Here is a 127293-nt window from a genome sequence, read left to right on the forward strand (position 1 = left end):
TAGAATATAGCCTTTTATAAGTGGCTTTAGATCTGAAGGTGGGATTTTGCACTCCTTTAGTTTTCCTATAAGAGCCATTTTAGCCTTAAATGTCATTAAAAATAGTTTTTAGATGTTAGTATCCGTACTGTTTAGGATATCTATAAGCTAGTGTGCTCCAAAACAGTGACAAAATTTGTGTTAAGATGTAAAACTGTCAGTTAGTCTCCTCCATGTCTCCTGTACAGTACAGAATGCGCTCAGCTTGCCAAATTAACATACATTTTTGATCGCTAGCAGTGTGAGTTTCAACAAGGATGTAAAAAAGGTTGTAACTGTCTGCAGCAAGACCACTAAAAAGGGGGCCGCACACCGGATGTGCTGCGCTACGATGTGCCACGCATTTTAGAATTGTAAATATAGGTTTATATCAGGGTACACACACTGATCCCGCAATACGGAAGTGCACATTCGCATGTTACTTAAAATTCTTAATTAATACATAAATAAAGAATAAATCCTTAGTAAATTTTAGTAAACCTTTATTTTCAATGCATCTATTCCTAATAAAATATCTCAATATCCCAAACGTTTTTTGAGAATCCACATAAGAACTAGACCACAGCCTTGTTTCAATTTCAGCTAGTCTTAATGTATGTTGGCTATCCTACACATCTCAGTCACATGGCGGTGCTTTTCTAGATTCATGCATAGCAGTTAAACCAGAAAAACCAGCTTGAAGTCTTACAGAAACTGGAGCGATCTATCAAAGCTTTCTGTTGTCACATTAGTAGGGTTTACAGATCTACATACCGGCAATTGTAAGTTGGATTTTTGAAAGAGTCTGCCACGAGCGTCCACCCTTTGCTTGGGATTCACATTCATAAAGTCCTTCATCGATTAACTGAAGGCCACTGATCCTCAGAAAGCCATTCTCTGAAATAGAAAGATGCACTGACGGGTTTGGGGGGTTTTGGGTTGCGACAACAGCTCCATCTTTCTTCCACTGGTAAAGAACTGAAGACGCATTAACAGGCTGGTCAAGACAGTGTAGTGTTGTGTTGTTCCCCTTTTCTCCAATAACAAACTGCTGCACCTGCTCTTCTGAAACTACAGGAAGAAAGAAAAGCAGTGTGTTACGGAGTAGTACAGTGATATAAACATTTCAAATATAAATCAAAAAGTACTATGGTAGTATTATGGTACAATTTCCATTAAACATTGTTTAGTAAAGCCTATTAAAAAGAATGGCAAGCAGTTTTAAGCTAATTAGCAGTTTTGCTAATTTACAGGATTTTCTCAATGAGCTCCGCTAGGGTTTTTCAGCCAGTGATGAACTTCCGGTGAAAGCTTTATGTGACTATTTTCAATTTCTTAAGGTTGCTTTTACAGCATCGATGTTGTAATGTAAATCAAATATAATCAGTTAAATAGACTTAAGCGTCCATTTGGTTAACGTGTGAAAAGAGATGAAAGACCGTTTAAACGCAAGTGCCCTCATTAGCACCAGGCTAGTGCAGAAACTCCATTGACAATACTGGGGTAAAATTTATTTCCATATTTTAAAGACATGGCGCAGAACAATATACTTTAATGCAGTGCTTCTTGTTTGACCTGATACCCACTTTATATATCGTATCTCAGCCAGGCAGTGAAGATCACTGTTTATTTAAAGAAATCAGATCTTAAATGTGGCGATTTTGTATTGAATTACAATTAACTGGAAGCCCTGGGGCTGGGTGAAATTAAAAGCATAATATAATATATAATATGGTTTAATGGTATAATCCTCCATGTAAACCACGGTTCAGTATCAAGGTTTCAATTTTATAAAAAAGCCTATCAAAAAGACGTCTTAAGATTGAATTTGCAATAATATTTGATGAAATTCCTAGTAGACTTGTTCTGTGTAACTTATCTGTTAGTATGTCCACTGAATCCAATCTTTTACATATTAAGTATCAATGGTGTGAAAACTAAAGACAATATATTTAATAACTTTAAAACGTTATGCAGAACCAGAACCCCATTGTTGCCTAAATGCAAATCTTTTTGGAATGTTCTTATTTAAGTAGATTGAGTAGAAAAAAAGTTTGGAACTTACCTAGTAAATACTGTCTAACAAATAAAGTTAAAGAAGTGACATATAAACTAATTCATTAAATTTATTCAGTGAAACAAGTTGTTAATTTTTTTTAGAGACGTGGAATGTGCGTGCTCTTTTTCTGAATTAGAGGAGGAATCGATAAAACATTTTTTTGAATGCACATATAGCCAAATGTTTTGGTCTGATGTTAAATATCTTATATTTAAACTTACAAAATTTAAAAATGTTGTTTTCTTTTAAAGATATTTTTTGACATACAATAACAATACTTTGGAGCAGAATTTGTTGATTATAATTTTAATCATAATTTGATGATTATATATGGGTAGTGCCATGTACACAAACAAAAAAAATGGTCCATTAATAAACCTAACATGTATTTGTTGAAAATTAATCTTAAGCGTTATTTTGAAACCCTAAAAGATATAATAAAAAAAAAGCTAGAAGGATGTATGCAATTTTGAAAACATTTTCTTATGTGAATTTGTTGTAATTTATATATATCCCCTGTAATTTCATTTTTTTTCTCTATTGATTTGTTTCTTTGACGTGAAAAAAATGTAAGCATTGTATTCCTCTTTATTGTATGCTATTGTTCTTGTTATGCAACAAATAAATAATTAAATAAATAAATAAGTACTATGGTAATATCATGGTATACAGTTTTCGTGTAAACATTGTTTAGTACCATGATTTCACTTTTTAAGAAGGCCTATCAAAAATAAGCTTTACACTAACTTGCAGGTTGCTAATTTGCAGGCTACTAACAATTCTTTATATCAACAACTGGTTTGAATGGCAATCAATGGAGGAAAGAACAGCGTGTCTTGGAGGAGAACAGTGATATGAACATCTCAAATATTAAACAGAAGTACTATGGTAATATTATAGTACAATTAACATATAAACATTGTTTAGTACCATGACTTCACTTTTTAAGAAGGCCTATCAAAAACAAGCTTTAACCTAAACAGCAGTTTTGCTAATTTGCAGGATTCTCTTAATTCCTACCAACAAGTGAATTTAAATGGCAGTCTATGGAAGAAAGAACACATTGTGTTTGGATTAGTACAGTGATATAAAGACTTTAAATATTAAAACAGAAGTACTATGGCAATATTATTTTACATAATTCCCATGTAAACATTGTTTGCTACCGTGGTTTCACTTGGCCTATCAAAAAGAAGCCTTAAGTTAAATAGCAGTTTTGCTAATTTACAGGTTTCTTCCAATTCTTGATACAAACACACTGAATTTAAATGGCAGTCTATGGAAGAAAGAACAGTGTGTTTTGGAGCACTTGAAATTTCAAACAAAAGCACTATGGTAACATTATTTTCATGTAGGCTAAACATTGTTTAGTACCATGGTTTCAATTTTTAAAAAGGCCTATAAAAAATAAACTTTAAGTTAATTTGCAGGCTACTCAATTCTTGTTACCAACACCAACAACTGAATTCAAATAGCAGTCTATACAGGAAGAAAGAAAGCTGTGCTTTTTGGAGCAGTACAGTGATTTGACATTAAACAGAAGTTAAATAAAAAAAAACAGAAGTACTATGGTAATATTATGGTACAATTCCCATGTAAACTTTCTTTAGTATCATGGTTTCACTTGCCCTATCAAAAAGAAGCTTTAAGCTAATAGCAGTTTTGCTAATTTGCAGGATTTTCTCAATTCCTAATTTAAATGGCAATCAATAGTGTGACAATTTATAAAAATGTCACTCCTGATATGAAGAACATTGTTTTTTTTTCCTCCAAGTGACGACGTCATTTTTTTATATTTTTTCTAGTCGTCATTTCCTGATATTAAATATTGTCATTGTTATTATTAGTGAACTCACAGTATGATAAATTAGCATTTTTACTAGTGAGATGTTAATTGTTGATATCAATAATTCATATCCTGCGAATAATTAAGGTAAAATAATATTGATTTAAAAACTACTTAAAAACTACAGGAGTGAGGTGTTTGGTTTGGACATGATCATAGCATTTTTGTAAATCAGCTGGAAATACATAATAAAGTACAATAACACCCGATGATGTCTCCTTCAAAATGAACGCACGACAAATGTAGCTACCTGTCAACGAACTCACCTGTTTGATGAGAAAGAAGAAGCAGATATAAAACTACAGCAGATGTTATCATCATCGTTGGCTTGTCAGGAAGTCCTTTCAGATTACGGGATAAAATACACTTTCCTTTGACAACTCGATCGAGTTTCCTTTTGTTTCCCGGTAAAACGCATCAAACACTTTTTGTATAATATGATTAAATAAATGCAAATATTATTAAGATTAACTCGTGATCGATTTGGGGAATGCCGTAAATGTTTCTTCTGCTACGTCCGTCTCGTGTTCATCTTCAACCTGTTTACTCGGTTTTTTTTTCCCGGAAACTTTGAAATTGTAGTTTGACCACACCCTTTACCTGCGCTCTTAAAGAGACACGCACCACTTTTGGGTTTGACAGGTGACACGAGTTGAGTCTGGCAGCCAGGTCTATATACTTTGTCGGGGGATTTTGGTTTCGGGTGACGCAGTGCGCTCCGGTTTACCTCACATGAGTGTGCATGGATGTTTAGCAGTACAGAAGAGGATCCGCTGAGTAAAATATGCAAAGTTGATGGTTCATTCCGCTGTGGCGACCCCAATTAATTAGGGAGTACATGTAAGCTGAAAAGAAAATGAATGAATGAAATTGGCTGTAGTGTATGCAGGCCCTAGCCAGCCTGGTCAAACTGGTGGTTCTTTTTTCTCAAATTATGGACATTTTTAGAGTTACACTACTCGTTTTATATTTAATTATGAGATTTAAATAGATTTTAAGCACTATTTTTTATCTGTATTAGCTTGTCGGATGGTCATCATAACCACACTTTTGATGTACCAAAAAAAAAAATCCTAAAAATTTATAATAAAGAAATATTTATTTTTAAAATACAAATTTATTACATCATATATCATAAAAAATTAACCCATTTTAAATTTAAAACAAGCCTATATTGTCAATTATTAGGCAAATAATAAATAACAAACTGGCCAGCACATTAAACTTTATTCAGTCAGAATTTCGCCATTTGAAATAAAATTTATTAATTAACTACATCTGAAAATTCATGGAATACAACAATAGCCAATAGTACTCAAATTCATTTTAATATGATCCGCTTTTGGTGATTCACACCTTTTTATTGATCATTTTTTGTCTCATGAATAAGTTAGTAAACTGTTTTCTCTTTTTTAAAAACAACACAGTAGTAAAAGAGGACCCCACTTACATCAGATTGTGTTTTCTTGCACCGCTGGATGTTGGACTCATGAAAAATACTTGTTTGCATCGGTCAAAACTGACTAGCTAAAGTCATGACAGCCAACACAGAACTCGGCTTGGTCTTAAAGCCTTTTCAATGGGTTATTTTCACTTATTGCGAAGACATAGCAGTGAAAATAAGACAAATAAGCTCATGAATGGGACAAATTATGGACCACCCGAACCCCCTCTGGCTATAGGCCTGGTATATGTGTTGATGAGTATGTATGTTTTTTTCCCAGTGATGGGTTGCAGCTGGAAGGGCAACCGCTGTGTAAAACATATGCTGGATAAGTTGGCAGTTCATTCCGCTGTGGCGACCCCTGAGGGGCTAAAGGGACTAAGCCGAAAGAAAATGAATAAATAAATGATTTTGGTTTCATGTATTGAGAACTTCAACTCCCCTGCTACTTATTTTTCTTAATTTATTAATTATTTATAAGCTGTTAAGCTGTTGTGAAGTTATGGTTGACCTGAAGTGTTTCATGCAGGCCTAGTGTCACTGTTTGCTACTGTTATTGTTTGCTACTGTTTTCCAGATGTGAAAATAATGAATTAATAATGATGATGATTATGGCAATGATAGTAGTAGCAATGCTATTTTAATATTAAAATGTCAAGTAGTTTTTAAAATGCACTATGGTACATGAATGACATTTTGGTTCATGAATCATAGCTTAGTTCAGCATACATGTAAACATGCGAAGAGATGAATATGTTTACTTTGTTGTGTCTAGTTAGCTTATATTTGTGTCTATATATATATATATATATATATATATATATATATATATATATATATATATATATATATATATAGTTAGAATTAATTATTGTGCCAAATTCAAAATATATTTAAGAAAGAAAGTATGGGTTTGTAGTAATGCTGATGATAATGATGATGATGATGATAATAATAATAATAAAAAAATAATAATAATAATAATGATGATAATAATAATTGTTATTATTATCATTATTTTATATTAATAATAATTATTATTATTATTACTATTATTATGTTACATGTTTTACATAGAGCTGCACCGTGGCGCAGTGGGTAGCACATTCGCCTCACAACAAGAAGGTCATTGGTTTGAGCCTCAGCTAGGTCAGTTGGCATTTCTGTGTGGGGTTTGCATGTTCTTCCCATGGATATGTGGGTTTCCTCCGGGTGCTATGGTTTTTCCCCACAGTCCAAAGACATGCTGTACGGGTGAATTGGGTAACCTAAATTGTCTGTAGTGTATGTGTGTGAATGAGAGTGTATGGATGTTCCCCAGTGGTGGGTTGCAGCTGGAAGAACATCTGCTACATAAAACATATGCTGGATAAGTTGGCGGTTTAGTCCGCTCTGGCAACCCCAGATAAATAAAGGGACTAAGCCGAAATGAAAATGAATGAATAAAAGTCATATTTCAAATCTATTTTAAACAATTATTCATTTATATTTATTTTTAAATATACTTCTAATATTATTTTAATATTTTTTTGTGAAATTATATTGCACTATATTGCTACAGAATTTTTGCAACGGCCACGGCTTTTGTGTCTACTACTACTACTACTACCATTATTATTATTATTATTATTATTATTATTATTATTATTATTATTATTATTATTATTATTAATGTTATTATTATTATTATTATTATTATTAATGGTATTATTATTATTATTATTATTATTATTATTATTATTATTATTATTATTATTATTATTGTTATTATTATTATTATTATCAAAAAAAATTAAAAGAATAGTGTAAAAATCTATTTTAAACATTAGTTTATTTATATTTATTTAAAAAACTACTAATACTATTTCATTTGTGTGAAATTCTATTGCATTATATTGCTATAGATTTTTTTGCAGTGGTCACAGCTTTCATGTCTACTACTACTACTACTACTATTAATAATAATAATATTAATAATAATATATTCATAATAATATTGATGTTACAAGTTTACACATAAATGTTTACTTAAAATATATTTTCATTAAAATAAAATTTCTATTATTAAAATCTATTTGTATATTTATTATAAAATACTACTATAATTATTTAAATTTCTTTGTAGATATTTGTAAAATATTTTTACAGATTTTTTTGAAACAGTCATGGATTTTATGTCTACTACCACTACCACTACTAGAAGCCTCCTCTTCCTACTACTACTACTACAATTACTACTACTACCACTATTACAGCTACCACTATTACCACTAACGTTACTACTACTACTACTACTACTACTACTACTACTAATAATAATATTAATAATAATAATAATTAATAATAATAATAATAATAATAATAATAATAATAATAATAATAATAATAATAATAATGTAATGATATGGTTATTGTTTTTATTATTTGTCGATTAATTTAAATTAGTTTATGTGTCCGGTCTGTTCACGTCAAACTCTCCTTTAGAGGGCTCCAAAGCTTCACATTTCTGACGTATCCACTAACGTTAGTTTCTCGTGTGCGCCGCTGTTTTGGTTCCCCCGCTGTCGCTGCCGGTGAAAAACAGTCCCACACATTTTCAAAATGTCAGGCAGTAAGAAGCCGCGAGCTGTGGCAAATCCTCTGGAATCTACAATTACAACACCGAGCGAAAGAATACTGAAAGAATGTCACACTTTATATATCGACAGCGAGAACGGTAAACAAACAAATACCGCTAACACATTCGTATGTAAACACATGTTGCTGTTAAGTCTTTATTATGAAGCCACTGTACGGTGCAAATCAACCAGAAAGTTCAAACGTCAAACGAAGTATTGAGCAGTATTAGTTTTATATGTCTAGGTTTTATTAATAATAGTGACTCATTCAAAATCTATGTTGAAAGGCTAGACAAATTTAAACATGATGTGGCAACACGACTTATATTGTTATATTGACCGCTCACGGAGTTTTAGGACTCGGTAAATGTTGACCAGTTGTCTCTGCATGTCACTGTGCTGCTGCAGGCTCAGGACAGTGTTTGAACAGTAATAGTACAGTATTTGTAAATCTGTAATTATGCTGAAGTGCTCCTGTTCGTCAAGTTCATCGAAACTGAAGGTCTTTTATTGGCCAATACCTACAGTATTAATAGTGTATACAGAAACCTGGTGCATACTTTTACTGGGTTTATTAGGCATGGGTTTGAGTAGAATGCCGATATTTGTTTTATTTTATTAAGTTCTGAACTCATTTATTTTTCTAAATTGCAAATGAAAGTATTGTGATTTAGAGCATTTTCTTTATAACATGACAATTGGTCAAAAAAAGCACTTTTTGTGATTAGAAATCAGGATAATTCCACCACCAAATAGGGCTTTCTTAATTTTTATATAGTAAATAGTTAAAATATTCCTCTAAAATGAATATCTGAAACATCTGAGGCGTCACGGTGGCGCAGTGTGTGGCCCGATCGCCTCACAACAAGAAGGTCTCTGGTTTGAGTCTCTGCTGGGTCAGTTGGCATTTCTGTGTGGAGTTTGCATGTACTCCTCGTGTTGGCGTGGGTTTCCTCCGGGTGCTCCGGTTTCCCCCACAATTCCAAAAACATGCTCTATAGGTGAATTGAATAAACTAAAATGGCCGTAGTGTATGAGTGTGAATGGGTGTGTGACTGTGTGGATGTTTATCACTTATGGGTTGCAGCTGCATGCAAGGGCATCCGCTACGTAAAAGAAATGCTGGACAGATTGGCAGTTCATTGTGCTGTGGCCACCCTAGATTAATAAAGGGACTAAGGTGAAAAGAAAATGATGATGATGATGATGAAACATCTAAAAAATGGCATATATATATATATATATATATATATATATATATATATATATATATATATATATATATATATATATATGTTACATGATATTGGAAAAATCTAACATTTGGATATTTTGTTATTCTGTAATATACATTGCGAAATGATTACAATTTCACCAGATGACTTGAATAGCTCTATTTGGAAATAATTTATGAAAAAAACGTATGAAAAAATCTACTAAACAATCTACAAGCATGTATAAATACTATAAAGTAAAAGATACAATTGAAATAAACATTTTTTTATAATTTTCAGAGTGTAACAGTATTCAGGTACGGCAATTGAATAGTAAAAATAATTCAATAAAAATAATTGTTATTAAAGTTAGATATGATTCAGTTTCTTATGCCAGAATGCTTATAAAATTCTCATGCAGTCACAGGCCTCAAAAATGCTAGCATTTATATATATATATATATATATATATATATATATATATATATATATATATATATATATATATATATATATATATACAGTTGCAAATATACTTTTTAGCCCCCCTTAGATTTTTTTTCTTTTTTAAATAGTTCCCAACTGATGTTTAACAGAGTAAGACGTTTTCACTGTATGTCTGATAATATTATTACTTCTGAAGAAAGTCTTATTTGTTTTATTTCTGCTAGAATAAAAGCAGTTATTCATTTTTAAACACTATTTTAAGGTCAAAATTATTAGCCCCTTTAAGCTATATTTTTTTTTCAATAGTCTACAGAACAAACCATCGCTATACAATAACTGGCCTTATTACCCTAACCTGCCTAGTTAACTTAATTAACCTAGTTAAGCCTTTAAATGTCACTTTAAGCTGTATAGAAGTGTCTTGAAAAATATCTAGTCAAATATTATTTACTGTCAAGATTTATTATTTACCGTAAAGATAAAAGAAATGATCAGAGATATTATTAGAGATTAGTTAATATAATGTAAGTTATATAATAGTTAAGAAATGTGTTCAAAAAATCTGCTCTCCATTAAACAGGGGGGCTGATAATTTCGGGTGGGCTAATTGTGACTTCAAATATATATACCTGTAGTGTATATATATATATATAGTGTGTGCTTGTGTGTGTGTGCGTTTGTGCTTGGGTGTGTGTGTATTCAGATGTTCAAATTCATTTTAGACCAATATTTAACTTATATAAATTAAATAAACATAAAAAATAGATTTTAAAATAAATTTTTATTTATTTATATTTATATAAATATATATAATATTTGGAGGTACTGTCTTGTTACAAGTGCACATACTATACTTATCATAGTAAACTAAGTAACCTGGGTAATAACCATGTAAAAACCTATGTATTCCTTAGCCTGAACCTTAAGTCATGTAGGTACCATTTGTAAACCATTACATTCGTACTTGTAATTTTACTCAAACATGTACTGTAAAAAAATCCAGGGTTCCACACAATTCATTCTTGCTATCCCAACACAAATCGATTAAGTTAATTTAATTGTTTTGACAAATTAAAGTGGATCGAACATAAAACAATTAAGGTGTCTCATAAAAAGAACAGTGTTGTTTCAGCTCATTTTCAATAAGTAGTTTGAACAAACAGCAACAATAATTTTGAACATAAGTGGTTAACTTCACATAGAGCTCTCTCTTTGTCTGTGTGTGTGTGTGTGTGTGTGTGTGTGTGTGTGTGTGTGTGTGTGTGTGTGTGCGCCCGTGCGTGTTTGCGTGTTTGTGTGTGTGTGGAGTTTATTTGCAAGAACATTTCTCCATTTTTATTAATTTACGGACATCGTATTTTTCAGTGTTTATTAAAGAGTAAAATTGCAAAAAAATACTTTTATACTTTTTAGAAATCATGTTTTTATATCGTTTCTTGAAGAATTTAATTGAAAAAAAAACCCAAATGGCTTTCTAAAAAAAATACAGTAAATGGTGGTTATCTGTTTTTGCAAATGAACTCTTTAGTCATCAGTTATTCCTTACATAAAGCAAGTCATATTGGTACTTTTGTATTTAATGTGAAATGTTGGTGTAATAGAAATATTAGTAATAAAGTTTCATACTTCTTTAATCGTGAATTGTTGTTGAGAAACAGTAAGGCGTCATCGTGTATTAATAAAAAGGCATGTTTGTCTGCATTTGTTTGACAGGACTGGTAAAAATTGCAGAGAGCTTGGGAGTGAGACTTTTACCGCCACGCAAAAAGATTATCGTTATGATTATGGGAAACCATTCTGCTGGAAAAAGCTCCTTTATTAACTGGTAATTACAAAATAATAATAATAATTTTGATAAAGTCTGAATGTGTAAATGAAAATGGGCAAGAAATATTATTTAAAAAGGTAAAAAAGAAAATGTGTAACTATTTTTCAGGTATGTGGAGGAGCACATACAGAAGACAGGTGTTGCCATAGAGACACAAGGCTTCACGTTTATAACTAGTGGAAGAAAACGAGAGTCATTAACAGTAAGTACTTTTTCATGCACAACGAAAAGCCGATTATTGTGAGAAAGCTGCTTAGGAAAGTACATATTCATCTGTTTCAGTCACATGGCTTTTTACACTCATATTTAACCCTCTTGTTGACTTACGGGTCACTATAGAAAAATCTTACTGCCTAAGTTTTTTTAGTTGAATCAAATTAACTTTTCTAGACATCTATGCTTACATCAGTCAAACCGACTAAAAATATTCAATTAAACTTTATATAACTGTTCAGCAGCTAGCTCTCTGCAACTCTCACATGGTCGCCCACTGAAGCTAATGCCGAGTTCACACTGCATGATTTTCAAAGTAACATTTTCACAGTGCTTGACTATCTGGGTTAGCATTCTGTCGGGGTTGTGTTTACACTGTAGGATAGATCGGTGACAGGAGGTTTCACATTGCATGACTTTATAATAGGAAGAGTCGCTGACAACTTTGTCCAAACTACATCTCAAAACCAAACACACGAGAAGTGGCGTGGAAACAACGGGAGGTCGTTGTATATCTTTTATTATTTACAACATAATGATAAAGAAGCATTTAAAAAGGTAGAAAATGTGCTTATGTTGCTCACCTGGCTTTTGCAAAGAATTAGCAATTTCTCCTTAACTTTTTTTTACATTTTTTGACCCGGTTGGGGTATTGCTCAGATGACACGTTAAACAGACACAAGTGCTTCTGCCAAATTTCAACTAGTTTTTCCTTCATTTCTATTGTCCAAATAGATTAAAAATGAGCGCTTTGAACTTCTCCTTTATCCTCCTGCTGGCCTGCAGATACCCATACTAGTGAATGCTGCTCTCTCATTGGCTGTAAGGGATCTCCGATGTTATTTTCTATCAGAACACATTTCACACGGCATGATTTGAATCCAGATATTTAGCACGGCAAATATCTGATGGGTGTCAGTGACTCATCTGCGATACTCTTAGATTGCATCTTTGATAGTTCATACTGTGTGATTTGTTATTCACGTGAACGAGCACCGATTTGCCTGTGATTTGAGGAAATTGTCGGCAATTACTCAAAACTTGTCAGTGAGTCAAAATCGGGGCTAAAATCATGCAGTCTGAACTCAGCAAAAGCAGGACTGCACCTGGTCGGTAGCTGGATGGGAGACCACATGGGAAAGCTAGGTTGCTGCTGGAAGTGGTGTTAGTGAGACCAGGAGGTGGCGCTCAACTTGAGGTCTGTGTGGGTCCTAACACCCCAGTATATTAATGGGGACTCAGTGAACGCCGTCTTTCAGATGAGACGTTAAACACGGTCATTAAAAATACCAGGATGTCCTTCAAAAAGAGTTTAATCCCGGCATCCTGGCTAAATTTGCTCTGACCTCTGTTTATCATGCCCTTGTAACCATCTCCATATCTTAACTGGCTTCATCACTCTGCCACCACTCCACCAATCAGCTGGTGTGTGGTGTGAAGTCTGGCGCAATATGTCTGCTGTCGTGTCATCCAGGTTGATGCTGCACACATGTGCTGGATGAGGAGATTCCCTACCAATGTAAAGAGCTTTGAGTGTGAAATGCTATTGGCTGTTTTATTAAGGGGAGGGGCTTTGTTATGTCCCACCCTCTCTTCATGTTTTGGTTGAGATTACGTCTCACATCCAGCAAACATACAACAAAATGCACATTTCAAAGCACTTCATGGGAATTCTGTTACTAACATTAACAATCTTACTTACTAACATTCTGATGAACGCTTGTTTCTGATTGGTTGATGCTAACCAAGGTAATCAAATATACATCTGTTTTTACCAGATTCTCACTTATTTTCTTTCATGCAAAAGCACAGACTTACAGTACAAACACAGTTTTGCTGTGATAATTTTCAAAGCGAACAGGGCAAGGTAAAATCACAAAAAAACTAAATTACGCCAGTGGAAATCACAATTAATGTCAAATATCTATTTCCTTCATCATTAGAATATGTAATAGAAACCAAACAGTCACCTGTTAGCTGTATTTCATAAAATAAGCTACAGAAAGATCATTCAAATAAAAACTCAATAGCTAAACCTCTTTAAATGAATGTCTCTATTAGGCATGGGACGATAAACGTCTTCAAGGTATACTGTGGTTTGGAAAAGTCAAGGTTTTAAAACCGCCAAATATTTTCTGTAATACCGTTCCTAAGGTATGTGTAAGGTTTTTTATTTACATTTTTTTAATACATTTTTTTACTTTTTTAGATGCAACAGTATCTCCATCAGAAAAAAATATCCAAAGAAGCCATTTAAATTGTAAAGAAATCAGTGTTTTTGAAACTAATGAAGACAGCAGAAGTCAATTATTCGTTTTCATTTTTTAGCCTGACTTGTTTACTGCTCCAAAATATCATAAATCTTTCAAGAAATAAAACATATTGTTTTCAAAGGGGAAAAAAGTTTTAGTTTTTTTACCCAGACATTTTAAAAGAATATATTATAGAGCAGTAATCTCAATACCGTGAAACCATTATATTTTTATCTAAGGTTGTCATACCATCAGAATCTTATACCGGCCCTTGCCTAGTCCCTATTTGAATTCTTAAAAGAGCAGTAAACCCATAAACCAAAATATACTCACTATTTACTTACACCCAAGTGGTTCCAAACCTTTATAACTTTCTTTCTTCTGTTGAAGATGAAGCTAAAAAGCTAACCTTATCTAGCAAAGACAAATACTATGAAAGTAAATGGTTACAGGTTTCTGGCTTTCTTCAAAATGTCTTCATTTGTGTTCAACAGAAGTCAAAGAGGTTTGCAAAAATGCGCGAGTAAAGGATTTTGGGTGAACTATTTCTTTGAAGACACTTTTGTATGGCTCAGTAAACCTGCTATAATAAGCAACAATATACTCTTATTTTAAGTATATATAAAGTAGAGCTCCTGAGAAATGTTTGTTTGCGTTCAGCTAATTATTTGCAGTAAAAGCTATAGGTGCACATTCATTTGATGCAATTGATCATTGACAAAAAATGTGTTACTGTTTCCTGTTCTCCCTCTGCTTTCTAACAAGTACAACAAGTCACTCTTCTTTTCTCTTTTACAAGAGCACGAAAAACAAAAACATTTTCATGAGCATGTACAGATGTACTCTCACTTTTTGTGCTAATTGAGGAAGAATTTCTTGTGAATGAATTTGAATGTGGTAAATTGTATCAGAAATATCTGAAAGTACTTCCTTTAGCTGAAAGCATTGCTTAGCAAATAAGTTAAGTTTGAAAATGTCAGTAAAGGCTCTGCAGTTGCAAGTGCTAAACGAACTTACTAATTACTGACATCAGTGACAGGTGTGAATGTGAAACCTTCAGCTCGTGTGCAGCAATGGCAGCTTTTCAAGTTGGCGCATCAGTAATCATGTCCTGTTTAGATTCTGTTAAGATTGAGACTTACAGAAATGAATGAGGACAAATAAGATCTTTTAAGTTTCGCTTTTGCTTTTACTATGTGATTAAATCGAGAAATGTATAAGACTTAACTCCCAGCTCACTTCCTTTTCATTTTTTCTGTTTTTTTTATGTATGTCTGCAATGATAATGAATGCTTACATAATAACTGTATTTAACTTTAAAATTGCACTGTTGAGGGAAACATTAGCTCTTCTGTTTTTTAAATTTGAATTATTTAAAATAAATATTTGCCAAGTGATGTTTAACCGAGATGTTTAACAGAGACAGAAATGTTAAAGTTTTTTTTTTTTAATTAATTAGTGTTTAATAACTACTTTATTTTATCTATGTCAATATGATATGCAGTACGTAACATTTTACAAGTTATTTTGCAAGATACCAATTGATTTATTTACACTACCTGACAAAAGTCTTGCCGCCTATCCAAGTACTATAGGAACAACAAATAATAACTTGACTTCTAGTTGATCATTTGGTATCAGAAGTGGCTCAGGCCCCTACGCTTATTTAACCAAAATAAAATATGATCATGCCTTGATTTTTTAACTATTTCATTAGGACAGTAAAGTCTGACTTTGCTCAGACAAAAGTCTTGTCACTTAACAGAAATAATGTCTAGTATAGAATATAAAGTCATGCTGCAGTGGAAAAAGAATAAATATTGTGTCTGAGTCCTATGACCTTGGAGGACTGCATCCATACATCTCTGTAATGACTCAAGTAACTTAATAATAAAGTCATCTGGAATGGCAAAGAAAGTGTTCTTGCAGGACTCCCAGAGTTTATCAAGATTGTTTGTATTCATCTTCAATGCCTCCTCCATCTTACCCCAGACATGCTCAATAATGTTCTTATCTGGTGACTGGGCTGGTCAATTCTCGAACACTTTGGCTGACATATGTGAAGGGGCGCTATCCTGCTGAAGAATTTGCCCTCTCCTGTTTGTAATGGGCTGCACAAATGTCTTGATACTTCAGGTTGTTGATGTTGCCATCCACTCTGCAGGTCTCTCGCATGCTCCCATACTACATGTAACCCCAAACCATGTTTTTACACTCTCATTCACACCCATACACTACAGACAATTTAGTTTATCCAATTCACCTATAGACTAGTGCATGGCTTTGGACTGTGGGGGAAACCGAAGCAACCAGAGGAAACCCACGGGAACACGGGAAGAACATGCAAACTCCACACAGAGATGCCAACTGACCCAGCCGAGGCTCGAGCCAGTGACCTTCTTACTGAGAGACGACAGCGATACCCTCCGCACCACCGAGGGGTTAATGTTATTGATTCTAAAATTTAAAAATGCTTTAATTACAGTCAAACTAAAAAAAAAAAAAGACTTTCTTTAGATAAAAAAAATATCTAGAATAGGAAATTCTGTGAACATTTCCTTGTTCTCCTAAACATCACTTGGGAAATATTTTATAAAGACTTTAAATTACACAGGAGAGCTAATAATTGTGCCTACAACTGTATATTCATTTATTATATTTGACAATAATACTGTTTTAAATCTTCAAACTTATTTAAAAAAAGAGTGATGTCTTTATATAGTGGTCTGTCGTATAAGTGAATGACTATAAGTTTATAAATTCTTTGAAAATCTTTAAACGATGTTGAACGATTTAGTTCTCATGTAAGACGAATTTATCTGAGTAATTTTCACATGATTTCACAGGGTTATGCATGTCAGTATGGTCTCATTTTTGCTTACTTTTAGGAATTGTAGTAGAACCTACTGAAATATTTGAACTTAGACCTCTGTTAGAGCTGTAAAAGAGCAACATGCTGAACCAGGGATGCAGTATTTCTCTAATAGTATCAAATACGCAAGGAGAAAAGCGGGACAAATATTTTTACCTTAAGATGGCACGAAGGAAAGCCGTACATGCCTGCATGCTGTTAAATAGCAGACCATATCACAGATTAGTCAGTCACTACTTCTGGAAGCAGAGGGGTTTCCTTAAAGACACAGCATCTTTTTTTTCTCCAAGCATGAAGGACTCTCCCTCTCTCTCTCTCTCTCTCTCTCTCTCTCTCTCTCTCTCTCTCTCTCTCTCTCTCTCTCTCTCTCTCTCTCTCTTTGTTTAACTCGTTCTGTCTCTGTTTCTATGAAGACCTGAACAAGAGTAATGTAATTACTATGAAGGTGTGAAATGAAAGGTTTATCAGATTTTTACAGGAAGATCTGAGCAGCAGAACAGGAAGAGCTGCAGTGTGTTCGAGAGAGAGAGAGAGAGAGAGAGAGAGAGAGAGAGAGAGAAAGAAAGAAGGAGCCTCCCTACAGCGGGCCTGTCTTCTGACTTCACACCACACACTCCTCACCTCTGCTTTCTCAACATGTTTGCTTCTTTTCCACACAGGGAAATGCAACGTTACACCTATATCCACATTTCAGACCTCTGCTGGAGTTCAAAGGTAGGAAATGATCATTTAGGATTGATATTTGGTAATGAAATGTAACTTTGCTGTCAAAAGATTTATTTGTAATGTATTTATATCTTCGAGATGTTATAATTTATAAGCAAGGTAGAATATATCCATCTGCTGCATGTGTTTCAATGTAATATATAGTAAATGTACCTATATTTWWTATATATATATATATATATATATATATATATATATATATATATATATATATATATATATATATATATATATATATATATATATATTAATACATTGATAAACGCGCAGCAGATGGAGATATTCTACACTGCTTATGAATTATAACACAATATATTAATACATTGATAAACACGCAGCAAATGGAGATGTTTTACACTGCTTATAAATTATAATATCTCGAAGGACTATATATATATATATATATATATATATATATATATATATATATATATATATATATATATATATATATATATATATTATATATTACTGCAGGCAAAAACGCCAGTCAATATTTGCTTTCCATGAAGTGTTTCGTTAAGTGAATGGACTATATATATGTATTACTAATTGTTTGACAGCAGTAGGTAAATATTTTAACAACTTAAAACGTTTTTATGTATTCTCGTATAATTGTTACAATTGTTTACATTTTACCATTTCATTATTTTATTTTTAAAATATTGCACATATGCATTTTTCTGTGCAAATATTCCTTTGTATTAATCAAATATCAAAATATTTTGTACCACGTTTATCAGCAAAATGACACCATTTAGGCACAGTATTAGCACCACATAGTACCGTAATAAAATAAAAAGAGAATTTCAGGAATTGGTCATTGGTTATAACACTTGAGCATGAAGTTAAAGTGACAAACGCTCCTACTGTATATTAGTAGCTTGTACAGCCTCGCAAGCTATTTTCATGATTTATTGCCTATAAATTATACTTGGCTTGAAAAAAAAAATCAAAATGTCTGCATCTACAGTGATGACTAACAGCGCACACTGAGTCATGCCAGCGTATGTACGGCCAGCTCTGGATCCGCCTGAGACTGCGAAACATAGCAACACATCTCATTCACATGCACTTCAGCAAAACTCCCTCCGGCTCTGCTGACTTTACGCTTTTCACTGTGCATTTATATAACCGTAGTCCAGCATATCTTGGGCAGTGATGGTGCTTCGCTGGCGTAGGTGAGTGATCTTTTGGGCGTGTCAGAGGGCATCACTGATCGTGCAGTGCTCCGTCAGTGGGCAGTGTGGGTTCAGCCGGTGCAGAGAACCAGAATGAGTCATTCACATTGACAACAGTGCAGCAGCGGTGGGATACAGAGAGAGAAACGTCTTCCCACGTTACTGCTGGAGAGAGCATTTGATGGATAGTCGAATATAAAAATATAGAACGAAATCACATTGTAGAACAGTTGCATGAGTCAAAGTCAAATCTGGAGAAGCTTCCATAAAACAATACATTAAAGGGATAGTTCAAAATGTTGGAAATCTGTAACCATTGACTCCTATAGTGTTTTTCTTACTATGAAAGTCAATGGTTACAGCTTTTTTATCAGAATGTGTTTTTGTGCTCAGAGGAAGAAACATATTCATAAAGGTTTGTAGGCACTTGAGAGAGAATAAATAGTGAGTAAATAAAATGTTTCCTTTAAACATGCTTGCATGCTTCCATTTTTTTATGTATAGCATTTCCTGTATTTTAAGGTGTGACACCGCAGGCAAAAACACATTGAAAGTCATTATTTGCTTTCCATTATGGGTTTGGTAGGTCTAATATAAAGAAAACATTCGATATATTCGAGCAAATATGGCACATATTTTTATTTCAAAACAAGAATTTAGAGCCTGACTTTGTTCGATGTTCATGTAACAGTGGCCAGCTAGCGAAGTGCTACGCAGGTAAACCTCACTCCTTTGGTCTCTAAAGGTGCTTTATTGACAGTAGCTAGAGGCCATGGTCTTTAGCCAACTCCTACTCCAATGCGAGGAATTGCCGGTTCAATCCCAGCTCAGACCGGGCTGGGTGCGGTAGGAATGGTGGGTTAAATGTATGGGGGCTCGTCCGGGATGGGAGTGATGTTTAGGGGTGAGTGTAACGGAGGTCAGCTAGCGAAGTGCTACGCAGGTAAACCTCACTCCTCTGATCTCTAAAGGTGCTCTAGTGACAGATGCTAGAGGCCATGGTCTTTAGCCTTCTTGTTAGAGCAATTGACTCCCATGCAAGGAATCGCCGGTTCAATCCCAGCTCAGACCCGGTTGAGTGCAGCAGGACTGGTGGGTTACACATCTGGGGGCTCGTCCGGGATGGGAGTGAGGTTTAGGGAGGTGAGTGTAATGGAGGCCAGCTAGTGAAGTGCTACGCAGGTAAACCTCATCCCTCTGACCTCTAAAGGTGCTCTAGCGACTGACGCTAGAAGCCATGGTCTTAGCTTCCTTGTTAGAGCAACCGACTCCCATGCGAAGAATCGCCGGTTCAATCCCAGCTCAGCGCAGGTTGTGTGCAGAAGGACCGGTGGGTTACATCAGCTTTTTATGGTTGGAATGTATGCAGATTAGAACATTTATTTAAGTAGTGCCTCATTTGCATGTTTAGGAAAAAGCTTAAATACTTTTAGGACAAAAAACATCTTTGCAATTGCTTGTCCAGGCAATCAATTGTAGAAGTGATTGCTGTTAGTTCATTTTTTACTTTATTCACCTGCAGTGTCTTAAAGGGACAGTTTACCAAAACATGAACATTTACTGAGTATTCACTCACCCTCTAGTGATTCTAAACATTTGAGTTTCTTTCATTCTGTTGAACACAAAAGAAGATATTTTGAAGAAAGCAGAGTAGGAAATACAAATATTATGGATGTTAATGGTTACAGTTTCCAGCTTTCTTCAAAATATCATCTTTTGTGTTTAACAAAAGAACGAAACTCAAAGGTTTAAAACAAGTAAAGGGTGAGTACATGATTTTTGGGTGCACTATACCTTTAAGCATGTACAAGTCAGCTTGTGCTTTTGTTTTTGTTGTCTTCTTTGCTTATGAGCATGAGCGCATTGCAGATGCTTTTATGGGTTTGGAAATTGAAGGTTTGGCTTCTCTGTTGTTGATAAGGATGTGGGTTTGGCCTGGGAATTGTGATTGGTGCATGGTTTGGGTGTGGTTTGTCTTATCTCAGTAAGTTTGACACTATCATCTTGACTGGAGACTTTCCGCAGTGGTGCTGCTGTGCGGTTTGGCCATGACGCAGCACTTTCTTGACCTTTGACTTTTTCCCTGGTGGACCAGATCCCTCAGTATCTCCTTCCACCTTTCGGCAGTAATGTCAGCAAGGCGAGATGTGTCTCTCCAGTTACCTTTTCACCTTTAAAAAGACTCAAGGATCCCTCAGTGATTATTGAGCCTATCATATGCACATGACTGCATTTGATTTTCATGACATAGCGCCCCAGAATGAGAGCAGCTGGTTCATTACCATTTAAAAGTTAAGAGTTCAGGAAGATTGCATCATTTTTATTTGGTAAGGAAATATAATAAATTTTCTAAAGTCATAGTAAAGTAATATAAAGTTAAAAAATTACATGTTTATATTCCTTTCTAGATAACACAATACCATTATTTTAACTTTAAGAAATATTTGGTGAAAGAAGCCTGGTTTTCAATGACAACATATGAAAAAAATCTCTAAATTACAGTGTGTGTGTGTGTGTGTGTGTGTTTGTGTGTGTTTGTGTAATATTTTTACTTTTTTAAATGTTTTTTTTTTTAAAAAGTGAAGAAATTTATCAAAACAGTCAAAAAAAAAAAAACCTGCAGCATTTTTTATTTATATTAAAAACCTTTAAATGCCATCTATAATTTTCTTCTTAAAGGTTCAAGAAACCCTGGAGTACTTTTTTTTGAGATTTTAACAGATTTGTGTGTGTGGATAATTTTGAGCTTTTGTCTGCTAATTTCAGCTTCCGGGTTTAAAATGATTTTTGGGGCGGAATCAAAATCAGTGATGTAGCGCAAAACTGCAAGTGCAAAGATGTCAGACGCGTCGGTTTCTCATTATTATTCGTACTTGAGTTTTCTTGTCCTATGAGATAGAGCTGCACAATTAATCGTTAAAAGATCGCGATCTCGATTCGACCCCCTAGACGATCTTAATCCAGCATTTCCACGATTCTGCCAATCATATTTTTGAGTTCAGGAGAGAAGAAAAGGCGGCTGCACGAGTCTTTTCATTAATTCACATACGTTGCTCAGTGACATTGACACCTCCAAATGATGTTGAATGAGTCGCATACTGTATTTATAAGGTATAATTCACCTAAAATTTTTTGTCTTCATATAATGATGTTTTCGCGGCCGGGAAATCACACGTGACGTGAGCTGCTGACCGTGAACTGTTATAACATCTACTTAATGATAGACGCGTGTGCGTCTACTTTAGTAAACAGAACCTGCATATGTTGCCAGTAACAGGTAATACAGTTGTAAATATTCTGTTTGTGGCACAGAGTGATGGTTTGGGAGCCGCGCGCGAAGTATGAACAAGCACTTAGCTGTCAAAATGAAACCGAAAGTGTGCACTTCATTTAAATAATCATATCGCATTTTAGAGTTATGATTGTGACAAGCATTTGATATGTTTTTTTTTTTCTTTCATAGCGAACCCACAGTTGTGCATGAAAATAAATGTTTACAATGTCAGTATGACTACTGTAGTCTACATAATGTTGAATATAATCTGATAATGGCAAATGTCTGATTTTACCAGTGAATAAATTTGTCTAATATGACAGATTGCAAGCATATATCTCAAACATAATAATTCAACATCAGAATTATTATAAGTAGAATAGAATTATTTATAGAAACCAGTAGACCTACACATAATATTATTATCGATGTTGTGCCATATGCTTGTTTTTACCATACCTTTATTTTACATCTACAGAATCGTGAGAAAATCGTGATCTTTATTTTAAGCAAAAAAATTGCGATTCTCATTTTAGCCATAATCGTGCAGCTCTACTATGAGAAGAGCTGGCTTCTTAATTATTCATGACTGCGCGTGCTTTCTGAAGGCAAGGCAGACCTGCCAGTGCCAAGCTGTGAGACACTTTGATGACTGGGTTAGACCGCGTCCACAGACTTGCGGCACACAGTATTTAGCTGTTCATGAAGGGTCGTATGTGTTTGTTTCCATGATCCATGGGGTTTGCTGCTGTTTTTGCCTAAATTCTCCAGATTACCAACCGGGCTAATTGTTAAAATAGACAGGGCAAGAGACCTGCTGCACTGAGTCTGCATTCAGACCCAGGGATTGATGGAAAAGTCCTCATTCATAGTGTTTATATGAACACGATTATCTTTATAATGATATAAATTGTGGTTATCTGTATATGAAATTACGAATAACAAATGTAGCAGGACATTAAATTACTGTTTATTTCTTTGCATTTTAACTTTGTAAACTATAAAATCATGCGCCTCCTTACGGTTCGTGTCTCATTTTGTGAGCCGACTGACAACAGTTGTTCGCTCCCCTGCTCTGCTGGCCACGCCCATCCCTGGCCTTTGCTCGCAGAGCTCCACGCCCATTATGATGCATCTTTTGAAAAAATTCTGACGTAGACCTGAACCGAAAGTGGGGGGTTTTATGGTCTTTTAAATTAGCATTTCTTTCTAGCTTGTGTGTGTAAGTTCATTAATATTACGTTTATGGAAAATAATAATCCCTTTTCATGGTATTTAAAGTTAAATAACTCAACATAAACAAAGGAGACTGAACATTTTTTTAATTTTCTATGGAAATTTCAGACATCACTTAGAGTTTTTTGCATCTCAACACTTCATGTATTATATTGTAAAATACTGAATTTAATGTCAACATTTTCCTTGTGTGTTTTTTAAAGAGTTCATACAAAAAGAGTAACTGCTGAGCAATAATATTTTACACTCGTATTCCTGTAGTTTTTACTGTTTTGTAAAGAGAAAGAGCGAGCGTTTGAGAGACAGCAAGAGGTGGACAGACTGATTTGAGGGTGTGTTGGTGCACCTTTGCTGAATGTTGATGAGACAGAACAAGACGGGTTTGTGTAAGATCGAGCACACCTGCAGCCACTGTGTGAAAGAGCTTCAGTGTCAACCATCCGCAGATGACGATACATTTGATGAGACAAGAGAATCTGTGAAGATTCAAGGAAATCAGGAGTGACACAGGCCTCAATTTTGTTACTTTACTTCCTGCTAGTGAAACTACATTTTCTAAAAGGTTGCATTTCTGCCCCTACCAGTTTGACAAACGAAAACTTTCCGTTGTGAGTGAAATACACTACCAATCACACCAAAGTCAGAATGAGCATCATCGGGCCACCATTAAGCATCTGTCAAACTAGTTTGTTTGTTAGCTTGTTAGTCTGCAATATGTTCCACATGTTGCCTTTCATCAGGCTCATGTCGAAGTTTGCCCGATTCAGCATGTAGAATCAGTGACAGCCACCAGTGAATGAGAGCGCTCTGATTGGCTGTGCAGCTACAATTCAGAGCATGAGAATAGAAACTGAATAGACAAAGCTAACCAAACAGTAAGTCAAGAGGAGACTTAAGGAAGTTTGCTGGACTTGCTCACATTTCTTAACTATTTGTAAACTATATGGATTATCAGATTATTAGACACACTGCATTTGCATTAACGAACCCCTCTGTGGTGAACAAGAAACACTGTGAAAATAGTATGTAAAGGCTGCTTTGTTTATGGTTTTATGTGTGTAGTACTAGTTCTGGTTTACCTTTGTAAAATAACAATGCCACCTGCAGTTATGGAAAGATACATCCTCTCATGGTACGTTCACACCAGATGCGCATGAAGCATCAAGCACGAGTGATTCACATTTCAATGCAAAAACGCGGTCAGACATCCTCCGACACAAATGACACATGAATTGAATGTTTTGGGAGTTTGTTACTTAACAGATAATGAGTTCACTATTTGCTAATGCTTAATGAATGATTCATAGTGTGTAGTTAATATAAAGGATTACCGTAGCTTCTAAAAATGAATTTTTTGGGGGGAAATGTTAAATCGCAAGAAATATCATTATCGCAGTACTCAACAACAGCATAGCATATTGGATATGCCAGTACCCTAGTAGTATTAGCACATACACAGCTCTACAAAATCAGGTGTTGGTGCTGCCATCTGTATTATTTTAGCGGCACTGCTTTTAAATATCATTCTGGAGCCCTGTTTGATGAAGCATTCAGATTTATTTTAGACCATGTGGATTACAATGTTTTGAAACATGGTAAATGTTTTCAAATGTCTTGTCGGTATTGTCTGGCTGGCGTTACTTCACAGTCGTTCTTCACTGGCTAGCTTTATGTGGCAGCACCTTAAAGCTGCCAGTTGAAGAGCTGTTGTGGGTAACCTTAACAACAGACCACCCAAAGGGTCGTGGTCAGCAAGGTGGGATTATGCTAATTCTAATTCAGTTTGATTCATCTTTATTTCTATTGTGCTTTTACAGAGATCATGTCAAGCAGCTTAACAGAAATGTGGTTTTAGTAAACTGAAACAGATGAAGTTCAGTTTAGTTTAACATTATTGTCAGTGCTAATTCTAATGCCGTCTATCTGAATTCTAGCCGATGTTTAATTTATTTTGTGCTAAAGCACGTGATGAATCCATACTAATAATGACTCTCCGCGCAGTTTTATAAATGCCTGCAGTTGTATTATATTGTAGGTGTCACGGATTACCTGAGCGCTGAGATTTCCACATCTAAACAGAAGAAATTCAGCCTGGTGACGTTCGTGGACACTCCAGGGCTGGTGGATGGAGATATGGTGTACCCTTTTGACGTCAACAGCGCCATCACTTCTTTTGGTAAGGCTATATATCATCATTTTTGGACAACAAAACCTTCTGCAGGGTAGTTCTCTGAGGTTTCATATATTGCATTTGCATTTGTATTTAAGTAACTTCTCATGATATGGATTAAAATGAACTCTCTGGGTAGTCGAAGTAACTTTTTAATGAGCAATTTTCTTGGTTAAGGAGAGTTTTTAATGCTTTTTGTATTTTAGGCCAGTGGTTCCCAAAGTGGGGTCGTTTGGTTGTTTTATTAAATTGTTAGAATTACCATATTTTATCTATAACCTTCAGAAGATTAAAATTGTATTTAATAATTATATAAAAAACAATGTGCAGATAAAAAGCTTTATTAATATTAAATTAAACAAATTAATAAATGACTTTAAAAAGCATTTTGTTTTAGACTGTTGCACTTTGTGTTGTCATTATGCTCATGTTTATACAGGCTTTTTGGTGTGTGTGCATCGTTGTGTGCAATATTTATATATTTATAACCTCTTCCGAGGATAGTGGGGGTCGGCAATAACTAGAATTGTTATTTTGGGGGTCATGGTCTGAAAAGTTTGGGAAGCCCTGTTTTTCACAATGTACTGTATTATAGCTTTGCATACAAGTGTTGATGTTTTTTTCTAAAACTAAATGTTACTATGTTACGAATAAAAGTTAAATATTATATGTTGACTGGGCAACTGACTGAAATAAGTTTAAGTTGAACATACCAAAAAAGTCATTCTGTTTAACAATAGTTCATATATTTAGAATAAGATTCATATGATTATATTCATATTAAAAAATTGTATGATCTCCAAATCATTTAAAAAAAACTGTGTTTTTTACTATTTGCCTTGAAAAAAATATTAGCTATTTAAATAATAATGATAACCTATTGTTTATATGTATTTTAAGTAGAGGTTGGATTAATTATGTAGTTTCTTTTGTAAAAAAAAAAAAAGAAAAAAGTTATATACAGTTGAAGTGAATTATTAGCCCGCCTGAATTTTTTGCCCTCCTGTATATTTTATTCTCAATTTCTGTTTAACTTAAATATTTTTATTAACACATTTCTAAACATAATAGTTTTAATAACTAGTTTCTAATAACTGATTTATTTTATCTTTGCCACGATGACAGTAAATAATATTTTACTAGATATATTTCAAGACAGCTTAAAGTGACATTTAAAGGCTTTACTAGGTTAATTAGGCAAGTTAGGGTAATTAGGCAAGTCATTGTATAACGATGATTTGTTTTGTAGACAATCTGTAAAAATATTGCTTAAGGAAGCTAATAATATTGACCTTAAATGTTTTTTAAAAAATTAAAAACTACTTTTATTCTAGATGAAATAAAACAAATAAGACTTTATGCAAAAGAAAAAATATTATAGGAAATACTGTGAAGAATTCCTTGCTCTGTTAAACACCATTTGGGAAATATTTGAGAAAGAAAACAAAATCACAGGAGGGCTAAAAATTCTGACTTAATCTGTAAATGTAGTCTTCAGTTTGTCAGTTGCTACTTCTCATTTTAATTTAACACAGGAATCAAACTGGATTGGCCAAACCAATTAACTTTGCCTTCGCTGCTGAAATCAGCTTCCAGAAATGATCAGATGTGCTCCAACATTAGGCACATTCAAATCAAGACTTAAAACACATCTGTTTAGCTGTGCCTTTACTGAATGAGCATGGTATTACGTCCGACAGATCGCACTATTATTTTTTTATTTTCTTTTTCATTATTTTTTAACCTATTTAACACATTTATTTTTTTTATCTGTTTTTTTAATCATTTTTATTATTTGTTTTTATTTTCTTATACTTGTCTCTTTTATTCTTGTTTATGTAAAGCACTTTGGACTGCCACTGTGTATGAAATGTGCTATATAAATAAACTTGCCTAGCCTTTCATCACTTTTTAATGCTAATAAGGACAAATGTCAGTGGCATTTTGTTTCTGCATCATGCATTTAAATGACAGTAAATGTTTTGTAACAAAAATCATTTTTAAGTTAAAAGAATAATGCCTCTCATTTCACATATCGATGTGTGCTTTCAGGTGAGCAGGCGGACCTCATCTTCGTGTTTTTTGACCCGATGGGCCAGGCACTGTGCAAGCGGACATTAAACATTGTTGAGAAGCTGAGTGAGAAGTGTGGAGATAAACTACGCTTTTATCTGAGCAAAGCGGATGAAGCCGGGAAAGAAACAGACAGACAGGTAAATAAGTGTGTCTTTACTGCCCATAAAGGGATAGTTCACCCAAAGATTTGAATTATTTAATCATTTACTCAATCTTTACTTGTTTCTTTCTAGTTTCTCTTTCCCACTGTTGAACACTAAGTTTTGAAGAATGCTGAAAACCTGTAACCATTGACTTTCATCGTATTTGCTTTTTTCTACTATGGAAGTCGATGGTTACAGGTTTGCAGCTTACATCAAAATATCTTTGTGATATTGTTAAGGTTTATAACCACTTGAGAGAGAGTAAATAGTGAGTAATTTTAATTTTAGGGTGAACTATCCCTTTAAGATGAGACACTGCAGGCAAAACACAACAATTTGTCAACAATTCAAGTGTTTATTTCTTCAGTCATATCTAAAGAATACATTAGAGATATCCTTTTAAGCGTTTCTTTCAGTGATTTTTTTTATTAATTTGTGTGTGTGTGGATGTCAATCATAATATTGCAGAATATAAAGACATTTTAAAGACAATCTCCACTTTAACAGCACTTGCGTACACCAAACTTCAGTTTTATTCTGATCTGTATTTTGGAGGGAGGGGGTTCCAGAGACATATATTCATACATACCTGATTGATTATGTACTGTATACAGTGTTTGATTTTAAAAAAATGTGTATAAAACAAGCTTTTTGCAGTATTTTCTGAATTGTTTTGATTTATGAATGTTCAGATTTTTGAAAAGTCTCATTTGCATATTTTACTTAGGAAAACTTCTAATACAAAAACTGAGTCCAATTCTTAAATTATTCAATCAACTTTGTAAAACTATTCATTTGTTTACCCTATCGACCAGCAGTGTCTTGCCTCAAAACATGACAATTATTTATAATTCAAATCAATTTAAAGAGATAGTTCACCCAAAAATTTAAATGTACCACTATTTCTGACCCTCAAGTGGATCTTTCTGAGATTCTTTCCTCTGTTAAACACAAAAGAAGATATTTTTAAGAAAGCTGGAAACCTGTAATCATTGATTTCCATAGAAGGAGAAACAAATACTGCGAAAGTCAATGGTTACAGGTTTTCATTCATTCATTCATTTATTCATTTTCTTTTCGGCATAGTCCCTTTATTAATCTGGGGTTGCCACAGTGTATTGCGAACCATCAACTCATCCAGCATATGTTTTACGCAGCAGATGCCCTTCCAGCTGCAACCAATCGCTGGGAAACACACACTCTCATTAACACACATACACTACAGACAATTTAGCCTAGCCAATTCACCCATACCGCATGTCTTTTCGAACTTGTCTGGGAAACTTGAACACCCTGTGGAAACCCATGCCACCATGGGGAGTACATGCAAACACCACACAGAAATGCCATCTGATCCAGCCGGGGCTCAAACCAACGGCCATCTTGCTGTGAGGCGATTGTGCTGTTCACTGCGCCACCGTGACGCCCTACAGGTTTTCAGCTTTCGTCAAAATATCTTCAATACTAAGAAAAACATATACTATAGAAGTCAATGGTTACAGGTTATTAGCTTCCTTCAAAATATCTTCTTTAGTGTTCAACATAAGAAAGAAAGTCATGAAGGCTTTGGAACAAATAAAAGGAGAGGGTGAACTATCCCTTTAACTTTAGTAGTCTAATATTTTAATGACAAAATAAAAGTAGATCTGGACTAACAGGTACACATACAGTACAGTATAAATAAAACAAGCCATAACATGTAATGGTCTTTTCATTAATGTAGCATTAGATCATCTTTAATCAAATGTCTTATACATGATGTTGTTTGTTTTCTCACAGCGAGTGATGATGCAGATTGTTCAAGAGCTGTGCAGGAGACCTGGACTCAACAAATGTGGCTTCGAAATGCCCACGATATACATCCCCAACCCTCAAAAAGTAAGAGACTGCTGTAACAGCTACGGTTTTTCCTCCTAGAGCAGGAAATCAAACATGAGTAATGGACGCCTGCTCCTGCTCTGCTGTGCCAGAGGAGATGGATTTATGCCTCTCTGCCGCATTTACAATAATTAGTTCAGCAGAGAAGCTCAAACCGAACTCGGACGCTTCTCTTAAAAGCCCAACTTCAGAGAAATCTGGCTGATTAAGATGCGTCTTTGGGATAAATAGTTGATGCTGATTTTAGGGAATGCATTATATACTGTGGTCAGTAAGATTTAGTTTTTTCAAAATGCATTCAGTTGATCAGAAGTGACTTTAAAGATGGGTGGCACAGAGGCTCAGTGGTTAGCACTGTCGCTTCACAGCAAGAAGGTGGCTGGTTTGAGTCCCTGCTGGCCTAGTTCGAGCATGTGAACAGCTCAGAGGATTTGATAATTACAGTAATTATGCAAATATGTATTCAATTTGGGTCAGTTGGTATTATTATTTTTAATTCTAATTTAATATGCCAGTTTCCACTTTAACACATATTAGAGTGTAATTAATGCTAATGGCAAAGCTGATTTTTCAGCATCATGTCACGTGCAGGGATCAAATTGAGGAACAACAGAGACAAGGATCCAATTGCAGGTAAAATAAGATTATATTTAAGGCAAACAGGCACAAACATAAGTGTCTGGTACAAAAAGCAATCCAAAAACGTGGTCAAAAACTGGCGTAAGTTCGAAATAGGCAGCAAACATGATCAAACAATAGACTGGAGGAACTATGACGTCACCTTGTAGGCTAATCGGCTGCTAGCATAAAACTAGGTTCCCTCCCTCGATAAAATCCTTATAGGACTTTCCCATAGGCTTTTCGAAGATTGCAAATTATAAGCTCTGTGTTCAAACACTGTTTATTACACTTGCATGTTTTGTCCAGCTGGATAATCCTCACACGAAAATTTCAGCACTTTTGGATCTTAAATGCAAACGCAAGAACTGAAAAGCTAAAATTAGGCTATAAACGGACTACACTGCCCTCGGGGCGCTCGCCTGTGACGTCAGCACCACCCTGCTACAGAAAACTTTTCAAGCTTATTTTAAGAAATAAAAATACGCTTTAAATAGAAGTGAAACCATCAAGAAAAGGCCGTCCCCTTATATGTATGTGTATATATCTATACAATATTTTACCTGTCCATAATATCTTAGCTTTTTGGTGTTGTTTGTGGTCTTCTATTGGTCATTTTTTGAGAAGTGAGCCCTAATAACTACCCTGTCATTACAAATAATTGATTTAACCTTTAAACAAATATATTGTTGACTGTTTGCAGAAGCTAAACTCTCTTAAAACCAGTTAAACTCCTATAGTTTACTAAGGTTGCCTGGGAAAAAGATGGGTATGGCTTATAATTGTTTGTTTTGAATGGTCTGGCTCAATAAAGCTTTATTTGACATCGCTGCTGCTATAGAGAGTTGATAAAGTGAAGTTAAAATGATTTCTTTGTTTTATTTGTGTGTGCAGCCCAGCAGATGCATCAACCAGATTGATGAGGTGTGTGAGACCATTGAGAAGAGCATAAATCAGGCTGTGCAGAAAACACTTGACCAGCTGGAGAAAGACTGTAACCTGATCGTCTCTACTATCAACCAAACACTGGAGCAGGACCGGTACACTTCAGTTCATCTACAGATCTGTCTGTCTCTCTGTCTGTCCTTCTGTCTTTCTTTCTGTCTTCTGTCTGTCCATGAGTCAATTCATCATCTTTCGTTCTGTCTGTCCAACAATCCTTCCTTCATTCTATTATTCCATCATTCCATCCGTTCTTCTTTCTGTCCATCCATCTGTTGTTCTGTCTCTACATCCATCCATCCATCCATCCATTCATTTGTCTATCCATCCATTCTTCTTTGTCTATCCATCTGTTGTACTGTCTCTACATCCTTCCATTCACCCATGTTTTCATCCAATCATGTAAATCTATCATTTTGCCTATGCATTCATCCCTCCATCCATCCATTTATTGTTCTGTCCATCCATCCATCCATCCATCCATCCATTTGTATTCATCCATTATTCTTTCTTTCCATCTATCTGTTGTTCTGCCTCTACATCCATCCATCCATCCATCCATCCATCTATCCATCCATCCATTTATCCATTTGTCCACCCTTCGACTGTTCTTTGTCTATCCATCTGTTGTTCTGTCTCTACATCCATCCATCCATCCATCTATTCATGTGTCATTTTATCTCTTTGTCTATCTCTCTATTCATCCATCCATTTATTCATTGTTCTGTCCAACCATCCGTCCAGTTGGCCTATTGCATCCATTGTTTATTTCTGTCCATCCATCTCTTGTTCTGTCTCTACATCTATCCCTACATCCAACCATGTATTTGTCCATTCATCTGTCATTCTATCATTTTGTCCATCTCTCCATCCATCCATCCATCCATTTGTTGTTCTGTCTCTATATCCATCCATCCATCCAACCATCTATCCATCCATCCACCATCCATCCATCCATTTATACATCCTTCCATTGTTCTTTCTGTCTATCCATCTATTGTTCTGTCTCTACATCCTTCCCTACATCCACCCATGTATTCATCCATTCATGTGTCATTCCATCATTTGTCCATCCATCCATCCATCCTTCCATCCATCCATCCATCCATTTATCCATCCTTCCATTGTTATTTCTGTCCATCCATCTGTTGTTCTGTCTCTACATCCATCCATACATCCACCTATGTATTTGTCCATTCATCTGTCATTCTATCATTTTGTCCATCTCTCCATCCTTATATCTCTTCGTTGTTCTGTCTCTACATCCATCCATCCATCCATCCATTTGTCCATCCTTCCATTGTTCTTTCTGTCCATCCATCTGTTGTTCTGTCTCTATATCCATCCATCCATCCATCCATCCATCCATCCATCCATCCATCCATCCATCCATCCATCCATTTGTCTATCCTTCTATTGTTTTTTTCTGTCCATCCATCTGTGGTTCTGTCTCTACATCCATTCATCAATTTTGTCCATCCTTCCATTGTTCTTTCTGTTTATCCATCTGTTGTTCTGTCTCTCCATTAATTCATCCATCCAGCCCTCCATTCATCTTTTTGTCTGGCCTCCATACATTTGTCAATCTGTCTTTCAGTCCGTCCATCCATCCATCATTATGTTCTTTGTCCATCTGTCATTATTTATCAGTCTTTCTGTCCATCTATCTATCCATCCATCCATCTACAGTATAGTTTAGTCTTTATATCAGTCAGTGAGTCCATCTATCCATTGTTCTGTCTTTCTGTCCATTCATCCATTGTTCTGTCCACAGCCGTCTATCCTTCTGTCACAATCTGTCAGTCTGTCTATTCACTCATCCATCCATCCAACCAATGTTCTATCTGACCTTTCATTCATTCTTCTGTCCACTGTCCAATCGTCAGTCTGTCTATCCATTTATAGTTCATATATAGTTGGGTCCATCCAGCTATCCATTGTTTTGTCTGGCCATCCATCCATCCATCCATCCATCCATCCATCCATCCATCCATCCATTTGTCATTCTGTTTGTTTGTCTATTCGTCCTTCCATCCATTGATCTGTCTGTTCATCCATCCATCCATTCTTCTGTCTATCAATCACAATCTGACTATTTGTCCATCCATCCATACCTCGATATGCCCGTCTGTTCATTCATTCATTCTTGTGCATCCATTCATCAATATACCCACAACATATTAAATCATCTGTCCGGGATCAGTATCATGACTTATATAATGTAGTATCTTTATCAGTTTCTTATATATGTATCCTCCCTCAGGATGAACGTGAGCTTCAACAAAAGCAATCGTTTTAATTCCTTCCTGTGTGGCGTTCTGGGAGTCTTCCTGCCTTCGCTCTTCATTCTCAGCTTCATCATCAGCACTTTCGCTCCAGAGGAACTGGATTCTCTTGTAGGAGAAGGATTGGCCAAAACACTCTACTTTTCTACAGTATGCTCTCTTTTTCATGTTTTCAGAAGTTTCATGCTCCTATTATAGATTTTTTGAGGGGTTATTGCCTTTATGTAGAGTGTAATGTAGCTGTTGGTGATAGTAAAAGGTCTGCAAAGATTGAAAATCAAAGTGCATTAAAAATTGGGTTGTTGTCATCTCCTGCTGCAAATGAAAGGAGCAATTCTAACCTGCATGAAATGAATCATGAGTAATTGCGGTTTTATTTTCCTACATAAGTCAACTTGGGTATATTACAATATACACAATGCCAGTCTATTGTCTTCATAGGCTGAGCAGACGCTGCTTTCAGTGCTATGAAAGCAAATTGACTTCACATGCACCTCAGAAGCTTCAAATGTTCCTCTAAAACAATATTTACAGCCTTAAACATTACAAGGCCACTTTAATATAGCAGTTGAATCACTGTTAGATTTTTCTTCATCTGTTTACATGTGTACGTGTGTGTGTGTGTTTCTGTTTTAGGCAATAGTGGTGTATCTGTGGGATTGGATTCCTGAAGATGGACAGATCGTGTTTGTCCTCATCTTTGGGGCTCTGTGTTACTTCATGCTATTTCTGGCCAAATATTTTGCACGGTAAGCAAAAAAATTGTTTAAGAGTGTTTTCTTTTGTCGTCACAAGAGGGCACTGTAAATCTGCTATTATTTACACTCTTTTATTTGGCACTTTGGCAATGTTTGGAATAGACATAGTACTCTTACTACTTATTTAACGGTGCAGTGGGTTCTGTGCAAAAAAACAATGACTTTGTAGATAAAAGACAAATTATACAGATTGGAATAATGTTTGCCACAATGCAGTGCTGTTAGCACATGGACATTTTTCTCCACTTACAAAATAAAAAAATGTCAATTTTAGGCAATGTACAGTACACTGAGGTCAGTTTTAAGAGGCAAGAATGCATTAAATTGATCAAAAGTGATTGTAAAAACACACAAAAAAATAATGCTGTTTTTTTTATTAACATTCATTCTATTAAACAATCCTGAAAAAGAAGCAAAACAGCATATTAGCATGTTTTATGAAGGATCTTAGTTCCAAAAAAGTGAAGTATTGCATTATTATAATTACAGTAAGTGGCACAGCTCAAAGATTAAATGCTACGGTTTAAACATTAGCATTTGATATACTGTACACAAATTATACACTACCGGTCAAAAGTTTGGGGCCAGTTGTTTTTTTGTTTTTTTTTAAGAAAATTATTCTGTTCATCATAATTGTTAAATATTTATTAAAATTTTAAATAACTGCTTTCTTATTGTATGTAGTTTCAAATGAAAGTATTACTCCAGTCATTATTGCTTTTAATACCATTACCCTTAATAATAATAATTATTAATAATAGAGTGATTTCTGAAGGATCGTGTGACTCTGAAGACTGGAGTAGTGAAGCTGAAAATTCATCAATAAAATCATTTAAATAATTTAGATTAAAGCATAAACTACTTTTGAACAGTTATTTTATAGTGCAATAATATTTCACAATTTAACAATATGTACTGTATATTTGATTAAATAAATGCAGCCTTAGTGAGCAGGAGAAGCTTATTTTAAAACATTAAAAAATCCTACTGACCCCAAGCTTATATATACACTCATCTGCCACTTTATTAGGTACACCTGTCCAACTACTTTCTAATCAGTCAATCACATGGAAGCAACTCGATGCATTTAGGCATGTAGACATGATCAAGACGATCTGCTGCAGTTCAATCCGAGCATCAGAATGGGGAAGAAAGATGATTTAAGTGACTTTGAACGTGACATGGTTGTTTGTGCTAGACGGGCTGGTCTGAGTGCTTAAGGAACTGCTGATCTACTGGAATTTTTTTCACACAAAGTTCACAGAGAATGCTCAGAATAAGAGAAAATATCTAGTGAGGAGCAGTTCTGTCGGTGCAAGCATCTTGTTGATGCCAGATGTCTGAGGAAAATGGCCAGACTGGTTCAAGCAGATAAAAAAAGGCAACAGCAACTCAAATAACCACTCGTTACAACCGAGGTCTGCATCTAATCTCTGAACACACACGTCCAACCTTGAGGCAGATGGGCTACAGCAGCAGAAGACCACACTGGGTGCCACTCTTGTGTAAGATCAGGAATCTTAGGCTACAATTTGCACAGGCTTAACAAAATTGGACAATAAAAGATTGGAAAAACGTTGCCTGGTCTGATGAGTTTCGATTTCTGCTGCTACATTCGGATAGTAGGGTCAGAATTTGGCATCAACAACATGAAAGCATGGTTCCGTCCTGCCATGTATCAACAGTTCAGGCTGGTGGTGGTGGTGTAATGGTGTGGGGAATATTTTCTTGGCACACTTTGGGCCCATTAGTACCAATTGAGCATCATGTCAACGCCACAGCCTACCTGAGTATTGTTGCTGACCATGTCCATCCCTATATGACCACAGTGTACCCATCTTCTGATGGCTACTTCCAGCAGGATAGCGCGCCATGTCATTAAGCGTGAATCATCTCAGACTGGTTTTTTGAACGTGACAATGAGTTCACTGTATTCAAATGGCCTCCAAAGTCACCAGGTCTCAATCCAATAGAGCACGTTTGGGATGTGGTGGAACGGGAGATTGGCATCATGGATGTGCAGCCGACAAATCTGCAGCAACTGTGGGATGCGATCAAGTTAATATGGACCAAAATCTTTGAGGAATATTTCCAGTACCTTGTAGAAACTATGCCACGAAGGATTAAGTCAGTTCTGACAGAAAAAGGGGGTCCGACCTAGTACTAGTAAGGTGTATTTAATAAAGTGGCTGGTGAGTGTATTTTGCATGCATACAGTTGAAGTCAGAATAATTAGCCCTCCAGTGATTTTTTTTTTCTTTTTCAAATACTTCCCAAATGATGTTTAACAGAGCAAGGACTCTTACACAGTATTTCCCATAATATTTTTTCTTTTGCAGAAAGTCTAATTTGTTTTATTTAAGCTAGAATAAAAGCAGTTTTTACATTTTTTAAAACCATTTTAAGCTCATTATTATCAGCGATTTGTCTAATAAGTAATTGCAATATGATTTCGGTTGTCTACAGAACAAACCACTTTTATACAATGATTTGCCAAATTAGCTGAATATATATATATATATATATATATATATATATATATATATATATATATATATATATATATATATATATATATATATATATATATATATATAAATTGCGTACAATACATCAAGCGCCTTTATTCAAATACTATAGTTAAACAGTAGCATTTAATCTTTGAGCTGTGCCACTTACTGTAATTATGCTGTGATTTGTAATGTTTTTACTCTCGTTCAGTCAGGGCAGTAAGACGCTGAGTAAGAGAGAGAAGAAAAAACTGGTGGAGTGCAGCGATTACATCCAGGATGTCGTCAAATCCAAGAAGGTATGGTATACTTTAGCATTAGCAAAATTATTATTTAAGGTCTTAAAAAAATCAGTAAGTAACGTGACCTAGGTCCTAAATTTCCTATGTAAGTGTAATGCTTCCAAACTTAAAGCTTATTTTTTTTATTCTGTGGCATTCTTTCAATAGTCTAAATAATCTGCTGTATTACCACTAATAATTAGTCCACCAGTAGCTGTGTTGGCATGTTTTATGTGTAAGAATGTTTAATGCATGTTTAATGTAATAATATGATGGTAAAATCATGGTAACATTAAAGAATTTGCATTTATTTCACTAAAGAACTTGGTTATATTTAATTTTTCACAATTTTTTATTTTTTTCCATGTTAATTTTTCACTAATTGTCTTTTGTTTTTCACATTCACAAATTAACAAGTTGCTCAGATTCAGTTTCATTTTTGGAAGTTGTTTAAACAATTTGATTTTCAGAAAAAGATTGAAAAAGGTGATATGAAAATATAAGTTATAGCTTTATAGTTTTTATAAAGAACAGATCTTTTAGTCTGGTTGAAAATGAAAATGGCATACAGAATCAGAAGGCTGCATTTTAATATTTTTTAAGTAAAAATGTGGTAAATGTAGTAATATCATAGTTATTACTTCAGATACATAGTTAGAACTTTTTCAATAATTTAAATTAAATAAAAAAATCATAAAATGTCATAATAGGACAGTAAAAACATGGTAACATTTAAAACATGGCATTTATTTTACAAAAGAACATGGTTGTATTTTATTTTTCACATTTTTTTTTTATTATTTTTAAATGTAATTCTTCATTATTTGTCTTTGTTTTTTACATTCACAAATAACAAGTTGCTCAGCTCCAGTTTCATTTTTGGATGTCGTTTGAAAAATATGGTATGAAAATTAAAGTTATAGCTTTATAGTTTTATAATGAACAGATCTTCTAGTCCAGTTGAATCCAGAATCAAAAGGTTGCATATATATATATATATATATATATATATATATATATATATATATATATATATATATATATATATATATATATATATATATATATATTGTCATTATTATTTTTTATTATTATTTTTGTTTTATTATTTTATTATTATTATTATTATTATTATTTTAATTAAGAACATGGTAAATGTGGTAGATCATAGTTTTAAAAACATTCCAAAACATATTTTCAATAATTAAAAATCACAAAATGTTGTAATATGATGGTAAAAACATGGTAGCCTTCAAAACTTTGCCTTTATTTAACAAAAGAACATGGTGGTATTTTATTTTTCACAATTTGAAATGATTTTTCCATGTTAGTTTTTAATTATTTGTCTTTGTTTTTCCACATTCATAAAATTAACAAGTTGCTCAGATTTAGTTTCATTTTTGGATGTCATTTAAACAATTCAATCTTCAATTGAAAAATATGATATGAAAATATAAGTTATAGCTTTATAGGTTTTAAAAAGAACAGATCTTCTAGTCCAGTTTATGAATCCAGATTAGGAAAATAGTATCAGAAGGTTGCATATATGTTTTTTCTTCTTCTAATCATTTAATATTTCTCATCTTTACCGTAGCGCAAACTGTATGAAGAATATCTTCGTCAGTGTGCGGCAGAGTATGAATTCTGAAGACCACCAGCACGACACTTCCGAAAAACAACTCAATAAATCATACAAAGCACATCCATGTAGTTAATAACAACAAATCAGTGCCTTTTTTTGTTAAATGTGAAAAATGTTATAAAATGTGATACACAAACATGACCTCAATCTTAAGCTAGTTCTACTATATGATGCATTTTTTTAATAATCAGACTGTTTCTAATCAATATGTGGCATTATAGCCATTTAAAGGCGTTGATTTTCTGGTTTCTGCTGCCTTCATTTGAACTCACACTGTGGGAGAAACCAAAGCTACCAAATTCAACCTCATTTAATCTGTTTTTGGAGTTTATAATGTTCATTTCTACTTTTTATAAAGTAAGAAGCACTCAACTAGGTCTTCCTATCATCCATACAGTATGTGGGTTGCCACGATACTGGAATTTGGTACCGATTGAAACTGAGAATTTAAAAACGTCCATTTTCCGCTAACATTTGAGCACGTTCTTACACAGCACTGATTGGCCATTGTGTTTACTTTCTTAACAGAAATGACTGTAATTGGCTGTAAAGGTCATCAGTTTCCCGAACTCACAGCTCTTTACTGACTGTAGATACAGGGACACTGGAGCATTTTAAAGCCGTGATTCATCAGCGGATCGCTTGCATGTCAGCTTATAGACAAACCAGCTGATCGATGTGACTTTGAAACGCTCCAGTGTCCCTGTATCTGTGGTTGAACTCAGCAAACAGTGGTAAGTTTGGTGAACAGATGACCTTCAAAGCCAATCACAGTCATTTCTGTTGAGCACATGAACACAATGGGAAATCAGCAGTGTTTAAGAACACGAAATGGACGTTTTTCAGATTTCTGTGTCGATTGGTACCGAATTCCAGTATCGTGACAACCCTAGAATGTAATGTTGCATGTTTATCTTTTTGTATGTGGATTATATATGATTTAAAGGGATAGTTCACCCCCCCCAAAAAAACGAAAATTCTGTCAGTTTAGTCATTGTTTGAGTTTCTTCTATTGAACACAAAGGAAGATATACTGAAGAATGTTGGGGAAAACAGCCGTTGGCTTTCATAGTATTTTTGGTTTCTAGACTATGGCTGTCACTTGCTATGTTTCCATCCAAAGATCCAAATTAAGGGTGTTACAGTTGCCCCTTCCCTCTCCTCCAACGGCCTGCACTCACATAGCCTCCGAACCAGAGCACGCTTCCGTCATGGATGATGCGCTGGTCAGTTTAACAGAAGAGAAGTGCTCTCTCTCAGTACAATAGAGATTACTTTAGTTATATCATTTTATGCCGAGTTCAGACTGCATGATTTTCAAAGTAGTCGTGTCACAGATGTTTTCACACTGCTTGACTATCTGGGCTAGCGTTTCGTCGCTGCTTTGTTTACACTGCAAGATGGATCAGCGACAGGGACATTCACATTGCATGACTTTACTATAGGAAGAATCGCCGACAACTTCGTCCAAACTACGTCTCACAGCCAAAAACACGTAGTATATCTTTTGTTATTAACTACATAATGTGAAAGAAGCCTTTAATGGGGTTGAACATGTACATGTTTGCTCACCTGGGTTTAAAGGGAATTAGCCATTTCTCCTCAACGTTGATAATAAAATAATTTCTTTCTGTATGAAACGTCAAACAGACACGGTTGCTCCTGAGTCCTGTCAAACCTCCACTAGTTTTTCCTCCATTTCGTGGGTCCAAATAAACCGAAAAAGAGCGCTTTTAACTTCTCCCCCAGCCTCCCGCTGGCCTGCAGCAGGTATACACACACAAGTGAATGCCGCTCTCTCATTGGCTGTAGGCGATAGCTGATGTTATTTTCAGTCAAAAATCAATTCACACGGTATGATTTGAATCCCCGACAGCTCCAGATATTTAGCATGCCAAATATCTCGCAGGCATCGGCGACTCATCGGCGATTCTCTCAGATCATGTCTTTGAAAGTTCATACTGTGTGATTTTCACTCACGTGCACGAGCAGCGATTTGCCTGTGATTTCAGCCATTTGTCGGTGATTTCTGAAAACCTGTCGGCGAGCCAAAATCGGGGCTAAAATCACGCAGTCTGAACTAGGCATTAGTCGTTTGGTATACAGTGACACACAGTCAAATATTTCGCCGAACATATCAGCTACTTTTGACGCTCCTAAATAATCATGAAGTCCTCGTGCTGCAGGAATTAGGAGGTTTGCTGAAGGCGCAGCTGTCGTGCAGTGAGGGGTTTGCGTCTTTAATAATCTACGACAGTTTGCGTTCATTGAACAGTCGGAATGATTAATAAATCCATATGAAACAGTCCCTTAAAAGGCACGTCTCATGTTTAGTTCAGGACTACAAGTGTACTGTGCCAAAGCCCAAGAAAACTGCGCTCTGGCACAGCTCTTCCAACCGGGCCAGGGCCAGCCTAAAGCAACATTTTCATCCAATGACTTAAAGAGAACAAAATCATCACTTCCTGATTAACTGGCGCCAAATATTCAAAGTAAAAAGGGAATTTGGTGTGGTAGGAGATGCTGCGTGAAGCTTTTCTTTATTTAATAAGTGCCTCAGAAGACAATGCTGGCACGTAATGAACACGCAGTGGTGTTTGAAAGTGTACGACACAGATGCTCTTGACAATTCTTGAGGTCATTAATAATATAATATAATGACACTAATACTAAAACGGTTACGGCATTTTAGAAAGACCCAACAACAACATTTCAGATGTTTTTCAATGTGCTCAGCCTGCTGGTTAGTCCATTCACTCGTTTTTATCATCACATGATCTCTTCTAACAAAATCACATGATTTTTTAAAAGTGCATACTGGCATTTGTTCGGTAACAGTGTTTCCATTATAGTTTATGCGCATGTTTTCTTATCGAATAAAAAGTTTTTCCTACTTAATGATGCGCATACATTTTTTTAATGCGCAATTTAAAAATTTATGCGCATCTTGCCGTTTCTATCAACCGCTTTTTATGCGCATATCCAAACTGCGCATTAAAATAGGATGGAAACGTAGCTACTGCTTTTTTTTTACTGCATTCTTCAGAATATCTTGTTTTGTGTTCAACAGAAGAAAGAAATTCATTGGAACCATTTGAGGACATTTTTATGTTTGGGTGAACTGTCTCTTTAAAAAGATTGTTTTGTTGTAGTTTGAAGTGATGCTGCCTGCAAATGTGTTTATATTGTAGAAGTGTTTTTTTAGGATGTTTGTTTTTAATGAATACTAAGAAATTGCATCAGGATTTTTGAAATACAAAACATTATTGAAATATAGATGGTGTTTATGATATATAGCAGCTTCATTTTTTTTACCGTCCATCTATAGATCAGTTATTCATACAGGGTTGAATCATGCACTGATTATAATAATAATAATAATGTTATTTGATTGCTTTTTAAAAAAAAATTTAGTTTTGTTAATTTAGTTTTATTTAATTTGTGTGTTTAATTTAGCTTTGTTAGATTATTTTAGGATTTTTTTGTCAATTTCAATAAAGTTTTATTGAATTTGTTATTTTTTTCTACTTTTTTCACCTTCTTAACCCTCTCAAGGCAGGCGTTGCTGATTTGCAACAGTTAAAAGCATAGATTTTGCCTGTTTCTAAAATTACATTTGAGCCTGAAAGGGCTAAATGGAAACTTTAAAGCGTTATTGAACGAAAAAATGGAAATTCTGTCATCAGTAGCTATTTTTCCATCCACCTATTTTTATGTGCATTTTGGAATATTGCTTAAAGCAGTGTTTCTCAACCACGTTCCTGGAGGACCAGCAGCTTTGCACATTTTCCATGTCTCCTTAGTCAAACACACCTGATTTAGATCATCGGCTCATTAGCAGAGACTGAAAGACCTGTAATGGGTGTGACAGACAAAGGAGACATCCAAAACATGCAGTGTTGCTCGTCCTTCAGGAATGTGGTTGAGAAGCAGTGCTCTAGATCAGTGTTTCTAAACCACGTTCCTGGAGGACCACCAGGCTCTGCACGTTTTCCAGGTTTCCTTAACCAAACACACCAAATTCAGATCATCAGCTTATTCATGGAGTGTTGGTGTTCCTTTAGGAATGTTGTTGAGAAATGGTTGAGAATCACACCTATTCAGATCACTATCTCCTTAACAGAGACTAAAATACCTGTTATTGGTGTGACAGACCAAGGAGACATCCAAAACATGCAGTGCTCTAGATAAGTGTTTCTCAACCACGTTCCTGGAGCACCACCAGCTCTGCACATTTTCCGTGTCTACTTAACCAAACACACCTGATTCAGATCATCAGCTCATTTATGCAGTGTTGGTGGTCCTTTAGGAATGTGATTAAGAACCAGTGCTCTAGATCAGTGTTCCTCAACCACGTTCCTGGAGGACCACCAGCTCTGCATAGCTTCCATGTTTCCTTAACCAAACACACCAGAGACTGTAAGACCTGATATGGGTGTGACAGACAAAGGAGGCATCCATAACATGCAGTGTTGGTGGTCCTCCATGAATGTGGTTGAGAACCACTGGCGTAAAGGACATGACAAGATGTTCATAAATTTTTAAAATGCACATAAAAATGTAGATGCGCACAACTGAGTTGGATTGACTTTACATCCGATAAGAAAAAAACTTGCATATACAATGATGGAAACAGATTTACTGAAAAAATTCCAGCATGTGCATCAAAAACAGTCATGTGATAGCAAGAATGGGCACATTGGGATGGCATTAATGGACAAACCAGCAAACTGACCACATTGTAAAGTGTCAAATTCATGTAAAAGCCATAGCGTGTTCATTTTGTTTGCATATTCTGAGGCACAAGTAATTTATTATATAATAAAAAGTTCACACACTGCAAAAAAATGCTTTTCTTACTTAGATTGTTTGTCTTGTTTCTAGTCCAAATATCTAAAAATTCCTGAATCAAGAAGAATTTCAAGAAGAAGCAATGTCTTGTTTTGAGGAATAATATACCAATATTAAGTGAGTTTTTCCTTAAAACAAGCAAAATAATCTGCCAATAGGTTAAGCAAAATAATCTTACGTCAAAGGCAAAAACAAGATTATTTTGCTTACCCCATTGGCAGATTATTTTGCTTGTTTTAAGGAAAAACTCACTTAATATTGGCATATTATTTCTCAAAACAAGACAATATGTTTTGCTTGTCTAGAAAATGCTTCTTGATATAAGAAAATGTAGATATTTAGACTAGAAACAAGACAAAAAATCTAAGCAAGAAAGGCATTTTTTGCTGTGCGGTGGCTTTTCCTACTTGTTTTTCCTACTACCTGACAAAAGTCCTGTCGCCTATCCAAGTTTTAGGAACAACATATAATAGCTTGACTTCTAGTTGATCATTTGGTATCAGAAGTGGCTTATATGAAAAGCAAAGGCCTCTAGATGACGCTTATTTCACCAAAATAAAACATGATCATGCCTTGATTTTTAATGATTTAATTAGGACAGTAAGGTCTGACTTTGCTCAGACAAAAGTCTTGTCACTTACCATAAATAATGTTCAGTATAGAATATAAAGTCATGGTGCAGTGGAAAACAAATTAATATTGTGTATGACTCCCATGAGCTTGGAGGACTGCATCCATACATCTCTGCAATGACTCAAATCACTTATTAATAAAGTCATCTGGAATGGTAAAGAAAGCGTTCTTGCAGGACTCCCTGAGTTCATCAAGATTCTTTTGATTCGTCTTCAGTGCCTCCTCCATCTTACCCCAGACATGCTCAATAATGTTCATGTCTGGTGACTGGGCTGGCCAATATTGGAGCACCTTGACCTTCTTTGCTTTCAGGATCTTTAATGTGGAGGCTTAAGTATGAGAAGGTGCACTATCATGCTGAAGAATTTGCCCTCTCCTGTGGTTTGTAATGTAATGGGCAGCGCAAATGTCTTGATACCTCAGGCTGTCGATGTTGCAATCCACACAGCAGATCTCTTGCACACCCCCATACTGAATGCAACCCCAAACCATGATTTTTCCTTCACCAAACTTGACTGATTTTTATAAAATTCTTTGGTCCATGCAGGTTCCAATAGGCCTTCTGCAAATGATCAACTAGAAGTCAAGTTATTATTTGTTGCTCTTACAACTGGGATCGACAATTAGACTTTTGTCAGATAGTGTATAAATAGTGAGTCAATTTTAGTTTTTGGGTGAACTGTCCTTCAAGTTTGTTTTGGAAATATGCTCATTTTACAAGTCTTCTAAAGCTAAACAGTGGAGTTTTACATGTTTTAATCCATTCAGCCAATCTTCAGATCTGGCAGGAGGCCTTTAGCTTAGCTTAGCATAATTAATTGAATCAGATTAGGCCATTAGCATTTTGCTCAAAAATGACTCAAGAGTTTCGATAGTTTTGATTTGTTTAAAACATGACTCTTCTGTAATTCCAGTGATTAATTGATTTTGCTGTAATATTTGTATATATTATATATTTGTGCTTTGTAATATCATTGTGCCTTCTGCAGTCATGGCACAGAAGCGAAGTTCTTTAATTATTACACCGATAAGAGTATAGTTCCTAGAAATATCAGAAAATAGCAACTTTTCAATTTCTGTCGGTCTTAATAAACAATAGAAGAGTCAAGCTTTAAAAAAGAAAATGATTAAAACTTGTTGGTCATTTTTTGAGCGAGATGCTAATGGTCTAATCCGATTCAATGATCTATGCTAAGCTAAGCTAAAAGTTCACCTGCCAGACTCTGAGATCAGCTGAATGGATTCACAAATGGCAAAACTCTACCACTACCATGACTTTCAAATGAACTTTGATTTACCCCAGTGTTGCAAAAACGCCTTTTTTCTAGGCCCACAATAATATGCATATTTCATAATGTTTATAATGTATGCGTTTTACAAATGAATGTGATTTTAAATGTAAAACTATTAAATGTTTAAGCTATCCTGACTATTTGTCTTACAGAAAGCTCTTTTTGTTTTTGTTTTCTACTGTCTTACCCCCTGATAAGTACCGTGCCTGCGTAAGTATATCCAAAAGAGAACCAGAAGTACAATAAAATGTTATCGCAACAAGTTTTATTCTTCATTTCTATTCCAGCAAAACCTGTCCAATGTGACTGAAACCTCCGATCCCTGAGTTAGTACCAAAGAAAAGCTATAGGAGGTCAGAGCTACAAGAAAAGCATCCATTATTATTATCATCATCATCATCATTATTATTATGATTGCGTACAATCTAAAAATACAATCAACAATCAATCAGTCTGTCATCAAGGAATCACTTCACGATTAGTCTGAAAATACAAGCCTCTTATAATACGAGCATTTCTATAGATAAAAGTTCTAGCTTTAAATAGTGTTGTCATTTTTGTGCAATTTACTAGCAGGGCAACTGGAGTCGCCATGAGCGAGAGGTAATATTGTCATTGTTAAAGGTCAGTCCTCATGCTTCAGGTCGAGGAGAAAAAACATTCGCTTTATTGCCATGGAGGTTTAACTAGAGAAATGTGAACTCGGGAAAAGCTTAATGGCTGGAGGGATTTAAGTCTGGACTGGGCTTAATTCACTCCCAAAATCAAAAAGAAACAAAATATATAGAGTTGAAGGCAAAATTGTTAGCCCTCCTGTGAAATTTGAATTCTTTTTCAAATATTTCTTAAGTTATGCTTAATGGAGATTAATTTTTTTAACACATTACTTAAATATAATAGTTTTAATAACTAATTTCTGTTGTCTTTGCCAAGATGACAGTATATTTTACTAGATAGTATTAGTTATAATTCCTTACATTTATAAAGCGCTTTTCTGGACACCCAAAGCGCTTGACACATTGTTGGGGGAATCTCCTCATCTACCACCAGTGTGCAGCAGCCATATAGTGGCAGACATCACACCAGCTGATTGGTGTGAGGAGACAGAGTAATGAAGCCAGTTATGATATGGGGATGGTTAGGAGGCCATGATGGACAGAGGCCAGTAGGCAGATTTGGGCTGGACGCCAGAGTTAAACCCCTACTCTTTTTCGAAGGACATTCAGAGAGTTCTTCGATTTAACATCTCATCTGAAAGTCGGCGCTCACTGAGTAGTATATAGTCCCCATCAATACACTGGGGCGTTAGAGAACCCATACAGACCTCAGGTTGAGCGCCCCCTGCTGGCCTCACTAACACTAACACCACTTCCTATGTGGTCTCCCATTCAGGTACTGATCGGACACAGCCCTGCTTAGCTTCAGTGGGTGACCATGAGAGAGTTGCAGAGAGCTAGCCAGCCAGCCAAATGTGTTGCAAGATATGAGTATTCAGCTTGAAGTGCAGTTTAAAGACTTAACAACAACAAATATAATAGTACTGTGAAGATTTCCCTGCTCCGTTAAGCAGCAATTGGGAAATATTTGAAAAATTTCACAGGGCTGCTAAAAATGTTGTCTTCAGCGGTATGTATTTATTAATAATATAAATAATTATTGCATTTTTTTATATGAATATTATATATTTCTATTATTTAATTTAGTCTTATTTTATTTAGTAACTAACTAAAACATTTCCCTCAAATTTGTTTTAGCAAAATGTATTACATGTATTGTACAACAAAACATACTACACAATAGACTTTGTCAGTTCTTTTGACCTTGCCGTCATTGACGTATTATGATATGATTTAATAAACGTGTAAATAAAAACAAAAACATATAAGTGTATTTTTACACTATTTTCATGCAATTTCGTTCCAAATTTTCATGTCTGTAATGTATGATAACAGTTTACATTTAAATCAGGATTTATTTAATACCGTGCAAAAAATACTACTGTTTCTACATACTTAACATAAGATCTAAAAAATGCGGCTATTATTTTTAATATTAGTTGTTCAGAATGACAGTAATGAGATTTGGGTTAATTATGATGTTTTTTCAAAGAGAGATTAAACAGACTTAATTTTCTTTTAAGATATTTTTTTTTCCTTTTGATTTTGGTTTTGTGAAATTGGCCCATGTGCAGGCTGTGATATAAAATAATGCTTTTTCATACATTTTATTTATATTCATATGCATCAACATACAGTGTCCTCCAAGAATAATGGCACAATTGATAAATATGAATTGATATTAAACTTATATATTAATTTAAATATGAACTTAAATGGATAAAAATTAACTTGTATTACATTTGTATATAAACCTAAATTGATAAAAATAAAAATATAAATACCAAACAATTGCCTTTAACTTTCTCATGGTTAACAAATTATTACTCGACTTTTCAGATAAGAGCTGAGCTTTTTTTTTTTTTTTTTTTTTTTTTTTTTTTTTTTTTAAACTAACAAATTGTGATGACTGACAATGAATTTTGGCCAGATTTTACCTTAAATATATTTACAGCTTTGTTTTACTGGAGGTCGTTGCTTAAACAATTTCCTTTTCCTGCTCACCCAGGGTGTACTAAAAAGGTTAAACATCAATAAGAATATGTACTTCCAAAATATTTTGCTCACATGAATTCAGTAATTGTGGCACACATACAGTTGAAGTCAGAATTATTAGCCCCCTTTTTAATTTTATTTTCTTTTTAAAATATTTCCCAAATGATGTTTAACAGTGCAAGGAAATTTTCACCATATGTCTGATAATATTTTTTCTTCTAGAGAAAGTCTTATTTGTTTTATTTTAGCTAGAACAAAAAGCAGTTTTAAATTTAATAAAACCCATTTAAGGTCAAAATTATTAGCCCCTTTAAGCAATATATTTTTTCGACTGTCTACCAAACAAACCATCACTATACAATAACTTGCATAATTATCCTAACCTGCCTAGTTAACCTTATTAACCTAGTTAAGCCTTTAAATGTCACTTTAAGATGTATAGAAGTGTCTTGAAAAACATCTAGTCAAATATTATTTTCTGTCATCATGGCAAAGATACAATAAATCAGTTATTAAAAATTAGTTATTAAAACGATTGTTTAGAAATGCGTTGAAAACATCTCTCCATTAAACAGAAATTGGGGTAAAAAATAAACAGGGGGGCTAAAAATTCTGACTTCAACTGTATATTTAAAGGAACGCTCCACTTTTTTTCGAAATATGTCAATATGGCTAGCAATGATATTCGCAGCTCTGTCACCTAGTTAGCTAGCAGTGAATTATTTTTAGATGCATGGTAATATCATTGGTACATCAGCAAAGTTTCTAGATTGTTACACATAATGGAGTATATTTCCTAGCCATAATATTAGCATAGAAAATAGCAACTTTTAATTTTCCCTCAATCTTACTAGCAGAAGAGGAAGTCAATATGACAGCAGATTGACATTGTACCCCAACGTCGGGGTATATTGCATTTTGTTTGAAAATGAAAATCAGGTTGTCCCAGGTTGTTGCAGCTTGACATTGTGTGAACATTAGCACTATGACGTCTATCAGACTTTGGATTTTGGTTGCCATACCTGACAAATCAATGTCAGTATTTAACCTCAATATGACGATGGTTTAAGATGTTAGATTTTGGTCACAACCTAAAATCAACAAAATATCAACATCATGTCACGTCGTTACTGGACATCAAAATAACATTGTCCTTAGACACGACCTAATATTAATGTCTTAAGACTAGGGCCAGACAGAATCTGCAGACATTTTTTGCTATACCTGCAGAGAATTTTGGTAGAAATCAGCGGATTTATGTGGAATTATTTTAGGATTATCATAACTAAAACCTTAATATATGAAATAAAAAGTAATATCTTTGTAACTTTTATTTAATGTTTAAAATGCAAATCTAATTAGATCCACTTTATTTGGTAAACAAAGCAAGTCTCTCATTTCATATATCCACTAAAAGACAGAAAATACTACTGTACATAAATCAGATGAACATTTTTATATTAGTCAATAATATTACTGAAATTAATTTAAAAACTGAATAAATATAGATATACACACATTTACTCAAGTAAATAAACAGAATTAATGATGGACTAAAACTCTGCTGAATTCTGAGGAAAATCTGCGGAATTCTGCGCGTGTAGATTTCGTGTGGGCCTATATATGACTGTCTGCTGGGTTAGTACACAATGTAGTCAAGCTTTAAATAAAAAAACTATAATTTATATATTTATCTTTTTATTTAACAAGATACTAATGGTCTAATCTGATTCAATTGTATTTGCTAAGCTAAGCTTAAAAGTGCTCCAGCAAAACTCTGAGATCAGTTGAATGGATTCAAAACTGATAAATCTAAAATATTGAGGAAAACAAAGAAGTGGAACATTCCTTTAACCAGGATTTTTGTTTGTTTTTTGTTGTTGTTGTTGTTCTTAATGTTCTTTATATATATATATATATATATATATATATATATATATATATATATATATATATATATATATATATATATATATATATATATATATATATATGCTGCCATGCCTGCACAATATTAGTGGATGGACACCGTGCTGACCGTATTACCTTCCCTGAATTACGAAACCCTCTTAAGATCCTTCTACGAAAGAAGATATGAATGCGCAGATGAACGATCATGCATCTACAGAAGCAGATTTCCACGAGATCGGCTCGCGTTCCCATAACCAGGCGTGTGTCGGTAGAAAAAGTGCAGTCTTGTGGATGTTGAATGCATCTTCAGGGAACAGCTATATACAAAGTGGCATGTAGAAAATAAACCGTGAGCATTCCCCACCGCTGCTGTCCCGTGAACACAGGCATGATGCTTCATGCAAAGAAAGCTAGGTCCTATCCAGTTCCCGGGTGGCCAAAAACCAGGTATGGCTCTTCTGTGTTAGCACTGGGAAGGATCCAGACCCCACAAGACGATGCTGTGGGCTCAGTCCGGGTCTGGCTTTTTGGGACGGCGCATGTCCTCCATCTAGTGTCCCGCTCCAGCAACTGCAACTCTACAACTGTGACAGGAGATCATCTGAAAACTGACCTCTCTTCCTCACTGTGAGCCTTTGACAATCAGCCACGACATGTCTCCTGTCCTGAGGAGAAAATAACACAGGCATTCTCAAGGACAACTCAAACGTAAGCAATACAAACATTCACTTCAGTAAATATATACTGTACATGTAGATTTGACCTTTTACAAGAGAACCATGTATATACTGTGTATATATGACACTGTATACAGAATATACTGTCCAAATTTGAGGTGTTTGAAATAATTTATATATTTACTGTCCACTCTATACACAACACAATGACTTTCTGATTTTGGCTGTACGCTCAAAAAACTGTGTAGAGGTTTTTTTCAGGACAACTTAATTGTTTTATGTTCAATCCACTTATATTTGTTGTTAACTTAATTGGTTTGTGTATGAATAGTGTGGAACCCTGCATTTTTTTTACAGAAATTTTTACATCGAATTATGTGTGTGTGCAAAGGTGTTGGAATAATTAATTAAAATTGTAGATACATTAACTAAAAAAAACTAGCATGAAACAAAATTAACTTAAACCAGGGTCAAAAACGTTTCACATATCCAAAAAAACATGGTATGAGTCAAAATCTTTTATTCCAAAAACATTTGAATATTTAGTAAATTTCCTACTGTAAACATTTCAAAAATAAAAACATAAAAAATGATTGAATAAATTATTTAGTAATGTGCATTGCTAAGCACTTTATTTAAAGGCAATTTTTTTTAAAATCAGATTACAGATTACACATTCACCGGGCACTTTATTAGGTACACCTTACTAGTACCGGGTTGGACCCGTTTTCGCCTTCAGAACTGCCTTAATCCTTTGTGGTATAGATTCAATAAGGTACTGAGATTTTGCTCCTTATTGACATGATAGCATCACGCAGTTGCTGCAGATTTGTCAGCTGCACATCCATGCTGCGAATATCCACCACATCCCAAAGGTGCTCTCTTGGATTGAGATCTGGTGACTGTGGAGGCCATTTGTGTACAGTGAACTCATAGTCATGTTCAAGAAACCAGTCTGAGATGATTTACGCTTTATTATATGGCACGTTATCCTAAAGTGTGCCAAGACATTATCTCCCACACCATTACACCACCACCAGCCTGACCCGTTGATATAAGACAGGGTGGATCCATGCTTTTATGTTGAGACCAAATTTTGACCCTATCATCCAAATGTCGCAGCAGAAATTCATTTGAACAGGCAACATTTTTTTATTGTCTATTGTTCAATTTTGGTGAGACAGTGTGAATTGTAGCCTCAGTTTTCTGTTCTTAGCTGACAGGAGTGACACCAGGTGTGGTGTTCTGCTTCTGTAGCCCATCCGCCTCAAGGTTGGACATATTGTGTGTTCAGAGATGCTCTTCTGCAGACCTTGGTTATAACGAGTGGTTATTTGAGTTACTGTTGCCTTTCTATCAGCTTTAACCAGTCTGGCCATTTTCCTCTGACCTTTGGCATCAACAAGACACTTGCATCGACAGAACTGCCGCTCACTGGATATTTTCTCTTTTTTGGACCATTCTCTGTAAACCCTAGAGATGGTTGTGCATGAAAATTCAAGTAGATCAGCAGTTTTTAAAATACTCAGACTACCCCGTTTGGCACCAATAACCATGCCATGTTCAAAGTCACTTAAATCCCCTTTCTTCCCCATTCTGATGCTCGGTTTGAACTGCAGCAGATCATCTTGACCATGTCTACATGCCCAAATGCACTGAGTTTCTGCCATGTGATTGGCTGATTAGAAAATCTGTGTTAACGAGCAGTTGGCAGGTGTTAACAGGTGTATCTAATAAAGTGGCCGGTGAGTGTATATAACATGTGATTTTTTGAAAGTGTAAGTGTAAACAAAAACAATAAACACTAAACAAACCAACTTCATCTATAGTCCACAAAAAAAAGCACTTACTCTACGTCACGTTTTCTAATCGTCTTTCCAGAACCGAAAACTTCAGCAACCCGCGACACAATGGGGTCATAGTTCATACTGGCCACAGCGACCACCTCCTCACTCCTGCAATCAAACAAAGCAGATTAAACGCAGCACTGAACCGGCGACAACTCAACACGGTGTAACGGCATACTCTTAATCTAGCCAGCTTGCTAGTTAATGCAGCGGCCAAGACAGCTTAAGCTCTGCAATTTAAGAAAACTTGCACTGCACAAGAAACAAATCCCAGCCGGATTTTATGGGAGGAGAGTATTTAAATCATGCAATATGATTTACTAAGGTTTGTGGTAGTGAGTCCACTGGTATTTATCTCATAATTTAATGCCTATCCAGTTTCAGCTCCTAACTGTGCTTTTAATAAATTGCAATTTCACATTTATTAATTTGGCTTGTTTAGTAAACCTGGTCCTATAAGCTATTGAATTTTATACATTGAGTATAATAAAACAATAATGTGTGTTAATCTACTGTGTAAAGGATAAACTATTTTTATTATTAGTAGTAAGTACTGTTATTAGTTGCATTAATAAATATAATAATGAATCTCTGACAAGTATGTTACAGGCTAAGGACTAAAAAAATAAGGAAAAAAGTAACTATAAGTATATATTTTTATTTATTAACTCATGTTTTAATTGTTAAAGCAACAAATTAATTTATTACTATTCCAAAAACCTTTCTTCTTTGGCTCTCGACGAAGACGGGGATACTTTTTTTCCTCTCTCTCCCATATCTCTCCTGGCTGGCTCCTCTGGCCTCGTCTTTTTCTATCTGTGAGACTCTCCTTGCCCTGCTCTCCAAACAATAAAGAATTATGGATTTGATCAACTGGTCCCTGAACACATTTCACCCCATCTTCTCAACGAGAAGTTTGGGTTTTGGGGAACCCAACTGTCCTGCAGGGACATTTGCAGCTGCATACTTGATGGACGGGTGGGAGAAGTGGCACGTTGTGTGCCTGGCCCCTCTGTCTCTGGAGGATGTTGAAGATATCTATCTATTCCGAACTTTGATAACAGGGTTTCTGCTAATGGGCTTCCCTGCTGCAAGCCTAGGCTGGTTGGCTGGTTTTAGCTTGTTGACCAGGCTGGTTTTAGAGGGGTTTAGGCCATTTCCAGGCTGGTTTCCAGCCATTTCCAGCCTGGTTTTAGCTGGTCTGGCTGGAAAATGACCAGCTTGACCAGCCTGGTTTAAGCTTGACATAGCTGGTTTTGGCTGGGCTCCCATTCTGGCTAGGCTGGTCAAACTGGTTTTAGCTGGTCATCTCCCAGTCTGACCAGCTAAGACTAGGCTGGAAATGGCTGGAAACCAGCCTGGAAGTGGCCAAAACCCCTCTAAAACCAGCCTGGTCGACCAGCTAAAACCAGCCAACCAGCCTAGGCTGGTTTAAGCTGTTTTTTTCAGTAGGGTTAGGCGGGGCCCTGGGATATCGACAATTGATAAAAGCAGTCATTGCGGCTTAAAACCCCTACAAGCTGACCGGCTGGATTGAAACGTTGGTGAGCAGGGTTGTTGGTACTCAAGACTGTGGCCTTGGACTGCAAATTGGAAAACATTGGGAAGAAACTAGCAGCATTGCAATGTGATTTGGTAAGACCTGGAGACCAGTGACGGATATTAAATATCTGCGAAATTGACAGATATTGACCCAAATTCTAAACCTTTTCTTCTCTTTCGGCTTCCCTGTGACTCTTCTGCAAGAGAGCAGGATAAGGAGACGCTCTGAGTTCCTGCTTCCTGTTCCAAGGACACCTTGGAGACTCTACAGGCTTACACACACACACACAGCTACAGATAGACAATCACTGTCTAACCCCTACATCCCACGTCATCTTAGTGTGTTTTTATCCACCTGTGTGGTTAGGCTGGTCTGTGACCAGCGCCCCCTGGCTGCAGGACCAGATTGCTGCTGCCTTTATCGGACTATATCCACATCTCCTGTTCCCATCCCCTGTTGTGTTCTGTCTATGTCTGTGAGTTTATGTGCTTTTGCTGGGGCTTTTTTCTTCCTGATCTCACACTGCCCTACTTCAACAGCAGTCTGAGAGGGGATATTTTTTCACCTCCCTCTTCCCTAATGTATCTTCTTTCCTCTTTCTCATCTGTGTATGTGACAAATAAAGGCTTTTCATCATCATCATCATCATCGAATAGCATTTTGCTATACAAAGAAAAGCTTTGTAAATCAATTAAATCAATTTAGATGTGTTGATGATGATGAAATATGGAGACAATAACAATCAAATAAACTCACTTTGTGTAGAACGCCACGAATTTCAGTTCATCCAAATCTCCCTGGATGACGACATCGTCAAAGCCATCACCGTAACCTTGATGACAACATTTGAACTGCTTGAGATGCATCAAAAGAGCACTGATACTGAATCTACAGTACATTAAACACACACTGAATATGTAAATCATGAATAGCTGCAATCCATGTGCAGTTTTGTGATAGAAATTTGTCCTTACCTGCATATCGTATGCTTTTCCCAAACATGGCTGTCCAGAAATAAGGCACCGTTTTTATATCTGAGGCTTTTCCCATGATCCCAAGTGCCGCCAGTCTACCTGCAGTGGAACAGATGGATATGCTAAAATGTTTTAGCAAGTTGCTCCATAAAGTTGCTATCATCTTATAATAATAGTTACCAGTATCCAGTTACTAGCATGTTCTAGCAAGTTGCTAGAATATTTCTAACATGTTTAACATGTTGCTGGCATGTTTAGGAAGTTACTATAATTGTTTATTGATGTTAGCATAGTTATAATAGTTATAAAAGTTGCTAACACATTGTACTCTGTTCCTGGCACACTTTATCATGCTGCTGGTGTACTGATAGCATTTTTATCGCATTAATAGCAAAATGTTGTATATTTTTAGCATGTTTTAACATGTTGTTAGCATGCTAGTTATGGATAGATGTTTTAGCAAGTTGCTTACCAGTTTCAGTTTCTAGCATGTTTCAACATGTTATAGCAAGTTGCCAGTGTCTTTCTAACATTTTTATCATGTTACTAGCATGTCACTGGCAGGTGTCAGCAAGTTACTATAATAATTTATGATGTTAGCTTGTTTATAATCATTTTAACAAGTTGCTAACACATTTTACACTGTTCCTGGCATACTTTATCATGCTGCTAGTATACTAATAGCATTTGTATTACATTGATAGCAGCATTTTGCATGTTTTAACATGTTGTTAGCATGCTAGTAATAGATAGATGTTTTAACAAGTTGCTTACCAGTATCCAGTTTCTAGCATGTTTTAGCAAGTTGGTAATGAATTTCTAACATGCTTATCATGTTGCTAGCATGTCACTGGCATGCTTCGTCAAGATACTGTAATGGTTTAAGAATGTTAGCATGTTTATAGAACTTTAACAAGTTGCTACCACATTGTACTCGGTACCTAGTATAAATAGCATTATTTAAATCACTTTACAAGTAATGTTTTGAATATTTGTAGCATGTTTAAACATACTGTTAGTGTGCTATTAATAGATAGATGTTTTAGCAAGTTGCTTACCAGTGTCCAGTTTCTAGCATGTTCTAACACGTTTTAGCAATTTTCTAGTGTATTTGCAACATGCTTATCATGTTGCTAGCATGTCACTGGCATGTTTTAGCAAGTTACTATAATGGTTTAATGATGTTAGCATGTTAATAATACTTTAACAAATTGCTACCTCACTTTACTCAGTTGCTGGCATACTTTATCATGCTGTTAGTATGTTAATAGCAATTTTGTTACATTGCTAGCAAAAATTTTGTACATTTGTAACATGATGTTAGCATGCTAGTGATAGATAAATGTTTTAGCAAGTTGTTAGTGTATTTCTAACTTGTTTATCATGTAGAGAGCATGTCACTGGGATGTTTTAGCAAGTTACTCTAACGGTTTAACAATGTTAGCATGTTTATAATACTTTAACAAGTTGCTACCTCACTTTACTCTGTTTCTGTCATACTTTATCATGCTGCTAGTATAATAATAGCATTTATCACACTGATAGCAAAATTGTGTATACTTGTAGCATTTTTAAACAAGTTGTTAGCGTGCTAGTGATAGTTAGATGTTTTAGCAAGTTGCTTACCAGTATCCAGTTTCTAGCATGTTCTAACTTGCTTTAACAAGTTACTAATGTATTTCTACCATGTTTATCATGTTGTTAGCATGTCTCTAACATGTTTTGGCAAGTTACTGTAATGGTTTAATGATGTTAGCATGTTTATAATACTTTAACAAGTTGCTACCACATTTTAATCTATTGCTGGCATAACATGCTGCTAGTATTGTGTTTTAATGTTATTAGCATCCTAGTAAAAGATAGATAGATAGATAGATAGATAGATAGATAGATAGATAGATAGATAGATAGATAGATAGATAGATAGATAGATAGATAGATAGATAGATTTAGCAAGATGCTACCAAACTGCTAGCATATTTTAGGACATAACTGAATTTAATAATTTGTAGCAATAATTTAACATTAACATGTTGTAACATCTTTTGACACGTTGTTAGCATGCTGTAGGTACATGGGTAGGAGTTCCAACATGTTTGCTAGTGTGTTTCTAACATGCTTTTACCTGACACTAACATGTCATTAGCATGTTTTACCAAATGTAATGGTTTAACGGTGTTAGCATGTTTATAATGCTTTAACAAGTTGCTACCATGATTTACTATGTTGCTGGCATGCTTTATCATGTTGGTAGAATACAAATAACATTTTATATCATTGATAGCATAATTTAGCATAATTGTAGCATGTTGTTAGCATGCTAATGATAGAAACAGACATTGCTACCATGTTTAGCCTTTCACTATTAAGTGTTAACATGTTTTTATCATTTCCTAGAATAGCTGTCATGGTTTGCTAGTGATAGACAGATAGAGCTACAGGTCTCACCGTGTACATGAGCCATCTGCCAGTGGGGTATGTTCACCTTCTTATTGCTGCGTAGAGCTAGAGGAAACGTGACCACGTCACCACCAGCAAAGACCCCATCTATGTTCGTCTGCATGGTCTGAAAAGTAAAGGTGTAGGTTTACACACTATGTAGTTTGTCCTTTGCAGCCCGATTAACTCATTATAATTGTATTTCATTTAGCACTGATACAGCAGAAACAAGCATGAGCTAATTAGCACAGGTTACAAAAACAGGCACCTATTCTGAATGCTAGCAGATGTTGATGTGTTCTGTGATGCAAAAACAGGTGTACAGTGCATATGGAGCAGTACAGTGGAGAATGACTGAACCTTATTGACTGGGATGAATCCTTTAGAGTCTATGTGAACCCCGCTCTGCTTCAGGAATGCTGTGGCTGGACTTGAACCTAAACACATGCACATACACTTTCACTGTAACAATGGTTCAGTCATTTACATCATTTAGATTAATGGTCTAAAACTTAATTCCTGGAAAGCCGCAGTCCAACCACCTCAAACTCACACCTGCTTAATAGTCTTGAACACCTTTATTATTTGGATGGGCTGTGTTTGATTAGGGTTGGAGCCCTCGTCGGCGCAATAGCCTAGGGGTTAGCGCGTTGACATATGGTGCAGTAGCACGTCAGGGCGTCGCGAGTTCGAATCCCGGCTCGAGGACATTTCCCTACCCCCTCTCTCTCTCCCACCTTGCTTCCTGTCTTAATACTTTCCTATCTTAAAAATGCCAAAAATAAAAATCTAAAAAAAATAAATAAATAAAAAAAGAGTTGGAGCCCTCCAGGAATTGAGTTAGAGACCTATGATTTAGATCAGGGGTTCTCAAACTTTTCAGGCCGCGACTTACAAAATAACAATGCCAGTGACTCCCATATTTCACTTAAATAAGCACGAGCATATTGACAACACAAAAAAGTGCAACAGTTTAACAATCATTCTTTTACAGTCATTTATTAATTTGTTTAATTTAATATTGACCTCACCTGAAGAGACTAGCGGGCAGAACGTTTTCAGCACAAGTCTATGCTTGGTTTAATTTTGGAGACCGTCACTCACGAGATCGATCTCAATGTTCAGTTGTGGCCTGTATTTATTTTTAATGTATTTGATTTCCATAAAGGTGTCAAAAAGTTTACATGGTGCTATAATATCAATCTTCTGCATCTGACGCTATTGATGTGTTGTTAATTGTAATTGTTGTTAATCATTTAATCGTTGTTAAAGTAAACACACCAATCATATTAATTTCAAGGCTAATTGCTTTTCATTTGCATGTTGTTGCTTTTTTATGTAACTATTACCTACTAGTTTTATATTTTGTGGGTTATGGATAAAATATGGTAATGCTAATAGTTAAATAAAATTTATTTAAGTTTTGTAAATCACTAAGGTTTTCATAAACACCCGGTTATTGTCCCGCGACCCCCACTTTGGGAACCACTGATTTAAACAATGGTGTAACAAATGAGTTTAGTCATTTACTTTACTATTTTACTTTATTTCGGTGGTACTTATTTAATTGAAATGAGCTGTAAAGTTTCCATGCCAATAATTTCGACACCATTTTTAAAGTATGCATTAAATTGATCAAAAGTGACATCGAAAAAGATTTCAAACCCAACCTTCTCTTTATCAAAGAATCCTGAAAAAAGTATCACAATTTCTATTGAAGTTCCACATTTTAAGTACTTTTTATATAGGGAGAGAAATATATTTGACAAAATTGAGAAGCCATGCATGTGTAATTTCATTGACCCACCTATGCCAATGACGCAGACGTCAGCTCTTAAGACTTTGCCACTCTTTAGAACCACTTCTTTGAGCTATTAAAATAAAGTCAAAATATTTCAGTTTCACATTACCACTTTGACTTGTATAATACAGAATAGAAATCTCAGTACATTTTTCAGAAAGACATTTATCAAAAGAGCAAATTCATAACAGATATGACATACTGTCAATTATACATTTACTTCACTGAGTGTGTGTTTACTTGTGTTATTAGTTTGTGGAGTTTTAACCAAGGGTAGATACATTATTGCAATTGCTGTGATTAAAATATTCACAGCGAATCATACTGTGAGAGGTTTAATTAATCTCTCTACAGTTAGAAGAGAGAGAAAGAGAGAGTGAAACAGAGAGAGAGAGAGAGAGAGAGAGTCCTAAACTTCACTGAACTCCCGTTTCTCTCACTTTCATGATACCTGTCCATTGTGCCCTCGCATCTCCCACACCTCATTCAACATGTAGAACTTCACCCTGTTGGCCTCGAACAGCTGACAAGAGAAACAAAAAAAGTCATGAATTCACACTTAAAGGTGGAGTATTGTATGTCCCAATTTTATTTAAAGGATAGTTCACAAAAAAATCTCATTCATAAAATCCAAGTCAACAGCTAATGACATTTTGAGAGTTCAAAAATGCACAGATTAAACTAAATTAATTCCCGTGGCTCTTTATGATACACAGCCGACTTATCAAGTGAAATTATAGGTCTGTGCAAAAAATGTAATAAAGTGTTTTTTACAACATTATTACCTCCACTTTTTTGAGGAAAACATTTCTGGGTGAACTCCCCTCAAATGAAACAGTTGATTTTTACCATTTTTTAATTTATGTATTATTTTTAAATCAAATTTCCATTGATCTCCAGGTTTGGAGAGAGCACTTTTAGCTCAGCTTAGAATAGATCATTGAATTGTATTAGACCATTAGCATCTTAGCAAATTTTTAATTCTGTAGTTACATTGTGCACTAAGGCATTGATTTTTACAATTTTTGAATCCATTCAGTCGATCTCCAGGCCTGGGGGAAGCACTTTTATCCTAGCTTAGCATAAATCATTGATTCGGATTAAACTTATTAGCATATTGTTCAAAATGCCAAATTCTGTAGATGCATTGTGCACTAAGTCTTCGTGTCTGCTGAAGCATCCAGCGAAAACGCTTAGATATAGATACAGATAAACATATGGTAATATCATTGTGACTGCTGAAGTTATGGTACACGATGTAGCTACAGAATAGACAAGCTTTAAATATGAAAATTTTTTACACTTTTTTTTTTTTTTTTTTTTTTACATTTTTGAGCAAGATTCTGGAGGCCTAATCGAATTCAATGATTGATGCTAAGCTAAGCTAAGAGCTCCTGCAAGATCTGAAGATTTTCTGAATGGATTCAATACTGGACCGTGTAACCTTTACTATGGAAGCTATAAAATGAAATTATTTTATTTTAATATGTAAGGTAAACCATATGACTTTACTAATATAAGCATGACATTCATCTGTTTATCAAAACACTTTCCTTACCTTCATCAAAGCTTTCCCGACTTTCTCTCCAAGAGCTTTCCGGAATGGCACAGCCTCTATGCCGATCACAGACACTGAATGAGCCTTATCTGTGAGAGCTGCAGCAACCTCCATTCCTGAACGCAGAACAACATATATAACAACTTGACGTACACCAAAAAGCAGAAATAGTTCACCCAAACATTTAAAATCTGTTCTTTGTTCTGTAAAAAACAAAAGAACAAAGAATTTTTTCCCTAATATTCTTCAGAATATCTTTTTTTTTTCAACAGATGAATGTGGTATTGCTTCTATGCCTCTGTACTTTTTATGCAGTGATTTTCAACTCATCTCTCAATTCTCAATTGTTTTGAGTGGATGTGTGAAATCAGTTCTCATCAAATTCTCTCAGGTACTGTAGCTCATCACAAAAACTATGAGATTAATCCATTGATTTTTTAAACTCAGAAAGTTTTGTGAAAGTCAGAAAGTCTAATATTCGAATAGCAATCCCTTTAAATTGTGGCTTGAGCAACTCTTCACTTATACATACAATGTGAATTTTATATCCTCACCAATAAACGAGGTTCCAATAATGACGGCGTTCTTACTGCTGGCGAGTGTGACAATGCTGTTGGCATCCTCTGGCGTTCGGAGGTGAAATACATTTCCCACATCTTTACCTTTGTAACTCAGAGGTTTGGGCCTGTAAAAATGAAGAAAAAACAAACAAAAACTTTTAAATTCAAATACTGTCACCGACTCGGTCCCAGTTACTCCCCTCGCTGGCCAGCAGAGGCCGCCATCTCCGGACTTTTAGCATTACATCATCCACGTACGCTGATTGTGCACACACCTGTTCTGAATCAAGCTAACGACCCACGTACCCTTTATAAGCCAGTTCCAAACACTCACTCAGTGCGAAGTCTTGTTTAGCCCCGGCCAGCATTTCTGAGCGTTATTCCCTGCCTGATTCTTCGTGCATTACTCCAGCCTGTTTCTGACTCTGCTTCGCCTTCTGCCTGCCCACGACCCACGCCTGATTTACGGACTCTGATACTCTCTGCCTGCCCACGACCCACGCTTGATACACGGACTCTGATACTCGCTGCCAGCCCACGACCCACGCCTGATACACGGACTCTGATACTCGCAGCCTGCCCTCGACCAATGCCTGGTAAACCCCTCTGTGTCTGTTCATCGCCAGTCTTGATACTTCATAGACTATTGTGGATGTGTGTTTGCCCTTTAGTGCATATTGTGTGTTTGAGTGAAAGCTTGACTAATAAATACTGCATAATGGATCCCTCAGTGTAAGTCTCCTCGTTACAAATACAAAATGCATGTTCACCAATTTGGATTGGTAAGATTTAAGATCGGCAGAATGTCTGCTTAAAATTAAATTTACTCTTATTTTTATTTGTATAGTACTTGTTATAAACGATATATCTGTGCACTTCATTATTTAGTCAAAAAATATTTTCCCATGGTACAAATTGAGCAGTGACGTGCAGGGGGGTCAACTTTTTTGGTAATGTTACTTTGTGTAATACAATTAATCTAATGTTCTATTTTAAAAGATTTTCAGTGTTTTGTGGAATATTTTTTGTAATTTGACCTACTGTGTCCTCTGATTAACAATTTCAGAGGTTACTGTTGGTCAAACTATGCATCTAATTTTACTTTAAGGCCACATGTAGAAACAAACACCTATTTTACAAGAAAAGTGTGAACACTTATCATGTCTATCATTGTAGATTCACAAGATTATGCATTCACAATGGCATGATCCGTTATATAAGTGGTCAAATGTATATTTATTCATTCATTCATTCATTTTCTTTTAGGCTTAGTCCCTTTATTAATCAGGGGTCGCCACAGCAGAATGAAATGCAAACTTATCTAGCATATGTTTTATGAAGCGGATGCCCTTTCAGCAGCAGCCCAGTACTGGGCAACACCCATACACTCTTGCATTCGCACACATACACTACGGCCAGTTTAGCTTAGTATAGGATTGTAGGGGAAAGCAGAGCACCTGGAGAAAACTCATGCCAACACTGGGAGAACACACAAACTCCACACAGAAATGCCAGCTAACCCAGCCGGGACTCGAAGCAGTGACCTTCTTGAACAGAGGCAACAGTGCTAACCACTGAGCCACTGTGTCGCCATGTAAGTTTGTATTATCTAATACTTTAATTAGTAATATTAGTATTTAAGATGCAGATCAGAGCAAACAATTTCTCCCTATTTAGAGGGGTGACCCCTAATATAGATATCAGATTAATAAAATGCTCCATTATTTGAAATGCTGTAGTGTTATTTTCAGTATAGCAATCTGTCACTTGAAAAAAACTGCAGAAGAAGAGTAAAAAATATAAATAAATCATACACTTATCAATTAGATTCCATAGAATCTACGGTAACTTACTGGCACCAGTTTGTCAGTAGCTTACTGTAAATAGATTACAGCAAACATACTGTATTTACATTTGCAGCACCATTTAGCTTGCTGTATATATATTTACATAATTGTATGTATATCTTTACTGTAAAATATACATTTTTTATACAAATAATATACATACTTTTATCCATATAATATTCATATTTTATACATATAATATACATAATTTTTACAATTCAATTGTAAAATTCGGTAGCATGCTGCATAAATATCCTACAGTAAAATATAGTTCATATTACAGTCAAATAATGTGTAATTTGCAAAAAAACAGTAAATTTGCTAGAAAACAGTTCAACAGACCATCTGCAGCGCAAGGATAAAGAACAAGCCTTCTCCATTCGGCCTCTCTACTTTCTCTTTACTTTTACTTTTGTGGATGAAGAAACTGTGTTGTGCACTCCACTGAATTCACTGAAATCCTATTCTTATGCCCCATATGGTCAAATCTAAACTAGTTTTCATAATAATTTTTTGGGGGTTTTCACCTTTATTTTTGATAGGACAGTAGAGAGTATTGACAGGAAAGCATGGGGAGCAAAGAGAGGGGAAGGATCGGCATAGGACCGCGAGGCGGAATCGAACCCGGGTCACCGCGAGTGCATGTGTCGACGCACTAACCACTACACCGCTGGCGCCAACCTAAACTAGTTTTTATAAAAAGAAATATAAATATGCATATAATAAAATAATAGTTCTAATAATAACATGGAAATTATACGAAAGCAAATTGTCATAAATAAACTGAAAAAAGCCCCCTGACATAAAGAAGGCATGGAGGCAGTCGTTTTTATATATATGCAGTAAATAATAATTTTTTAAACATTTTTAATTCTTTTTTTTTTTTCATTTGTAAAGATATTTGTGTATTGCTGTACATCCTGTGTGTATTAATCGTTTGATCCTGCATACTGTACGCACATAACTAACGCGCTCTGCGCTGGACTTGTTCAATAGCACAGTCTATTTTAGGGTGTTTCACACCAAGATCGCCTGAATGAGGTGCTCTTGGGCTTAATTGAAACGAACTCTGGAGTGGATCGATTGTAGTGAGAAGGCGATACGATCTGAGCCCGGCTATATCACAGCGTATCATGGACATGTCATAGGCATATATATGGCTATATAAAGAGAGAATTATGAGTTGGGCGGGATGTCATTCAACAGGTAAATGTGTGTTTCATTTCAAATACGAAAGTGAAAGCATGCTGAACAATTAACGAGAGCTGTTGATCCGTTAGGAAAGCTGACCGACCTGCAGTCTTAGTTTATCTGTTATTTCTCTCTATAATGTAAAGCCTGTAATGCATAAGCCAACTGCTATCTATGAGAAAGTCTTACCTCTGCTTTATATTTGACGATATCTAAAGGTGTCACCATTTAAAATTAAAAGGCAGCTATTCACTTATAATGTCTTTTTGCTCATCGTCATAAGTTAAAATAAGGACACATGACAGCTGAGCGGGACTTGTTTTAGCTATTTTGGTTAGTTTAGAAACTTGAAAGCAAACCGCACCAAGAACAAAGAGCAACAATGGAACAAATTTAATTCCTGTTTCGGAACAAATTAATCAATTTACAGGTGTGAAAGCACCCTTAGTTTCTCAAAATAGCAACGCGCTAACAATGCGCCTTAACACACCTCTATTGTAGACTGGAATTGCCATGAGTCCACAAAGCGGTGCAAATGCATTTGCTATTTAAACAACAAGGCGCAAAATATGAAAATTAGGGTTACACTGGTCTGAATACAGCTACAAATCGAGCTAGGAACATGTTATGCCTTATTGCACTGGGCGTATGATAGGACCCTGCCTGAATAGTAGTTCAGCTGTATTCATGTTTACCTGCTTCCAGTGGCAATGAAGAGTTTTCGATATTCCATTTTAAACCCATCCCTAAATGTCACAGTGTGTGTCTTCACATCCACAGAGACAACCTGTGCAGAAACATGACAATTTGTGCAATTCTGAATATTCATTTGTAAAAAAAAAAACAAAAAAAAAAAACAACAAAAACATATTTAAGAAGTCATTTGTTGAAATGCTGTTACATTACTAACTAAATTAATTATTCCTAAAATTATGTATTACAAGGGTATAGTTCCAATATTACTGTCTGATTTGCCTTAGTATTTTGTATCATAGTTGAAAGATTACAATATTTATTTACATGTTTATGTTATTTACATGTTTTTATATGTTATTTTTTTCATCTTTATCTACAAAGACCTCACCTCTTTCTCCAGTAATACCTCAATGTCATGCATCTGAAAGAAATCAGATGAACGCAACTGCAGCTGTTCAGCCGTGCTCTCTAAAGACTGAAGAAAAGCATCAAATCAATGTCTGAGTGTCGGAATGAAACTTTCGGCTGGAAAGAAATTGTCATGTAATCATGTACTGAATATGTGACCCCGGACAATAAAACCAGTCATAACAAACTGAGATTTATACAAGTTGAATTAATTCTGCTGTTGTATGATTTATGATATGACAATATTTGGTTGCGATACAAGCATTTAAAAATCTGGAATATGAAGGTTTAAAAATACTGAGAAAATCACCTTTAATATGATCCGATTTTTTTGAAAGTAGGGCATTTTTGAAAAGTCATCAAGGAAGGTGATCTTTAATTAATATTGTAATGATTTTCGGCATACAGGAAAAAGCAGATCATTTTGGATCATTTAATGAATCATAGAATAAATATCATAGCTTTGTGGTCCAGGGTTACATGGTTAAACGTTTTTTTTTTCCCCCACACTATTCTATGGACTGTTCTGTGTACAAACCTTACTCAGTTTAGGCCTGTCGTAAGGCAGATGTTTGTCCGTGGTGCAGATCACTATACGGTCAGTGAAGCCCTCCTGCCTCAGTGTCTCAGCACACACCAGACCAGCAGGCCCTGAGTGAGAACATCCACATAAGGTCAACAGGAGCATCAGAAAGTTTCTTCTTTTATCTTGAATCTGAATATAAATGCGTGACTTTAGCTGATGCTTTGAATGTTATCTCCAACAGTTTATCTTTATTATTACTTAACAACCAGTAATTGCGCTGTCTCATGTTTAAAGGTGGCAATTAAACTTTGATCTTAGTCTCTTCTAAATGTACAACTATTATAAAGCTATTTTAAGTTGAATAAAATCAAATCAGCCTGAGATAAGAATGATGTTAAGAAATGGCTTTGTTTTGCACATTGAAGTACATTACAAGGTGCATTATCCATTCAAGCCACTCTGAAGGTAAATTCAGCTTTACTAGGCTAAATACAGTATATATAGCGCAACTGATAAGGTCAGCAGATTGTAAAGTTAAAAGCCATAGCCTATAAGTTTCACTAGGATTACTTAAAACATCACGTGAATTCGCTAAATGTCAACTGACCTGGCATTTAGGGAACATAATAGTCATAAAGTCAATATTATAGTTATTTGTCCAATAAATAATTAAGTGTTTAATAATTTTAGCCATGTTTATTATCATTCAATCATTCATTTTCTTTTCGGCCTAGTCTCTTTATTAATCCAGGCTCGCCACAGCGGAATGAACCGCCACCTTATCCAGCATATGTTTTACACAGTGGATGCCTTTGCAATCACTGTGAAACAACCATACATACTCATTTACACACATACACTTCAGACAATTTAGCTCACCCAATTCACCTATACTGCATGTCTATGGACTGTGGGGAAAACCGGGGCAACAGGAGGAAACCCACGCGAACACAGGAAGAACATGCAAACTCCACAGAAATGCCAACTTGACCCAGCTGAGGCTCAAACCAGCGACCTTCTTGCTGAGACAGTACTGCGACACCGCTTCGCCACATGTTCATTATCAACAAACACAATTTAACCAACTTTTAAATGTCGTGTGATGTCGTTTTCATGCGTCGTTTATATTTAAGCCCCGCCCACTTGCGCTGAACTGTTGCCTCGTGTTGCGATTTTAGTCGGGTCGCGTCAACATCGCGTCTAAAGTAAACAAACAGCTGTTTTAAACTCCGACGGTGTCTATATATTGCAAACGTATGCAGTTGGTCATTCAGTTTCTGTCATCGAGAAGACAAATAAAGATGGAAAGGAGACGCGTCCTGTTTTAAAAGTTTGTTAACAATACGTTTCTGTTCAGCCTTCAGAAAATACCATCATGGACGTTAGCACGTTAGCCATCTGACAGAACTGCAAACCGTGAGTAAACTTTTCATAATGCTTTGTAAGTGATGGTTGTTTAAAAAAACAGTTTAAACCGTTTCAAAATACTCAAAAGCAATATATTTTGGTATGTTATTATTTATATGCGATTTAAGTAAGCAAAATAAACATTTGTACAATAATAAATTAAGTTTTTATAATTAATTTAGCAACATTACACATGAAAAAAGGGAAAATATTTACAGAAAAACAAATGAACCAATAAATAATATTTTATATTTAATTTTATTATTTAACTTTATTTTTATTTAAATTTATATATATATATATATAAGTTATAATTATACAGTAGACACCTTAGTAGGTTGTGAATATGAAAACAAATGTGGATAGTTTTGACAGCTAGCTGGTATTGATTTTTTAAGTGCTATTTATTTTATTTTAAACTCGCAAATAAAACACAATTACAGCAAAACAAATAAATAATAACATAGCCTACATGGAAAGTCGTGATTATTATATATCCAAACATGAACTAAAAAGACCTTTTTTGATTATCTCTAATTTAAAATAATTTATGCGGAAAAAAAAGATTATAAAACTGCAGCGCACTGAACACGCGTCTTTAATCTACCGCTTAACACCGAGTAGACGGACGCGCACTACATTTTGAAGCACAGACAGCTTAACCGTCTCTCTCAGGACCGCAGTAATATATTGACATTGCATTGTTATTTGTATTATCCTATCCAGTCAGTAATAACATTGACCATTTAACTTTACTGACAAATCTTGGTTTAAAAATAAATAACTTCAGAATAAGGGTTGAAAAAGTATAATAAAAATACAGTACACATTAAAAAAAAAACATGATCATTAAAAGTGAACTGCAAGGAACATATTAGAATAATCATTTTAAAATCCATGACCCCTTGATTTAAATGAAAATTCTGCTTTTTTATTGGTTCTCATGTGATCCCAAACCCATAAACTACACTTTTGTTCATCTTCAACAGAATGCAAATGAAGATATTTTTAAAGGATTAGTTCCAGTTTTCTGGACTTAAAACGTCTCAGAATCGTTGCTGTCTATGGAGGATGAAGGAGCTCTCGATTTTTGTGTACAAAAGATGACTGGAGATCTCAGAGGATTGGAACGACATGTGGGTGAGTAATTAAAAGCAAAAATTTTCATTTTTTTGGATTGACTAAATTAAAAAATAATGAATTAAACTAAGAAACCAAATATATTACGCTTCATTCAAAAACCTGATGCTTCAGAAAAAAAATCATGACAAAATCAAGACGTTAAAATTCAAGTCTTTAGAAGAGACATTTTTGCTTTATAATGCTTTTTTTAATGACTTAAGCCTTTAATCACATATAAACATCCATAGATATATACACTAGATATCGCATAGGGACCCTGAGCATGAGTCATTATTAGGGGTGTCACAATTTCGACTTTTAATCGAAATCGATCGAAATTTCTGCTCAATCTCGATTATCGAATCAAAAAATAGAATCGTCGATGCTGCCACGCCCCCATGTCACATCAGCTTGGCTTGCCAAGCTGGAAAAAAACAGGCTTGTTGAAGTGCTTGTTAAACTGCAGAAGCAGGAGACCCGTCGACAGAACTTAAACTCTCTCCTCTTTCAATGAAGTCGCCGGTGTGTAAGCATTTTGGATTTCCGTTGAGTTATGTTGACAACGTTCGTGTTGTCAACAAAAAAATACAGTTTTGCAAGCTCTGCTATGTACGTATTACGTACGGTTCGTCCAATAGACAACACCGGCATCGCGATACTCTGCCCGCTCGCGAAAAGTACACACTCAGGCCCTGTTTACACTGTCTTTGTTTTTAAATGGCATTTTAGAACGACAACGATTTGACATCCACAGTGGCGAGTAGCATTTCTGAGCAGCCCTCCTTCCTCTCTACCTCTGAAAATGCACATCACGTGACCACACAGACACAGACGCACACAGCCATGCGCTCGAGACAGCAGGTTCAGGCAGTCAGAAGACTGCTTCAATCTTTCACTCACTTGTACTTAGTCATTTTAGCGAACACCTCAGATACTGTTGGCTGGTTCCTGTTGGTTGTGCGTCTTTTTTAACGACGCCATTATAACGACACAGATCACTGCCTATTCACTAGTCCCGCAGAAAAAAGTGATTGGCAGGTGGTAATTGCGTGTATCTTGCCTTTATTCATTTACTGTATGATTTGTTTATGGGTAAAACAAAGACCATGCAGGTCAGGTAGTTTAAACGGTAGGCTACAAATAATTAATTGGTCATTAATTAATTAATTGTTCATAATCGAAAATCGAATCAAATCGTGACTTTAGAATCGAAAATGTTTTCGAATCGAGGATTTGGAGGATCGTGACACCCTTAGTCATTATAGCGTCACCACATTGGTACAGTGCTCCCAGGACAAGTGTCATTCAACCGCACTAGTCAAGACAGTGTTATTACGTGAAGATGCGTGACTTTAGCGCTGTCTACGGGTGTAGTAACAAGCAAACAAAGAAAACAAAGCACAAAGGCAGAATATTTCATAGGTAAGATTAAGTTTCTTACGTTTTTGTGTGTTCTGAACTTTTGTGCTAAACAGGTAACTTTATTGATGACAATGCAGTCACTTATTGCATTCACCATAAGGCAAAGTAACTACAACTCGCACTAAATACTCAGCTTATGCTAGTTTTGTTGAATAAAATCAGCAAACAATGTAAAAGATATATGACAACGAGATGCTGCGGTGCCAGAAACTTGTATTATTGTCGGCTAGTGAACGAGTCGTCCATAACGGAGATTCATTCACAGACGAATCGTGTCCCTCCGTCAGTATGAGAAGTGAAAGCAATGTTGTGGGGACATTACATTTTGTTTGGAAATAAAAATTGGTTGATGTCAGAACCTAACATAAGGCCAACAACGTCAATGTCCAACCTAAAAGCAACCAAATATCAAAGTCTAATGATGTTACAGCTTGACGTTGTGTGAAAGTTACCACTATGATGCTATCAAATGTTGGATTTTGGTTGCCATGCCTGACGAATATACGTCAGTGTTTGACGTCAGTATGACGTTGCTTTGAGATGTTGGCTTGACATTGGATTTTGGTCACTTTCCAACACAACCTAAAATCGACCAAATATCAACGTCATTTGACGTCATTATTGGACATCAAAATAACGTTGTCCTTAGATGTCAGCTAAACACTGAATTTTGGTCACCTGATATCACAACCTAAATCTAACCCAATATTACTGTCTTGTGACGTTGTGTGCCTGCTGGGCAATGAATAAATACACCACATAATGTTACGTTTACACACACCCACAAATTACATGTAGACGCATCAGCTTTTTACAGCGTACTCACTACTCTTAAGTATTTTTGAAAGGGCTACTTTTTACTCATACTTTGAGTAATATTTACAACAGTTATTTTTACTCTACTTGTGCTGCATTTTTAGGCAAGCAATGGTACTTTTACTTAAGTATGACTTTTCAGTACTTTTTCCACCACTGATTATTTTTTGGATGGGTTTGGAACAACATGAATGTAAGTAAATGATGATCATTTTAATTTTAAGGTGAACTAGCAACTTTAGAAACACACATACATCTCTGTATGTTTTAATAAACATTCATTGAGGTTCAGTGAAATAAATAATGTTATAAAGTGAATTCATGTCGTTTTAATGCAATTTGGTGTCATTTTATAATATCATGGCTCCAACCTGATCCAATAATGAGAACGTGACTGAATCCAGTGCTGGAATTGATGACGGCAGAGCATTTTGACATAACCTTTGATCGCCGTTGAGTCTGAAGGGCCTGTCAGGAAACAAATGATTTCTCACATCACTATTTACAGCTGCTGTTAAATGTAACTGTCTCTGCACACATACTGAAGACAGAGAGAGAGAGAGAGAGACACTTACCTGCTTGTTTGCTCTTATTATCACCTTCTCCTTTTCGACTCTGACCTGAAATAGTAAAAAAAAACAAATTGACTTGACAGAATATTATGTAACAGAGGGATTATGAAAACACCCCCACTGGTTAGGGATGACACATACTGAGATTCGTTTTCTCTCCTCTGATGAACTCCTACATATTCAGGGTTTATAGAAACGTGTAAGGAAAATGTTTTTTTTTTTTTTTCAAATCAATTGGTCTCATTCTTTATTTGAAAGTGAACATGTGAATATTTTCCCACCGAAAACATGATGTGTTAGTAAATGTACACTTTTTGGGCCCTATCATACGCCCGGTACAATAAGGCGCAAGACGTGTTTGGCGCAATTTGTTGGTATTTTCATACCAATGCAACCCTAATTTTCCTGCTTTGCGCCACGTTGTTTAAATAGCAAATGCATTTGCACCACTTTGTGGACTCATGGGTGTTCCAGTCTAGAAAGAAGGTGTGTTAAGGCGCATTGTTGGTTGCTTTGCTATTTTGAGCAACTAAAATAGATTGTTCAATAGACCAATTGTTGGTTGTGTGTAATAAATGCAAACACATTGCCTAATACACATAGGATGTACAGCAATACACAAATATCTTTACAAATAAAAAAAGAATAAAAAGGATTAAAATATTACAAAAATTATTGTTTTATACATAAATATAAAATTTACCACTAACTCCATGCCTTCTTCATTTCAGGGGACTTTTTCAGTTTATTCATGAGAATTTGCATTTGGTTAATATTATTATTAGCAGTATTATTTATTATATGTATATTTATATTTATTTTAATAAAAACAAGTTTAGATTTGTCCACCTGAAGGGTTTTGGAATCGTCTGCATCACCATATGGAGCATAGGAAGAATTGGACGCGTGTTTGGATATAACTCAGTTGTTTGACCACACTTCGTTATTATTGTTCATTTATTTGTTTGCTGGAAATTAAAACTGAATTTAGAAATAGTTTTGAAACAAATCTTTGTGCTTAACAAATGAAATTAAATATGTAGGCTAATGGATGCCTTCAGTGGAGTGAGTTTTCACCGTTTCCGTATCCACGAAAGTAAAGGAGTAAATTGAAAAGAGAAAGTAAAGAGGCCAAATGGAGGAGACTTGTTCTTTGTCCTCGTGCTGCAGATGGAGTGTTGAACTGTTTTCTCGCTAGTGAAACCTTCAGTTTTTCCACTTACAAAGTCCGCCAAATAGCAAATGCTATGGTGTGACACAACTGACTCTTAAAGTGAATGGGAAATGAGACTCTGATTGGTTTAATGTACATTAAAAACACATTTAACCTCCATAACTCATTAAGAGAATAAGCACAACCCTGTTAGACCATGCGCCAGAGTGCAAATCTTATTGTTCCATCCTTAAAATAGCAAAAGTGGATCCAGACACGCCCTTAATGCTTTTGAACCATGCGCTTTAGACTTTGTGCCTAGATCATTAATATATATTGCTAGTTTTGACACATTGTTTAGAATTTGTGGCAAAAAAATATTTAATTTGGTGTGGCCAGAGAAAAAAAGGTAAATCTTTAGTATTGAGTCTTGAAAAAGTCTTGTGAAATAAAACTAATTGCAATGCAACACTATGAAACCACAACCCATTTGCTCATGCACACTTAGCAAGATCATATACAACACATAAACAAGTGAAATGAATGAGAAGGCATGCCTAATGTGGACAAACACAAAATCTAAAGTAATTTTAGCATGTCAAAGTCAAATCTTTGCATATAAAATATATTTTCCCAACAACAAAATTGTGGCTTGTGAATATTGCAAATGGCTACTAACATTGGAAAACTACTAGCCACAGAAGCTGGTGGTCAAAAAAGTTAATGTCATGTCCTGCAAAAAAACCTTACAATTTACCCTTGAACAATTTATTTCACACATACACTAGGATTGAAATACAGTTGCTTGTAGGATGGCCATTAAAAATGTAATATGATTTTTTTTTGTTTTAACCTATAATGTGATGAAAATGGGCTCAATTAATTGGCATTAATGGACAAACCAGCAGACCAACCACATTTCACAACATCTGAAATCTAGTTTTAGTCATTCAAAAATCCTTTGTCAAAGTCCATCATCAAAGTTGTTCAGTATTATTACCTACAGAACTGTCCTGAGTGTCTTCTAGGGCTGCATGATATTGGAAAAATCTGACATTACGATATTTTGTTTTGCTGCGATATGAGTTTAGTTTCACCAGATGAATTGAACGACTCTATTTGGGAAGATTTCTTAAATTTAGATTGCCTGGTCAAGTCTTTTTCAATGCAGTGCATCTGCATAAATTATAATATATACAAGCATATAAAGCAAAAATAAACGTAAAATAAACAGTGCTTTATGATTTTCTGGGGAATCTAACAGTATTCCAGAACAGAAATTGGGCAATTAAACATAAAATAACATGGTCATCATTGTATACATAATAAAAAAGATGTATATTTTTAATAATATCTTTATATTTTAATATTTAATATATAATCTAATCGTGCAATGTGACAATTGCAGAAACACACATTGCGATATCAATGCATAAAAAAATAATACAATACACTAAGCAATCCTGGTGACTACACTCCAAAAGAGCACCAGTTCATCATCCCCTCATTGACTCTTTGAATGGCAAAGCTGCTTCATTCACAAATGTTTTATGTGATATTCCAGTTTTGCACATAAGTCAAATTTACATCTTTGGATAGAAATATCCCAGTCAAGGTTCAGTGTTGAAGAGAAACGTGTTACCTGGAAAGTAGGCAAACTGTCTAGTCCAGGAAAATCCTCAATATCCCCCGTAGCGATGTTAAAACATGCCCCATGCCATGGACATCGCACATGCCCTTTTGACAGCACACCTGCAGGAGAAATACTTTTAAATACACACTATTACTAAAGGTGTTTTACAAAACACAACCAAAAATGTTCAGTTCAAACAGTTAATCTCTGCAATGGAGAGGACCACAGGACGTCCCTCACCTTTGACCAGTGGAGCCCCATAATGTGGGCACTTGTGTCCCATGGCAAAGAATTCTCCATGTTCCTTAATGAGCAGAGCCCGACCTGCCCCCAAATCCACCTCACGCATTCTGATAAACAAAAAAACATATACGATCTGTTCTGTAATGTCCAGTATTTATGCATTCAAGATAGTTGACTTAAAATCCATTTAGTCAGCTTAACAATGTACAATCTTTATGTTTCTGGAAAACGAACTAAAGTATTGATAATTTATATGCTCAATAAAGGGGACCAATTATCCCCCTTTTTACGAGATGTAAAATAAGTCTCTGATGTCCCAAGAGTGTGTATGAAGTTTCAATTTAAGATACCCTACAAATAATGTTTTATAACTTTTTAAAACTGCCCCGTCTAGGCTTTGATCCTAATTGTGCCATTTTGGTCACTGATGCTTTAAATTTAAATGAGATTGCTTTCTTTTCAAAAGAGGGCGGAGTTACAAATGTCAGTGTTTCATCATAGTGGCGGATTAAAAAACAAGACTAAAGTCCTATGCTAATGAGGGAGAGATTGTCACTAATGGACAGGACTTTCCCCCTCTAAATACATGTATAAAGGGAAAAAGTCAATCATAGTTTTTCTGTAGACTTTAAAAAAAAATTTTTACCCTTAAAAGCTGTTTCCAGTCGGCGCAATAGCCTAGTGGTTAGCAGGCCGACATGTGGTGCAGTAGCACGTCAGGGTGTCTTGAGGACATTTCACTACCCACCTCTCTCTCTCTCTCTCTCCAACTTCACTTCCTGTCTCAATACTGTCCTATCTAATAAAGCCAAAAATAAATCTAAAAAAAAAGCTGTTTCCACACAACTGCACTGTAAAAAAAAGTTGATTCAACTCAAAATTTTAAGATAACCTTTGTGTTGAAAGTTGAGTCAACTCAAAAAAGCTCTGCAGCAAGCCTCAGAATTTTGAGTTGAGTCAACTTTTTTACAGTGTTCATTCATTCATTCATTCATTTTCTTTTTGACTTAGTCCCTTTATTAATCTGGGGTCGCCACAGCGGAATGAACTGCCAACTTATTCAGCATATGTTTTATGCAGCGGATGCCCTTAGAGCTGCAACCCATCTGTGGGAAACATCCATACACACTCATACACTACGGACAATTTAGCCTAGCCAATTCCCTTGTACTACATGTCTTTGGACTGTGGGTGAAACTGGAGCACCTGGAAAAAACCCACGTGACCACGGGGAGAACATGCAAACTCCACACAGAAACACCAACTGACCCAGCCGAGGCTCGAACCAGTGACCTTCTTGCTGTGAACCTCTTATAAAAGTGATTTTGCATAATAAGTTCCTTTTAACATTATAAACTTTGTCCAAAAAGCTCTTTAAACTAAAAATGTCACTTTCTTTAACAGCAGTATATTTAATATCCCACTTAATATACTATGTCAGCTAAAAATGAAGCAATATTCAAGTGTTTTTTATACATTTGCTAAACTTTTCTAATCCACAAAATGTTCCAAGGGAGAACAACATTATAATGAAAGTATACTATTTTTAGATGACTATTTTTGGGGGCAAATAATAATAAAAATAAATAAATAAATAAATAAATATAGATATAGCAATTTTTTAAATGTTATACATTAAGCCTGTTTTCCATTAAGAACTTTTAACATCCATTAAAATCTTTTCAATGCACAAAAAGGAAACTTTGTGCATGAAAAAAATATTTTCAATTAAAAAACAGCTTTTTGACATCATATTACATAATTAAAAGTCTATGCTCACTTTATCATCGAGTGATAAAGAGTGGGCATCGAGTGGGCCAATAGTATCTGGATGCAGCCTTTGTGATGCAAGCTGAGATTGCATCAATCAGCGATGCAATGTCAGACACAATGCACTCAATGGAGTGAGTGACGTCACGGTGACTGGTAGGGTTAGGGGTGGGGTTAGATGAGCACATTAAATAGCATTGGATGCAGCTCAGATTGCACGGCACCAGGTCTGCATCCAGACCTCTCTCTAGTGTGCACCGTCATTGGAAATTTTTGGGTCAAGACTTCTGGTCTCATTCACTTGCATTAATTTTTAGCCGTTAAAACTTTATTATGCTGCTTGATGTTGCAAACTGATGTTTTCTTATATTATTTAACGTTTATGTATAGTCATGAACACACTTGTTTGTAGAGCGAGTAGTTTGACCATTTTCTGCTATTCATTATTCCTAGTCATTTCTCCCATTGGCAACTGAATTGGAAGTTCTTAAACAAGTGCAAAAACGAGCGCACTTCTGTATTGCAGAATAAGGCCAATAGCATCATGGCAAAAAGACTTGGAAAGTAGTGTTCCCTGAGTGTTTTGCTAAATAATCTTTCTTCATGAACTCACACAAACATGCATTCAAACATACGCAAAATCAGTAGTGTACAGATCTTACTGTCCATTCTCCAGGTCTTTTATGTGGCAGACAGATGCTTCTATGTAATCTCTGTTTTTCCGCTGTGGCCGCAGTGTCATGCTGTCCTCATCCGAACAGTGTCCCAGAGATCCGTTGGGTCTGCACTCTGAAAATGGACTGGCCTTTCCATTCGGAGACATCAAGTCCACCTCCTTCTCTTTGTCCAAAAGAGTGAGCTCAACTTTGACCTCTACTGCAAAAAAAAGTGCATGAAATAAATGATATAAAATACATTGGCTAGCTAGACAGCTAGTCGATTAGTTCAGTCTAAATTCATAATTGTCTGTAATTGCAGCCATTAAAAACATTGGATTATGATTTAAATAAAAAGTATTATATGTACTGCACTGAATGTCACTATATTTTACTGCAGATCACTGTATTTAAAAAAACAATAAAATGTCAATATCATTTTTATATAGGGCAAATGTCCACCAAAGAATTTTTTGGTTCAAGTTTAGCATATTTTTTCACTTGTTTTTAGTGAGAGCACTGTCTTTTTTAGAACACCAGTAGCATAGTGAGGCTCTGAGCACCCGTTTTACCTGAATTTTTACTATTTTTATTTATATTTGAAGAATTGCGTAAGTTATGTTTTGTAAACACATTTTGTGAGGAGCAGGCTTAGGATGTTGACCATGGCAATTTATCATTGAAATTGTACAATATCCAATCAGCATATAGCCTCTTGAGACCCCGTCCATTGACTTGTGTCCTCTGTAGTGAACATTGTGTTTTCATGAATTGTCTTTGTTTTTGTTTTTGAGCTACTCTGTCAAGTCTTGTTGTACTGTGCAGAGGACATCCTGGGCTTTCTAATGAAATGTCATTTGATTGGCTGGGATGCCAGGAACCACTTCTTGCAGTGCATCCAATATGGCCAGCATACAAGCAAGCACATTTTATGGCAAGGAGAGAAGTATGTCAAATTTTGCTTTTTAAATATTTTTTTACTATTATTATTACATATATATTTGTTTATTAAAGTGTCAGGAACAATAAATTCAGCTTTCAAAGCTGTTAACTTGTTTGCATTTCAAAATATCATCCTTTTCTAAATGTCCACTATAGTGGACACCAGGACCATCTTAATGTAATTAATGACTGCATGCTGTAGGAGGCAGAACTGAAGCAGAGAGGATTCTTTATAAGATAGTTAAGGGGGGCTCTGACTTGGAGTCTGACAATTAGAGAATTAGAGACAATTAGAGAATGACCATCAGTTTTAATTACTTTTATGTTAAATTTTGTTTTGGATTAACAGCACTTTTTTTTTTCTTTTTTTTTTTGAGTTTGGCTTTCTTTCAGACTAATCTGTTTCAGGAATTTCAATACAAAAGGAAACAAATTGCTTTTCTTTTGATTTTGTTACACTAATTTTGGATTAATATTCCTTTACAGCCATATCCTGTACAGTTTTGTTGTCTGAGTTTGGCGGTTGTTTCGAACTAAAATGGTCCTGTGGTCCACTACAGTGGGCATGCTGTAAAATTAAAAATAAAAACAAAATGTAAAAACGCTAAATTGTAGAATTTTGTTTCAACCCAAAGGATGTAGGAAATCACATAAAAAAGAAAAAGAAAAAAATTCTTTGGGTCCCAGGAGGATAAATAATCAAGTATGTCCTATGTCAGGCCCCGTTTACACTAATATGTTTTAGATTTCTAAACGGCATTTTAGAATGAAAACGATGCGCATCCACATTAGCGTTTCACATAGCATTTCTATAGCATTTCATAAATTTGTTTCGTCCTTGATAAAATTGTTTTTCCTACGGAATTATGTCTGATGATAGGTAAAAATGTTTTCCAAAATGTAAATTTGTCTCGAGCTTTGTAAAAGTGTTTCACACTTTGTAATGCTGTTTTGCACTTCCCGGGCACCGTACATAAGTGTCTTTTTCTGGAGGAGTGCTGCTTTGTGGACAGCCCTTATATGGAGCTAGTTTGGGCATGTATTATGCAAATTACAAATTAAATGTGCACATGAGCGCTCATTAGGAGACTCCAAAAAGCGAGGTTAAGAACAAGCTCATATGTGTACACCTTGGTGGAAATTTTTCTTGACAATTTCAAATGTGCTTATAAATACTAAAAAGATGAGACCCACTGAGTACGACAGGGCAGGTAATTACTGCATTTAGATTTTTGGGTTAAACGTCTCATTAATTTCCAATAACAAATATAAGTACAAGCATTTGTTGGAGAAGAACACTAGAAGCACTATTTTAATTTACACTGTCTTTATAGTGATTGTGCAATGTGCCTCCAGTGCAAACCAATCTTGTCTGGTTTTCTCTGTGGCTGGAAAAATGTGCTGAGGGCCTGCTTCTTACGCCTTAATCACACAGGAATTCACACCTGCTGAGTGAAGCTTAATTAAAATCAATGGAAAATCATGCAAGATGACTGAGCCGGCGGAGGAAAGGAAAGGAAACTCAGCATCTCAGAGCTAGCCGACGACCCTTTGTTTTCCATGTCAGAACTGAGAAAATACCATATGACAGATCATTAATGAGCACGCTCATCTAATTGATGAAACTACACTCAAAATCTCTTTCCTGTATGCAGCCTACAAAGCTCCAGTTCTCTCAGATCTACGTTTATGTATATATTTATTTATATTTTGCACTACGTTCAATCTTTTAGAATCATTTCGTTGGTAGTTTCAGCTTAGCAAAGCGAATTAGTTTGGATTTGGAGTCTATAACATTTTGAAGTTCACGGTTTATTTTTGTAGAAGGGAAACATTTGAATTATTGATTTTTGCATGCATTAGAGAATTGTGGGTAAATTTATTTTAAAGCTTTTGATGAGAAAATGAAGTATGAGACGACAAACAGCAAGATTCTGATATTTATGTTAGGTTTATATTCTCTAAATGTGGATTTTGTTACTGTTTTTGAGCACACTAGCTTATAAATATCATTAAAATTAACATACTGATGCTTTGACATCTAAAAAACATTTTTAATTTTACAGGATTTTTAAAAAGTTTTTGTTTTCAAAAAAAAGTTGGAGATGCAAAATGTAACTGCAATTCTAGGTTCACCTATATACCGTGTGGGAAATAAGTATTGAATGTGTTATTTTTTTTTGCTGGGAGTAATATTTCTAAACGAGCTGTTGACATGAAATTGAACCAGATTTTGTTAAAAACCCAAACAATACAAACATAAAAAAACAAAATTGGTTGTGTGCAATAACAATGGAACTCATTTAATACTTTATATGAAAGGCTTTTTGGTGATGGCAGCTTAAAGACGCCTCTCATGGAGAATGAAGTCACATGCATTGCTCAGTTGTGATTTGTTCACAGACTTCAACAGAGTGTAAACATCTTGATGCTTCTTAGGGTCTCGTCTATCAAATCTGAGCTTTATTTTCTATTGGATTCAAGTCAGAGGATTGGCTGGGCCATTCTTCAGCTTGATTTTCTTTCTCTGAAAGCATTTGAGAGTTTCCTTGCCTGTGTTTTGCCTCGCTGTCCTGCTGAAATGTCATCTCTATCATCCTGATAATGTTGATGTTAGACTTAAGCAGCTAATATTCATTTTCAATGTGAATAGCAGAGGGTTGCTGAAGAACTACTGAAAGATTTCAGTTGCTGTCTGGGCTTTCACTGCCTTTCTACACCTCCCTTTCTTCATGTGTTCAATACTTTTACTTTGTCATTGCATTTTATTGCACAACTTAATGTGTGAGCTAATCAGCCTTGTTTTCTTTGCATATGTGGATTTATTTGTAGATGATTTCAGGTCATCTACACCTTTAGAAATATGTTTTCTGAGAAAAATGTTCAATACTTCAATATTTTCCTCACTGTATATAAACACATACTATAATAACTTTTCTAAAATGAAACCCTGAAGTTTTCACAATTTTGTCAAATTAATTCACACTCACAGTACTCCAAGTACTGGGAATCTAATGAATAAACACACCGCAAGAGTCATTTGTGATAAAATCAGTAAACGAACACATCCCGATACTCAGACATACTCTATGCTCAAAACAGAGCCTTATGTCTTATGTGATTTTCCAAACAGTGACAGAAGTCAGAAATGTCACAGTCTGGCTCAGATCGTTCAACCTTTCTCTTGACCCGCTGAAATTCAACACCCACGGTCACGCTTTCACAACTGAGTTTTGGGCAGATGAAAGTCATTTCGGTGCTCCTTCGTGGTGTTCCCTCCCCCAGCTACCATATGGGAGAAACAGCGATACATTGTGAAACATTTGAACTCATATTCCACTGTCTAATCCTCTTGAACACAGAGCAATTAAGAGCATTAAAATTCCTCCTGCACTAAAGGAAAGCTACATCACAACAGCAGTCAGAAGCCATGTTAACTGACCTATATATATATCAAACCAGGATAATTATGGATATGTACCCCTGCATACATTTCCGTGCGAAATACGTCCCAGAAGGTACGTCTGTTTGCAGTTTTTGTTTTCGCGTATCCACCAGAGGCCGCTGTGTACGCCTTTTCAGATCTCAAATTTCTCTCATGAGTGGTATTTGCTCCTGCTCTTCTCGCGTAAATGCACCAGAGGCAGTCGACTGACTGACTGACTGATCGACTGAACCCTTCAACCCCCACTCACCACCTTAACTAAACCCAACCAACAATATTTTCCAAAACCAATCCAGAAAATAAAAGCCCTGACTGATTTTTACCATGTTTTCAGATCTTAACACGATCTCACTCTGCTATTTATTTGTTTATTTTACTTTTTGCTTTTAGTTTTTGTTTTACCTGCTTTCCGGAACCGATCTTCACTGGACTTGAACCCTGCCATCGCTGTCAGCTCCTCTCTGCGTCTAAAGTCTGCCAATGTACATGGCAAGCCACTGGACAAACTGGTAACAGCCGAAAAAAAACCATCCACACGGAGGTAATCTGTCAGCTGGTAGCGCGAAAAGAAACAGAAGCTGTCGGTGGCGTCATACAGCCCTGTAGCATTCATTTTACAGACTAAATGCAGCCAAAGGTAGTTCTGGCTACATAATTTGCGCTCTCCAGAAATGTATACAGGGGTACATATTCACAATGAGCCTATGTTGATATGCAAATATATATCTAAAACAGTTCTGTCTGGTTCTTGAATCTGATTGGCTGATAGCTGTGCGATATTCTGCCAGTAACAGCACTTGTACTGCCTTTGCATCCTTCACCCTTGTGTATTACTCTGCCCACATACAGCAACAAGCAGAGGACACTTTGGGCAACATAATGTATGAAGCTTTTTTAGTGGAGAATGTAGTTGTTTAGTTTGCAACTATGCGGTTTATTTATATGAATAGTGCCTATTTTAAAATATTTATCATTTCTGATATTCTGAGAGCACGTCGGCGGCCATTAGCTTGCCATACTGAGCAGACCAAAGATGGTTGATGTTGTCTATACACAAGATGGTGACAGGATTGCATAATAAGCCCTTAGAAGATTAAAACAGCGTAATTCCTAACAACAGCGAATCACATGATTATTAAACCGGTAAGTGACATTCTAAGTCGATCTCTCTTGTATGTTGTAGTGCTGTATTTATACCATATAATTGTAGTGTATTGAGTGTAAGATGAGACTCTCATATCAGGAATTTGTGTTGTGTTGGTAGAAAGAAAGAAGAAATGACCGCACGTGTTTAGCGTTTTGCCTTATCGCAAACACAACAGCATCTGATAGTTATTGTGCTGCTTTTTCTGAGGTTAATTATTGTGAAATCCCGATTGCAACAAAGAAATACTGTAGGCTGTGATAGATAGTCTCTGTAGACTGATGGCATTTCATGTCACGTTCAGCCTTATAATGTTAAAATGTCAGCAAAATCACCTGTTTTGTCATCACTTTAGACATTACGCTAAAGAATCATTCAAATACTAGCTCTACAGTGACATTGGTGAATTAGTAACGGCTTCTGCTGTTCTGACGTCAGCTGCATGAATGGCTGAAGAAAGTAGTTCCTAATACAAAAGGGTTTTAAACTCTGTGTTTGATTTTCTTTTATATACACATGATTATACTGTCAAACTTTTAAACGCAATATCACACTCATAGCAGTGAAATATGGCTGTATATCAGCACTGGTGGGACACTGGTGGGACACTCAGCACTGGTGGGACACTCATATGCCAACATATATATACATTTATATATAGGTGTATATATATATAGGTGTTAGATAGCTGATACCAATGTTTTTTTTGTTTTTGTGATTTTTAGGAAATAAAATTTCATTTTATTTTATTTCAAACTTTCATTTTACAGCTTATAAAACATCTATACAAATTAATGAAGTATCATACAGTAAGTAAAGAACAAAAGTCTTACATGCTGTAGTAGCCTATACTTTACAAAAAAGTCAACATACGACACTTATCATTGTCTTTTATCACACCCAGCGCACTCACATGAACCTCGAGTGAGACAAAAAAAATAAAAGCACACAAGTTTTAAGGTAAAACCAGACGTTCAAGACATAATCTTTAATATAATGACTTCTAATAAAAAATGTTGACAGAGGTTTATGATATAATAATAACAGTGGAGCATTGATTAAATGCATACTTTCCATTGAGCGATCGATTTGAGGTAGCCTGCTATTTTAAAAATATGCTGGTTCTTAAAAAGAATTAAGTCAGTGTTTTTGTTTTGTAATCTTATCTATGGCAGGCCTATTTATTTTATTATTTTTATTTAGTTTATTCTGTTTTTCTATGCTGTTGGAAAATACTGCAGGTGCGTAAAGATGCTCTGTTGTTATGTTCTTTTGTAATATGTTTGCATGTTAAAATAAATCAGCATTTTAAAATGCAATATTTAATGTGTCAGACACAAAATAGGGGGTACATTATGACAAAATATTAATTTGGGGGTGAATCATCCCTTTAAATTAGTGCACGTTCATTTTCCACACATTATTTTTTCAGCAATGCGTATCGCCTTGAGTTTCAATATTAAAAATATCGACTGTCCGCTGATTTATGGAATATTGTTCATTCCTATTATTAAGTGTTTTCCATATAAGTGTGTTCATCACCTGGTTTGGGTTTGGAGAGGCATCCTCCCATGGTGGGCCCGGAGTGAAGCCAGGTGGCCCGATGAGTGGGAAGCCCAGGATGGGTGTTAGCAGTGGTGGGCAGATCAAATTTGAAGGGTGGGCCGCTGGGCCTGGAGGAGGTAGAGACGGCGCTGCAGGGGGGAAGTTTGGGCCTGTTGGGCCCACTTGGCCATCTCAGAGTTCAGTGACTGTACATAATACACAGCCTGAGAAAAGAGAACATATCATAGTTTGGTTAACCCCCCAAAGCATTTCTGTGTTTAAAAGAGGTCCAATAGACACCTAAAAATAGTTGTACTGTGTATCCGGAAAGTATTTATGGCACTTCACTTTTTCCACATTTTTTATGTTACAGCCTTATTCCAAAATGGATTAAATTAATGTATTTCCTTAAAATTTTACACACAATACCCCATAATGACAATGTGAAAAAAGATTTTTTTGAAATTGTTGCAAATTTCATCTATTAATTTTCTTGTCGGCTTAGTCCCTTTATTAATCCGGGGTCACCACAGCGGAATGAACCACCAACTTATCCAGCAAGTTTTTACGCAGCGGATGCCCTTCCAGTCGCAACCCATCTTTGGGAAACATCCACACACATTCAGACACACACTCATACACTACGGACAATTTAGCCTACCCAATTTACCTGTACCGCATGTCTTTGGACTGTGGGGGAAACTGGAGCTCCCGGAGGAAACCCAAGGGAAGGCAGGGAGAACATACAAATTCCACACAGAAACGCCAACTGAGCCGAGGTTAGAACCAGTGACCCAGCAACCTTCTTGCTGTGAGGTAACAGCACTAACTACTGCGCCACTGCTTCGCCTTGTTGCAAATTTATTAAAAATAAAAAAACTGAAAAATCACATGTACATCAGTATTCACAGCCTTTGCTGAGTCTAAGCTAAATCTAAGCTGAGTGAACAGGGGAGAAGAGCCTTAGTCAGGGAGTTGATCAATAACCCAATGGTCACTCTGTCTGAGCTCCAGCGTTCTTCTGTGGAGAGAGGAGAACCTTAAAGAAGGACAACCATCTGTGCAGCAATCCACCAGTCAGGCCTGTATGGTAGAGTGGCCAGACGAAAGCCACTCCCCACCTGGAATTTGCCAAAAGGCATCTGAAAGACTCAGACCATAAGAACAAAATTCTTTGTCTGATGAAATTGAACTCTTTTGTAGTAAATGCCAGATGTTACGTTTGGAGAAAACCAGGCACTGCTCATCACCAGGCTAATATCATCCCTACAATAAAGCATGGTGGTGGCAGCATCATGCTGTGAGGATGTTTTTCAGCAGCAGGAACTGGAAGACTAGTCAGGATAGAGGGAAAGATGAATGCATGTAAAAAAAAAATTATGTAAAAATAAATGAATTTAATCCATTTTCGAATAAGGCTGTAACGTAAAAAATGTGGAAAAAAGGAAGCGCTATGAATACTTTCTGGATGTACTGTATGAACTCTTAAGGTCAAAAGCAAAAAGACATTTTCTCATTAAACGTGGCAGGATTGTTGAGCTGCACAATCAAGGCTTATTGCATTGCTGAGGTTGGATGCAGTTAGCTTTTTCATTTAACATTTCTAAAAGTTCTAAAAGTTAGGGCTCTGAAATATGACAATATATTGTATGGACAAAATAAAAACTCGTTTCGGCACAATGGCCCAGTGGTTATATCGCTGAACCGCCACCAGTGCTCTGGCCATTTCAAATTTACAGGTATATACTGACACGTGGCCCTTTCCCAATTCTCTCTCCCTCTCTCTTCCTGTTATTCTACTGTCAAATAAAGACAAAATGCCAAAAAATAAGTAGATAAAAAGTCATTTAAATTATTGGGTAACAAAATTACATTGTTTATGGTAATGTTTTTTCATAAATTATACAAGCACAATATTATACACTATTACGGGGATGCAGACAGAAACACGAATAACAGCAGTGTGAGAAATGCACAATGTTTACATTTTGCATTTTATTTAGATGTATTTAAAAATGTTTCTACTTTATTGATATTTATTCTTATAATTTAATTCAAACATTTGCTAAATAAGTTCTAAATAATGTGACAAATGTGATCACATAAGAATGAGGACATTTCTGAGTGTTTAATTTAAAATGTAAAAATTATATAGTTCCTCATTTGTGGTCTGTATGTAAACTGTTATTTAACTGATATAAAGAAATGGTACTAATGACCTTATTCTAAAATGCGGAAGTGCGCCTGATTTCGCGATTGTTTTAGAACTTCCGATTCATTTGCCTATAGGAGAAATGACTAGGAATAATAAACGGCAGAAAACGGTCAAACTACTTAGTCATGCAAACACTTGTTTGTAGAGCATACAGACCAAGTAGAATAATATAACAAGAAAATATCAGTTTGCAACATAAAACAGCGTAACGAGCAGTTTTTAATATCTAAAAATGAATGAGTGAATAAGACCGGAAGTCTCGAGCCAAAAAGATTCTAATGGCTGCGCCCGCTCGTCGGCAAACAATAAGGTGAATACCCTGATATATATCATTATCAGGATATAAGATAACTAAAATCGTGATATGAGATTCTTATTATATCACCAAGTTTTGGGACAAAGTTGTATTTTCAGACTGTTAATAATAGCCCTGCTCATACAACTCACTGTGTGTTTTGTATATATTTACTTGTAGAGAAAATGACTTGTTTGTATTTTACATATTTGCAAAATACACTCACCCGCCAGTTTATTAGTCACACTTTACTAGTACTGGGTTGGACCCCGTTTTTCCTTCAGAACTGCCTTAAATCTTTAAGAATGTGCCATATATTCAATAAGGTACTGGAAATATTCCTCAGAGATTTTGGTCCAAAATGACATGATAGCGTCACGCAGTTGCTGCACATTTGTCGGCTGCACATCCATTATGCGAATTTCCCATTTCACCACATCCCAAAGGTGCTCTGTTTGATTGCCATTTGAGTGCAGTGAACCCATTGTTAGGTTCAAGAAAGCAGTCTGAAATGATTCACGCTTTATGACATGGCGCATTATTCTGCTAGTGAAGTAGCCATCAGAAGATGGGTACACTGTGGTCATAAAGAGATGGACATGGTCAGCAACAATACTCAGGTAGGCTGTGACGTTGAGGTTTTCATGTTGTTGACGCCAAATTCTGAGCCTACCATCCAAATGTTGCAGCAAGAATTGAGACTCATCGGACTAGGCAACATTTTTCCAATCTTCTATTGTCCAATTTTAGTCAGCCTGTGCAAATTGTAGCCTCAGTTTCCAGTTCTTAGCTGACAGGAGTGGCACCCGGTGTGGTCTTCTGCTGCTGTAGCCCATCCGCCTCAAGGTTGTACATATTTTGTGTTCAGAGATGCTCTTCTGCATACCTCGGTTGTAACGAGTGGTTATTTGAGTTACTGTTGCCTTTCTAACAGCTCGAACCAGTATGGCAATTCTCCTCTGACCTCTGGCATCAACAGGCATTTGCACCCACAGAACTGCCCCTCACTGGATATTTTCTCTTTTTCAGACCATTCTCTGTAAACCCTTAAGATGGTTGTGCGTGAAAATCCCAGTAGATCAGCAGTTCCTAAAACACTCAGACCAGCCCGTCTGGCACCAACAACCACTCCACGTTCAAAGTCACTTAAATCACCTTTCTTCCCCATTCTGATGCTCCATTTACACTGCAGCAGATCGTCTTAATTATGTCTACATGTCTAAATCTATTGAGTTGCTGCCATGTGATCAGCAGATTAGAAACTTGCATCAACGAGCAGTCAGACAGTTGTACCTAATATAGTGGCCGGTCTGTGTATTATTCATTTAAATGTTAGTTTTAAATGGTCGTAACTCATAAATTTAATCTCATAAACAGGCTTCGAAACTCATAACTCATACATTTACTCTAATAACCTTTAGAAACCCTGAGTTTGGTATAGCTTTGTGTTTCTTACTTTGAGTGTGCGGCAATGCAGTTATTGAGTAATCACTCCTCAGATGTTTATGTCAAAGCAAAACTAAATGTTGTAAAAGTGCAGATGATGATGGGAAGCCTGCCAGCAAAGAGTGACATTAAGGTCAAACGGTTCAAATTAATTTAAAATGGTTTTATTAAGAAAAGTCTCTGTGTTCAATATCCTTGCTGACTGAACTAATGCAAATCAAGTAAACTGCATTTTTGACATTGATCTATATGTCTGTGTCCATGGTGAGCGGGACAGTGAATGCTAAAGTTTCCTTGGAGAGATGCAGGAATTCAGAGGGGGATGCAGGAATATAATTGGCCCCCACTGGAGAACTCTTATTAAAGTTGAAGGTGTAATGTTTTGCTAAAAAGTATATATTTCTCATTCACATTCACTAAAAACCGTTCATAGGGTTTTAAATTGATTATTAGCAAAGAAGATTTACAAAGACATTGGCTGTGTCCCAAATTGCTTACTTCTCGAGTAGGTACAGTACTACATATGAATTTGAATATACTAGACAATCGTCAGAGAAGTATGTTCTATTTAGTATGAATGTGAGGACTATGAATGGAATTCAGACATACTACATTCGCCATTTCTCATAATTACTTGACCTACCAACATCAGTTGCGTCGCTTTACTCCTATTCATGAATTCTCTCGCTTGGCATCATGAGATAGCGTACTTCAGAATCTGACCGGATTTAGGAGGTCAGTCTGGTACTTCTCGCATACTTTTTCTCGAATACAATGAATTCGAACTTGGCTCGCATACTGTTTTTAGCGTATTATATAGTATGGAAGTATACGGTTTTGGACGCAGCTTCTGTTTTCAGCTAAAAGCAGAACACTTTTAGTAGTTCTGACTAGAATGGGGTTTGAAAATGTATACTTTTAAATCACGTTTCAATGTGCCCCTTTTTGAAAGAACATTTGACAACAGCCAATAACAATCAGAATTTCCGCTTTTTCATGGTGTTATATATATAATTGCTGATAAAATAGTGTTTTGCAAGTTATTTATATTATAACAGATTATACATTATAAAGCAACACTTGCATAGTCACGAATCGAATATTATATCATCGCAACACTCGCATAATCACGAATTGAATATTGATTGTTTTTATGCTGCCCTAAAATAAGGTTTATTTATTTATTTTTATATTTAGGAATTCTGACTTATTCTGAAAATGTACCGTTATATATATTTTTGGAGAGTGCCAGACACATCCCAGGAGCTTTTTTTTTTTTGCAGTTTTTGTTTCCACAAATCCACCAGAGGTCGATGTGCATGCTTTTTTAGATCTCAACTTCCTTACTGACTGACTGACTACCCGATCAATCGACTGACCCAACTCCCTCCTTCCCTAAACCCAACCAATAATGCTTTCGTAAGCACTGACAGTTTTATAAAGCAATCCAGAAAAAGAAAAGCCCTCGCCTGATTTTTACCATGTTTTCAGATTTTACCACATTCTCGCCTTGTTATTTACTTGTTTATTTTTAGTTTTGGGCTTCTGTTTTTGTCGTATCCGCTTTCTAGAACCGTTTTTCGCCAGACTCAAACCCCATCGTCATGGTCAACTCCTCTCTATGTCTCAAGTCTGACGACATACGCAACAAGCTACTGGTTAAATGGTAACAGCGGGAAAGCTGTCTAAACAGTGGTAAGCGGTTAGCTTGTAAGCGTGAAAAGGAACGGTATCATACCGCCCAGTAGCGTTCATTTTAAAGACAAAATGCAGCCATACATTACTTCTGGCTACATACTTCACGATCTCCAGGAATGTGTATTGGGCTACGTTTTCAGAAGGGGCCTATGTTGTAACGATATTATTTTGTAGCCAATCAAATGACATCCTTGATGGCGAGAACAACAATGAGGTACATACCCATGTAGTGTTTCTTTCAAAGATTTAAGTAATTTACTGGATCTGTGTGAAGGTGTGTTGTTTTGACTACATACAGTATGTAAACAAAACTTTTCAAACCCTTTTCTATTTTAGTACATTGTTGTTGTGTAAACATACACCAAGATTTGCTACAACATGTGAGTTTTACACATCCATGTGCACGCATCTTAAATACAACTCTATTTGTTCTTCATTTTCCGTCTTGTTTTTAGCCTATTTCCTGAGTTAACCATTACCCTCATTGACGTTTGTACTACACTGTTACTACTAGCACTTTCAAAAGTGCACGTTTTACAGCATTCAAAGTATTATCAGTTTATCCACAGCTGTCTTTTTTTGCTCCGAAGGATAAATCAGGCTTTAAATACACTTGAAAACACTGATTTCAGTGTATACAGTAAAATGAGCTTAAATGCTGCAGCATCAGGATTTTAACTCAAGAGCCACTTGATATTCACATCACACCCAAAGGTCTGTGAAGTGGCGAGTAAAAAAACAAAAGTTTGCCTTAATTAAGGAAGAAAATGTTCCACAAACAAAACAGAAGCAGAGGGAACCTTTAAAACACAAGTTTTGAGAGTTGCCACGTGAAAATACATGTATTGATTTGCTAGTTATGAAGCGTTTTAAATTAAATGATACAGTGAAAAAAAGTGTAATGAACTCAATTTATTCTCTCAGTAATAAATAAGTCTTGTTTTTGTTAAACTGTCTTTTAACAATCCCAAAAGCATCAACAAAATAGACTGCATGCGAAAAATAGCAAAAAATAGACTGCCACCCTCATCCCACTGGCAAAAAAAAAGAGCCATTTATGCTATTCCTGAAGAATTTATGAAAATCTCCATAGCAACTGTGAATCTTTCTATAGAAGCTGTGTACAAATCATTATGGCTTACATGAAGATAAATAAATAAAGCAGTTATTTTATTCCACCCACTCTCATGCTTTTACCTTACTTGCCCCTGTTACTATATACTGCACAAAAATACATGTATCAGCTACAGTCAAGCTAAACATATACATTTACACAATATTACACTTACACAATATTTATACCATGTATAACACTAAAATGTGCTCTGCTCATATAGTAATCTTGATAAAACATGACCTTGTTTATACAAAAATCTAATAAAATGCTTTAAGAATTTTTTATTTGCATGAAGAGAATTAAAGATTTTTGTGAATCTCAAGTTGTAATAATGCAGTTTGACTATAGTGGTATGTAAATATTTGACATAATTTTTTAAAAGCTGAAGTAAGTATTTTTAACTCATTCCAACTGCTAAATAATCAGTATACCTGCTAATTAATCAATGAAGTAATCAACTGGCCCACTAAGTCCATTAATTGATTAAAATAATAATTAATGCAGGCCTAATTATTACTATAGTAACTAATAGAATAAATGATTGATATTAGCTAATTAATTCAGTAAAGCATACTACAAATACTTTTTAATATACAGTAATAATAATAATCACAGAAATAATGCATTTCTATTTCATTGTCATTAATTATAAATAAAAAGCTAAATGTGCCTTAAAGGGATAGTTTATCCAAAAATAAAAATTTACTCACTCTTAAATGGTTTCAAACCTTTATGAGATTCTTTCTTCTGTTGAACACAAAATAAAATATTTTAAAGGAAGCTGCAAACCTGTATCCATTGACTTCCATAGTTGGAAAAACTAATTCTGCGGAAGTAAATGGTTACAGCTTTGTAGCTTTCTTTAATAGATTTTATTTTGTGTTCAACACAAGAAATTCATAGAGGTTTTTTAAGTTTTTGAAGAACAAAATGTTGTTTTTATTTTCATTTGAAAGGAATAAAAACAGAATGTTTAAATAAAAACAGCAATGTTCAGGAAAAACAGCACTCTTGTGCTATAATTTATCTAATAACTTTATCAAACAGGAACAAATTATATGGACTTTTTATCATTTGGATGATTTGTCCTATGTTGTAAAAAAAACTCCATAAATTTAGTTTAAAAATTGCAGCTTTGATTGGCAGAATCTTAGAGTATTATTAAATTATGTTAAAAATTATACATCTTTTTACATTTTACAGTAAATTACTGTATTTCATTTATAGTAGTGATACACCAATAGCCCCTTTCACACAGTGATACTTGTTAATATCCAGAAAATTTCCGGAACAACTTTACTGGTGTATTCAAAAAAGTGCTGCTCACACAGACAAGGACGTTCTGGAATGTTTCCGGAAAAGACCATTCACACATCCATTCCAAAACACCTGTAAATTCTGACATCATTAACCAGAAATGAGCTCTAAACGGCTGTGCTTGTATTTGTAAACATAGAAGAAGTCTGGCTTTTGTTGATGGTTTCACTTTAGCTTTTAAACATTTAAAATGTTAAATGTTCACGCATTTGACTACATTACAAATTCTGTGGATGGATAAGTATTGTGGACAACTTTAATGAAAACCTATGGAGGAATACTTTCGCATGTTGTGATGTACACTCGCTCACTTGAGAACCGGAGCGGACGCTGAAGTGCACACGCCTCAAGCAACTTAAGCAGGGCTTGATGGTAAACTTTTTACACTGTTGGCATTAAGAAGGAACATAGAAACGTTCACAATTAACTTCTCCATAAGCAGAGAAATACAGTTAATAAAAGGAGCTCAGTGTCATTCAAACACCGTCATTGTAACATTAGTAATGCAATAAACATTCTTTATTAACATTAGATGTAATGTACATCCCTAATAAGAAAAAAAGAAACATATTAATGTAAAAAAAAAAAAAGTATAGTGTCAATTAATAATGTAATGTTTATATTAAGGTACCTACTGTTAACCAGGTTGCAGATTTTTCATTCATTCTTTTATTTTCTTTTAGTCTTAGTCCCTTTATTAATCAGGGGTCACCACAGCAGATTGAACTGCCAATTTATCCAGCATATGTTTACACAGCGGATGCCATTCCAGCTGCAACCCATCACTGGTAAACACCCATACACTCTCATTCACACACATACACTAGTACGGACAAATTAGTTTACCCAATTCATCTATAGCGCATTGGACTGTGGGGGAAACCGGAGCACCCGGAAGAAACCCACTCCAACACAGGAAGAACATGCAAACTTCACACAGAAATGCCAACTGACCTAGCTCAAACCAGCGACTTTCTTGCTGTGAGGCGACAGCGCTCTGTGCCACGGCGCTGCCCGGTTGCAGATTTTTAATGTACCATTTTTTACAGTTGATTACCGTTAAAAACCACTGCTGTTTTTTACAGGACAGTGTACTCATCAAAATTCTTCAGATCACATAATTTAGTGGACTATTTTCTGCTTAAGGTGATGAGCGATCAGAAATAGGTGTTCACAGACACAATTGTGGAATAATACCAGACTACACAGATTGATTAAACCCTTAGCTGACTATCAATCTGTTTATTAGTTTATTATTCAATTTATTAGTCCCAATTTATTAGCCCCATTCATAGCCCTCAATAAAACTGGCCCAGCTCATACAAGCAGTTTCTGACTGGCATTTAACTGACTGAACAAATAAAACAAACGTATATGTCCGAAGACAAGGCCAATGGTCTAACCTCTCAGGCTCAATGGTACGTCTAGCCCAGGTCATTATACTACTTTCTGATTAGCACAAGCTATTAAAGGTACTACATTGTCACATTGCCCATGCTTACTTTTATATCACATACTAACTTCTTTGCAGGATCAATTGCTGGCCCTGAATGTTTCACTTTTTCCCATAAAGTAGGTTAATCAGATTTTCAGCCTTCACAACTTTTGACGCAGGTCTCCTTCTCACACACTTACCAAATATGGTTTGAAACCAAATATATACAGCACTTGTGGCATGCAGTCCACCTCACTACTTCCACCTGTTGCTAAAATACTACATACTAAAGCAAACATGACTGCTGCTACTGTATATGACTGAAATATAGAATAACTTTCAAGATACAGTATAGAAAAATAAAATAGGTATATTGTCACATATCAACAAGGAAAATGAGAAAAATTGTTGGTACTCTTCAGTCTGTTAATTGCATTTAAAATGGCATTTTAGACCAAATGAATACATTTATTAAGTACAAATAATTAAATATTAATATGAGAAAAATATTGCAACCAAAATATTGTCACACTGCAGGACTATGTCAAATAAACGCAACAGGCTTATTGTGAAAATCTACCCCATATACATTTCTGGAGATCACCAATTATGTAGCCAGAATTACGTATGGCTGCATTTCATCTTTAAAATGAATACTACAGGTTGGTGTGATGCCACCGACGGCTTCTGTTCCTTTTCGTGCTACCAGCTGAGCGTGGACTTCTTTTTCGCTGTTACCAGTAAATAGCAAGGTGAGAACGTGGTAAGATCTGAAAATGTAAAAAAATTTAATAAAATCAGGAAGCCGCAAGGGCTTTTCTTTTTCTGGATTGCTTTTCAAAACACTGTCGGTTGGGTTTAGGGAAGCTAATGGGAGGGTAAATCAGTGCTTTTAAAAACACTATCGGTTGGGTTTACGGAAGAGGTGGGTGGTGGAATCGGTCGGTCATTCAGTCAGTTGACAGCAGCCTCTGGTGGATTTACGTGAGAACAGCAGGCCCGAATTGCAATCGTGAGAGAAATTTTAGATCTGAAAAAGGGTACACAGCGGCTTTTGGCAGATACATGAAAACAAAAACTGCAAAAAAAAAAAAAAAAAAACATATTTCCTAGGACAAATTTGGTGGTCTCCAGAAATGTATTCAGGGATATATATCTATAATGAGCCTGGGTTACATAAACTATAGTGAGAGAACGTAAATAAAATGGTGGGAATATAAATTAAACTGAAAATTATAACATTCAGTCACAGAAATGTTCTGGTTTGTTCATTTAAAAAAAAAAATGTATAACTATTCCACAAGGATCTATTAAATTGATCAATTTTAACTTTATCGATTTGTAATGGGACAACATGAAGGAATTGTGTGGAAATATAGTGTATAAGAGACTTTCATCAAAAACCTTTTTTAAATCTTACAAATTCCAGACTTTTTACCAGCAGTGTACATCAGAGTTGGGTGTAACGCGTTCCACAGTAATGCGTTACTTTATTCTAATTACATTTTTAGGGAATGCAGTAATGGAACAAATTATCATTTTAAATTAGTGTAATTTGATTACAGTTAATAAAGTCAATGTAATTGTGTTACTTACGTTACAAATGTAGTTTTTAGAAAACAATATTTGCTTTTTTAAAGTCACGTTTTCCTGTTGCAACATCAATTAGAAAGCTTTCACTTTTTTTTAATAATAATTTTTTAGGGGTTTTCACCTTTATTGGACAGGACAGTAGAGAGAATTGACAGGAAAGTGTGGGGAGCAGAGAGACGGGAAGGATCAGCATAGAGGCGGAAATCAAACTCGGGTCGCTGTGAACACAGCAGTCTTTTAAATTGCCAGAGAAAGCGAACTGTAATTTGTAATTTGTAATCGATTACTTTTTTTAAGTAACTTATGCCGAGTTCAGACTGCAGGGTTTTCAAACTAATCATGTCACAGATGTTTTCACACTGCCTGACTATCTGGGCTAGCGTTTTGTCGCTGCTTTGTTTACACTACAAGATTGATCGGTGACAGGGGCTTTCACAGTGCATGACTTTACAATAAGAAGAATCGCCAACAACTTTGTCCAAACTACGTCTCACTGCCAAAAACACGAATTACCAATTTCTCCTCAACTTTCTTTTTGTAACTCTCTGTATGAAACGTCACATAGACATGGGTGCTCCTGTCAAACCTCCACTAGTTTTTCCGGCGTTTCTTGGGTCCAAATAAACCTAAAATGAGCGCTTTTATCTTCTCCCCCAACCTCCCGCTGGCCAGCAGGTATACACACACACAGGTGAATGCTGCTCTCTCATTATCTGTAGTCGATTGCCAATGTTATTTTCAGTCAAAACTCATTTCACATGGCATGATTTAAATCACCGACAGCTGCAGATAATTTGCACGCTAAATATCTCACAGGCATCAGCGACTCGTCAGTGATTCTCTCAGATCGCGTCTTTGATAGTTCATACTGAGTGATTGTCACTCACGTGCATGAGCACCGATTTCCCTATGATTTCAGGCATTTGTCGGCGAGTCAAAATCGAGGCTAAAACACGCTGTCTGAACACGGCTTTACCCAAGACTGGTGTACATTATGATATATGACATACACTGTAAAAAAAGTGTATGTCCCAAAAGTGTTGTCCCAAAACAAAACAATTAAGTTCACCTAATCGTTTGTTACAAATTTAGGTGGATTAAACATAAAACAATTAAGTTGCACCCCCCCAACAAAAAAATAAATGAAGAATTGGGTTGTTTCAACTCATTTTAAATAAGTAGTTTGAATAAAAAGCGAGAGTATTTTTTGAGTGAACTGCATTATGTGTCTCCCATCTGTATGCCAACTACGTTCTATAACATTTGTGTCTATTCTTACTCAATAATAGACATAATTGATACCCTGTAAACAATGCAGGCTTCCACACAACTCATTCATGTTGTCCCAACCGTAACTAATTTAAGTAGATTGAACATAAAACAAATAAAGCAATTTCTCAAAAAATCTCTTGACGTGTGTTGTTTTAACTTATTTCAAATATGTAGTTTTAACAAGCAGCAAAAATCTTTCTTGAGCGTACTTAAGTCCATGAGGTATCTAAATTTAAGAGTAGTAATGCATGCCAGTGTTCAGAAAAAAACACTGGCTCTCTCAGAATCTGCATTGATCCTGCAGACTCATTTTCTAGCCCTGCTGTTCCACCAAATCGTTTTGACAGTTGCAAGTTACAGCTCTACTCACAATACTGCAATGTAGCAGCAGCAGCACTGGCCTAAGACTGCATTATAACAGCAGCATCTAAAGCCATTTCATTAAAACCAGCAGCTCCAAACAGCCTGCAGAAGCATTTTCTGTCCTTCTGAAAGCCTCAGGGAGAAAACCTACATAAGCACAACTGTCCACAGCAACTGACCTCACTGTTTTATCCACTCAGCTGATTGACAAAAACAACGTACCTACTGTAAGATCAGGCCCATCTCTTATCCATCCTTCTGAATAGAAATGTCCCGTTATGTCATGCAGTAAATTTGACTGACTACTTTTGTGGACTTGTAAGGTTTGTCCCCTTCCCACACCCACAACCTCCCCTCCACCAACACACACACATACACACACAGACACGTTTATCACCTGGACTCTGACTGACAAGCGAGTACAAAGGCAGCGTCACACAGTGATGTGTGTTTAGTCATGACATGAGCACTATAGATGGTTGCAGGAATTGCACCGATGGATGTACGTGTCAGCACTTACACTGCAGATACATGAGCTGTTTTATCACGGTGTAAATCATTCATTCGTTTGCTCAATTAAAAGTTGAAAACGCAGTGAGTTGCTGTGAGCCATTCAGAACTGCACTGATTTATTGATTGCATTGAAGAAAGCTTAAAAAAAAGGCATTATCATGATTTTGACATTTCAGTGTTGAAACCTAAATGGAATGGTAACAATTTACAATAAGGTTGTGTTAGTTCATGTTAGTTAATGTGTTTACTAACATGAACAAACAATGAACAATACATTTATTACAGTATTTATTCATGTTAGTTAACATTAGTTAAGGAAAATACAGTTGTTTATTGTTCATGTTAACTCACAGTGCTTAACTAAAGTTTTACAAGCATGAATATGAATGTTAATACTACATAAGTTACTGGTTCTAGTTTTGTCACATCTGTCAGTGACCAACTGAGGGTGCTGTAGTTCAATGGACAATGAGTGAAACTACAGCGCCCATAAAGACTACATTTCCATGCATTTTCGCGCACACACCCGGTCTGTCATTTACATTGATTACAACCACAGCTGTTTCCATTCTCCGTGATTACCAGGACTATATATTCAGTCATTCAACCACAGTTTGTCATCGCGTCGTTTGTCTTTCTTGTACCTAGTAAGTCTGTTTTTCCTAGTTGTTGTTCCTGATCTTGCCTCGTATCTTGCTTTAGTCTAGTTCATGTTTATCTGTCTTAGTTTCTTATTTTGTTGTTTATTTGTTACTTTGCACTTTGATATTTTGGATTTTTGTTCACTGTTTTTGCACTTTAATATATTAAAATCTGCACTTGAATCCGCTATCTTTTGTTCCCGTTTTTGTTATTGTTTTGATCACGCCTAACGTGACAAGTTTGACTAACCTTTAGACTGTCACATCTTTTAAGACTGAACCTTTCAAGAGTTCACACTTAGCTGATAATCAATAAAGCGTATTTGGCATGCTGTCCCGGGAGAGAGCCCTGAGCTCATAATATCCTCGAGCCCGGGGCTCCCTCCCGTTAGAAGGGCGAGAGGAGAATTCGAGGTCAGGTAGGTCTCGAGAACTCCCCTGCTTGTCACTGTGAGAAGTGTAAACTCAGGTTGTATTGGGTGATAATTTGTTTTAGTCGATTGGCTATGGTTTATGTTTTTGGACGGTGGGAGGAAACCGGGGAACCCGGGGAAAACCCACGCGAACACGGGGAGAACATGTAAACTCCAGACAGAAACACCAACCGGCCCGATGGGTTGGACCGGCGGTGTTCTTGCTGTGAGGCAACAGTGCTAGCCACTGGGCAACCGTGTCGCCCGATCAGAAAAAGTGGGAGGATGTAGGGGTGGAAAGGGGGGGAGCTTCAAGACGAAGATAACTGGAGTGAAAAACTCAGGTTATTTATAATGCTTCCGTAATCATCTAATAGGGCTGATTACGGAGCTAACAAGGAACCAGCCGTGTTGATTATAAGCATGTGATCCTCTCGAAATTAGTTTATGAATAAACCACACAAAGATCCAAAAAAATAATAATAATAAATCCACGATATATTGTTAATCAGCATTAATATCTCAATGTGCAAATCTGCAGTAGCCACATTGTAGGATCTGCAATGTTGAGTCAAGAATTTAAAATTCCACAAATTCCTCCCCTCACGCAAATCAATAAGGGAATCAAGGGAAATGTGGTTCACATGTCTATATTGAACTGTAGTTTGCAGCATTAACTGCTGCTCTACCAAATCGTTGACCATGTTTTTACTGTTTAAAGAAGGGCTGTTTTAAATAATGGCTTACACACACAGCATTGTTGGTTTACAAAAATAATCAAACAAACATAGACTTGTTGCACTACTACACTTGATGCTGAAAAAACAAAAGAAAAGAAAATGTGTTAAATGAGAATCTAAAAATATTTTATGGCATACTTCAAAAAATAAAGATGATTTAGTGTTTAAAAAATGTTTTGACTATATATATATATATATATATATATATATATATATATATATATATATATATATATATATATATATATATATATATATATATATATATATATATATTACAATAAATTGGTCTTGCACTTCATATTTTCTGATTTTTCATAGTATATGTTAGGGTTGGGTCATCGTCTATCGCTGATGGACGATAGACATCATGATGCTGAGCCGGCATTGCGATCCTTTCAGCATTTCTGAAAATTTCTTCCTCTATACCACTGAAAACGCACATCACATGACCACACACACATACACACACACACAGGCATGTGCTGCAGCATATGTGGACATCTGAGCTCCAGCAGTCAGCGGGTGCTTTGAGCATAAAACCCCAGAGAGCAGTGGATGTCGGACAGTTTATCAACGATGTACTGCCTGTTCACCCCTCACTATAGTTGTTAAACGTGATGTTTAATTAACCCTGTCTCTATCTAACGATTCTTCGGTCTTTTGAATCTATCAGGTAACGTGTTACAGCGTCAGTACACTGCTTCAACCTTTTGCTTTCACGCTTGTACTCAGTAATTTTAGCAAAAACCTCAGATACTGTTGGTTGGTTCCTGTGTGTTGTGCACCTTTCTTACCAACCAAGTTTGACAGGTGGTAATTTGTGTGTAACTTATCTTTATTAATTTATGATTTCGTGATGGGTAAAACAAAGACCACACGGGTCAGGTAGTTGAAACAGTAGGCTACAAATATTTAATTTGTTATGAATCAATTAATTATTTGTAAGTCTACATATGTGGAGGTACTATTTAGTGGGTACTGGGTAAACTGGTAACACTGTAAAAAAGCCATCCATATGAAGGTAGGTGGTCAGTGGCTGCGCGAAAAGAAACAGAAGCTGTTGGTGGCATCATACCACCCTCATATTGTTCGTTTCACAGCCAGGCGTAGCCCCAGGTACATATTTGTGGTTTCTTAGAAATGTAGATCTAGGTACATATCCACAATAAGCTTGTGTTGTTTAATATCCATGTGCAGTACAGGGACGAAAATGTCACTCATTTCAGTGTGGATGAACAACCTTTGGGAAATTATTTGAAATGATAATGTGGATAAAGAGCATTTTTAGCAAAATTAGTGTAGTCTACACCAGGAGTTCTCAACCTTTTTTACTTCGTGACCCACTTCATTTCTCGAATCAATTTCTCGGATCAACTTTTGAAGGCCCACGTGTCTGACATTTTCTGTAAACTTTTATTTATTAACAATATATATATATATATATATATATATATATATATATATATATATATATATATATATATATATATATATATATACAGTTGAAGTCAGAATTAATAGCCCCCTTGTTTATTTTTCCCCCAATTTCTGTTTAATGGAGAGATTTTTTTTTCAACACATTTCCAAACAATAGTTTTAATAACTCATTTCTAATAAACTAATTTATTTTATCTTTGCCATGATGACAGTAAATAATATTTTACTAGATATTTTTCAAGACACTTCTATACAGCTTAAAGTGACATTTAAAGGCTTAACTGGGTTAATCTGGTTGACTAGTCAGGTTAGGGTAATTAGGCAAGTTATTGTATAACGATGTTTTTTTCTGTAAAAATATATAGCTTAAAAGGCCTAATAATTTTAACCTTAATTTTTTTTTTATTATTAAAAACTGTTTTTATTCTAGTCAAAATAAAACAAATACGACATTCTTTTGAAGAAAAAATATTATCAGACATACTGTGAACATTTCTTTGCTTTGTTAAACATAATTTGGGTAATATTTCAGAGGGGGCTAATAACTCTGACTTCAACTGTGTTAGTATGTGTATAAATATATATATTTTAAACATACACAGATTGAAAGAGATCCACAAGTCTATAAAGAGATTGTAAATGACGCTTCTGCTTTAAACTGGACTATCTGAATATCTACTAATAAATATCTATTCAAAAATATGCAAACAAATGTAAAATACAGTAAAACACCGTAAATCTGTTGAAACGCATCGATTTGATGGCGGTCGAGTTTGCAGCTGGATATTATTGAGAGATCGCTGACAGGAACAGTGAACAGCTCCACCAGAGCGCGTCTGAAGCGCACATGCAAGTTCATTTTATAGTCTATTGCAGAAACACCTTTGAATCTCGCTAGATCCTCCTGTATGGGCGTGTGTCCGTGTAGTTTGAAGTGATCAATCAGAGAACAGGAAAGAGTGCATTCTATCGTTTTAATATAGCGTATTATTAGTGAAATCCAAAAATTCTAGTATAATATTGATAGTTAATTTTAAGGTATCTCGCTGCCCACCTGCAGGATCACTGAGGCCCACAAGTTGAGAATCCCAGGTCTACACTGTAAAAAGTGATCAGTTGACTTCACTTAAAAGTGACAAAAGTCGTTGTTTTTAAATCGATTAGTTGACTTTACTTTAAAAAATGTAGTAAACCTGTTGCCCTAAAATCATTAGATAAGTGAACTGTGTGCATGATTATAAACATTGTCAAATCAACCTCCAAGTTGCAAGTAAGTTCTAAGCAAAGTCAATTTTTAAGTCAACTGGTTTACCCACTTTTTGAGTAAAGTAGCTAACTCCTTTTTACAATGCACTGTAAAATTGCTGAACTCCACACAGTTCCTTCATGTTGTCTCAAAACAAATCCAATAAGTTAACTTAATTTGACTAATTTGAGTGGATTGAACATAAATCAATTAAGTTGTCCCTACAAAAATCTCAAGAATTGTGTTGATTCAGCTCATTTTAAATTTGTAGTTTAAACAAGCAGCAAATATTTTTTTTTTTTAATTTTAAGAATGATGGTAAATGTTTTCGAAAGCAACATAAACTCAACAAAACGTAACTTTTGGAAGGATCATTAGAGTCTAAACCTGACTGGAAGATGACGTTTTGCTAACCTAAAGAAATAGGCAGTGAAATAGGCAGTGTAGTCAATGCAAAGCAGGGTTGTACAAGTTGTCAACGGTGCTTAGCTAAAAAGTGTCTTCTAGTTAAACATTAGATCATTTGCCCTGATCTTAAGATGATAAAGTGTCCCCTGATCGAAGGCAGATAAATCAGAGGGCGAGCACTTACAACAAAGCAGAACCGCACTTAATGTTTGACAACCTTCACCCCTGCTTACTCCATGCAGTTTCCATTCACTGTTCTTGTCTGTGGATTTATTCAACAACGCCGCAGTCACTGGTTGTTTTGCAGCTCAGATGTTTGATCAACATGCTGGAGAAATACAGGCAAAGCATCAAAGCATTGATGAGTGTTTACACCAGAACACACTCGGACAAGTGCCCTCAGTCAGGAATCGGGATATCATGTGCTGTCAGCAGTTGTGGAATAAAAGTTGCAATGTTTGCACTTGGATAAATCATTTAAAGACTTAATTGTCAGGAAACAGCATATTGATTTCTCCTAATTATATTGATTTATAAAAAAAGCTGATTTTATTACCTGCTGTGATTCATAGTTTTTGCATATTTCACTTTGCATTCCTTTTCGTCAAAATTGTATTGCTGTGAAGTAAAATAAATGGAAAGAACTCTTAAAATGAAAATATTTATTATTCAATTTAAAGGCTTACAGTAACTAGGTTAATTAAATTAATTAGGCAAGTTGGGGTAATTTGGCAAATCATTGTAAAATTGATGGTTTGTTCTGTAGACGATCGGGGAAAAATTGCTTAAGGGGGCTAATAATATGGACCTAAATGTTTTTTTTTGTTGTTTTTTTGAGCTAAAAACTGCTTTTATTGTAGCTGAAATAAAATAAATAACGCTTTTTCCTGAAGAAAAAATATTATAGGAAATACTTTGAAAAATTCCTTGCTTTGTTAAACATTTTTGCTGAATATTTCAAAAGGAAAAAAGATAAAAGGATATACCTATATATATATGTATATATATATATATATATATATATATATATATAATATATATATATATATATATATATATATATATATATATATATATATATATATATATATATATATATATATATATATAAATATATATATATATATATATATATATATATATATATATATATATATATATATATATATATATATATATATATATATATATATTATAGATGGGCATAGATTAATTTTTTTAATCTAGATAATTCTAGATTAAAATGGATCATTTGAATTCTGCTGAGAGTATTAGGAATATGTGTACTACCGTCTTTGAGAGCGGGTTTTCAAGCCAGGTGACACATTAAACCAGCGGCTCATCTCCTGTTTCCAAAAGGCATCACAAACTGCTTGAGAAACTGTGATACTATAATAATTGGTGATGAAAATAAATGATGTTCAATAAGATGCACTTGTGTTTACTGTTTATTCAGTTAAACATGAATTTTGACCTGTAGGCCTACATAAGTTCCAAACAGTGATTTTTGATCACCTTAATCCGACTAAAGTCATAACAGAACTAAACAGAAATGTAATTAAGAAATGTGGAGTATGCATAAATTAGTGGCATTATTGGAGTAAACGCCGCAGTCTTTAGGACTTCTCACCATATTTTCCAGCAAGATCCACATGCGGCTGTGAGTAAAGGACCGCACACACACACAAACACACACACACACACACACACACATATTGTGAAATGCGGAAGTTTTTTTGCTTTCCATTTGGCGTGAGTTATTAAATTCCATAACACTCTAACCAGTCCTTACTCCTTATTTGCGTCTAATACACCAGTTTGTCGCGGCGGCATGATTGAAATGTTCATGAGTTAAAGAGACACTGCTGATCTGCAGAAGGGCACTTTTTTGTCAGATGGCTCACCGGTCAGGTATACATCCGTGCTAAAATATCAAGGTTAAAGTCATCATAGCTTGCATAGAATAGGCCCAGCTCCCAACCCAACTTTGAGAATAACAGCGATATTTTTTTTTACTGCGCGATAAGAGTCTGGCTTTAATGCCGATAACGGCCCACCACTATATATATAAGGTTGCACCAACTGGACTTTAATGCTCTGCCGTGACGCTTCTTGATCAAGCTGTGCAGATCATGTTGTTTGACCTGAACTACATGACCGCTTTACACACAAAGGTGATTTACTGAATGAATCTGCCCTCAGATTATTTAAAGTAATAGATGAAAAAGTCATGTGATTGGCTGCTCTCCTCTGCGAAAGCGTAGATGCTGTGACATATTTTGTAAATGAACCATAAAGCATGCAACCACGGAGGTGTGGCAAACTTCATAGCGTGTGTAAATATAATCCCCCAGTAAACACGATGAAGATGTGAAGTGAGGAGACTTCTGATAACCAAGTTGAGGCCGTAACAGTGAAAAATGGCTGACTTGAGCAGGATTTTGAGCAGCTTTCTGGCGCGCACGATCATATAGGTAAAATATGCGTCTGAGCCACCCTGATCTCACGAGAAAATTTAAGTGTTTTAATTTGTATGAACTCGTACCAAAATGAACGTTTTTAAAAAAGGAGGTATGGCACCCAACCCCGCTCCTAAACCCAACTGTCTTTCGCCCTATTCACACGGGGCGTCAGCGTCAACGCTTCCCATTCACTTTGAATAGGTGACGTCAGGCGTTGCCGAACTGCATTGTGGATCCGTCGGCGCCGCTTCAGAAGCGTTCCTCGCTGCAGAAGTTGGGACCAGCTCAACTTTTCAAGCGCCGACGGAAGCGTCAGCCAATCAGATCGCTGTATGCAAATACACCAGCTCAGACAGTGGCCTATTGCTGACTGAATTTCATTGGCTGACGCTTCTATGACGATCGTTTCAGCTCCAACTTCAGACACGCCCTCTGTCAAGCGTTGACGCTGAAGCCTCGTGTGAATAGGGCGTTTGGGTGATGAGCAAATCGTATTGAATTGTATGAATTAGATTTGAATTCATACGAATTAGAGGCCGATCACTCTGAATGCACTTTTTACATCGAGAGGCGCCTTTTTTAAAATGGTTTACCTACGGCTGTGAGCAATTTGCACGCTGCTCATGCATTCTGCGCGCCTCGCGTTTTAACCACCTGCTGCGTCTCTTGTTTTTTCCCTGTCACAGTGTGCGCTCGCAGTTGAAAAAAGTCAACTCTGAGCGTAAAAAGCATGTGATGTCTCTCGCGTCTTTTTCATTCTTCCATCAAAGGAAAGCAGAGGCAGTTGTGTTTGTGTTGTCAAAACAACAACAGAAACTTTTGAAGATGGAGGAGAAACTTGTGGTTGCTGTTTTGGGTTATCCGGTGTTGTATGACTCACAAATCTTGAATATCACAATATAATTAAATATTAAAATTATATTAATTTCAACAGCAACACTCTCACACAATACCCAGCGGGTTCAGTCATTGCCTGGTGACATAAAAAAAGCGCACCGTGCTTCTTTTTTTCTTTATTTGTTAGACTTTATTAATCTCCAAAGAGAAATTCACATGCTTTCCATACTAAAATAGATAAAAATAAGTTATGTATATAAATGAAAACAATAATAAAATTACATTCTTACTGCACAACTTAGTTCCAAAAACAACGAGTAAACACTTGTCCATTTCTAATAACTATTACAATTCAGCATAATTCATTTACATCCAAACCTATATAATGAAACAATCTCAATTGCTGACTCCTGTCTAAAATCACTGGCACTGCTTGTGGTCGATGTTTACTAAAGTCAACAATAATTTCTTTGGTCTTATTAGTATTTCATTCAAAACAATTTAATTAAATACTAATTTTTGTCAAATAAAAAAAAGGCAGTGTGGTGCACCTCATGTTTTTGGAACGTAAATTCACATTCGGAGTGATCTTTCCCTAAGCCACTTAATAAAAAAGTTACGAATTACTGTGAGATTGCGTTGTTACGAAGAGTCTGACAGTGTAATAAGGCTTAACGTTGTAGCCTAGCCTTTGTCTTTCATGCGTTAATTTGTTATCTCATCAGCACACAGATTCATGTGATGTAATTTCATATGCATTACTCCTGCACTAACGTATGTTATTGTTACATACTTACTAAAGCCTGCAGTGATCAATGTGTTGACTGCGTTTATTTAGCAGTAAAATTATCCCGTGCTAATGTTGCATTATTAACAAAATGAAAGTGTTGACAGTGCATTTGTTTTGCTCTAAAATTAGTCATGGGTAGGCCTACACAAAATCTTTGCCCGCAGATTTTCATGTGTGTAAATTCATATTTATTCAGTTTTTAAATTATTTCAGTAATATTACTGACTAATTTAAAAAATGTATTTACTTACAATACAGAAATTAAGTAATAATTTCTGTCTTTGAGTTGATATATGGTAGATGCATTAAATCAGAAACTTGCTTTGTTTTTTAAATAATAGGATTTACATGGTAATCATTAAATAAATGTTTTTATTTAGCATCTAACAATATACCCAAAATCATTCCACATAAATCCACAGATTTTTCACAATATTCTGTATTTACGCAGAAATAGCAAAAAATGTCTGTAGATTTTGCCTGCCCATATTCATAGGTAATGTTCCATTGTTTTTGCAATGTGCTATGAGCAGTCAAGCAGCATGTGGATATATTTCCTTAATTGATGATGTCACCAGCGACTAGTCTACATCGTCTCAACTTTGATAATATTTGAGTCGAATTCCAAAATTCTAAAGTCGTTAAACCCATAATATATATATATATATATATATATATATATATATATATATATATATATATATATATATATATATATATATATATATATATATATACTGTACTGAATTTATGATATTTCTGAAATAATAGAGTAGAATAATAGAGCAAAATGTAATAACCCAGCTACTAGTCTATAAAATAATTCAATTAATATCTACATTTTTCACATAGTGCTAATTTTAAAAAGAACAGTAAATAAACTATTTGCAAGTAATTATTGCATTTATTTAAAGCTCCCAATCTAATGATTATTCTATCTTAAAATAAGGATTTGCCAAAAATATATTGATTTTATGACACAATTTCCATAATAATAAAAAAAAATTAAATAACATGAAATAACATGCAATGCAATAAAAAATGTTTAAAATAAAACATGAGTAGCCAAGAATGGCAAAATAATTTATAATAAAAATCAATTTCAGTTTATATGTTTAATATTAAGTTGCATCTTTGGTAATTTATTGTTTTTGAAATTTAGGAGAAATATCAGAGACAAAATTAACTCTTCAACGCAATAATATGAGTATTTCCATAGTAATATCACACCTCTTTTCGTCAGCCAGTCCAGTCCCCCTATGGTCCCCTTAAAAACAACATCTGAGCAATAACATTTTTCTGTTAATCCCCAAAACTACAATAGCCGTCTGGAGTTGTAGTGCGATGCAAAGAGGCTTTTGTTTGACTTCAGTTTATCACTCCGAGCTGCCACAGGATTATTACAGTGCAAATGAAATTCAAATGTTGGCTTACAGCTAATCAGATTCCTCATCAAGAGCTCGGGAAAAACAAGAAACAAACATCACAACTCCAGTGGCGTTCGGTTCTGCCTTCTTCTGATATTTGATGTGTTTATTCATGCTCATTGAGTTCAGCTGAAAGCTGTGTGACTCGCTGTAAGTCTTTTGCATTATCAGAAGTTCACTGGAGTTCAGAGCTGATCTGCTTGTGGAATTTAGACGGTAACCTTTAGTACATTGTGGGTTAAGGCGCAGACTCATAATTCTAGCTGTTACTTTGCTAGTTTACTTTACAAGTCAAAGGAAATGGTCCTTGAAAAGCGTTTGGTCGAAATGTTCAAATGCTCTTAAATCTTTTTTTTTCTGTCTAAATGCGAATCACTGGAGGGAATTCAACAGAAAACAAGCTGTAAGATACAATTTTCAACTAAAACTGGGAAAAATGTATGCATTACAGTGTTTTGGGGGCAATTTTACTGTTGTTTCTCTATAAACGTGATAAACGTGACAGGCACATGAGTACCGAGTGTTCAGTCTGTACCTAGTCACAAGTACCTAACAACCAAAATAGCAATTACGAAATACATACACATTATTAGTAGTTTTTAATGAATAATTGTAAAAGGAGATTATTTTATATATACAGTCTTTGCAAAACTTAAAGAAAACGAAGCAAGAAAGAAAAACGTTGCAATTTTTGTCGTTGTGTATGCACTCAGCTTTAATACTGTTAGTAATCTTTATATTTATATTTAAAAATAAATGATACTTAAGCTCAGCAATACTTTTATATCTGAAATATGCAGTATATTGACCAAAAAACTGGTGTACAAACTTATTTATTTACTAAATAAATTTGAACAAACTGAATAAATAATTCTAAATAAATGTGAAACTTAGAAAGACTGAAATATTTGTCTTGTAGTATTCTCTAGTAAACTTGTTTTATAATGTAAATTATAAAATTTATGTAAAAAGCTATTTCATTTTTTTCTCCAGGCATTCAGGATTATTCACATTTAGTCTTCTTATAAATATATTTTTATATAAAGATTGCACTCATAACCACTCATCTAAACAGTAACTTGACAATATCTGTCACTGAGGGGGTTCGTTTTCAAAGATATGCACACTTTATGCACTAATATGTACTTTTATATTAACAAATTGAAATATTTAGGTACAAGAGGTTGTAAAATATCTGATGAATAACAGTTTCCGGATTTTATATTTATATTATAGATAGCATTATGGGATGCTGATCTTTGCTAAAAGTGACTTTTATTAACATTTTAATAGTTTGAAGTAATATAATGTAGAAGAAGTAATATAGAGATAAATACAGGTCTGTAAAATAAATGAAAATGTACTTCCAGTTTAATGTAGGGTAATATGCAACACCAACCCAGACAAAATATCACTTTAAGCTATTAAAAATGATCATAAACGTCATTTTCCCCAACTTTTTAAGGTTAAATGTTGTCAGAAATAAGATCATGGTCTCATAATGCAATTCAAAAGCAAAAAAATATAATAATAATAATAATAATAAAAACATGAATCACAAAATACAGGAAACCGTTAATTTACGGATATTTTGTTACAGTGTGGTTTACTCCATTAAACTTGGTTTCACAATGAATTTTCCCTTCTTTCATTTTTTTTTTCATTCATGCTCTGTTAAAATAGTTGGGTCAAAAATACCACAACATATAACCCTACTATATGTTATTATAGCACCTTCCCAACTATGGGTTATTTTAACCCAGTGCATTGGGTTATATAATTTAATCCAATGCAATGGGTTATTTAGATTAAATGTTATTTTTTCCATTCTGGTATTACTATTGTTAGTACTACTATTAATTTCATAATTCTGGCTGTGTAAATAAATAACAAACTTTTTAAAAAATATATTGAAAATGCTTTATTTCCATTACATTTTAGTTCCAGAAACTTTTGTTAAAATAAATTAGGAATTCCAAACAATGAAGAAACAGAACAAAGTAGACAGTTAAAAACTGTGCAAGCAGAAAATCATGTGTTGTTGGAGCAGAATATGGAGCTCTGTGTGCTGTAGAGACTGTCCAGCAGCTGCAGCAGGCTTCGCTCGGTGCCCACTAAGAACAATACATATTAACCACATCCAAATGCATCTAAAAGATGGTTTTGGATGGTGAAACGGATATAAAGACACGACACGGGGAGGTAATTTGATAAAAAAAAGAATATTATTGAGTTACAGCTTAAATTAACTTTATGAAAAAACAACATTACGCATGCATATTAATACAGCTGTTTTGTTTCAGTTAAATCAGTTGACTGATGAAATTCTAAATTTTTAACCCAACTAATTGAGTTATTAAATAAATAACTAAATAAAGGTTAAAAATTACCCAACAAAGCACCAAATGTTTAACTCAACTGGTTGAGTTATTAATAAATAAACTAATAAAGGTTAAAAATAACCCAACAAAGCACCAAATATGTTTAACTCAACCATTGGGTTAAATAAATAACTCAATGTTTTTTAGAGTGTGATTATGTATATTCAGTCTACTCATAACCACTCAAAAAAAAAAAAGAAAAAGCTACAGAATCTGACACTGAGGTGGTTTTGTTTCAAAACATACAATAGTAAATGTACACTTTATGTATAGTAAGTACTTTTACATTAGCAAAATGAAATATATTTAGGTACAAGAGCTACCTAAAGGTATGAGTGTTGTCACTTGGGTAATACATTTACAAAAAAAGTACTTTTTTAGGTACTAATATATATACTTAAAGTACTAATTTGTATTTAAATGTACCAATATACACTGTAAAAAATACTGTATTTTGTGATTCTCTTGGTTTTCCGTGTATCTATGGTTGTGAATTGCATTATGGGATGATGATCTCTGCTCTGTCGAATTTTGATGTTGAAAATTTAGTTTAACAAAATGACTTTTATTGACATTTTAAAAGTTTGAAACAATATAATGTATAAGTTTCAATATATAGACAAATACATCTTTAAAATAACAGAAAATGTACTGGCAGTTTATTACAAGATTTTTGTAGCGTAATATACAACACCAACCCAGACAATCAACACTTTAAACTATTAAAAATGTTCATAAAAGTCACTTTTTTTTACTTTTCAAGATTAAAAGTTGTTGGAAGAAAGATCAAGGTCCCATAATGCAATTCAAAAAGATAAATAAACAGGGAAAGTTAAAAATATATATATAAAATAAATGACAAATTATAGAAAACTGCTAAAATATGGATATTTTTTGACTATTTCAAACAAATAAACGTGCATCTTTTCAGAAAAGAAACAGTGACAGCTTTTGTACCTTTATTTTGAAGTACCTCCCCATGAATAGCTTTTTTTTCCTGAAAACTATTGCAATGTTTTCTAAATACTATTTATTAGTTACCTTGATAACCTTAATGTAACCCTGTGGTCTAAAACTGACAACAAAAATAACCAGATTTGAGCTTAGCATACCCGAAAATCACAATCGTAAATTTAAAAAAGTCTTTTGTTTTTCCTCATTGTGATGTGAGATACTAAAAAGCGAAAGCTGAGAAGTTCATCATCTGACATCTCAATGCACCATGCTTTAAAATTCCATCTCCTCAAAATCTGCAGCAGTCTACTGTACAGTACATGACCAAAATACATCCTCACACGTACAGAACTTTATCTTATCTGCTCACAGAAGTTTACCAAATCTGATAAGACCCCGTTCCATGTGCTTGCAGATTACAATCACAATTGCATAACCCTATCAAACTGAGAGGTAATAATATGTACTCACATAGTCCAGTCTAAATCAGGTGTATGCAGGAGTTTTCAGCTCAAGGCCAAAGGTGCGTAACCCACTGAAAGAGCACTAGGTATCCAGTCTAGTGTTATCAATGCTATTATTCCTCTTTCCTATGGAGAATTCCAGAGCGCAGCACAATCTCCTCTCCTGCCTCCTCCTCACGCTTCCACTGCAGTAGCCCGAGATCAAGACACAGTCCCACTACGAACCTCGCTCACACACACACACACACCAGAACGCTTGTAAGAACTGCTCACACTCTCTTTCTCTGCTTTTGTGCTTGTCTTTCATAAACACCCTCTCTTTTTACCCCCTTCTTTCTGTTTTACTCTCTCTCGCTCTCCCTCTCTCTCTCTCTCTCTCTCTCTCTCTCGCTCTGGCGGAGGTTGGGGTTTGCAGCAGCAGGACTCTTGCCAGTAACTCAGCTGTATGCAGTATTGATGGAGTTGCTCGGGGATGCTAACACAGCATGAATTTTCCCAGCGCTCCACTTTCCCTTTCGCTCTTCATATTCCCCCCACCACTTCTCCTGCACCTCCATCTCTCCTCTTTTTTTATTTGTTTGTCACCCTCTCAAACTATCAATCTACTTTCTTTGGCTGACCACTATCTAAATCACACTGTTCCTGTGATCTCCTTTATTCTCCTTCGATTTATTGAGCTTGTTCTCTTTTACTGTCGTTTTAGCAGATGACATCTTGCTGATGTGTGTACAGCATGCACAGGCAGTGTTCCCCTGGAGATGGTCGTGTTTGTATTGTTAGTGGTTAACAGTGGCGTGTGTTAAAGGTCTTGAGATACGTCATGTAAAGTTCTTTAATTGTTCACTTGAGAGTAAAGAGATGTTTAAAATACCCAAGCAATGATAAGTAAAATGCTATGCTTGAGTTTATTCATTCATTAATTTTCCATCAGCTTAGTCCATTTATTCATTAGGGGTCCCCACAGCGGAATGAACTGCCAATTTCATTCATTCATTTTCTTTTTGGCTTAGTCCTTTTATTAATCTGGGGTCGCCACAGTGGAATGAACCGCCAACTTATCTAAGTTATATTAAGTTTTACACAGCAGATGTCGTTCCAGATGCAACCCAGTACTGGGAAACATCCATACACACTCATTCACACTCATACACTACGGCCAACTTAGTTTATTCAATTCCCTTATAGCGCAGGTCTTTGGACTTAGGGAAACCGGAGCACCCGGAGGAAAACCCATGCCAACATGGGGAGAACAGGCAAACTCCAGATGGAAACGCCAACTGATACAGTGGGACTTACAAGCAACCTTCTTGCGACAGTGCTAACCACTGAGCCAATTTGTCGCTCCCACTCTTGAGTCTAGATGTGGATTTCATATGTGTGTGTGTGTGTGTGTGCGTGTGTGTGTGTGTAAGTGTGTGTGTGTGTGTGTGTGTTATAGATTCGATATGAAACCAGAAAGTAATGCCTCATTATAGTCAATACAAAATCAATACCAAATAGACGACAAACAACCAGCCTCAAAAGTTGACTGTGAAGTAAATGGAAAATTTGAAAGATATTTACTGTAGAAATTGCAACAGTAGCAGGAAAGGAAAAGAAGTTTTTGTTGAAAAGTTTAGAAAAACTTAAAGGATAAGTTTGTTAAAACCAAAAAGAGAAGCCATGGCAAAAGTGGAGACCCACAATTATAGAATTTCAAAATTATAGAATAGAATTTTCCTCCATTCATTGTTTTTACACTGATGTATATATCACAACTTTGAATTTAAAACAATTTAATATTTACAAAACTAAAATAAGACAGTAATGTGTGAATTGTTGAGTGCTAAAAATAAAAATGTCTTTAGTTTTTAGATTTTTAGTAAGTGTATTTTATTTTGCCTTTTATCCTTGCCATAATATATATATATATATATATATATATATATATATATATATATATATATATATATATATATATATATATATATTCGTAGAGCAACTTATGTTCTGTTGTCTTTAATATTTTAAAAAACTTTAAAAGGTGAAACTGTCCAAGATATGAAAAGCAAGTTTAAAAATAAAAAGATTTTGAATGGTTATAAAAATCTTTATAATCATTAAAATTATTTATAAAAAATAATTCATTTAAAAATATTGAATGATATTAATGAAATGATATAGTTCTGGAAACTTTCTACTTCTCTGTTTATCTGTCTGATTTTACGGTGGGTTTCTTTTGACCGCCCCCTGTTGTTTTAAAGAAAATCAAAACGGCGAACGTGTCAAGTACAAAAGACTTGTTTGTTTCGTGAGGTGTGCGTGCAGTCAGCGGAGGTCCATGACGCAGCACCAGATGAAAGTGTAAATCAAGCTTAACACCCACCGAGAACACTCAAATAACTGCATTAGAATTAGGGCTGGGCCGATAAACGATATTATATCGAATTGCGATAAAATTTATGTCAATAACAATAAAACCTTTGAATTTTTTTAAACTCAATTGATCTAAGAGCCAATCAAATGTGCAACAATGGGAATCTAAAAGTGTATCACTTTTATTAGAGATGTTATCAGAGGTATTAGAGATGTATTGAATTATCGTCCACTCAAAAATGTATTGGGGGATAATGGTATGCCATTTAATGCACCCTCTAATTGTTATAGCTTCATTCATTGCTGGGGTAATCTTTTACATCAGGATGCAGTAACAACTTATATCAAAATATATATTGTTATCGTTTAATATGGAAAATAATTAGATTGCATTTATGCCATATCGCCCAGCCCTACTTAGACTGCATAAAAACCACTTAAAATATTTTAATAACTGCAAAAAAAAACGACACACGACACTTTAGGAACTACAGGACACGGTGGCTACATGCTGAAAAAGCAACCCCAAGCAAACCTTTTAGCAGTGTACTCAGAACATAACAGTATGCTAAAAACACAAAAAGAACTACATAGCAACAAACTAATATCAAGCAAATGACTGCATAGCAAAGTCTTAAATATCTCTCAGAACACCCTAGCAACCACCCACTATGCTTAGAAACCAACTGTAATGCAACAATCTATATTTATCTTTTGTCTGTTGTGTTTTGACTGCCTTTGTGAAATGGACAAAGTAAAAAGATAGGCTTCTCACATTGTAATTATTAGTGAAAGAGTCAAAAGGCTCCGAGAAGCTCTTTTCGCTGCACTCATCACAAAAGACAAGCTCTCTGATTTCATATTCATTAAATATGCTGTCGGATCAGAGAACAATCTGATATGGAGAAAGGACACGCTTCATTTCAGGGGAGAGTCACTGATTCAACTTGTGCTTGCCAATTACATTGAAACGCATCTAATTATCTGTTTATGTTGAAGAAACGCTTATCACAATATATTAAAGCAACATTCCAGTTTTTTTTTACAAGTTCGCTAGAGTCAAACTGGTCAGTTGTATCATATTTTAATGCATTCAGCCAATCTTCACATCTATACTTTTAGCTTAGCTTAGCTTAGCATAAATCATGGAATCGGATTAGACCATTAGCGTCTTGCTCAAAAAATTCAAAAAGAATATTGATAATTTTCCTATTTTAAAGCTCGACTCTTTTGTAGTTACATCATGTACTAAGACTGATGTGTAATCCAAAGTTATTATTTTCTAGAAATGTATCCATTTTATGTACTTTTTTTTAACAAGATTCTAATGGTCTTAATTCAATACAATGGTTTATGCTATTCTAAGCTAAGCTAAAAGTGCTCCTGCTAGACCCGGATATCAATCAGAATCTTTTTAAAGTCTTTTTTTTTACTGCAGCCATGTTTTATGAATGCATTCAGGCAATCTCCAGGTCTGCACTTTTAGCTTACCTTAGCATAAATCATTGATTCAGATTAGACCATTAGCATCTCACTCAAAAAATGTTTTAATCAATTTTCTATTTTAAAGCTTAACTCTTCTGTAGTTATATCATGTACTAAATTGAAAATGATCAAAACTCTTTTTGTTAATCCTTTTTTTAACAATATGCTAACGGTCTAATCCGATTAAATGATTCATGCTAAGCTAAAAATGCTCCCACCAAACTTGGAGATCACCTGAATAGACTCAAACAATTGTAAAAATCAACTGTTCAACATAGCTGACTTGAAAATGAGCCTATTTCAAAATAAAAGTGGAGTGTTCCTTTAAGGCAGTGGTTCCCAACCTTTTTTTTCCTGAGACCCCCTTTTCCCCTGGAAAGTATTGTAAGGCAGTCGGTTTGCAGTAGGTATAAGTTTGCAGTAGGTATGACAAAAAAAGGTTGTTTTCAAACAAACGACATGTTTATTACTATATCTAGATATGTTTATGCACAAATAATAGCCTAATGTAAAATATAACAGCAAAACATCAGTAGGCCATTTGTATTGGGTACACCTTGCAGTATTAGGGATGACGAGTCGTCTTTGGTGCAGATAAACTGTGGCTGGGTCAGGGACTTTTTGTTTCGAAAAAACTGAACAAAACCATAATTCAGGTAACTATCTTGGTGTTTACTGCATTTTGTGTTTCCATTATTGCTAGCGCTGTGACTCGAAATGTTTGGAGCTTTCTTACCTGGGTCCAGTATGCTTTGGTCATTACTATTAGATGCTGAAGGTGAATCAGGTACTCTGTTTTTTTTTTTTTTTTTTGTGGAAGACGAATTACACATTTTTTTGGTCCATGGGGGATGAAATGAACTAAAGCAACATGATCGTTCTCCTAATTGTCCACTGCTCAGTCTGTTTTTACTGCAGTCGTGTTTTATAAATGCATTCAGGCAATCTTCAGGTCCGCACTTTTAGCTTAGCTTAGCATAAATCATGGATTCAGTTGACCAATAGCATTTCACTCAATAAAGAGTTTTGATAAATTTTCTAATTTAAAGCTTGACTCTGCTCTAGTTAAATCATGTACTAAGAACTTGAAAATGATCACAACTCTCGATTTTATTTATTTTTTTTTTTTACAAGATGCTAATGGTCTAATCTGAATCAATGATTTATGCTAAGCTGAGCTAAAAGTGCTCCCACCAGACCCGGATGTCAACTGAATAGATTCAAAAATCAACTGTTCAACATAGGTGACTTGAAAATGAGCCTATTTTAAAATAAAAGTGTTCCTTTATGGCACCAATAAATTAATAGATGTGTGTTAGTGATTCAGTCTTGTTCCAACAGTCTGTTTTTACAGCAGCCATCTGACATCTTTGTAGCATCTGGCAACAGATTTATAATCAAATTTTTAGTTACCACAAGCATAGGCAAAGATCCTGAGAGAACATCTACTGTATATGATGCCCCCTGCTGGCAATGAAAGAAAATCAGTAAAGATTAATGGTGGAGTGCTGACAACATCAACTGAAGGATAAAAGGACAAGCATAATATATCATTTCATGATAAGGCGTTTATTTCCTTCAGTGAAGTGTCTCAAATATGGCTTTTCCTAGAGGAAAGAGCCATACAGGTCACAACATACTATACAGAAGATCAGAGATCTAATGAATTATGAATCGGCCTCATCGTCTGCCATGAATGTTAATGTCTTCATCCTGGAGAGGTGCCTCTGTGGAAACATCAGTGCATGTCCTAAAAAATCAATAGCTTTAGATTGTCAAGGGCATGACATCTTATTTATCAGGTTACTGGTTGAATGGTTAGGATGTTTAAAAATGTATTAGATTTTTATATAAGGCCTGTCAGAATAATCTTAAAGAAAAAGTTCACCTAAATTTTAATTACCTCATAAATTACCACATTTTAATTTCTTCAAGCCATCCTCAGTTTTTATGAGTTTCTTCTGCAGATGTCGGAGTAATTAAAACAGTCGGAGACAGAGTAATTAAAAATGTCATCCTGATACTTGCTGTAATCCTTACTGCTACTTGCATTTTTCACTACGTTTCCAAATTTACCATCAAAAAATCTAGAAACCCTTATGAGTAAAATGAGTTTTGTGCATTTAAAAACATAAATTTTGCAGTGGTGTCCAAATTCGGTCCTGGAGGGCTGGTGTCCTGGAGAGTATAGCTGCGTCTCAAATGGCACACTATACACTATGCACTCATGCACTATGTACTTATGCACTTATGCACACACTCAACAGCATAATATATGTATGTAGTGTTGTCCCAAATGGCACACTAATGTTTATTTTACTAAGCCAAAATTCAAACCGTTTCCCTGATGACATTTGACGGTTGCTAAATCAATTAAATAAATGACCACACTATCAAATAATATCTGTCATGAGTATAACCGCATTCACCATCGGGAGGCGCTATAATCCCTTTCGTGGAAGAATTTTGCTTTCACCATCCAAAATAAATAAAGTTATTCAACATGTGCGCCCGATAGCTCCGCCCTTTCCTCTACGTGAGCAAACCTGCGATCGTTGAGTGCGTGAAGTGTCCATCATTCCACACTTAATTTTACCACCTGAATGAGTGCGTCATCCGGGTAATTAAAGTGCACTTACTATTTTTAGAGTTTTCAGTGTGAACGCACTACTTACACTATTTATACTACAAAATGGTGTAGAATAGTGCATAAGTATGTGATTATGACGCAACTTCTAGCTCCAACCCTAATCAAACACACCTGAACAGCTAATCAAGCTCTTAAGCTGCGGTCACACTGGGCGGGGAAACGCAGGGGCTGCGTCCGAAACCGCCTACTACTCAGTAGGTGCTGCATTTGAATTTAAACGTACTACTCGGCCGTTAGAAAAGTACGTTCTATACAGTATGAATGTGAAAAGCATGAATGGAATTCGGACGTACTACATCCGCCATTTTGTCATGGTCACGTGACCTACCTGCGTCAGTTGCGTCGCCTCACTTCCATTCATGAATTCTCTCTGCGCACTTCAGAATCTTGCCGGAAGTTGTAAGTCATCCGGGTACTTCTCGCCTACTTATTTTCTAATTACTTGAATTCGGACATACTACTCGGCTCGCATACTGATTTTAGCGTACTATATAGTATGGAAGTATGCGGTTTCAGACGCAGCCAGGGTCATGCGTCTAGTTTCGCAGGTTGCTGCGGTGCAAAGTTCAAGCTTGGTGAACTCTGACCTGCGAAATCGCATCACTTGACTGCGTGAGACCAACCGAGGATCAAAGCATGACCTCTCTGGACAGAAATGTAAAACTTGGAGCAATCACTCGCTTTTTTAATGCCTTATAATCTTGTTTACTCTCATCCCTTTTCGCAGCGCCGCACAACAGAATTTCGCATTATCAAACTCTAGTGTGACCCCAGCTTTACTATATACTAGAAACTTCCTGGCAGGTGTGTTGAAGCAAGTTGGAGCTAAACTCAGCAAGACACCGGCCCTCTAGGACTGAGGTTGGACACCCCTGGCTTATTGGAAAATCATCCAAAAAAAAAAAAGAATGTTTTAATAGAATCACACCGGCTCGATCGCTGCAGGAAAGATGTGATTTCTTTAATATCACCAATTTAATGCCATTAGTGAAAACAAAAGTGTTCTTGGAGCTTTGTTTGTTTACATTTGAAGCACTGAAGTCACTATTTTGACGATGTTTTTTTTTTCCTTCTATTTTTAGGCTTCAAAATTTTTCTGTCTATAAAGGTTGAAAGAGCTTTTGGATTTAATTTAAATGGACTTCATTTGTGTTCTGAAAATGAACGGAGGTCTCAGGAGATTGAAATGACATGAGGGTAAGTAATTAATAACAGAATATACATTTTTGGGATAAACTTTAAGGTCTGTCTAGCGCTTAACATCTGTATTTGGACGTAGATGCAGTCTCATTCACTTTGTACTTGCTGACCTGCGTTTGAGAGGAAGCTCTTAACTGAACAATACACTAGATCTCTTTCGCTGCCAAGATTAGTCGAGCACTAAAAGGCAGCATGCATGTCCTAGATGGGGGAAAAAGCGAATTCATTGTTTTCCAACTTGTGCTTTAACTGAGGTCTGTCTCACCCTGTCGTTCTTCTTTCATTTCCTCTATACTTGTTTTAATGTTATAACTGATGCCAAAATATCCATTAGGGATGTTACACAATGTTGTCAATCCAAAAACACTATGCGGCTGCCGAATGACTGTTTCGAATGCGGTCTGATTAAACCACACACTTTTGATTTAGTATTCCCTCAATAATCTAATGATTTATGAAATGCTGGTTTTGATTAAAGGTGCCATAGAATGAAAATCTGGATATATCTAGGCATAGCTGATTAATACGATTTCAGTACATGGTAATGACATACGATGTGCCTCAAACACTGTTGCTCCCTCATTCTAAAGTAAATCCCATCAGTGTGAAATACTGTTGGAAAACAGGCCAATCTGAACAAAGTTCTGTCCCAAGTTGCATCCCAAATCGCATACTTGTGCACTATTCTATGCCATTTTGTTGTATAAATAGTGTAAGTAGTGCAAAAGAATAAGTGGATTTAAAACACCTGTATGATTAACTTATTCAACCATTGAAAATAAGTGTAAAATGTTGGACATTTCACACACTCAATGGCCGCAGCTTTGCTCTTATAGTGGAAGAGAGCGGAGCTATGGAGCACTGACGTTGGTTTACTTTATTTATTTTGGATAGCGAAAGCTAAATTGGCCTACGAGAGTAATTATGCCACCCCCCGATGGTGAATGCGGTTATTCTCATGGCATGTACTCTTTGGTGGTTTGGTTATTTATTTTACTAGCTTGGCAAACGTCAAATCTGGGAAACGAATTGAATTTAAGGTTAGTGAAATATCGCTAGTGTTTCGTTTGGGACAACACTACATTCATCTACTATGCTGTTGAGTGTGTAAGTACATAAGTACATAGAGCACAGTGTATAGTGTGCCATTTGGGATGCAGCAACAGACTCTGATGTTCCACACGGCTTCATTAATATGCTCACCCCCAGTAGTTTTTCCTTGGCCACAATATTTCCTAGTGAGATTACCACAATTGTTACTAATTGTTTACTCTTATTTTTTTTTATTTATGAAATAGATTATTATATTTTCTATGAACAGAATGTGCGACTCTTATTTTGGAAACTCTATGTATATGGCTGTATCCGAAATCCCCTCCTATGTGGGGCACTATTTGAGGAAGCACCCATTTGGTGTTCGAAACCATAGTGGACATTATGAAGTGCACTTAATCAATCCCACAATGCACAGCAATAATTAGTGATTTTTGTATTTATTTTAATATTATTTGTTCTCTTTTTTTATGTATTTATTATTGTATTTATCTATTATCACTATATTTCTGTATGTATTGTTTGTATATTATATGTTTTATTGTCAACTGTTGTGCTGGTTGGACCAAATTTGGAAGTTGTGTTTGAATGGCTATAAAACAATAAATAAAGTTTAATAACAAAAAGAACATCATTTGGCATATGAAAGGACATTACATGAGCAGACTTTCTGTGTGGCACAAAGACTCTGATCATGCACAAAATAACAAGAAGGTTGATTCTAATTTTTAACTTTTATCAAATAAATTTACATCTTACACTTCATAAATGTACAGTTGCAGTAGGAGATTTATAAAAAAAATACAAATTCTAGAACAATGAAGTTTGTCTTAGTCTTTTATATTATAATATTTATTTAATATTTTTAACTTTGACATAAAAAATTGAGAATTCTTTGAGAGTCACAATTATCTTTTACATTTTTATTTCAAAGCAGAGACTGTTAGTGGTAGATCATAAAAGACATCAAATAATGCACAAAATAAAATAACAAGAAAGAATGCGTTAGTATACCTGGATAAAAAATAGAATTTTATTATTATGTACCAAGAGGTCACTGATATATTATACAAAGAGAGCTTTGAAAGTCACTTAAAAGCTTTAGAAGTAGAATCATCATTTCAGCCAAAATCTTCCCATTCAATATCACTTGAGTGTTATAAATAAGCATTGCATAATTAAGCCACAGTCCTGTACATTGTTTACAAAAAAAACTTTTGTGTGTTTTTAGCATGAAAGCCAACACATTTCTTAACTCTAAAGAGATTGAAACTTTAAAAATGGAATTGAAGCATACAGTTGAAGTCAGAATTGTTAGCCCCTCTGTAAATCTTCCCCAAATTCTGTTGAAAGGAAAGAAGATTGGTTTAACACATTTCTAAACATAATAGTTTTAATATCTAAATTATAATAACTGATTACTTTTAGCTTTGCCATCATGACAATAGATACTTTTTTATCCTATAACTGCCTGCTCTAGCGGTTGACCATATTTTGACTGTTTTAAATAATGCAGTTAAAATCATTTAGGGAATGATCATGGTTTACACAGCATTGCTGGTTTACAAAATAATCAAACAAACATAATGCTGTTGCACACTCAAAAAACTGATTTTTATGGACTTACATAAAAAATATGGTCAAGTGGTTCCACGCAAGTTTGTTATGTAGTTTCTTCAAGCAACAATACAGTTGAATAAACTAAAGAAATTCAGGTAAAGTTGACAAAATATTCCTTAGTAGATACAACCCATTCAGATGTGTCACTACTGCATTTAAGTTATATGTATATTTTACCTAGCAATGTTACTGTATGTAAGATTTATAAACATTTTTTTTAATTAACTTTTAAGTATTTGCTTTATAAGTGTAAAACATATTTTTAGAAACAAAATGAATTTATTTTCTTTGCAAAGTTTAGCAGTATACAACTGCTAAATCCCATAAAATTCAATTTCACAGGTACACTAAAACATTAAAAATTGAACAGTAAAAATTCTTTACAAGTTTTTTACAAGTTCTTTGCAACTTTAAGAATTGGCAATAATCTTACAGTAAAAAAAGGTCAAAACAACATTTTAGTCAATAGTGAACATTCTTACAATGTGCAACTTCCTTCAAATATTGCCATACAAAATTTACTTTGAACAATTTCTGATATTTTAAAACATTTAAGCTGTCAAAAAAAAACATTACAATTGGCCTCCATTTTTGAAAACAATCACAAAAACAGTTTATTTCAAAAAGACAAAAAAATTAAACATTTAAAATGTTGGTGCTATCAACAAAGACAGAATTAAAACCTAATTTTAAAAACAGAAACAAGTTAAATGTCACAAAGAAAACAACAAAACATCTTCATTTCATTCTTTTTAATTGTCCAGAACAATGTACTCATTTAACCAACAAATTTGTTCTTGAGCATTTTGTGTGACAGTTTTATTGCGTCAAGTCCCTGCAATACTTTCTGGAAAAACTCAAAAGTGTACTTCAGGTCTGTAATGTGACTGCCAAAAGAAGAGTACACACAATGTTAAAATGGCCAGTCAAACCCATAGGTAAAGCTTACAATACTAAGTTTCTGTAAAAACAACATAGATAACTTGTGTTAATGTAGTTACTTTTATGTTTTATGTAATGTGATCAAGCGTGGGTGTAGTAAAACTAAAATTTCATTTTTTCAAGTGCACTACTACTTTTAATTTTGGTTTTATTGTTATAAAAAAACAAAACAAAAAAAAAAAAAACAAGAAAGCGTCTTGAATGACACGCTAAAATATTTTATGGCATACATAAAAAAAAAAAAGAGTTTTTTTTTTATTAGGTTTTTTAAAAAAAATGCACATACACTTCATATCTTCAGATTTTTCATAGTATCTGTATTAAATCCAGTACTTTTTTACCATAAACCAACACATCAACCATATAGGTAGAGGCTGATATTTGTGAAATTATGGGATGTGTTGAAAAAAAATGCATTGAGTGTGTTAACTTGTGACATTAGGAGTTAAGAAATGCAATCCAAAAACATTTTCTTGGTCAAGCAGTGTGATTTAAAGGCTTAACTAGGTTAATTAGGGAAACTAGGGTAATTAGGCAAGTCAATGTTTAACTTGTTCCCTAAATGCTTAAGGAGACTAATATTATTGACCTTAAAATGTTCTTTAAAAAAATAAAAAACATTTATTTATTTCTTTTTATTTTAGCCAAAATAAAACAAATAAGACTTTTACCTAAAGAAATAAGGTTATCAGGCATACTGTGAAAATTTCCATGCTCTGTTAAACATCGTTTGGAAAATATTTGAAAAAGAAGAGAAAAAAAATTTACATGTTGACTTCAACTTTCTTTCAATTTACTTGAGAGCGGATTATAAAACAAAATTACGACAAGAAATTATAGTTCAATAAGTTCAATATTTCAAAAGTTCAGCAACTTTGTTTAGTTAAGGTAAGACTTTTTCCGATCTTCAGTCAAAAATCAAAGCTATATGATTTCCGTCTTTCGGTAATGCAGAGATCTCGGCCGCTGTTCTTGACAGCGTGCAATCATTTCAGTTTGCAGCTTCACTTCATGATCGCCCATGCAGACTGCAACAAACAAAAAACTCCCTCCGACAACTAACAGAAGTCCAGCAAACCAGGCAGAAAACATGGCTTCTCCATACTCCCATCCGGGCATGACTTCAGGACGATCATCATCCCAGAATTTCACAACCATAACATACGCCATAAATGAAACAGCCGCAAGAGTCGTGACTCCAGACACAACTACAAAAACTCCCCCGAGGATCAGCAGATTCCTCTTCATCCTCTCTCGACTGGCGCCAATCTCAACTCCGCGGAGTCCGAAAAAAGCAGCCGCCACACCGAGAATTCCAGTGGCGATGGAAATGCACATGAGAACCCGGCCAGCGAAAGTGTCCGGCGGAAGAGCTAAGAAAGAATCAAAGGCTTTGCAATGGATGCCAACTTCCTCCGTGTAGATACACATGTGCCAGAGACCCTCGTACCAGTTCTCCATTTCATTCAAATCGGAGTTCATCGTCTTCCATAGGGGCAAGAAGGTTGTGACGAACGTTGTGACCAAACCTCCGAAGGACACAAAGAGCGAAGCCCTCTGGACAAACTTGGTGGTGAACAGCACCATATTACCTCTCGTCTGATTTTGTCTGTCTGTCCATCTGAGATTTTCAGCTCTTCTGGTTTTCGTCTGGCTCCTCCTTTGCTTTAATAAAAACCCACCTGTTCCTGCTGGATAATCTTGGAGCCCTTCACAACGGCAGGACTGTTTTTCAAACTGATGAATATCTTCGCCGAGGACAATAACTGCTTTTTTGAGAGGAAATACGATACGTCTAGTTTTAAGTCTGGACGTACGAAGCCTGAACAGAGTGTGGTTGGACTTTTTTGAGATCGAGGGGAAACAGAAATCTGTTTAGTAGTTAAATGGCAATAAAATTCCTTCCATTATTATTCACTCTTCACTCGAGTTTCTTCTGTTGACCATAAAGGAAGATATATATTATACGTACATGATTAATACTCCAATTCCTTTTTTGATTTATTTGAATATGGGGTAGTATAACCCCCATTGAACACATTATAATAAATTATAACACACTATGAACACATCACAGTTTGCCAGGCTAAATAATTCACATAAATCATTGACTTCTTCTGACTTCATTAGTTTCAGAAACAGATTTATTTACAACTTAAAAAGGCATTTGTGAATAGCTTTTCTTTTCTGTGGATATAAATAAGCCACTGCACTGTTCAGATCATTGCAACATGGCTTACTCCAAAAACATAGCTTCATATACATTTCTGGAGATCGCGAATTAAGTAGCCAGAAGTACGCATGGCTGCATTTTGTCTTTAAAATCAACACTACGTTGGGTTTAGGGAAGTGAGTGGGCGCTGGTCAATCGGTGCTTTTTAAAACACTAGCGGTTGGGTTTTGGGAAGGGGATGGGTGGGGGAAATCGGTCAGTCAGTCAGTAAGTTGAAAGCGGCCTCTGGTGGATTTACAAGTAAAAAGCAGGCACGAATGGCGAGAGAAATTTAAGATCTCAAAAAGCATGCACAGCGCCCTCTGGTGGATTCACAAAAAAACTATTACGTATTTGGCGCTCTCCAGTAATGTATATAGGACTGCATTTTCAGAAAGCTGGCTTTATAGTATGTTGTAAGTGTTTTGTTTTTCAGATGTTTGCTGAATTGTGGTTTGACCAGTAGCTCTTGATGTGGATGTTCCTTTGTTGCTGGAGATACTGTTGTCCTAAATAAATCAAATTAAATAGTCTTTGACAGCAAAAAAAAAAAAAAACATTAAAAAAAACTTACATATACCTTGAAACAGTATAACAGAACATTTTATAAAACCAAGACTTTTTCAAACCACTGTAAACCTTGAAACCAGTTATCATCTCATGCCTAGTTGTTAGTCACATTTTCTTAAAATTATTGGCTATGAATCTTTTTTTTATGATCATCTTCGACAGGACTACCTAGACGAAGATATAATTTAATTAATCTCAATAGGATGTTTCTGGAAAAATAAAGGATAAATAAATCTAATATTTTGAACAAAGCTGGAAAACTGTTGACTTCCATATTTATTTTTTCCACTATGGATTTGCATGATTACCCATTTTCAGCTTTCTTCAAAACATCTTGTTTTGTGTTCAACAGAAGAAAGAAATTCATAAAGGTTTGGAACCAATTGTGCATGATTAAATTTACATTTATGGGTGAATTGTCCCTTTAAAGTATAATTGGCGCTAATAACAACTAAGACATGTTAGATTATTAAAGAGTTAAAGGACTCTGTGTTGGGTAGCATCTGAATGAACAGTAGTTTGCTTTGGGAACACTATGTACCTACCACAGGTTTTTTTTTTCACTGAGGCTTCTCTGATATTCGGAGATCAGTGGTTAGAAATCGGACACCTTGTCCTACATGCTGAGCTGAGCTCATCCATACCTCACCATTTGCCCTTGAACAGTGAACATGGTTATGTTCATCTTTATGTAGAATAGGCTACATTTCTTGACAGCAAGCCTTTAACCTTAAGGATTGATCCAAGTAAGTCATTCCACAAAGTAATGCAAGGGCCAATGACAAAAGGGGGTTTTCAAGCGTCAAAACAATATACCTTTTGTAAAACCAGAGTAAATGATGAGGCAATTTTCATTTTGGGTGAACATTCCTTTTAGAAAAACCTGTAGAATGATTTACATTGGATTGAATTACGTTAGAATGTTTTCAAAAGAATCATATCTGCTTTACCAGCACAAAAATACAGTACATTTTTAAAGAAATTTATATTTAAAAGGAAGTTATAATAATTTCCTCAATCTAATTTAAATATTTAAGTGTAAATAATATTTCTACCAAATTTTAAATGATAGAACAAGGTTGCGCTACATTCATTCTTCCATGGCAGGGTGCCACACCAAAATTCATCCCGCCACAGCTACATTAAAGATTCTTACTCAAAACATTCAGTCCTTTTTAAAAAAATAGTGGATAGTCTCACCAAAACATATTAAAAGGTAAGTGAATTACAACAGCGCAAACTTTTCTGTAACCGTAGTAGTGCTGTGGGTCATTTGTTTAACCCTTTAAGATGAAATGCTGACTGACTAACAGGTGCGTGATGCGTGAGGCTAGCAAACCCGACGTAGCTTTCGGTTAAGAGGAACACAGTTTCCATAATTATACTTTATTTATAGATAAAGCTCTATGGTTCAGCATACAAAGACTTTATCTTGCTGGCGTTTATAGCTGTCTCACTTTACTTCAAGACGCATTAATACCGCTCTGTAGGTCTATTTTTAGACATTCATAAATATTCCTAGCAAATTTAATAAATGTTAGAGACATACTTCTTACATAAACGCACTTTCGCAGCGTTTATTTGAGAGCGCGCACGAAAATCTGCACTTGAGCAGCGTAGCTATTTGAGGAAGTTTTATGCATGAACAGGAAATCGGTGCACAAGCAGAGATTCGCATGCTCGTATTACATAAATGCGATCTCGACTTGTAATAATGCGCTCACGACATTTGTCATTGAAATGACGTCATAGGCAGTTGGTAGATCTGTGTAAAAGACCTCCCACCACCAATAATATCCAGCTGCAGGCCTGCAGAACCACACATGTTTTAGGCACACAAAATCTTGGGCAAACAATTTAGGCAAACCATATGTGGTAACTAACTAACTCTTTAGCAGTATCATCACCTATTGAATTTCACAAGTATGGTTTAAGTCATTATTATTATTATTATATCGTAACGATCATTTTA

General features: G+C 35.3%; 4 protein-coding genes, 1 long non-coding RNA gene and 1 other non-coding gene across 16 annotated transcripts in view; 3 read left to right on the forward strand and 3 right to left on the reverse strand.

Moving 5' to 3' along the window:
• Positions 1–4495, reverse strand: part of vsig10 (V-set and immunoglobulin domain containing 10) — a 20253-nt gene extending 15758 nt beyond the window's left edge. For 3 of the 4 annotated variants that reach the window (XR_012405650.1, XM_073949610.1, XM_073949609.1), the window contains exons 1-2: positions 4190–4472; positions 793–1089 (exon numbers count right to left, since the gene is read on the reverse strand). Coding sequence is in view for 3 of the 4 variants with exons in the window: in XM_073949610.1 (XP_073805711.1) it covers positions 793–1089; positions 4190–4244 (352 nt within the window). In the remaining variant the exon portion in view is untranslated. 4 annotated transcript variants of the gene reach the window in all.
• Positions 4496–7891: 3396 nt separating this feature from the next.
• Positions 7892–42045, forward strand: si:dkey-98f17.5. 2 transcript variants are annotated; one of them, NM_001128748.1, is given in 12 exon segments: positions 7892–8083; positions 11360–11471; positions 11583–11676; positions 17471–17525; positions 25264–25404; positions 27451–27611; positions 29397–29495; positions 31008–31153; positions 33319–33490; positions 33977–34089; positions 36820–36907; positions 38484–38562. In NM_001128748.1, coding segments are annotated over 12 exon segments (1350 nt in total). In that variant the 5' UTR covers positions 7892–7968; the 3' UTR covers positions 38538–38562.
• mir22b (microRNA 22b) lies at positions 24865–24946 on the forward strand. Its single transcript, NR_034191.1, has one exon. It is a non-coding gene; the product is annotated as a microRNA 22b (primary transcript).
• A 7842-nt stretch (positions 42046–49887) lies between the features above and the next one.
• aifm3 (AIF family member 3) lies at positions 49888–111532 on the reverse strand. 7 transcript variants are annotated; one of them, XM_009301227.5, is made up of 20 exons: positions 111242–111532; positions 83765–83991; positions 76698–76908; positions 74263–74372; positions 74032–74141; positions 71240–71284; positions 71036–71132; positions 65910–66022; positions 65352–65438; positions 64963–65054; positions 61224–61354; positions 60670–60785; positions 59563–59634; positions 59118–59181; positions 57671–57747; positions 57320–57437; positions 54872–54970; positions 54654–54729; positions 52358–52462; positions 49888–50495 (listed from the first exon to the last, which is right to left on the reverse strand). In XM_009301227.5, the coding sequence occupies exons 2-20, from the start codon at positions 83793–83795 to the stop codon at positions 50453–50455; spliced, it is 1797 nt and encodes a 598-aa protein (XP_009299502.2). In that variant the 5' UTR covers positions 83796–83991; positions 111242–111532; the 3' UTR covers positions 49888–50452.
• On the forward strand, positions 67035–120002 carry LOC141385764 (uncharacterized). The gene is made up of 4 exons (XR_012406741.1): positions 67035–67313; positions 68294–68444; positions 118807–118921; positions 119004–120002. It is a non-coding gene; the product is annotated as an uncharacterized lncRNA (long non-coding RNA).
• A 3461-nt stretch (positions 120003–123463) lies between these two features.
• cldn26 (claudin 26) lies at positions 123464–124126 on the reverse strand. The gene has a single exon (NM_001122706.1). It carries the CDS (start codon positions 124124–124126, stop codon positions 123464–123466), a length of 663 nt encoding a protein of 220 aa, NP_001116178.1.
• Between the last annotated feature and the right edge of the window lie 3167 nt (positions 124127–127293).

The sequence above is a fragment of the Danio rerio genome, chromosome 5 (assembly GCF_049306965.1).
Source record: "Danio rerio strain Tuebingen ecotype United States chromosome 5, GRCz12tu, whole genome shotgun sequence".
NCBI classification, from domain to species: domain Eukaryota; kingdom Metazoa; phylum Chordata; class Actinopteri; order Cypriniformes; family Danionidae; genus Danio; species Danio rerio.

Bases quoted from the DNA above. Each gene is read 5' to 3' on its own strand.
- aifm3 (XM_005165035.6), bottom strand. From the start codon at position 83,795: ATGGGAGGATGCCTCTCCAAACCCAAACCAG. The intron at 74,142-74,262 runs GTGAGGGACGTC...TTTCTCCTGCAG, and splicing joins TGGGGCTCCACTGGTCAAAG to GTGTGCTGTCAAAAGGGCAT. The intron at 66,023-71,035 runs GTTGGAGCCATG...GTTCTCACTCAG, and splicing joins CGTTCTCATTATTGGATCAG to GGCCTGCTGGTCTGGTGTGT.
- cldn26 (NM_001122706.1), bottom strand. From the start codon at position 124,126: ATGGTGCTGTTCACCACCAAGTTTGTCCAGAGGGCTTCGCTCTTTGTG.
- si:dkey-98f17.5 (XM_073950863.1), top strand. From the start codon at position 17,475: ATGCAACGTTACACCTATATCCACATTTCAGACCTCTGCTGGAGTTCA. The intron at 25,405-27,450 runs GTAAGGCTATAT...GTGTGCTTTCAG, and splicing joins CAGCGCCATCACTTCTTTTG to GTGAGCAGGCGGACCTCATC. The intron at 29,496-31,007 runs GTAAGAGACTGC...TTGTGTGTGCAG, and splicing joins ACATCCCCAACCCTCAAAAA to CCCAGCAGATGCATCAACCA.